At 40.4% G+C, this 134,434-nt stretch overlaps 1 protein-coding gene across 1 annotated transcript; it reads left to right on the forward strand.

The window, feature by feature from the left end:
* Positions 1–4,646: 4,646 nt before the first annotated feature.
* dcc (DCC netrin 1 receptor) lies at positions 4,647–117,184 on the forward strand (the record flags this gene model as incomplete). Its single annotated transcript, XM_084572799.1, has 29 exons — positions 4,647–4,773; positions 33,457–33,813; positions 41,566–41,853; positions 42,914–43,064; positions 44,653–44,789; positions 52,140–52,294; positions 57,934–58,054; positions 73,733–73,892; positions 76,692–76,846; positions 79,236–79,384; positions 79,504–79,642; positions 79,983–80,032; positions 80,836–80,977; positions 82,507–82,617; positions 83,606–83,800; positions 85,476–85,571; positions 90,987–91,225; positions 92,094–92,232; positions 92,435–92,542; positions 94,650–94,844; positions 94,942–94,974; positions 100,005–100,070; positions 101,525–101,687; positions 109,625–109,848; positions 110,126–110,242; positions 112,199–112,348; positions 113,393–113,683; positions 114,135–114,283; positions 117,095–117,184. The coding sequence occupies 29 exons, from the start codon at positions 4,647–4,649 to the stop codon at positions 117,182–117,184; spliced, it is 4,497 nt and encodes a 1,498-aa protein (XP_084428925.1).
* Between the last annotated feature and the right edge of the window lie 17,250 nt (positions 117,185–134,434).

The raw sequence follows: 134,434 nt of genomic DNA on the forward strand, positions 1-134,434 counted from the left end.
TTACGCCAGGAAGGTTATGAAGAAAATGAATGAGGAAGGGAAAGGTAAATGGTCAAATCTATAAAAAGGGGCAGGAAGCACACCTGACATTTTCTTCCAGCAAACACACCTGTGAATAGCTCCAGTCAGCCTTTGTTGTCTTTAAATTGATTCCTCATGTTCATGAGGGACAGAGAAAGTGGTTGCCCCTCAAGGTATTACTCAAGCAGAAGAGAGTGTTTAAAGGTTTTTGTTTCTTTAACATTTATTCACATATAAATTCCAGTCACCTGCATGTCTCCAGACTGGGGAGGGAATTGTGCTTCAATTTAGTGAGGTATTTAAATTTTGATGAAAAAAAAGACTGATGCGATGTGTAGTGACCGAGTCCTATGCTAAAGCCACTACTGGCTGATAATGGGCCTATTGTTTTGACGTGTACTTGAGCAAATGAATCCAGTCTTTTCCAACTTTTCCACTTCACAATGCATTTTATTTCTTTACGGCATTTCTGTTCAATAAATAGTCCGTCACTTCCAATAGGTTTGACATAAACATAAACCACAAAAGACAACGTAAATTCGAGCACAGTCAAAAACAGTTTGCTTCCCCATCAGCGTCATTGTTACAATAATCAATGAACTTATAACACCTGTGCCAACCCCCAGCCTCCAGTGTAAACACCGCTTGGCTGCCCTCTAGTGGCTCGGAGAAGCCTTGCGCTTAAACATGGCTCCTACACAATGGTTTTTGGTGGCACCAGTACACAAAACCAACCATCACAAACCTGGGGGTTAAAGTGGACTCACATCGTAAGCTCGACTGTCAGATCAAGGCTGTTGTTAAGTCTAGCTTTGTCCACCTGAGGCATCTGGCAAAATAAAGCCAATTCTTTTGAGGCAGCACTTTGAAACAATAGCCCATGACTCACCACTCAGATGGATTTTTGTAATGCACTGTATGTGGGTGTTTTAGCCTCAGTCCACTGGCTGACCGTACATTTTAGGATGCATTTTAAAGTTTTAAATTTGCTTTTAAATCTCCCAATAGTCTCGCCCTGCCCTACCTCTCTAAGCTGCTACACCTTCATACACCCACCTGCTCTCTCAGGTCAGCTGTTCAGCAGAGATCCCCGTGGAATTAGTGTGTGAAGCGGTGGAAGAAAAGACAGTATAAACCATGTATACTGTCTGTTATTAGGGAGAACGTGAGATCTCTCACCAGTAAGATGGAGGAGCTGACAGCTCTAACCAGGCTGCAAAGGGAGTACTGGGAGTGTAGCATTATGTGCTTCACTGGGACATGACTGAACGAACTCACTCAGGATTCGCTCGTCTCATTAGAAGGATTTCAGATTGTGAGAGCGGACAGAAAGGCAAAGGAGAGCGGTAAAAGGAAAGGAGGGGGCATTGCAATGTTTGTAAACAACAGATGGTATAACCCAGGACACATCAGAGTAAACACCCTGGGTGACCCCAGAATTAAAACCTTGCTAAACAAAAAGAAGATGATTTTTAAAACTGGGAACAAAGAGGAGCTGAAGAGAGTGCAGAAGGAGCTAAAGAGAGAGATAAGTAGGTGCAAGGACAGCTCCAGGAGGAAGCTGGAGGAGCGCTTTCAGGGAAACAACACAAGAGAGGTCTGGAGAGGCCTAAAAACCATCTCTTGACACGGCAAGGACAGTGGAAGGGGCCCAGAAGCGGGAGACCGTGAATGGGCCAACGAACTGAACCTGTTCTTCAATGACTTTGACTGTGTACCTGCTGCACAGATGTCTTTCTGACCTAGAGAACACAGGTAGCACTGTGAGAGTCATGTTCTTCGACTTCTCCAGTGCGTTCAACACCATTCCACCATCACTGCTCAAGGGGAAGCTGGAAGGAGCTGAAGATGACAGGAGCCTGGCTGCATGGACCACTGACTACCTCACCAACAGGCCGCAGTATGTGAGGCTTCGCGACCGTGTGTCTGATGTAGTAGACGGGGGCGCTGCAGGGTACTGTGCTCTCTCCCTTCCTCTACACCCTGTACACATTTCAGACACAATACTGAGTGAATACCTGGGTGTTCACCTCAACAATAAACTGAACTGGGCACACAATACAAACACCCTGTACAAGAAGGGCCAAAGTCGTCTCCACCTGCTGAGACGACTGAGGTCCTTTGGGGTGTGCAGGACACTGCTAAGGACTTTTTAATGACTCTGTGGTGGCTTCTGCCATCCTGTATGCAGTGGTCTGCTGGAGCAGTGGGAGCTCAGAGAGGGACAGGAAGAGACTCAACAAGCTGGTCAGATGGGCCGGCTCTGTCCTGGACTGCTCTCTGGACTCCATCGAGGAGGTGGGTGAGAAGAGGATGTTAGCCAAGCTGACATCAATCATGGACAACCCCTCTCACCCACTGCATCAGACTGTAGGAGACCTAAGCAGCTCCTTCAGCAGCAGACTGCTGTAACCACGCTGCAAGAAGGAACGCTATTGCAGGTCCTTCATCCCAACTGCCATCAGCCTGTAGAACACCAGCCTGAGTCAACAATAACCCACACCCTAGACTTGGCTTCGTTTTTGGTTTTCATAGTCTTTTTTTGCACAAATAAATATGCTTTGTGCACTGCCTTATGTTGCACAAACCACTACATCACTGTCACACATTTGTTTGTAAAGTTTCAACCACCTCACTGTACATACAGAAGGTCTTTATATTTCTGTTTTCCTCTATATATTTTTCAGTGTTTTTTTTTAAATTTGTTATTGTTTTTTTAATATACCTGTCAAATTCATAGATTTTATTGTGTTTTTTAGGAATTGATTGGATTGGCAATTTTTTGTTATTGGCATGAGGGGAAAGGGTTGTGTGGTCGAGTTGCTATCTTCCAAATGTTTTTCTCTCCTTATATTACAATAAGTTATATTATAATCTCATTTAGGTTATGGGTTGGTAGGTTTGAGTGTTTTGACATTCAAAGCCCCTATGCCACCCCCACTCACAAAGGGCTGGCATGTGGGACAACAGGACTGTCGCTTAGACTGGGCTATCATTCACGACTGAGGATTGACTGAGGCTCAGTTTTTGTTAATATTTTTGTATTTCTCAACAGCATGTGTCACATGAGGCACTTAAAGGGGAACTACTGTTTTTTACAACCTGGACCTTATTTCTGGCATAAAATACGATCGTTTACTCACCCATATGACTTTTGTGTCATTTGTAGTCAATCGGGAGATATTTAGATCTGCGTATATCCATATAGTGGGAGTGACTGGGGCACCGCAACGCAGCCTCTAAATAATGCACTATGCAATAATGCATTACGAAACTCGTTAATTTCACCAATATTTTATCGTTCTATTGGGTCTATCTAGTTCTATTCCCCGTTGAGTCCGAAGTTACCTACCTTTCTTTCTTCATTTCCTTTCTTATTTCCCTTTCTTTGCTTATCTCTTTCTTTCATTCCTTAATTTCATTCATTTCTTTATCTGCTTCATTCATTCATTCATTCATTCAGTTTCCTTCCTTCCTGCATTTTGTCTTCGTTCCTGCACTTCTTCCATTGCTTCTGTTCATTCTTTCCATTCCTTCCTTCATTACTTTCTTATTTCCTGACTTTAGTATGCCCCTTGTTTCTTTTCTTCATTCCCTTCATCTGTCCTTCATGTCCTTTATTTAGGGACCTTATTTTATAAGGATGAAAGAATTCTTTCCTCACTTCATTCCTCCTCAACCCATCACTGACTTTACACTCTGAGGTGGTGTAGTATCACTCTAAAGTGCAATTGTTCAGTAGAAGCAGGGACTTTCCTTTTAAATCAAATCTAAATTTAGAAGGAACAAAGAGAAAATATCTGACAGTTTATAGGTCTTTATTTATTTATTTATTTTTAATTCACTGTGAGAATGTCTTGATACTGTCTGAGCAAAACAGTACAGATGGTGTAATATCACGCTGAAGTGGTGAATACACTTAAAGCTGTGACTGGTGTGTTAAGTTCCCGCTGTTACCACAGAGGTCAGGAGAGTTCAGCCAATGTCTCCGTGCTGCTCAGTCTCCTCTTCTGAGATCCTGCTCCCGTTTTGGCTCGCTGTCTCCTTTATTTCCGCTCCGGGCTTTACCTCCAGCCTGTTTAGATCAATGGCTGCATATGCTTCCTAGCCACCCCCTCCCTACAGAAGAAACACAGACAGAGTAGGTTCCATTCTTTCTCTCAACTCAACAAGCCTCCTTCCTACCCTTTCCATCCGTCCTCCACGGCAGACAGAGCAGACCTCCGGGAAGGCAGCGTGGATTTTAACCAGTACTGCATCTGTGTGAATGGGAAGCATCAGCAGATGGAGACTCGGCCTTCCTAGTTACTGGAAATTATTCCTTTCTTTAAAAGGAGGGATCTGATTTCGTATTTATCGGTATTGGAAATTGCGTTTTTTTTTTCTTCTTTTTGAGATCTCATCCCGATCGGAGATCGGGGTTAATTTGGGGGAGAGGATAGGCAGTTTTACCCCTATTTCTCTCCTCCTCGCCATCCCCCTGATTGACCACCCAGTGGATTATTTTTTTTCTTCATTTTGATTGGCATTTGGATTCTCTGTACGATTTGAAAAAGAAGATCTAACCCGGTGATAGTCCTTCTTTCTGTGCTTCCTCGGGCTCATCGGCACTGGAGCAGGGCAGCATGGAGCTGGTTATGCTTCGATGTACTGGTTATGTCTGGGAGGTGCTGGGGCTGATGATGAGGAGGACCGCAGGGGTGTACCTGCTGCTGTTCTCCTGGGTGCTGGCAGCTCACTCCTTAACGCAAGGTGAGAGGGAGAAATACATACATGTTCGCTGCCTCCGTCCCGCAGTAGGCCTGTGTGTGTGTGTGCGCGCGCGTGTGTGTGCGTGCACGTGTGTGCGTGCGTGTTTTGATGATTGACTCGTGTGCCGTCAGAGACGAGAACTGACACATTTGTTGCACTGGCTGTTGCTTAAACCTTGACTCTGATCCGGGAGGAGTTACCGAGACGCTTTAAAGGGATTTTACTTCGTGTGTGACCAAGCTATGTAAGCGGCAGGGTCTCACCCCCTTCTGCTGGGTTTGACTGGGTTTAAATGTATTTCACTGTGCATCAGCAGACGATCATTGTTGCTGTTGTCTGGACGGTAATGTGCCTTTCCGGATTCAGCCGCGTTTTCCCTGAGTTTAAATTGATTTCACTGGAGTACCGATCGGTTGCAGTTGTCAGATCATGATTATGGACCTGCTTTCACCGGGGTTTTTCTATGAATAGAAAGGTTTTTATTGCTGGTTTAACGTAAGCTTCTTGTAAACGGGTGTATCCGGTTTAGGTTGTTGATTGATTTGATAGAGTACTTTGTTAATCCCAGTAGGAAACTACAGCTTTAGGGGAGACATGCCACATAAAACACAAAATCTGAAATAAATACTCTAAATAATATGATTGAATCTAAATACTGTGAATTCAATTGAGAATAAAATCAACATAGACTTCAAATCATCTAATTAGAAATAATTCGTTTTGAATATACAGATATGCCCTGATATTGACCACTGCATTATTAGTGTAAACAAATAATATTACTGCAAATATTGTTGTACATAGAGGCATATGTTTGTACTTGAATGATCAATATCAGTTTTATGTTTCCTTGGGTTTGTCTGTGAAGGTTCTCAGTCATCCAGGTCATGCTATATCCAAAAATCCTTTAAGAAAGGCAACTGGACTTGTAGAGTTTCTTGAAGATGTTTGACCACTCATTCTAGCAGCTTCTTCAGTTCTAAAGGACTGGTGGGAAGTTGAGGTTTAAATAGGAACATCTGTAGGTGTAACCCAAAAGAAAACTTACTTGACTTGTTTCTTGTAATGTTGTAATGACCACAAAATGTCACGACTAGTGTCTGTTAACATCCAGAGACATACCTGTCATTGTGGGTGGGGGTCCGTTGGTCCCTGTCCTTTTTCTCTAATGAATAATGCTCTAACAACCCATTATCAGTCAGAGGCTCCAGTCTCAAGGCGTGAATGGTGGTGAAACTTCTTGGGGACAGATGTTAAGATTGTATTGCAGTATGATGACAGATTAAATCTCAGTCCACCTCAGTCCAAAGATTTTCCAATTTGACATAGATGACTTCCTTTACTCCTCTTTCAAAGCATCTGTCTTCACCGGCTAAGAGTTGGACGTTGTTATCTTCAAAGGAGTGTCCTTTGTCCTTCAGGTGTAGGTGGACTGCTGAATTGTTTCCTGATGAGCTGGCTCTCCTGTGTTACATGTGTTTGTGCTGGGTTGTTTTGTTTCCCCAATGTACAAGTCTGTACATTCCTTACTGCACTGAACAGCATAAACTACAGTAGTTTGCTAATTGCCTTGCTTTATGCTTTTTGGATATTTACATGGGTTTGTGCTGGGGTTTTACATGTTTAACTCGATTTGACTGTGATGCCGCTGCTTTGATGTATATCAGTGAACATTACGGCACCAAGAAAACATTTGATGTCCACCTAGCCAATTTTACTCCATCTAACATTATATTTTGCTGGTATTTAGTCATTTACAGTAATTTTACCAACATTGCCTAAATGAATAACACGTTACATTACAGATAAAAAAAAACAACAACAACAACATATTTTGCATATCTTGTTGTAAGGAGCTAGAGCAGGGATGGGCAACGTAAGTGATGGAGGGGGCCGCAATTTTTCATCGACACGACCTGAGGGCCACATAGGACTGCACACTTAACTAGAAAACTGCCATTTTAAATGTTTGTGTGTGTGTATATATACACATATATGTTTATTGAAGCAAACAAAAAATAACCACTTACTGTGATTTCTTTTTTTTAATTGATTTGTGCATTTTTACACTAAGAAAGAGTTTAACATTTTCCCTGTATACCCACTCTACCTCACCACTACCAGCAGTGGGCACTGGTAAAAAGTCGCTGTTTGTGTACTATTGATTTGAGGTCCGCTACGATAGCAGCCCTTGCAGCTTCAGTATACTTCTCGTATTTACCTTTGTGCAACGTGTTGTAGCGGCGACTCATGTTGAAATCTTTCTCGAAAAAGTTTTCTCTTTCCTTTGCTCTTAGCCATGGCTCAACGACTCTTCTTCACTGGTAGAGAAGACCCGGTGGAAGCGTGCGCGAGGCGGCGTCTGCATTGGAGGCGCCATCTAGTGGCCAACTGTCATTACAACTGATTCGGTGCTGCAGAGGAGGCATTTTTATAATTATCAAAAATTTATCTAAGGGCCACTTCGAGCGAGGCAACTGGCCATCCCTGAGCTGGAGAGATTTTTTAAATGATCTATGCATTTTTATTAAAATGTTTTATTTTAAGTATCCCAAAGCATGATTTAAGAATCATGTAATTTGTTATTTTGTTTTGTTGTTTCATTTACTGAACAAACTAGGGATGCACGGAATATTCGGCCACCGTATTTCAATATATAAAGTAGCCTATTATATAAATATATAAAGACCCATGATAGCGATTTAAAAAAGGTGTGATGCTGAAATGTCAAGAGGCGTGCATCTGCAAAGTCGGGTTTAAATTATCACCTGAAATCCAAACGTCCAAGCAAGGAAGTTTCCCAGTGATGGTGCCGGTGCCCAGTGTGGGTAGATCGCGTGTCATTGGGAAAAAAAAAAAAATAGTCTAATCATTTATCTGCTGCACTTCCGAAACAAACAGCAAGACAAACGTTCATCTTTTTGTTCTGTTTTTTCACTTTTTATTGCGACATGTCCGTTCAGCGGCACACATCCACAGCCGTGCACAGCTTCAATTAAGACTACGTCTTTCTTAAAGGGACAGCGCTATTTTTCTAAAGGTGCAGTGCACCCATTTTTTAAAAATAAAAATAAAAACAAATATGCTCAGTCTAACTGCACAGTGGATCGATGGTGATTTCCAGCTGCAAAAGCTTCTGCTCCATTATTATTTAATGTACACATGAGTGGAGTCAAGTTAAACATTTTATTTTGAATTTTATTTTATTTTATATTGTGCATTGTTGGAATGTGCTAAATAAATATTTTCATAATTTTGTAATTGATTTATTCTTTGAAACATTAATATTAATTTATTCAATTCCAATGACTTGATTTTAGTGAGGGTAGTACACAGTCATAGCCATGAATGCAACGGTACTAATAATTGTCATAATGATTTCTTTCGGTGTTTCGGTTTTTGGCCTTGGGTTCTCCATTCTTTTGTTTTTGGTTTCGGCCAAGTATTTTCATTTCGGTGCATCCCTAGAACAAACTAATGAAAGATCCGCTGGACGGACATGTTCTCCCACTTGCAGTCTCCTGGTGTCAATAAATTATATCTAAACACTTTAATTAACTGATTGTACAAGACCACATGCACATACACACTGTAGCTGCTGGATCAGCTGAGCAGTTGTGACTCAGTGTGTGTTAATGTGTGTGGCTGACATTTCTGCGGGACCTCAATTAAAAAATCCCTGAATATTTTCTGTTGGGATACCTGCCACCCCCATAGCTGTTGTGGACTGACTTAGTATAGCTCCTTGTAGCTGTCCTGGCTGCTCCTAAGCAGGAGCGACACCAGGGTGGCTGGGTGACAGTGTGGAGGAAGAATAGTCCTGCACACGAGACACCCTTTGAGAAACTTATCTGTGGTGATCGGCAACTCTGTTTTGTGAAACGGGAAGTTAGAAACTCTAGCAACCATACTCAGCTGCATCCCAGTTCCAGAGCGGGTGAGACTGAATCACATTTGAAACTGCTGGCTAAGGATAAGCATAAAATAAGGTTTTTATTGTTATTCTTATTATTGTTATACATTGTTAATCATGTTGGCAGTAATGACACCCAGTTATGCCAGTCAGAGGTGTAACTTTGACAAAACTATGTTGGAGTTTTCATGTAGTTGCATGTTCATCACTGGTTATTCATGTGGTGTGGAGCAAACTATGTGGCCTTAATAGACAATTGGAAATGGCATCCATCCCACTTTGGCAGGTGCAGCTGTGATATATAGAAATCTATCAAAACCATGACAACACAGTTGAGGTCAGGAGGAGATTCCTTGCAGCTTCTCTACAACCTTCTCACCTTCTCCCCAAACATGGAGGCTCTGCTCCCAGATTCTTTAAAAAAATAAAAATAAAAGAGAAGTTATTTATAAGAACCTAATAAAAGTCAATACAAATTCATTTGTAGTACAAAAGAGTAGAAAAACAAATGTGGTAAATGTCAAATCTCTCATGTAACTCTCTTTTAGTGAATGATTTAATTTTGTCTGACTGAAACAAAGCTGTAGAATTATGAATTTGTCAGTTTAAATGAGTCTACGCCAACCCAGCCATACAAATTATCATAGCACAGACCAACATTCAGAATATGAGTCTAGTATCATGCCACTGGGATTTCATTATGGGGTGTGTTTCATCTATGCAAGAAAAGAAAAAAAACTCTGCAATTCTATAATTCTCTCTATTAAATTTAGAGAGCGACTTTAACATTCATGTACATGTTGACAGTGACTGACACCCCTGTTTATTTACTTCAGTATTACACTCAGTTGTCTTTTCTCAGAATGTAAACAAATCATCGTTTGAATCACACCTTAGATCTTGTTTTGACATACGGCATAGAAACTGGAGATTTGACAGTATTTACTCATAACCTTTTGTCTGAATAACATTTGAATTTACAATAACGGATTACACAGCAATTGAAAACAAATTTCATTACAGTAGATGCCGATTTGATGATGCTGTAACTAAGGAGGTAATTCAAATTCAAAGTGTACTTCAGCACAGATTGATTATTTTGCTCATAGCACTACAGCTTTGCTGAGTTCAACGCTTTACTCAGTTGGCTCTTTGAAAGGCTGGCTCTGTGGTATAATGCACAAATGCGTAAATTAAAGCAGACATCACAAAAGCTGGAAAGAAAGTGGCAATCCACTAATTCAGAATTCCACATAACTTGGAAAATAGTTTAACAACTTATTTTAAAAAAGCTCTCCGTAATATTAGAACAGCATAGTATTCATCATTAATAGAAGAAAACAAGAACAATCCCAGGTTTTTTTCAGCACTGTAGCCAGGCTGACAAAGAGTCACAGCTCTGTTGAGCCATCTATTCCTTTAGCCCTCAGTAGTAATGACTTCATGAGCTTCTCTACTAACAAAATTGTAGGCATTAGGGAAAAAATCCAAGGCATCCTTTTGACAGCTCTCAAAGATTTAAGTACAGTGGCATTAGAAACGTCTGTAGGGCCTGATCTGTTTTTGGAATCCTCTCCAATCTGAGCTATCTTCAATAATTACAGCATCTAAAGTTTAGATCTAAATTGCTCACGGAGGTTTTTTTTCATTAACATCACAGTATTTTTTAAATCTTTATTAACAGGTTACATGCCACAACTTTCCTCCATTGTTATTATAGTTAAAAGAAAAAACCATCTAAATAAACTTTAGTATGCTAGATACCATTTTTGTATTTGTCTGTCTTGGCATGGAGGATATATAATGTGCTTCAGTCATATACCTGTTAGGTCAGATGAAAATGTTTGTTTCGAACAAATTCAACTAATGTTGTGAGAATGAAAGTAAGTCTGGCCCAGTTCAAAGCAGTCACAGCCACTAATCGGCAAAAACAATGTTGCAGAGACCATTTCTCACCAAAATACACACAACGAAAGGCATGGGGATGAGCACTCACTTCACAGCCACTGTGAAATAGTTAAATAAAGCAGCAATACCAGCTGAACACCACTCCAGTCAGAATCAAATCCAGGAGGAGAGAAAGACTGCACATGAAAATCTACATACTAACAAAAACATACAGAGCAGCATCCACCGGCACTGAGTTGTTGATCTGTGTACACTACAACGGACTCAATGACAGACTCCAGATTATGTTTATTTACAACCAACGTTGTAGCCCTTACTGTAAAGTTTCGAAGCACAGGCAGAAAATTTAAATTGACCTGCAGCGTAATTATTCAAATTCAATTTCTACTCACAAATACTTCGCTAATAAATAGACTTAACTTATAGAAATGACAATAGTTGTTTTATTTTAAGACAGTAGCATTACAGTTCAAGAACAGTTAAGTAAATGAACACCCACAGATCCAAACAAAGTAACACAGCTAAACAAATACATTAAATATAAACATGAACTAAGTGGTCTTTAAAGCATCAGAACAAGTACTGTGTTGGAGTATCACTCTAGTGTTCTGTGACATAATAGATGTGGAACGGGTGAAGCAAACCCATTTGATTTGTTGACGCATCAACTTAGCTACAGTCATGATAACTTCTCATATTACAATTAAAGTTGCGTCACTCAGGCAAGTTAAACTCATAAAAAAATCAGAATACAAGGAAAACAACAATCCTCTATACATCAATAAATAAAACAGATACTGAGTGTTTTTAAAAAATGTTTACTTTAAAATTTGAAGGACTGGAATAAAAATACAATATACCAGCATTTATTTTAAACTGCAACAATGAAAATAAACCGAGACCTTTTGTGTCAGAAGCCACAAGAAATCATATCAAATGTTCTTTGATTTCTGGTGCTTTCTCCATTTTGACAATTCTTATGATGACTGACATCTGCTCTCAGTGGTTAACATCAGGAGCACCATCCAAAAGCTTCTACCATCTTTTTTGGGGGGTAATGTGAAATCTGGTAAATCTGAAATTGCCCTCTACCTACTAAATCTGTCCTGTATGAATTGAAGAGACCTGATGGTCAGGTGGATCTCCTGGTTTACCAAAAATGGGCAGCTGACCATGCAAGTTTGCAGATGAACACAGCCCTGTTGCTTGATGGTCAGGAGGAGGTCCTGAGGAATATGAAGGGCCTGGGGCTTCATGGTCAAAAAGTTCTGAAGGCCCCTCTGCTTCAGTGCCACATATTCCCATTTTATAACTGCAGCTATGTTGCACTAATACAGAAATTCATTATTTGTTTTTACATCAAGAATTTTAATATACAGTGTTCCTTTAAAGCATGTACCCAGTAACAAACGTCTGTGTTTATTTACATATTGTACTTGTTAAAGAATTAAAAGAGGGATAAATCATTCACTGCCACAATCATCAAAAATAATCAACAACAGGCCTAATATTTATTAGTCACAAAAAATGATTAGTGTTATTTATAAAGCAGTGGCACACTTCTAATTAGAGGCCTATAAAATACATAAAATACACATTAAACTTAATAAATTAATCATAAGTAATTTAAAGTAATGTTAAGTGGTAAATATCTGAGAGACAATTTTCATGAAGCAACACTAAAGCTGGGTTTGTGAGCATACAATTAGGGGACTGGGGTGCTTGTGGCGGTAGGTAGAGCGATCCACAAACCAGAGGGTTAGATCCCTGGAACATGCCACACCCAAAGTGTCCTTGAGCAAGACACTGAACTCCCAGTTGCTCCCAGTGCATGGCACTGATGTGTGTGGATGTGTGTGTGCTTGTGTGAGTGAATGGATGCGGGGGCTATATAAAAATAATCCTAGCCAGTTAAGTAACATTTAGCTGAGCTAGCTAGCAGGACAAATAACAAACAACTTGCTAAAAACTCTGCGCTTTGTCCTGTATTCCTTTTAGTTCTTCCTTTTGCATGTTTGTTGGCATGACATCCGCTTCTTGGTCCTGTTTGATGTGCAATAAAAGCACAGCATGCGGCCACACACTGTACTGACTGATCACTGCTGGTCTTCTCGTGGTACCTGGACTTTTCCTTTTTTTGGACAATCTTGTGCAAGTATCTTCAAGATCTATTCCATTCACGGTAGTGACCATCAGCCCTGGTTTGTTATCATACCATTTTATGATGGCCATTTCAGGACTCTTTCTTCCACAGACACTGATGCTCCAATCCCCAGTTTTTGTAATTCCTTGTCTTCTGGCAGCTGGCATGGCTTTGGGACTCGATTCCTCATTATGGTTCCTGTTGCTAGAAAGGCCTTTGCCAACAATGTATAACTATATTAGGATGGTCTTGATGTCCACTGCAATAGGCATTTACAAAAAGCTTACTATTTCCAAACACAAACTGTTTAACTGCATTCAGACATACGTATATCATTCCTGGCATTCTAATAAACAAGAGTATATATGATAATCATTGCAAGAAAAACAATAGATAACAATATTTGACTTGTCTCTCCTCTTTCCATAAAATGTGCTTGCTTTGATGCCTGCCATTTTGGAGGGAAAGAAAGAGGAAGTTCCCAGCAATCCAGCCTATCAAATGACATATCACTGGAAAGCCCAGGATGTCCTCTTTAAAGTACAGCAGGGATTGACAGTGTAGCTCAGAAGAGTAGCTCATCAGCTGAGTTGGAGTCATTAGTCAAAATAAGTGCAGGGCTGCCAGTTTAACAGCACTTTGAGGCTTCTTGTCATTGTGGCAAACACAAGACCTTCTTTTCCTCACAGCAGTGCCAATGACAGAATCACTGTCATTCAAGCAATTCTGTGTCTCATATGCACCAAATAATTTGATAGCGAGAGTTGACCCCAGTAAAGGCAATAATGTTAATACTTTATCAACTATTTAGTAAAGCTGCTTAGTTACCCTCTCATCTGAAAAGGCATCAGCTAACGAACGATTCAGATCCTCTCAACTGCAGTCAGTTAACAACTTCACCAAACGTGCTGTGGTAACAGAGAGAAGGAGGCTGCACATCGACAATTTGCTTGTAAATTTCATTGTCTAAAGTTATCAGACTTTAGCTGTTGTACACGAAAACGGATTCGGAGACACACCTTTTTTTGTTTTTTTTATCCTGGCTACATTATCCTATCTTACAACACGCTGTGAAGTACTATTAAACGCTATCGACAGTGCCGATTAAATAGGCTACATCTGCAGGCCACAGTATTGATAAGCTTGTGTGTTTATTAGACTTGTAGTTCTCGAGACCGGTCTTGGTCTCGAGACCGGTTTCGTGGTCTTGGTCTTGTCACGGCCTCGACAGTCTTTGGTCTCGGTTTTGTCTCGGTCTTGGGTCTCTCGGTCTCGCAATGTCTCGGACTGGCCGAGCGGTCTCGAAGGGATTTGTAACCTATAATATCCAGGCAGGCACAGTTTTTTTTATTTTTTTGATATCATTATTCAAGCACCAATCACATGCATTTTGTGACACAGAAGGCGTTGGCGCTAGTCCTCTCATGCAAAATGTCGGCGAATTCGTCAGTCGTCAGGTTTGGTTTTACAGACCATAAAGAGTTTGTTTGCCACACAACTAACAAGAAGAAGCATTCTGCAATATGCAAAAACGGTACGGTGTTGCTGCACACAGTCTGTCAATCCGTGACCGTGAGAACACACACACACACACACACACACACAGGCTTTATCCCTCTCGTGCCTACATGATCAACATGCAATGCAGCCTTATTTTATTATTATATATTTTATTTTATTAAATGTTGGATGTGGTATGTATAATGGTTAAGACTTAAGTCCTCTTCTGTGTGGCCCTATGAGCCTATCATGCCAATACAGCTGCAGAATGGTTTAGGCTACAGATTCTGTAGAGAACAACATCAGACCTTGTAGAGTAGAAGTGTATTTTCTGTTAAGATTGGTTTCATTTCTTATCAACAATACACACGAGTTAGTTGGCTGACAGGAGGAGCAGGCATAGTGCTGCAGTTATGCAAAAAGATGAAGTCAAATACAGAGATGATCTGTTAATGTGTCATACTGGATTGGATTTAGGTTTCATAATGCAAAGATTTATAGTGAGTTCACACACAAGACATGCACTGTCTCTGTATTATTGTGCCTGTAGTTGAAATAATACAATCTCATATTTATACTAAGCAGCTGAACCCAGTATGGTGCTTAGGTTCTACAACTCATGCAAAATGGCAAAAAAATAGTTTTGTTTTTTTTGGTCTCGGTCTCGGTCTCGAGCTGAACTAGTCTTGGTCTTGACTTGGTCTGTCTTGGTCTTGGTCTTGTCTTGGTCTTGATACTCTGGTCTTGGTAGTGTCTTGGTCTCGGTTTAGGCGGTCTTCACTACAAGTCTAGTGTTTTTGTCAGTTCTGTTGTGTTCCATTAGTTGACATTGTGTTTATTTAATTTTATTTTAATTTTTTGCTGAGGGAGAGCCGCATTAGAAGTGATGTCAGACTGACGATGTTTATAGTGTTGGCGTTGGCTACGGCGACAGTAGCCCATATTCAAGCTTCAATTACTATGCAGAAAAGCCTCAGTAGCTTCTTTTGTGTGAGACGCTATAATATGTATTCAGGTCAAGAACATAACATGTTTCAAAGCATTACTTCTACTGTGTTTTTATGAGTGACTTTTTTTCATTAAAAAAATCCAAACTCGTTCAACCCCTACCTCTCACATGGACTAATCTCATTGCTGGATTTGTCTTTGGGCATATATTTAAAATATCAATCAGTGAACTTTATGAATTGATATCAGAGCTTTCAAATCAAGATTAATTTGAATTGCGTTTTTCAAAAAAAAAACCCAGCCCTAAAACATTTTGACTTTAGTAAACAGATATCACTGTTGCTAATAATAGCATAAAGCTAAGGACTGCAGAGGTTAATAAAGTAGGTAAGGTCTTTTGCTGTCAGTTATTTACTAAGAACCTCTCAACTTTTATTAATTTATTTTTTAACAGCTACAAAGGAAAGTAAAAATGTGAAAAAATTAGACCAAAGTAGACAAAACAAAACTCCCAACTTATGTGGTCCTTCAGTGTGACCCAAGATGCATTGTGACTCCAAATGTGAGGCAAAGCAAGCAAGCCTGATAGACCTCAGTGTTAAAATACTTAACAGCAGAAATAAGCATGTTTACAGTCTGGTACAAAAAAATGTTACAGGTAGGTGCTGTCGTCATTGGCTTTCTGCTTAGCCATCACCTTCCCAAATCCACTCACGCTCCACCTGTCATTTTTTAATTTGTCAGGGAATGCCAGAATTCAGAAATTGTATTGGTGAAGTCATCCGCAGAGTTTGGAGTGGAAATTTGTACCTTGATCCATTTGCCAAATATGGAGGAGAACTTGGTCAGAGCTCGAGGTAATTTAATGCTCTGGAACAACACAGTCTCTAATTACACATTAAAAAGACTCACTGTTTGCTTTTAGTTTGAGATAAAAGAAGTGTTTGAGAATGAGTTGATTTTTGTGAGGTTTTTGTGTTTCTCAAATGTCCAGACAATGAGCTACTGTGTGCTCGTGATAAAGCTAGTGATAAATGCTAGTGATCAGAATATAACAGGCAGAGGACTATTTGGTCAGCATTCCAATTAACAGTCACCACGGGGCTGTACATTATACTTCTGTCAATAAAATAAACCAGACACTCAACACTAGCTTTCTCAGCACTGACCACAGCGTGCGACTTGACACACCCACAGCAAAGCGGCATCTGTTAGTAAAAGACCTACCAGACCTATGTGTGAGTATATACTCATCAGTTAACACTGACCCCTGCCGTAGTAGTAAGGGGAATATATAAATAGGACGCAGCTATACCTCATCATGTGTCCTTTTTGTTCATCCAGAGGTGAGAGAGCAGTGGGGTGGCCACACAGGTGGTGTCAGCACATAGCTGATGAGACTGCTTTTAAGTAGAATTTATGTCATTGTCGTGTAGTCCTGAATTCCTGGTCATGAATCCAGAAATGCTGCGATGGACTGGCGACCTGTCCAGGGTGTACCCCACCTTTCGCCTGATGATAGCTGGGATTGGCCTCCAGCAGACCCCGCGACCCCTCACAGGAACAAGCGGTTACAGATGATGAATGAATGAATGAATGAATGAGACTTATGTTGCCCTGCGATAGACTGGAGACCTGTCCAGGGTGTACCCCGCCTCTCGCCCAATGACAGCTGGGATAGCAGACCCCGTGACCCTTGACAGGAACAAGTGGTTACAGAAGATGAATGAATGAATGAATGAATCCAGAAATGCCACCTAGCCCTACACCACAGCCAGGTGGATCTCTAGTTATTTATGAAGATCAGTGATGCATCCTGCATGCAGCACTCACTCTCTAGCACACAGTTGTCTTTTCATTGTCAATTTAGTCCTTCACTCATTAGAAGATGTCTGGAGAGCAAAAGAGAAGATGTCTGGAGAGAAACAGATGGCTCACCACCAGGTCAAAAACATTCATAAACCTGATGAATTAAAAAGTCAGATTAGACTTTGCCAAAAAGCAAGTAAAATAAACAAACCAGACTTCTTTGGACAGATGAAACTAAGACCAACCTGTATCAGGATGACAGTAGGCTCTAAGTTATGGTGCTTTGAAAACATCACATGATCTGTCAGCGATGACTCCTTAGGGTTAATTGTAAACATCTTTGTGTCTTTGCACAAAGAGGAAAAGTTGGAGTTCTCATTATTTAGTGGTTACTGGTCCAGCCCACTTGAAATCAAATTGCTCTGTAAATAGCCCATTATAATCAATACATACTTGTGGTCTGAGGTTCATGTTCCCCTCAAGGTGATTTTTAATTACTTGTTATGCTCTGACATTTTTCTGCTTCGGCTATCATCAGGTTAAAATACCTTCAAAATGTTTTTTTTGTTGTTGTTGTTTTTGTTTTTTTTAGTGGTAATTAGCAAAAGTCAGCATACAAACACGTTAAATTTAATTGGTTAACAGTGTAAACATTCTAACCACATACTGTAATGTAGATTAAACATAACCTCAAAACACACTTTTAGCAATGTCGCGTTAAGCAACATTTTCCATCTTTGTGACTTTTACAGTCACACAAAGTGCTGTTTCATATGGAGTTAACCTTACCATACATCTGGTAGTCCAGGTTCACATAGTCTTAACAGTTTACGACATGGCTCCTGCACCATTAAACTCCAACATAGTACATAAAGAAACAGTAATCTAATAAAACATCCTTTAATCTTAGCAGTATCCATTATTAGTATATAGACACGTGTTAGACATAAAAAAAATAGAACATATGTCTACACTTTGAACCAGCCTCTGTAAACACTATGTTCTAAGCTATAACACTATATTCCATTAATTGTAGTTATCCAGTGTGAAACTTAATCACATCTGATTGTTCTAATCACACTGTTTATATCATAGTGTTTCAATTGCAATCATGATTACAATAATAGTTTGCGTAATAGTTTTAAAATCACACTTCAGCAGTTGAAAAATCATTACAGTCCAATTATTTTTCAGTATCAGCTTCATCTGTAGGTTATTTTTCTGTAGTGAATATACCAGTACCACAGGGCTTTTTATAGACTTCTGTCTTTCCTTCTCATATTCCAAGCATCTTTTCAAGAAGCTGATTCTGTGTGAACATCCTGTTGTCACGTCAGTTTTTCCAACTCCTCCTTGTGACTCTCTACTGCTGTAGATGTGTCCCCTTCTCCTTAAATTCAAATCAAATCAAATCAAGCTTTACTGTCATTTTGATATACATAGAACAGTAATGCCGACTGTTGATAAAAATGCTTTGACAAAACTGTCCGTTTCAAATGAGCTTGCCAGTTATATGAACAGCAGTGGTATATCTTAACAAACGTCTGTCTGAGAAGCTCAAAAAGTGTATGTTTTCTCTTAATGTTGATGAAGCCACTAGCCAGAGCATGGACAAACTTCTTAATGTACTGGTTCACTTCTTTGATGATGATGTGCCCAGAGTAATAACACAACATCTTGCAAGCAGGAAAGTTAATATTAGCAATGCTTCAGCACTTATGCCGGAACTCAAAGATGTCCTGCAGTGTTATGGTCGTGAGTGGAAACAAGAAACCAGTATTCTACTGCACAGTTGTGCAGTTCTGAGAGGTCATTATATGTTTTGAACAAAAAACTGATGGAAATGCTGCAATTTAGAATTACAATATTATCTACAGTTCACTGTTGCACTGTAACTGATTATAAATAGTTTTTATATAAATTGACCTTTACTGATTGAAATGGTTGCTAATTGAATAATTCCTCAAATTAATTAGCCTGACACGCATGCTCTTATAACATTATGACCTTTAATTTCTAAAAATCATTTAGATCACTGGTGGCGCCGTGTTGCATCTCTGAAAAATCCAGAGAGAGGTGTGAGGTATCTCACCCTGTGTAAGCTGCTTAAAGCTCCTCTCTCCATTTTTACAGACCTCTAATTTCTAAAAATCATGTTTTAGCTTGTAGGTCATCTTGTGCTCTGTTAAGCCCAATGCCAAAAAGTTGTTCCTAGCGTATGCGTCGGACCCACTGCGCCCCCGCCCCCCGGAAAAAAGTTCAGGCACAGGATTATTTTTTACTTTAAGCCCTGTGTCAATACAAGGAGGATGGTTTTTAATGTGATGGCTCCATCTGAGTCTGTTCACAATCCTGAGATTAACAAACCTGTTCCCAGTTTTCACTTGTATGTATTGGAATTGCTGTATAGAAATCCTCTTCAATATAACTGCACTCTCCTCGACCTTCAACTGATGTGTATTTGTTATTATTTTGCAGAGCCATAAGTGATGTTGCATGCAGTTAGTCTCTATATCCCTTTAGTGCACTTATGCTCCAATTTATAAAGCGTTGTTGCAGAAGCAGATTATTCACCCATCTGTTGTTACATATTTAGTTCACACCCTTAAATTAAAGCTAGGAGTCTGCACTTTGTCCATATCCGTCACATATGTATACGGACCTAACTGTACTTCGCACTAACAAATCACTCAATACCACCATTTTGCAACTGTGGTTCTCTGTCATGTTGTTCTGTCATTTTTCAGTTCACTGACCTCAAAGTGGACACAGTTCCATTTGAAACTTCTGTGTCAGTGTAACTGTTATTTTCAGTGTTGAACTCTTGATTCAGTACTGACAGATTGATGGTGCTAACTTTCCATCTGTTCTGCCGCAGGGCTCATTGCCATGTGGATCACCTCTACATTAATCAGTAATTAGGCAAATGAGCCTGTTTCTACAGGACCCATGCACCAAAGCAGGTATACAATAAACACAGAACACTTTAAATCTCCTTGGATAAATGCAACCAAGACGACCAATTGAAGTAATTTAGAAGAATAATCTTAATAGTATTTGTCATTGTGTTGGACTTGGAATAATAATGATAACATTAATTTGCATAAAACAATCATATTTTGCCACTCCCATGTTGATAAAAGGATGAAAAATTTAGGATAAAAAAGAACAAAGAACATTTAAGGCACATTAGAAAATTCAGCACGGTGACGCTCCTGCTGCAGGAAGGAGATGTAGGCCCAACTGAGGATCATCTGACAAGCACTAAGCAGGCACTGCTGTTTTGAGGGTTGTCTCATTTTTGCCTCTCTAGTGCACTTGTTAAACATTAACACCAAAGCAGCTGAAACTGATTAACAATTTTCAATAGATTTTTCTGATTGGTTTTCAGATTATCAATCTCTTTTTTACAGTCCATGTTAGCTAGTAAAGATGAAAATGCAGCAGAATAGTCTTTCATAGTTTGCAACTAAAACTAAGCTGTTTGCTAGAACTGTAAAAGATGTGTGATATGAAAAACTTTTACTGAAGCTAAACGCGTAATTAGGCCACTTGCTATTTTTTAATGCTTCTCAAAGGGCGGCTTGGAAGTGGTGAAAGAATGAACTCTCTATAATGTCATTTCATTGCCTCTAATAACTTTAATATTGGTTTGAAATTTTTAAGCATCTGCTTACCTTTCCTAAATTCTCACTACTCAGTTTGCATTGTCTGTCAAGAATTTTAACACACAGCACATCAATGCAGTGAAAAGCAACATCAGCTTCACTCAGGACAACATCAGTGGAGATAGTTTCGTCTTCAGTGTGCATGAGCGCGTGCATTGAATGCGTTCATGCACAAGTGTAGACATATGTTCTATTTTTGGTATGTCTAACGTGTCTATATGCTAATAATGAATACTGTTAAGATTAAAGGATGTTTTATTAGTTCAATTTAATCTGTGCAAACTGAACTTTGTTGGCCTTCTCGGACTGTCTTGTGCACGTGGAGAAAGACAGAAGCCTCAGCATCGTATTATATAGAAAACCCATTCACACTGATCAACATTTATTATTTGATTCCCACCACCCCCCGGAACACAAACCAGGGGTCATTAGAACCCTTAAGCACCAAGCACAGACTGCACCCACAAGATAGAATGGCAAAGAGAAGGAGCAGAAACACATCAAACAAACACTCAAGATGTGGATGGGCCTTTGTCAAACACCTAAAAAGATATCCCAGAAAAGACAGAGAGGAGGAACAATAGGGAGCACTTTGTGGCTGGCAGAAAAACTCAGAAGAATTTTCAGGAAATGCCACATTCCAGTTTATTTCAAACCAGATAATACACTTAGGCAAAAACTTGTTCTCCCCAAAGACAAAACACCCAGGCGAAAACAAAGCAATGTAGTTTATACTGTTCAGTGCAGTAAGGAATGTACAGACTTGTACACTGGGAAAACAAAACAACCCAGCACAAACGCATGTCTCAATATAGGAGAGTCAGCTCATCAGGAAATGATACAGCGGTCCACCTACTCCTGAAGGACAAAGGACACTCCTTTGAAGATAACAACGTCCAAATCTTAGCCAGAGAAGACAGGTGGTCCCCAAGAAGTTTCAACCCCATTCACACATTCAGACTGGAGCCTCTGACTGATAATGGGCTGTTAACGCATCATTCATTAGAGAAATAAGACCGGGACCAACAGTCCCCCCTCAACGACAGGTAAGTATTTAGCCGTTAATGACTAGTGTCTGTAATGACCAGATACTTACCTGTTGTTGGGGGAGACTGTTTCCCTGACCTCTTTCTCTAATGAATGATGCTCTAACAACCCATTATCAGTCAGAGGCTCCAGTTTTTACAAGCACAACACAACAACCAACACAAACATGAGGAACTGACACAGAGGAGAAAGGATGACCACACCACACAGCTGGACATCCAGGAGAAGTGGGTCCAGAACCTGTCAGACAGAGAGCTTACTCAGCCAGAAAAAGATGTCAGAGGACTGAACTTTGCCATCACACCAGAGCAATTTCCAGTGGTGGACCTCATCACCGCCACAGAATCTGCCATGAAGAGCAATAAAATCACTAACACAGAAGCCGAACAACTTAGACTGAAAGTAACAACAGCCCTCGCCAGTGCTAAAACGACACCTTCCAACATCACCACCCAGGAAAGGAATGCTCTAGGTCACTGCAAAGAGGCCAGGGGCCTCATGTACTAAGGGTGTGTGCACACAAAAAAAACATTCTGTACGATCTTGTTCACGGAAAAATTCAGATGTATCAAGAGTGAAATGACCACGAACATGTTCGTGCCTCACGCCAACGTCATGGCTGGCGTGCGCTGGCTTCTACAGCTGTTGATCTTTTGGCGACCTTCAGGGGTGATGCTGGGAAACTGTCAGAAATGTGAAAACAATTAGTCCGACCGATCGGGACTGTACCGGTCGACCCTGAGCAGAGCCATGCCAGCCTTGTGGGACGGAATTATCCGCACGTCAGTCAGTTATATCAAATTCCCATACAATGCATCTGAACAGGTCAACATTAAAGCGCAATTTGCAGCGATAGCAGAGAGAATGTTATTGGAGCTATCGACTGCACACACATTGCTATAAAAGCGCCATCACATGATGAATTTGTATATGTCAACAGGAAACATTTTCATTCGATCAATGTGCAGATCATATGTGATACATAAATGCAATTAACCAACATTGTGGCGAAAGAGTAATTTTTTGCGCACCTCCACTCCAGTGAGTAGCGTCTCCAGTTCGCTTCCTGTGAAGTTCTTTTTTCCCGTCTTACTTATTCTTATGTTTTCATTTTCTGATCGTGCAGAGAGGGGAATCTCAGGTTCAGGGTCAATTTAAATATAATTTGCATATTTAAAAGGGGGCGTGGACAGGGAGGTTGTCGAGTACAACTTGTGAGCTCAATTCTACGTTGATTGGGATGTACAAAGGAAATGTGCTTCTGAATCTGAGCGTGTGCCAAGTTTTGGTAGGAAATCCATGCGAGTCTTTGTACATGAGGCCCCAGGACATCACCATCCTGCCAGCTGACAAGGGAAGGTGCACCATGGTGTTGAACACAGTGGATTACCACACCAAAATGAACAACCTTCTCAGTGACAAGGACACATATGAGACACTGAGACGAGACCCAACCAACACCTACAAAACCAAAATAATAAACTAATACAACAGTTGGAAAAGGAAAAGGCAATCGATAGACGCCCTTACTACCAGTTGTACCCAGGGGATGCCACCCCATTTATTTATGGACTTCCTTACAAAAATACAGGAGGAAGGAGCCCCTCTCATACCCATCGTCAGCATTATAAATTCAGTCACTTACAACATCGCTGAACATCTGGCAACTATCCTATCTCTGTTGGTGGGCAACACTCCTCACCACATTGAAAACTCCAGGGATTTCGTCAACAAAGTCCAGAGGAAACCATCGTATCCTATGATGTAACCTCTCTTTTCACATGTATCCCCACCGGAGAAGCCACAAAAGTGGCACGGGAAAGACTACAAAAGGATGACACCTTGGCCGGTAGAACCACCCTCACCCCAGACCAGGGGCCTCATGTACGAAGGTTGCGTGCGTATAAAAACGTTACGTATGTACTTGCTCACGTAAAAGTTCAGATGTATCAAGAGTGAAATGTCCGGGAACTTTGTACGTGCCAACGCCAACGACGTGGCTGGCGTACGTAGGATTCTACAGATGTCGATCCTTTGGCGACACTTAGAGGTGAGGCTGGGAAACTGTCATAAATGTGAAAACTATCACTCCGACCGATTGGGACTGTGCCGGTAGACCATGAGCAGAGCCATGCAAGCCGTGTGGGACGGAATTATCCGCATGTCAGCTAGGTATATCAGATTCCCATACAATGCATCTGAACAGGTCAACATTAAAGAGCAATTTGCAGCGAAAGACTGTTTTCTGAATGTAATCAGAGCTATGGACTGCACACACATTGCTATAAAAGCGCCATCGCATGAATTTTTAAATGTCAACAGGAAACATTTTCATTCGATCAGTGTACAGATCATACGTGATGCGCAAATGCAAGTAAAAATTGTGGCAGCGTGCCAAAGAGCACATTTTTGCGCATCTCCACTCTAGTGAGTAGCGTCTCCAATTCGCTTTCTGTGAAGTTCTTCTTCTTTCCCGTCTCACTCATTCTTATGTTTTCGTTTTCTGATCGCGCAGAGAGGGGAATCTCAGGTGCAGGGTCAATTTAAATACAATTTGCACATTTAAAAGGGGCGTGGACAGGGAGTTGCATATTTAAAAGGGGCGTGGACAGGGAGGGGTCGGGTACGCTCGATTGGGATGTACAAAGGAAATGTGTTTCGAAATGCTTCTAAATCTGAGCTTACGCCACGTTTTAGAAGGAAATCCACGCAAGTCTTCGTACATGAGGCCCCAGGTCTGCGTGTTGCTCGATCTGTGCCTGACGACCACCTATTTCCAATTTAATGGAGGATTCTATAGGCAGAAACACGGCTGTGCGATGGGGTCCCCAGTGTCACAGATCGTGGCCAATCTCTACATGGAGAAGGTCAAGACCAGAGCCCTGAACTCCTTCACAGGAAACACCCCCACCCACTGGTTCAGGTACGTGGATGACACTTCCTGAATCTTTCACACAGCACATCAATGCAGTGAACAGCAACATCAAGTTCACTCGGGAGGACATCAGCGTAGATAGTTTGGCCTTCCTGAACTGTCTGGTGCACGAGGAAGAAGACCGAAGCCTCAACATTGAAGTATGTAGGAAGCCCACTCGCACTGCTCAACATTTATTATTTGATTCCCACCACCCCCTGGAACACAAACTAGAGGTCACCAGAACTCTTCAGCACAGAGCACAGACTGTACCCACAAGACTGGATGGTAAGGAGAAGGAGCAGAAACACATCAAAGACTCAAGACATGTAGATATCCTAACTGGGCCTTTGTCAAAGGCTCAAAAAGATATCCCAAAAAGGACAGAGAGGAGGAGTACAACAAAAGGAAGAACATCGTCATCCCCTACGTGGCTGGGGGGTGCAGTGAGGAGTGTACAGACTTGTACATTGGGGAAACCAAACAACCCATCCACAAACGCATGTACCAACACAGGAGAGCCACCTCATCAGGATACGATTCAGCGGTCCACCTACACCTGAAGGACAAAGGACACTCCTTTGAAGATAACAACATCCAAATCTTAGCCAGAGAAGACCGGTGGTTTGAAAGAGGAGTAAAGGAAGACATCTATGTCAGACTGGAAAAACCTCCTCTGAACAGAGGAGGTGGACTGAGATTTAATCTGCCATCTATTTACAATACGGTTTTAACTTCTGTCCCCAAGAAGTTTCAACCCCATTCACAAAGGGGGCCAGAAGTTAAGACTGTATTGCACATTAATGACAGATTATATCTCAGTCCACCTCCAGTGTTCAGAGAAGGATTTTCCAATTTGACACAGATGCTTTCCTCTATCCCTCTTTCAAACCATCTGTCTTCTCTGGCTAAAATATGGATGCTGTGTCTTCAGTGGAGTGTCCTTTGTCCTGTGGATTGTGAATCATTTCCTGACGAGCTGGCTCGTGGTAGTCAGGCACAGGTTGAGCAATAAGCAGACTTGGTCTTGGGTGAGGTTGGTTCTATTGTCCTAGGTGTTGTCCTTTAGTAGTCTTTCCATTAATGCTTTTGTGGCTTCTGTGGTGGGAATAAACGTGAACAGTGAGGTTACATCATAGGATTCAATGGTTTCCTCTAGACCCAGTTTGATGTTCCTGGCCTTGTTCCTAAGGGGTTTCAATGTGGTGAGGAGTATTGCCAACCAACAGAGATAGCATGCTTGTCAGGTGTTTGTGAGTTTATGCTGCTGACAATGTGTCTGAGTGGGGGCTCCTTCCTTGTGTATTTTGTGGAGTCGATAAATATACTGAGTGGCTTCCTCAGAGTACATCCGGTAGTAAAGATGTCTGTCAATTACCTTGTCCTTTTCCAGTTGTTGTAGGCATTTAATTATTTTCATCTTGCCTGTGTTTGTTGGATCTTGCTTTAGTGTCTCATATGTAGCACTGAGAAGATAGTTCACTTTGGTGTGGTAATCTGCACATTACACTGTACATTTTCCTTTGTTGGCCGGTAAGATTGTGATGTCCCGGTCTCTTTGTAGTGACACTCAGGCTTTGTTTCAGGGGCCACAGTGTTGACCTACAGCCGCCAGCTGCTCCCCAGTTAGCTCCTTGAATACACAACACATAAACACACATATGCAGGTCTAGTGTTCGTGTGTGGAGGGGGAGAATCTGAAGGCGATGACTAATGAGAGTGAAGAAGAGGGTCCTTCTGTCTGTTAACACCCATAAACTGCCAATCTGTCAGACGCACGCCATCTCTCTCTCTCTCTCTGTTTCTGTCTCTGTATGTGTGTGTGTGTGTGTGTGCATGTGGCGGTCTGGGACATACTGGTGGGTTACTCCTCCATCTCAAGGGACAGCAGTTGGAAAGCCCATGGCTTTTGTCTTGATTGGTCACAGATGTCTCTCTCTCACACACAGTGGTGTGCTAAAGGCTTTGGGGTGTCCTTGCAGCAGCAGATGTGGCTGAGCATTGATGGGTCTTCAGCGTCTGTCAAAGGCAACAAAAGCCCTATTTTACTTGCAAATTAACAATCTGATGGAAAAAAAAAAAAGAATTTAAAAAATCAGCTGATTCTTTTCAGTCAAATGGTTTAAGCTCAAAATACACGGAGACACAGGTTAGCAAAATGTAACACTTTATAAAAAATTAAAGAAAAAACATACAGTTAAAAAATAGTCAATTATTTAAAATGATATCTTGCACTGGCCCATGGTTCACCACCAACCTATTCATGTTTCATATGGATATTCCCCTCTCAGTGACTCACCTGATGAGAAATCTACTCAGGTAATTTGTAGCTCTTAATTAAATTAGAGACATGAGTAATTATATTCAAATGCATTCCAAGGCCATAGTGGGTGACACGGAGTTCAATTTGAAATTGCTGCCTGAGGATAAGCACAAATATGGTGAGATTATAATTCACATAATGACTGCCCGTTATGCCTAACCTGGATGATTTCTGCATGTCATCCTTCCATTGTTGGCTGTCTAGGTGGTAACCAGCAAATGACAAGGAGAGAAGACATCCATCCAGCCATCCCACTCTTGAGGAGTTGCTGTAAATCTGCATGGAAAATTTTGGCACATTAGACTGGTTTGAGTTTTATTTGTCAGATAGTTTCCGATATGTTGATACATATATATATTTTATATATACATATTTTCACATTATACATCCTTCCCATACACTATTAACAAACAAACACTGCATAACTTTTTATCGCTATGCAGATAATACCCAGCTGTATTGGTCTATGAAGCCAGCTACTACCTAGTTTTAAACTCAGACAAAACCAAAGTATTTGTATTGGACACTAAACACCATATAGAAATGCCCGATCTCATCATGTAGTTACTCTGAATGGTATTACCTTGGCCTCCAGTACTACTGTGATGAATGTTGTAGTTTTATTTGAACACAATATATATTACTGACATCTTTCATCCAAAGTCCAAACTACCGGAGTCTGGAGTTTTCATATTGATAAATGGCATCTGTAGACAGCGTGACAGCATGAGAAAGAGACTACAAGAGTTATGCTAAAAAGAGTGAGTGGGCATCCTTAATCCTTTTAATATTACGTAAACTTGTCGACATCACTAATGAATAATCCACTGAAAATATAATTGTTTGTTGCAGTGCTTGTCTTATGATATATTAGGCTTTGTTAAACTGTGATGCGTTTTCAATAAGAATAGTTGTAATGACCTATTTTATATTGGTTTCAGAAACTATTAAGTATGATTGCCCTTGGATGGACTAGGCTCATCTGGCTGTCAGGAAGTGAATCTTTGATCAGATCAATAAAAATGGTCTGAACTGGCGACCTGTCCAGGGTGAACCCCGCCTCTCATTAAGTGGTGATTCTAAATTGGCCGTAGGTGTGCATGTGAGTGTGAATGGCTTTCTCTCCCGATGCCAGCTGTGATAGGCTTTATGTACGTTCCGCTCTGTGTGAATGGAAGCAACCTTTAGCTGAGGTTAGTTATCATCACAGCATGGAGGTTATAGGTTCTAACCTGTTGGCTGTCTGGGGTTTTTCTATGTGGAGTTAGGCCAAGTCACTGAAGTTAAAACAAACTCCATGTATGCTAACTAATGACAGAATATAGTAAAAACAAAGTAATTAATCACACTTAAAAAATCTAACCCTAACCCTAACACTTTTGTTGAATAGTATCATTCAGTAAAACTTAAAGTTTAAAATGGGTTCTTCATTCACAGATATCATGTTCAAATGTGTCATCATTATGTTTGAATAACATTTCTTAGGAAAAGTTTAACTAGATTTTAGTACTACAACCAACTACTCAGAACAAAAAAGACAGATTAATCGATTTTAGAAAATAATCGTTTGCTGAAGGCATACTTATATCCAAAAAAATATGTTTTTCTTGTTTGCAGTATTGCTAAAAATCACGTGTGTGTGCCTGTGTCTCTGCGTTTGTGTCTGTGAGTGAGTGACATATATGACAGCTTTTCCTTTTATGCTGGGACACAAAGTTACTTTAAAATTGTCATTCAGGAATTTATATGTGGCTGGGGCTGTGGGCTGCTACTTGTGTAGCACCCGGGGAGCAGTTTGGGGGTTAGGTGCTTGCTCAAGGCACCTCAATCATGGAGATGGGGGGATGCGAACCTGTGACCCAAACCTGCTTCTGTAACCACTATCGTACAGCTCCTCCTTACTGTGCTCCAGCTTCCTGTACAGAGGAACGGTCTAATGCGCTGTTACCAACACTGACAATTAGATGGAGTACACTGTTGCCAGTAGTATTGCTACAGCGCCAACACAATTTGAGAATTGCAGTAGTGTAGAGCTGTACAGAGGTGTGTTTTGTGTTTTTATGTTTGATATTTCAGTACATCAGTAAAATGTTTTTAAAGACACACTGAGCCACCATTTCAAGTGTGCAGCATTTTCATCTACTGGTTGTGTGATGTGTGAATGCATGTGTGTATCTGTATAACTGGTCTGCTGTTCAGCAGTCTATAATTGTATCTGACCGCAGTGAAGGTTACAGTTAAGAATGAGCAGACAGAATGCTTATTGGTTAGGGTTTTAAAATGCAAAAAACACAGGCTTAGTCCCACTCTAATACTGAATATGTCACATTTGTCTCAGGGGATGTCACTTTGTGGGTGCATTTTGACAGGAACCAAGTGGAATATCTGTCTGTGGTCCTTTCACTAAAAATCTCTAAATTTTGGTCTGTTTTCATATAGTCTATTCTGGATGTACGCTAATGAACAAAATATGGGGACTGTTAAAGCCACATGCAGAGTGTTAGATGTGACACTGCAAAGCACATATAAAGTCCAAAGAAAAAGATGAGCTCAAAATGGAATTGAATTAGTTAATACCATTACTACTGCTGCCTTTTTGAAATATGCAATGAAAAGCTCTTAGACTAAAAGAAATAGAAACTTACTTTCAATATTAGCTATATGTGATCAAACCCATTGGTTCTGTCTCTGCTGGAAATGCAACAGACAGGATGCTTAGAATTCTATAAATGTTTCTTGGATGTTATGTCTCCAGTTCTGACCCTAGTATTCAATGATAGTATGGCCACTTAAGCACGTTACATACTCCACAAGAACAGAGAAATCTGTTCTCTCTCCCAGGTCTGCAAAAACAGAATGACATCATTCTTTTCTGGCAGCCCTAATTTGGGAGTTTAGAAATTGGAAGTGGGCATGGTTAATGCGGAAAAGCGGAAAAATTGCCATTCCCACCCTTTTCTGGTTGTGCAGTGGATAGTTTTGAGGAGCAGCTGGCCGTGGTCATGAAATAATATGAGAACCTGTTTGATACATCTTGTAAGGAATACAAAGACACACAAATGGCTAATAATTCGTGGAAAGAGGTAGCCTGAACTTTGGAGTTCGTCTTGAAGTATAAATGACCTGGCCAGAATGAACTTTGTTCTTGTTCTTGCCACCTCGAGAAAACGAACACATTTCTCTGTTCTTGCCCAATATGTAACAGCCTTCAGTCTAAGTATCAAATTGTATAAGCACAGCTGTTATTTTCCTGTTACCAAAACAGGTAAAGACCATTAATAAATGAGCAATTTCCATCTTTTCCATCTAATCATGAATTTATTTAGAATACAGGCTGCATCTCTGCAGTACCCAGCTTTTGCATTCTTACACGATACTGAAAAAGCATTCAGCAGGACAGTGTGGTCACAATAGACCAGTGCATAATTTATATGTCTTTGAAGGTTCTCAGTCATCCAGGTCATGGTATATCCAGAAATGTTAAAGAAAGGCAGCTGGACAAGTTCAGTGTTCTACTGGGTAACTTTTGGACCTGGCATTCATGTGGATGTTACTTAGACATGTACCACTTACCTAGACCAGACCAGACATCCCCACTGCATAGCAATGACACTCCTTGATGGCAGAAGCCATCCCCAGCAGCATGCAGCCTGACATAGTCATACACAAAAAAACTGTTTAGGAACAACTCAAAAAACATGCAAAATAACAGAGTCTGTGCTGAACTGTCTGAAAGATGTGCAATCATGGATGGATGCAAACTTTCTTAATCTAAATAAGAACAAAATTAAGGCTTCTTAGTAAAGTGAAGGCTTACCTCACGCCTTTATTACCTCTTACTTAGACTACTGCAACTCTCTGTATATTATACTTGACCAGTCAGCAATATGTCGCCTGCAGGATGTGCAGATTGCACCAGCTCATCTTTTCACAGGAAAAAAAATTATGTGACCACATTACACCGATACTGGCCTCCAGATCCGATTTATAATTGTATTACTTGTTTTTAAGAATCTGAATGGCCAGGCACCAACTTACTCCTACATCACCATACTCCAGCCAGAGCACTGAGGTCAACAAACCAACTGTTGTTGGTTGATTTATTTATATTTGTTTTGCTTGTACAGCACTTTGGTCAACTGGGGTATACAACTTTGACTTGACTTGACTAGAAACTATTATGCCCAGTCAAAAAAAGATGGTAATGTCAATTCTATGTCAATTGTCGTGTTAAACCTTTTTTGCATACATATACTTATATATTTTTTATGCGTCCTGTTTATAGTGTTTTTATTGCTTTTGTTGTGTTTATATATCTTATTTTTACCATTCATCTCTACTGTGCATTCCTCCTGCCTGTCTGGTCCACATGATAATATACCTAATCCACACTATATGTCCAACCCACACTTTTAGATGTTCCCTGGCTGGTATATACTGTATGTATGTGGATCTATGTGATTGATGGGCCTAATGCCAGAGTTCTTGGACAGGAGGCAGCGAGACTTCGATTATTCTTTCCGCTCTCCTCACTACCCTCTGCAGGGCCTTCTTGTCTGCCACCGTTGAGCTGGAGTGCCATGAGGATATTCAGTATGTTAGAACACTCTTCCCCACCCCTTTATAGAAGGTTGAGAGGGTGCTGGTGGGAAATAAAGCCTGCTTCAGTTTCCTCACGAAGTACAGTCTCTGCTGGGCCCATTTCTCAACCTCTCTACTGTAGAGCCACTAATGCAGAGGGGTGTGTGCTCAGAGTAATTAAGATGTTATTACCAATATGAATGACTGTGGTCTTTCAGTCAAAAAGTCCAGTACCCAGAGACAGGTGACAGTGTTCAGAGGAAAAGGAGTTTCTCTGTTAGTGTCTGGGGGATGATAGTATTGAACACTGAGCTTTCTTTATGTCTTTATTTTCCAGATGGGTGAGTACTGTGTGTAGAGTGGTGGATATTGCATCCTCTAAGGTGTGATTAAAACAATGAGTTGGTTTGTTTACATTTTGAGAAAAAGCCAATTGAGTCTAATAATGAAGTAACTGCAGACCTGAGGCTGTCACTGACAACATCAACATGGATGTTAAATGTTAAATGCAATAATGGCCTTATGTGTTTTAAGTACAAAATCACATAAAAAGAGCAGGTGGGCGATATACAACAACAAAATGATTTGGGTTTTGTATTTTCCAGTCTGGATGAGCAAGACTAAGAGAAAGACTTTAAAGTGATTTAAAGCTTTGTTTAGTTTTAAAATTTAATTAAATTTATAGATGAAGTGGAAGATTGCTGCCTCTCCTCCTCCTCCTCTGTTTGTGTTTTGAGGGATGTGAGAATTGCTATGACTGGGTGGTGTAGACTCATTTAAACTAACATAATCATCATACTGCAGCCATATTTCAGTCAAACTAAATAAATTTTCTACTCTTTTGTTATACCAATGATTTTCTGTAGATTTTTATTATGTTCCTATAAATAACTCCTCTTCTGTTTATTTTTAATTTAAAGAATCTGGGGGGAGACAGAGCTTTTCTGGAGTTTTTTTTTTTTTTTTTGGGGGGGGGGGGGCAGTCCTAGAGAAGCTGCAAAGAAAAACTGCAACTCTGTCTCCTGGCCTCAACTCTGGACTGTCATGGTTTTGGAGATATCAGAGCTGCACTTGCCAAAGTGGGATGGATGTCATCTCTCCTAATCAGACCAGGCTTTCCCCAGAAAGTGTTCCAAATATCTATGTAGGCCACTTTATTTGATGGATGTGATGACTTGTGGCTAAACATGTCATCACTTGTCAGATCTGGCAAGAAAATTAAAAAAAATGTAAACCTAGGGGAAACACTGCTTACCATAAAGTGAAATAGGTAGATGAAGTATACTCCAGTCAGGCATAAAATTATGACCACCTTTCCCAATATTGTGTAGGTCTCCCTTGTGCCTCCAAAACAGCTGTGACTCATCAGGAGAATGGACATGGGCCTTCTGAGGGTGTCCTGTGGCGTCTGGCAACAGAATGTTGTTGGGAGGGGGTGCCATCCCACAGATACTTGATCAGTTTGGGATCTAGTGAATTTGGAGCTCAGGTCAACACCTTGTGCTGTTCTTCATGTCTTTTTTTAGTTGTTCCTAAACCGTTTTTGTGTGTGTGTGTCTGTGTCAGGCTGCATCCTACTGGGGATGGCTGCTGCCATTAAGCAGTGTCATTGCTATGGGGTGGGGGTGTCTGGTCTGGTCTAGGTGGGTGCTACATGTATAAGTAACATCCACATGAATGCCAGGTCCAAATGTTTCCCAGCAAAACATTGCATTGTCAGAAGATGGTCAATGTTCTTTATTTCTCCTGTCAGTGGTTTTAATGTTATGCCTGATCAGTCTATGTAAGTCTGAGTCCCTTTCGTCCCCAGAAACCATGGTGCATTTCCCAGTTGACACATTTGTGCTTGGGGGGTTGCTGTCTTTTTGGGAATACCATGGTTCTTTGCCTCTATCTAACTATTTCTCATCTTTTTTGCTCTTTGTACAGCCTCAGATGCTTCCTCATCCTCCTCCTCCTCACATTGGCTTAGAGGTTTTGTGGACTTCTCTTTCACCATTGAGCCTCAGGACATGGTGACAGTACGAGGCAGTGTGCTACAGCTCGACTGCCAGGCACACTCAGATGCGTTGGAAAGACCTCTTACCATCGCATGGCGCAAGGATGGTGTGCTGCTTAGTACAGTGGTTGATGAGCGGCGACGACAGCTGGGTAATGGTTCACTGCTGGTCCAGAATGTAGTTCATTCACGGCACCACCGGCCTGATGAGGGGGAATACCAGTGCATTGCCACGCTGGATGGACTGGGAAGCATTGTAAGTCGGACAGCAAGGATCACTGTGGCTGGTAAGAAAGTACTATTGCTGTATACAATTAGTGGTATAACTGTTACCTAGTATGTTTTTCTAACAGCACAAACAATGTACAATTGGGGCAACTGTGGCTTATTAGGCAGAGTGGGTTGTCCATGAACCAGAGGCTTAGCAATTCGATCACTGGTACATGGACCACATGCAGAAGTGTCCTCATGCAAGACACTGAAGCACAATATGTCACTGTTGTGTGAATGTGTGAGTGCTTGTGTCAATGACCAATTACCATGTCTACAAATGTGTAGCGATCAGCTATCAGTTGAATTAAGCTGTCCCTCATCCCCATTTCTCTGGTGAAGTGCTCTATCTTGTTGTGAGAAAATTCACAGTTTGTATCGCTGTCTTTGTGAGGACATTGACATATTGCATTTCCTAACCCCTTAACCTAACCCTAACCATCTCAACTAAGTTTCTAGCCCTAACCTAATTGTAACCTTTACCTTTACAGACACTAACCTTAACATTAGGGCTGGGCATTGCTAATCTAAATTACTGACACACATCAACTTTCAAGCATGGTGTCCATTTAAAAAAAAATTAATCCAAGGATTTTATGAATTAATATCGGATCTTTCAAATGAAAGAATGAATGATTTGAATCAGAAAAAGTGATTTTTTTAAAACCCTACTAACCCAACCTTAATCACTGACCCACAAATGAAATTTGGAATATAGCTTTTGTTCCCAATTGCACCAACCATCCCCATTAACTGGTCTTGAGCCTAGCGTGTGTTCCTGAAAGTACCATAAGTTTAGATTGATCAGAAGAAACACTATTGAAGAATGAACAGCTGAGAGATAAGAGAAAGGGAGAAAAAAGAAAGCAAGGAAATTTTGAAACTAATACTTCAGAAACTACACAGAGTAACCTTTGAAAGAAAACATCACAAATTGGCACTGTAGTGTATTTTAATGAGAAGGTCCATCACAGTAAGCCAAGCACTGGTGAAGAACCCTGGGTGGACAGTAGGAAGTTATAAGAAGGCAGTTGATAAAGAATTTCAGACTTTGTTTTTATAGTCTAAAGGGACCATAGGTTTGTTAGTAAACTTTTATTTGACATAAGTGATTTATAAAGAGTTATTTTTTTTTTCAGAGAGGCTGCAATCTCTAAGGTATTTCATCACTTCATTCATTGGGTTTGAGTATGTTGGTGCAGGTTTCTGTTTCTTATTGAATAAGATCATTCTTCATGTCAGCAGTCTCAGAAATGAAGGTCTATTCTGTTTTGTATCCTGAAGTCAGAAAAAATATTTCTACAATAATCTGATATCCTCTCACAGCTCCAGAACATATAATCTAATACTGCTGGTGCAAGCACACAACGTTCAAATGAAGGGTTTAGATGCGAAAATATTTTGCTGGGTTTTTGTTTAGACCAGTGCAAATATGTTCTACCATAAAATGTAAAAGACCATGTCCCATCCCCATTTATTTTAATTCTGAGAGGAAAGTCTACAAACCTCCTTATTTTATTTCACCAGCCAAAACATTTTGGATATTGTAGTTTTTTTAATCATATTATCCAAACAGAAATCTGAACCATGGCTGAATGACTTTACTTGTGCTGTCTTATGAGAATTCAAGACAGCTGAATGCAAATGGAAAAGGAGTATCTGAGTGGAAGATGCAGCTATCTTTTGACACTATAAAGGACATCGGTTGCAAATGTTAAAAGCAAAAAAGATGAAATTACATTTTTGATTATATTACTTAATATAACTGCAACAACCCCCCTCTCCATTTATTTACCATTAAGGCTCTTCTAATAACCAGGTAACTAAGAGAGGATGAGGTAGAACTGTAGGCAGGGGGACATCAGAACAGAGGTTGCTGGGGTTCAGTGGTGATGACTTCTGCTAGATCCAGCAGGAGGGTGACAGGGAGTAACAACTCAAGATAAAACTGGAAGTCAGATAGGAGGAATGAATTTGGAGTAGGTTGGAGGTCTGCAGGGAGGGCAACTTGTTCTCAGACTTCAATAGTGTAAGGAAATTCAACAGGGCCAGGAACTCTCACAAACAGCAGAAAAATATGTGGCAGAGAGATCAGAGCACTGCAAGTTAAGAAAGTACATGCACATAGACAAAACACAAGCAAATTAAGAAAAAGTCCTCATCAATATGACAACACGTGCGTAGCAAATGCTCACAATACAACCGAAAACGAAACAGAATGCAAGTACTTGACCGTAAGAAGTGATGGAAGTTTTATGCCTTTTTGAATTGTTGACATTTCTTTGCTTATCAGCGGTGTTAGAAATCAGCTGATCAGTTGCTTTTCTTATTATCTTGTTTCTTATTATCATTCTCTGAACAACTCAATTACTTTATGAGCATTTTGCTTATTAGCTGCCAATTCAATTTTGAAAAGTTATGCTGATGTTACATTAGCTGTCTATAATGTTACTTTCAGTTGGGCTATATTGCAGTGTTGTGAGAACTTCATCTTCTGTAGTCGCTTGTCCTGTAAAGGGTCGCGGGGATGCTGGAGCCTATCCCAGCTGTCATTGGGGCGGCTGTGGCTCAGTAGGTAGAGCGGGTTGTCCACGAACCAGAGGGTTAGCAGTTCGATCCCCGGAATGTGCCACATGCCGAAGTGTCCTTGAGCAAGACACTGAACCCCCAGTTGCTCCCAGTGCGTGGCGCTGGTGTGTGAATGTGTGTGTGCTTGTGTGAGCGAATGGGTAGATGTGTCTATGACTGTAAAAGCGCTTTGAGTACCAATAGGTAGAAAAGCGCTATATAAAATATAAAAGCAATGGCGGGGTACACCATAAACAGGTCGCCAGTCTACCGCAGGGCTAACACAGAGAGATAGATAACCATGCACACCTACGGCCAATTTAGAATCTGTTGTGAGAACTTGCAATGCAAAATTTGTTTTCATTTTGATGAAGACATTTTCTTAATTTGGTACTTGGAAGCTTTTTTATAAAAAGCTATTTTATAAAACATAAAGAAGTATGACACAGGTGCAGATAGTCAAATGTGTTCCTGGGGCCAAAATGGGCAATCTGAGGCTGTTATAGGTTCTTATGAATAACTCCTGTTTTGTTGTTGAGGTGGAAAGAACAAGAACAAGAAGTTTGTTCTGGACAGGTCACTCATACTTCTGTAGAACTTCTGGGAAGTCTTCATAGGGCCTTCCTACTGCAGCATTTTGACACACGCGCTTAGCATTGTGGGAATCTGTCAGAAGCAACTGCACAATGACAAGCACCTTTCTTTTTTAAGGATGTCTGCCAATCGTTTTGACGACCTTGACTGCTGTTTATTCAGCATGCACCCACACACAGTATGTCAATCTCTACCCAGGAGAGATTAGCGCTCACACTGCGAATATTAGCATCTGCGAGTTCACAGAGCAGTATGGCCGCTAGCTACAAAATGGGATCGCCAACTGTGTGTTCAATTGTCTCCAACGGCTGATCCTCAAAACGATACATTGCATAACGGAAAAAATGTGGGGATGACAACAATTAAAGAAAAGAGGGGAAGATATAATGTGGTCATCGGAATGCTGGAGAGGACAGACTCTTTTAAATGTGTATGCACCCTTTGTTTTGTTTTTTTGGACATTTTACAGAAAATTGAATTACTGATAACAAAAGCCCAGGGTTTAGTGATATGTGGAGGTGATTTCAATTTAAGATTAAATCTAAACTCATCCATACTCAAAGGACAGATGAAACCAGAAGTTCAAAAAGAAATATCTGAAAGAAAATGACAGTGGGGAGGTATTTCCCATAATGTTGTGGGACATGTGTAAAGCAGTTCTGAGAGGAACTGAGGAGAGAAGAGAGAAAATAATAGCAAAACTGGCACACCAAAAGAAACTCAGAGAGGGAAAATTAAATAAATTAGAACAATAACTGAGAATTCTGGAGAGGCAACATAATGACAATCATGAACTAGATATCAGACAAAAGATTAAGGCATTTAAGGAGGAAATTATACAATATAGAAATTTGACATTCCTTAGACAAAGAAGCTATGAAATAGGGAGCAGGTCGGCTAAATTACTTACAAAATAAAGAAGCAACACGCAGAGGAAGTGATACACAAGATCAGAGATCCAGAAACTAAGCAAGTGAAATATACAGTTATGGACATTCATAAATGCTTTGAGAAATACTGCAAAAACCTGAACTCTCATCAGAATCAGAGGGAAGATAGTTCACCAGATACATTACTACATGCATTAAAGCCCCCATCAATCTCCAACATTGGCTAATGTTTCATTTTCATGGAAAATTGGTTCAGACTATACAAGCTTTATATAGTAAACCAACAGCCAAATCAAAGTCAGATTCATTTGAATTGGAAAGAGGATGTCGACAAGGCTGCCCTATGTTGCCACTCTTGTTCGCCTTGTTTATAGAGCCCCTGAGCCAATGGATTAGGTAAAATGAGAGAATCCATGGAATAGAGATGGCACAGAGTGAACGTAAGATGTTATGTTATTGCAGATGATATATTAATATATTTGGATAAGCCAAACTCTCCTGTCCAGAATTGTTTAGAATCTTAATAGAATATGGATTACAATCAGGATATAAATTCCCAGGTGTTAATTTTTAAATTTTGCCTCTGCCAATTCAATTCAGTTCAATTCAATTTTATTTATATAGCGTCAATAACAATACAAATCGTCTCAAGACGCTTTACAAAAACCCAGCCTGAAACCCCCAGAGCAAGCCTGAAGGCAACGGTGGCAAGGAAAAACTCCCTTTTAACAGGAAGAAACCTCGAGCAGAACCCAGCTCATATGGAGGGACCCATCTGCCTAAGGCCAGCCGGGTACAGACAGAAGAAAGAGAGAAGAGAACAGCAAAGAGAGAAGAGAACAGCAAGATAAACATACATCTGTCATAGATACACATATCTGACTAAAGCGTACATGTGGAATCTTATGATACAAACTGATGATGTTACATGACAGTTTGAAAATTCCAATCAATCAGAGATGATCTGAAAATAATCTGGGAATCAGACTCAATGAAGTACCTGGGAATATATATTCCAAAGAACCTGGACAAAATTGCACCGATCAGTTACGATCCACTGATTTCAAAAATTAAGTCTTAATTGTCCAGATGAAACTCACTGTCCTTTCTAGGACTAACACAGAGAGTAGGGTAAAATTAACACTCTACCAAAATTTTGTACTTATTCCAAACCATTCCTGTTGTTTTCCTTAACAAAAATGTTCAGGAATAAGATAAAATGATTTTGAGATTCATTCAGCAAGGGAAAAGGCCTAGAAAAAATATAAGGCACTTCTGCTGCACAAAGAGAAGGGCGGTTAGGGTTACATCCCTCTGCAAGCTATAACGGGAGACAGAAGACTAATTAGTTACTTACGTGAAGCAAACCCATAGATAAAAACTTCACTTAGAATCTGGTTTGACATGGTTAGAGGAAATCGGTCAAAAGAACTTGATCTGATAAGATGGATAGCATATGATTCAGAATTTATCCTCAACAGTCTTGATACCATATTTAAAGATTAGGAGGAAATGGGGCTTGGAAAATACAGTGACCTCTACACTGAGGGAAAACAGAGAAACTTCCAAGATTTAAAAGACCAGCATGGTTTAACAAATCAAGAGTTTTACAAACTGGACATTACATTGAGAAAATAATAAAAATGGAGGACTGGACTGTGACATACTCAGGTGGCTTGAAGGTTGAAGTCAGATGCAGGTCAAAAGATTATATCAAAACTATATATTGGTCTGCAGAAACTAAAAAGGGAAAACACGTCATATATAAAGGAGAAAAGGCGATTTTACCTTACACTTGGACAAATGGGAAAAACGAATTGCCAATCAGTGGAAAACTACATGCTCTTTGCGTTGGAGGCAATTCGGATGGAAAAATGCAATAAGGTTTTGTAAAACACCAGCACACAATCCTTTCCATCGAAAGACACTTCATGTTGGAGGGCCCGCCACAAAAGCAAATCATTATCATACGTTTTGGATATGCCCAATGCTCCTGGAATTTGGGGTAAAACATCTGATGCTCTTAAGGGCTTTAGTAATAAATATTAATAAATATACGTTTAATATTCTGTTAATAGCCAGTTAGAAAGCTCTCACCCAAAAGTGGATGAAATTAGAAACTCCCTCAGTCGAAGACTGGACCAACAATGTTTTTGTAATGGAAAATTAACATGACCTTGAGACTGGAAAAAGCCAAGTTTGACTATTGCTGGAAACCACTACTTGAATATACAGTATATCCTCTTATAGATCGGACTTTGGACAGCCTAGCATTATGGAAACATATGAATAATTTCCCTTGGTTCAAAGCTACTTAAGTTACGTTGTTAGTTGATATTGTTAGTAATTGTAGTTGAAATTAGCCTGAATACTGTTGTTTCTCCCTCTATGAGACAGCTGACAGAAAATCAGTTGGTAACAACCTTGATAATTAATAAATTGTTTCAGACAAAATGCCAAGAAAACTATGTGGTTAGAACTGGATCTTATTGTTCAGTCAATACTGTTTTACTCAACATAATTATTCAGTCAATATATTTTGCAATTAGATACATTTGGTTAAGGTTCTGGTAGTTGTCTGATCCCAGAAGACTGGAATTTGGCTTCCAAACAGCACGCGCATCTAAAGCTATTAGCTTAGAAAGCGGTTGTGAATGCTGATCTCAGAGGAGTATGTAAACATTAAAATCTTACACTACAAACAAAACTTCAAAACTATTGCTTCTCCTACTTTCTGGTGTGAAGTAAATATCCAAGCATACTGAAAACGGCATTAATCATCACAATCTTACGAGTAAGCTATTTGATATTAGATATTAGATAGTCTTCTAAAACATGTCATTTCTCTTATTTGTATAATAAATTCAATACTACTACTTGAATACCACAGTTTAATAGGCCAAGAGAAGAGTAATTCTGCCAGAATCTTGATAAAATGGGCTTTTAGTTTTCTAAGAACACTGTGTCAGAAAGCTCAGGTCAGGGCAGAAGGAATAAAAGAACATTTCAAATGTTAAATCATACAAACCTACTGTAAAAAACTCAGATCAACAGAGGAAAAGCAAAAGGCTTTTTATTGAATTCCTGACGTCACTGCACATTTTGGTTATAGTACCAACAGTGCAGAACCTTTAACTGCCCCTGGCTGTGAGAGTAATTGACATGTCCATCCACAGTCCCTTCTTTCACCACTTCTTTCAATAATGAGGTAAAGCCAAATGCTAATATGTGTTTATTCTTGCCACTAACCGTTTTCTTTTTTTGGTTATATTCCTTCCTTTTAACACATAGTTTGTTGTTATCTTGAGCATCAGAAGCTTGTATTCTCCCCAAGTTTGTCGGCTCTGTTTCTACAGTTGCTCCACCTTCTGGTGGACATAAAATGCAACACTAGGTGTGCCAGTGTGGGAATGTTGCCATGACATCAGATTAAAACTCACTCTGCAAAATGCAGACAGATTTCCCTGAAACTGACAGGCTTAGTCACCATTGTTTCAACACGTTTGGCAAGGGCTTGAATGTAACATTCATTTAAACGTAAAGGTCACATAATACAGCTTTAATATCCCCAAACTCTGGCAGCCTTGTTGACACAAAAACATGCCGCAATAACCCACATGGGTCCTTAATAGAAAAGTTGAGTTAAGTATAGTTTATAGTTTTATGTATTTTAATTGTGCCAATGTGCTAAACTGGAGTTTCATTCCTTCCCCCAAGGTCCACTGAAGGTAGTGGTCTCCACAGAGTCTGTGTCCTCTTTTGTTGGTGACACGGCCCTGCTACGCTGTGAAGTCTCGGGTGACCCAATGCCAGTCATCCGCTGGCAAAAGAACAGAGAAGACCTGCTGCTATCATTTAACTCTGACTCCCGTCTTGTGGTGCTGCCATCAGGCTCACTGCAGGTGAGCCAAGTCCAGCCAACAGACTCAGCAATATACCGCTGTCTGGCCGAGAACCCAGGCAGTACCAGGACGGGGGCAGATGCAGAGCTCAGAGTGCTCCCAGGTAACTGATCAAACAGTAACATAATGAAAATATATCACTGAAGGTTTATTGATTCACGGATGATTGGCACTTAACTTGATACCACACAGTTCAGTTAAGGTGCACATGCGTCCATTTGTATAAAGCAGCTGCTGAGGATAAAATAATTTTTTGTCAGGTGGAATTTTTACTAATTTCTGCCCAATGCTGGATGATTCTTTGAAAATTAAATGTGATATAGTGAATACATAGCATGTCAGATGTGCATCTGGGCTGTGAGAGAGCAGATTTTCCCCAGGTTGTGTGGAGCCTGTCAGTCACTGATGATGATGCTCATTTTTTGTCCAGATATGCCACTTCATACACTGCCATAAATCAGATTACAGCTCAGACTAGTATGTCTATAGTATGTTAGTATGCTATATTTTGATTGTTAAAATGTACATGTATATGTATACACCAAAATATAAAAACAATTGTGCAAGTTGTGCTACGGGCATTTCAGGTGCTCCACTATTTCTTGATTTGTCTTTTTTCAATCTCTCACCATATGTCCATATGTAGCTTGAATTATTTTTCTTCTCTGTAATTGTTCCACCTCTATACTGACAGAAAATGATCTATTTTTATCCCTTTCAAAGACATGGAATGGCAGACACAATGCAGTGCTGTACTGAACTACTGAAACTAAAGCTACTACTTTAACTATGCTTTTGCCGCATCTAAGCAAGAAAGCACTGTAATGCTTTATATTACCCTCTCTAGTATAAAGGAGGGCTTTAATCTAGTTGTAGATGGGACTGTTTATTTTCCTCTTGAAAAGCTTTGTAAACCCCTGTTTTTGCATCCCAACCAATTTCTCTGGCAATTGTGGCTACTCATGTGCTCTACTAGAGTTTGAATATTTGCTATTGGCATTTTTAAATATCTACCAATGACAGCAATCACTTAAATAACCTACACAAGGCTGACATACACTGTATATTACTTATACAGTATACTGCAATAGATCTGTCTATCCTTAAATCTTCAGTGTCCTACATGCCCCCCATCCGTCTTTTTTTATCCTCCTCTCTTTCAGAACCCGAGAAGATGCGGAACCTCCAGTTCCTCCAACACTCATCCAAAGTAACAGCTCTGCTGGGAACAGATGCTTTGCTTGAATGTTCCGCCTCTGGATACCCGACTCCAAGCATCCAGTGGAGGAAAGGAGAAGAAGGGATCCACAGTTGGTCTGTCTCTCTGCTTGTTTGTTTTACTGTGTTCATACACTATACTGCCAAAAGTATTTGCTCACCCATCCAAATATTTGAATTCAGGTGTTCCAATCACTTCCATGGCCACAGGTGTATAAAATCAAGCACCGAGGCATGCAGACAGCGTCTACAAACATTTGTGAAAGAATGGGTCGCTCTCAGGAGCTCAGTGAATTCCAGCGTGGTACTATGATAGGATGCCACCTGTGCAACAAGTCCAGTCATGAAATTTCCTCGCTACTATATACGTATTCCACAGTCAACTGTCAGTGGGATTATAACAAGGTGGAAGCAGTTGGGAACGACAGCAACTCAGCCACGAAGTGGCAGGCCATGTAAAATAACAGAGCGGGGTCAGCAGATGCTGAGGCTCATAGTGCACAGAGGTCGCCAACTTTCTGCAGAGTCAATCACTACAGACCTCCAAACTTCATGTGGCCTTCAGATTAGCTCAAGAACAGTGTGTAGAGAGCTTCATGGAGTTGGTTTCCACGGCCGAGCTGCTGCATCCAAGCCATACATCACCAAGTGCAATGCAAAGCGTCGGATGCAGTGGTGTAAAGCACGCGCCACTGGACTCTAGAGCAGTGGAGATGCATTCTCTGGAGTGTCGAATCACGCTTCACCATCTGGCAACTTGATGGACTAATCTGGGTTTGCCGGTTGCCAGGAGAACGGTACTTGCCTGACTCCATTGTGCCAGGTGTGAAGTTTGGTTGAAGGAGGGATTATGGTGTGGGGTTGTTTTTTCAGGAGCTGGGCTTGGCCCCTTAGTACCAGTGAAAGGAACTCTGAATGCTTCAGCATACCAAGAGATTCTAGACAATTCCATGCTCCCAACTTTGTGGGAACAGTTTGGGGATGACCCCTTCCTGTTCCAACGTGACTGCACACCAGTGCACAAAGCAAGGTCCATAAAGACAAGGATGAGCGAGTTTGGTGTGAAAGAACTTGACTGGCCTGCACAGAGTCCTGACCTCAACCCGATAGAACACCTTTGGGATAAATTAGAGCAAAGACTACGAGCCAGGCCTTCTAGTCCAACATCAGTGTCTGACCTCACAAATGCGCTTCTGCAAGAATGGTCAAAAATTCCCATACACACACTCCTAAACCTTGTGGAAAGCCTTCTCAGAAGAGTTGAAGCTGTTATACTGCAGCTGCAAAGGGTGGGCCGACGTCATATTAAACCCTATGGATTAAGAATGTCACTTAAGTTCATACGTGTGAAAAGGCAGATGAGCGAATACTTTTGGCAATATAGTGTTTGTATGGTTTGTGGCAACTTAAGAATTGTGTGTGAACCTATGTTACGAATCAGGGAAGCTGAGGAGTATTAGAAGTCACACTTTGGTTTGACTTGTTGTCTGGCGGACATTGTTGATCCCTGTAGTCTTAATTATGGACAATAAATTAGTATAATATTATAATAGACTTACTGTATGCTTTTATCATCACAGGTGGGTGAAGATGGCATTTCTTTTGTAAGAGTTTAAAACATGTGAAAGGAAAACGTAAAAAATATTTGTCTTTTCCATGTTAATGTCTCTCTGTCTCCCTTTAGGAACAAAAAGTACTCTCTGCTGGGGGGAAGTAATCTGATTATCAGGACTGTCACTGATGACGACTCTGGCAGTTACAGCTGTACAGCTGCCAACAGGAACTACAACATCACTGCACATGCAGAGCTAAGTGTACTAGGTGAGAAAATAAATGATTTTTTTGATAGTGACAGTGGAGAGGTCATGATTACATGGTCATATAGAATAAAGGTTGGAGTACAATGATTATTATCCAGTGACTCTGATATTCATGAAGTGGTTTTGTTGTTGGTCATGGACTGAATAAAGAATACAGTCATTGTCAGCACTGACCCTTATCAGTATGCATACAGGAGGAACAGGTGTTAGACTGCTCTGTCAGGATTTCAGTTCGACTTTTAATACAATCATGCCTCAAACACACACACAAACTGTAGACACTTGGGCTAAGGCCATCATTATGCAAATATCCCTTATGGGCTAATATCCTGTTTAAATGAAACAGAGTGCAAAATACAGACAACCCCTAACCCCTCACCACTAAGCCCCAACCCCTAGCCCCTAACCCCTAACGCCTGTTTGGATTTGCGACTGCTCCTTGGCTGCTAGTGGATTCTTGCAAAATTTCCTCAAGGATTCTGATGAACTGAAATGCCTGAACAGCTATTGATTATTTCATTAGAAGCAGTTAACTTTAAGATGTTTATGTTATAATCTCATTCAGTCTACATATCGAATACCAGAAGATGAGCAGGGTTAGGGTTAGGGTTAGAGGAAAGAGAGCCGGAGTGCCTGGGGTTGGACCATCCAATCTCTGGGGCAGAAGTCGCCGAGGTAGTGAAACAACTCCGCGGCGGTGGAGCTCCGGGAGCGGATGAGATCCGCCCTGGGTATCTCAAGGCTCTGGATGTTGTAGGGCTGTCTTGGTTGACACGCCTCTGCAACATTGCGTGGACATCGGGGGCAGTACCTCTGGAGTGGCAGACCGGGGTGGTGGTCCCCATTTTTAAAAAGGGGGACCAGAGGGTGTGTTCCAACTATAGGGGGATCACACTCCTCAGCCTCCCCGGCAAGGTCTATGCCAGGGTGCTGGAAAAGAGGGTCCAGTCGATCGTTGAACCTCAGATCGAGGAGGAACAATGCGGTTTTCGTCCCGGACGTGGAACCATGGACCAGCTCTTTACCCTCACTAGGGTGCTGGAGGGGAAATGGGAGTTTGCCCAACCAGTCCACATGTGTTTTGTGGATCTGGAGAAGGCTTACGACCGTGTCCCCAGGAGCATCCTGTGGGGGTTGCTCCGGGAGTATGGGGTGGATGGCTCCTTACTAAGGGCCATTCAGTCCATGTACCAAAGGAGTGCGAGTTTGGTCCGTGTAGCCGGTAGTAAGTCGGACCTGTTCCCAGTGAGGGTTGGACTCCGCCAGGGCTGCCCTTTGTCACCGGTTCTATTCATAATTTTTATGGACAGAATTTCTAGGCGCAGCCGGGTGGGGGAGGGTGTCGTGTTCGGTGATCGGAGGATCTCGTCCCTGCTTTTCGCGGATGACGTGGTCCTCTTAGCTTCATCGAACAACGACCTCCAGCTCCTGCTGGGGTGGTTCGCAGCCGAGTGTGAAGCGGCTGGGATGAAGATCAGCACCTCCAAGTCTGAGGCCATGGTCCTCAGTCGGAAAAGGGTGGATTGCCCACTCCGGGTCGGGGAGGAGGTCCTGCTTCAAGTGGAGGAGTTCAAGTATCTCGGGGTCTTGTTCACGAATGAGGGTAAAAGGGAGCGAGGGATCGACAGGCGGATCGGAGCGGCATCTGCAGTGATGCGGATGCTTAACCGGTCGGTCGTGGTAAAGAGAGAGCTAAGCCGAAAGGCGAAGCTCTCAATTTACCGGTCGATCTACGTTCCAATCCTCACCTATGGTCATGAACTTTGGGTAATGACCGAAAGAACATGATCGCGAATACAAGCGGCCGAAATGAGTTTCCTTCGTAGGGTGGCCGGGCTCAGCCTTAGAGATAGGGTTAGGAGCTCGGACATACGGGAGGAGCTCAGAGTAGAGCCGCTGCTCCTCCACATCGAGAGGAGTCAGTTGAGGTGGCTAGGGCATCTGGTAAGGATGCATCCAGGACGCCTCCCGGGAGAGGTGTTTCGGGCATGTCCCACCGGTAGGAGACCTCGAGGCCGACCCAGGACACGATTATATCTCTCATCTGGCCTGGGAATGCCTAGGGGTTCCTCCGGAGGAGCTGGCTGAAGTGGCTGGGGAGAGGTCTGTCTGGGCTTCCCTGCTGATGCTGTTGCCCCTGCGACCCGGACCCGGATAAGCGGAAGACGACGAGACGAGAGACGAGACGAGAGAAGATGAGCAGTTTTTACTACAAAGAGATTATGCAACTATAGATATTTTGTATAGCGTGGTTGATTTTATATTTAAATCCCTCCCCCAAATAAAAAAATATAAAAAAGCTTTTTGTGTCCATAAGTTCAAAACTAACATAAAGCAGCAGTGATGATCAGACCCTCATACCTTTGTGATCTCCCTGGTGTGCTGCAGGAGGGGCTAATTCTCTGTTCTTCAGTAAATTCATTTTCCAAGAAGTTTTGAAAAAAAAGTTGGGACGAAGTGATCCATAAAAGGTTGTCAGATTTTGTAAAATTCCTCCTCCCTTTTTTCAGAGGGAGAATTTTTTTTTTATTTTATCACCACATTGATTAGGTTTTAGTGTGTTGGTGCTTATGCTTCTGTTTCCAGTTAAGTACAATTAATCTTTGTGCCAGGCCGACAAATGATACCATGCTCTGTTTTGCAAATCCAGTTTTGAACTACCTGTAGGACAGTGGTTCTCAATGGGGAAGAACTTTTTCAGTAGTTTGTCTGCAAGTGTCTGCAAATAGCAAGGTTAGCATATTCAAAACAGCTGATTTGGTTGCCCTCTTTGCGCCAGACCCTAAACCCACAAGGCGTTTTAAAGTCTGAACATGATGTGCCTACTGTTTGGTAGATCTAGGTAAAACTGACAGGCTGCAACTTTTACGTTTTGTAATGGGTCAAACTTGGTCATAAAAGACCTGATGTTGCTATATTGTGAACATTGTGATTTGCCATGAGTTGCACTGTTGGCATGGTAAAAGCACATGTTTGTTCTGTGTGTGTGTAATATGTGATCTGACTCCACAGGTCAGTTACCACGACTAGATGAGTAAGATAACAAATGTGTCCATGAAAGTGAGTGCAGTTCGGTGTCATGTTAAAAGTTTTCACAAAACCTATAATGTTTAAGAAGCGGAGGACACACACTCTGGAATGAGGCAGGGCGTGGAAGCCTTTTATTAACTATGATTCTGGGATGAGAGCTTTCTCTATCCCGTGGAATTATTTAAACTCTGGATTAGATGCAAAACTGAGGAGGTAAAAAAGACTATCTTTGCGTTGGTGTTGCTAACTTCGAAGGTTTCCGAAATTTCCAAAAACTTTCCACAGTGGTGTCCTTATCCCAGTGTACAATTCAATTAGATGTCTGCTGCTGCTGTGAACCCACAAACTGTGCTCAAAGGAGATCTCATTGCACATGAGTAAAAACAAATATCAGAAAGATTGCACTAACAAGGAGTGGCCAAATCATCAGGAATGGCATTCACAAAAGACAATAGTGATGGAGGTTTGAGGATCGTTTCAGTGTAAAGGAAAGCCCTTCACAACACCCAGGCAATATCTAGGAAGTAGGAATTTAACCACATGGTACACACCAGTTTTAGAAGGTAAAGTTTAATATTCTAAAATGAACTTGATCTTGTTTCATTCAAGGCAGACCCATGAAAAAACAAGAACTAAAGACAGCTATAGGAAGGTTCTGGGAAAGCATCACGAAAGATGATGATGTGGGAAGATTCCTAAATATTATAAATATGTTGTCCAACCCCCTGAATTACAATTGAGAGTCTGCACTTTAAGTCCATATTCATTCTATAGCTGTAACTTGTGTTATAATTGGCTGTATGTTCGAAACCAGGCATGTCCAAACTATGGTCCATCACTGCTGCCCGTGGTTAATTTTTAATTGGTCTGCAGCAAATTCTAAACTTTATGACCACCTTCCTAATATTGTGTTGGTCCCCCCTTTTCAGCCAAAACAGCTCAGACCCATCAGGGCATGGACTCCACTTGACATTATTTTGCCATTTCACTGTCAAAAGGAAGTAACTTGAACAGTTTGGGATCTAGTGAATTTGGAGTCCAAGTCAACACCTTGTGCTGTTTTTCATGTGTTTTTGAGTTGTTCCTAAAGAGTTTTTTTTGTGTGTGTGCCTGTGTCAGGCTGCATCCTGCTGAGGATGGCTGCTGCCATCAAGAAGTGTCATTGGTATGGGGAGGGGGAAAATTTCCCAGCAAAACATTGCATTGTCATTGTACCTGCTTATATTACCTGTAATCACTTATACAATAAGTGTAATCATGTGATGCAGAATTTAAATTACAATACTCATTTGAAATTTTGCTCATCTATCTTTCAAAGCTGCTAAATGATCAATTACCCTGCCATTGAAATTAGGCATGTTCCTCACTAGTTCTGACTCCACAGAAATCATGGCCAGTGCATCTGGATGATCCTGATCCATTGTGTTTCAAAAGAATTGAAAAATGTAAATACATAAATAAATTAATACCGGTTACGAATAACACATGTGTTAATCATCTGGAGCCCACTCCGACTGCACTGCCTGTCATAGCAGTATGTACAATTTGTAGTCATATTCAAATCGCTCCAGAGAGGCAGGCCATCAGTACTCCATGAAACATGACTTCACATTGATTGTACTATATTTAGAGATACACAGACAGTCTACAACAGGGCTAGTCATTGACAGCAAGCCATACATACACTGACAAGTCATATATTGTTGATGAATATATATATAAAAAAAAATCCCTGTCTCCCTTTGGTGGACAAACTGCCCATGGTACTCAGCCCTGGCCCAAGCCACTCAGTATCTGAAAGTTTAAAATGTAACTATTATGCTTCAGACTGCAGTTTGTATCAGTGCTTAGCTTGTTTGTCCTTAGAGCTGTCTACTGCCTCACTACAATGTCACAGTTTGTCAGCATTGTGCCCTCTCTTTCCTGCTTAGTTGTCTGAGGCTATTGCCGTGAGGTTTGGCTTCACTGGCTGGGAGGGCAGGTGATGTGAACTTCTGTTGTCTCGGCCCAGTTGTGTGTCACACCAGGGTTATTGGGGCCAATTAGACTTTATAAATATCCACTGTAGCTCCTAAAGCAAAGCTGCTGTTCACTTCATACAGCTGTGAACTCTGCCTGAGAAGTCTTTAATTTTAGAAACTATCGTGGAAGTTCCAAAGACAAGTATTAGCATTAGTGTTTTTGTGAGTTATCTGTCATTTGCAAAAGAATATGAACCCTTGTTTTCAGTATCTGATGCGACCCCTTTGTGCAGTAGTAAGGGTAATTAAGCATTTTCAGTAACTGCTGATCAGTTGTCTACAGTGGCTTGGAGGGATTTTAGTCCATTCCTCAGAATAGAACCGCTTTAGTTCTGAGATGTTGGTGGGTTTCCTCATATGAACTGCTTGCTTCAGGTCTTTCCACAACATTTCTATTGGATTAAGGCTGACCTTAATCCAAGAGATTAATATTCCAAAAATATTATTCCAAAATTTTGCTCTTCTTTAACCCTTCTTTAGAACTACTTGTCTGCTTGGGGTCGTTGTCTTGCTGCATGACTCCAGTTCTCTTAAGATTCCCGTTATGGACTGATGTTATTTTAGATTTTGCTGGTATAATTCAGAATTCATATAACTGGCAATTCAATAATGGCAAGCCGACCTGGCCTAAACAGGGACATTATCACCCTTATGTTTCACCGAGGAAATTAGGTTTTGAAACTGGAATGCAGTGTTTTTTTGGCTCCAAACATGAAGTCTCTGATTTAAACCAAGACAATTTTACTTTACTTTTACTCTTATCAGTCCTCAAAACATTTTTGAGTGACTTTGTCCTTCCCACTCTACCATGCACATCATGGTTGTACAGTGTTCTCCTGATGGATTCATGATCATTAACATAAACCAATGTGAGAGAGGCCTTTAGTTGCTTCCAAGTTACCCTTTGTTTCTTTGTTATATTCTTTGTGACCTCCACTCTTCCTGTCTGACTGTGGATTTATGTTTCTCTCTTTAGAGAAGGTTTTGTAACCTTTTCCAGCCTGATGAAAGCTCCTTTGTTCGTGACATCGTGCACTTCCACAAAGATGTGCTGTGTAGATTACTGTGACAAATCCCAGATTTGTTTTTAAACAAAACGGTCTCTTGAGAAATAGAAACAGTCGTCAACAGATGGACTTTAATTTGGCCTTGAAATTAATTTGTAATCCTAGAGGTGCTCTTACTTTTGCAACTCACAGACATGTAATATTGACAAATTGTCCTGAATAAACAACTGCAAACATGATCCACCGGAGATCAGTCATTATCGATATTAAGTCTAGATGTTAGAGACTGTTCGGCATTTTTGACCCACTTCATTCATCCATGTTGGCTGTGGCTCAGTAAGTAGAATGGGTTACAATCCGTGGTACATGGACCACATGCCAAAGTGTCCTTTAGCATGATACTGAACCCCGAGTTGCTCCCAGTGGTGCACTGGTGTGTAAATATGTGTGCAGATGTGCTTTGAATACCATGCTTGCTATATAAGTACTCAAACTACTACTACTTCCTCTATGTTTTAAAAAGGTAACTTACTTTTTCTGCATGTGGATATATTAACTACAAACCCTGCTACAAATGCTTTTAATGTTTTAACAGCTTTTCTAATGTGATAATGTGCATGTTGATAAGTGTCTGAATCAGCACTCATGTTCTAATGGTCTAAATACATGTTTACATTTGTTTACCGCTTAAGGGCAAGGAACCATGTACTGTATGATAAATTCATTAATCTAAATAAATAAATTTTTTCGTTTTCATGGTTAACATTAAAAGCTGCTTAGAACCTAATTGTGGCGAAAAATGTTTCTCCTCCTTCTTGGCACATAAAGAAAATATGTATTTGATGATGTTGACACAAATAGCAATAACAGTAATAATGATAATCCTAATATGCAAGAATTTTGCATCAAAAAGCAAACCAAAGAAACAAGACTGAAGTACCTGATTAATCTAACCCTGCTACTCTGTGCTAACTTAGTTTAAATTATTGCAGTGATTTTTAAATAGCTCTCAAATAAATGCCTGAATATTAATTAGCAGTTAACTGTAAAGAGTTGAATGTGTAATTATCCTCAAAATGAGAACCAACATATTTTGATCATTGCAATAAGCTGATCATTTGCAATAAGCTGATGAGTAAGTTTGTGTTGGTTTGTCATTAACTGAGGCTGTTACAAAAACTAAAGTTGCTGAATAAAGACACTGAGCAAAACAACATTTGAGCTAATTTCCTGTTTTCCAGCATGCAGAAGTGCCAGTGTTTATATGTCCTGTTGTTTTGTGTAATTCTGCAGTGCCTCCACAGTTCCTGAACTACCCAACCAACACATATGCCTACGAGTCAACTGATATTGAGCTAGAGTGCGCCGTGACAGGAAACCCACAGCCAACTATCCACTGGATGAAGAATGGGGAGGAAGTCATCCCCAGCGACTACTTCCAGATAGTGGTGAGTCACACAAAATCCAGAAATTAATAGACATATAGTACGAATGAAAACATTTTACATTTTTAACATGTTTATACAAGAGTTTGTGTTGGCATGAGGTGGAATTTGTCTGAGTCTTATCAGTATACAAATACAGAATTTTAATAATTATAACAGGTGTGGTCACGCAAGTCCTTCAAGGTTAATGTACTTACAAAGGTGCCAAAAAAGGATGTATCCAGCGGGGAGTTACAGGTTATTGCCGTGTCAAGGAGGTTGAATGTCAAGCATGTAATAAAAAAGGACACATTGTCATGGCATACAGTTCCCGTCCTGAAGTGAGAAAAGAAAAGCCAATCAAGTGGACCAGTGTTTCCAATGAGTCCGCTGACTCGAGTCAGTAAAGTGATTAAGCTAAATCACCTGAGTCCGAGGTGTTTCTGGGGAGTCTGCTAACTCGCCTTGTGTACTCAGCAGCAATCAAAGAAATAGACTGTGACTTCAGAAGACTGTAGAAGACTGACGACCACTGAAGGAAACTGGGTTTTTCCCAAAAAAATGTGGTGAAGTGAGGAACTCACTTTTGCCTGTGACTAGACACGAAGGGATTCTTAAAGCTCAAAGTAGGCTAACAGAGCTTTGGAAAGCCCATCAAATTCAGGATGCATGGAGTGGCCAAAGAGAAATGTAAGCCCTTCACAATTGTTGGACTAACGAGACTATGGATTGAGGTCTCACATTTTGCCAGTGCCAGTGCAGCTGCGCAAACATACATGAGCTGAATGCTGCTGATGTGACTGGCAATGAGGAGGAGCCAGCAAGGTAGGAGCCGATCGGGCATTAGCAGGCCTCAGTTTATGGTGATATGTGGGTGTTCTCATAAATCAAAAAAAGGTTGTTTTTTTTGGGTGCATGCACATGCCAAAACCATCATATATTTGGCCTTTTTTTAAAGTATCTTATATCAGATTTGCCCCAAAACCATCGCATCAATATGCTAATTATCGTATATCTGGCAACCCTGAACCTAATGGAGAAAACGGTAAAGACAACATACAGTCAATGTAAATTATTCTGTTGAACCACAATTCTGTCTCATTTTCATTAGTTAATTTTCATAAAATTTTTATTAGGGGTCCATGCAAACAAAGTTGCAGGATCCCTATTAATTTTGTTTTTATTCTTCTTCTTATAATAATGATTTATCTTTTTCTGCGTAGCCAAAGTGTCTGCCTAGGACAAACTGCAAGGGCGAAAGGCATCAAACCTGGTAACTTGGTAGAAGTCCTAGCGTATCACTTTGCCAAGGTGTCAATACACATGTCTGCAGCTAGGTAGCGCTATAATAAGCCAATTTACGTTTTGCCTCATATCTCGAGAACCGTGTGCCCTAGAAACCAAATTCTTTCTCTCTCTGATTCCTTACATAGCGCATTTCTGCCTGCCACATTTTACCGTCATTTTGAAAAAATTGCACCTCACAGCAAAATCAACTCCTCCTAGCCCATTCATCCAATTCTCACCAAACTTGGCATGTATCATTTATGGACAAAGATAATGAAAAGTTCTCAAAAGAACTTTAGCAGGGTTATTCATTACAAAGTTAATATTTTGTGAAGTATATACCCAAACTTAATCAAACTTCATATCATTGATAATAATATGATTCTGTACAAGCACTCCAACTTTTGTGACCCTTGGTCTCTAGGGGGCGCTACAAAGGCAACATTTCAATATCTCAAAAACTGCAATAAGTAACTTCATGAAATTTGGCATACACAATCTGTAACATAGTGTGTAGATGCCCATCAAGTTACATGACATTACGTCAACAGGGGGCGCTACAGGTGACACAGAAACATTTCCTATGACTTTAAGGCCTATTACTTTTGAAGTATTCACCCAATCCTTATATATATCCAATGTGGATACACCACAGTAAACTGCTTGAAATTTGAAAATAATAATCTGTGTATGACTCCTTAGAAGCCCACCAAGTTTCGTGCAATATGGTCTATAGGGGGCGCTACTGGTGACTTATGCCTCTGCGTCCCGCTCGGGGGCGACTTGGCATGGACCCCTTTAAGATCGCTTGTGATCATCTAGTTCATTTGTTAGTTTCAAGTCATTTCAGTGACCAGCGTGGGTTACCTCCACTTGTTACAAGGAAATGTTGGATTCCAGACGGCTTATTTATTTAATTATTTTTTCCAATTCTCACAGCCCTATAGGGCCGCTTCACGGAGCAGTTAGCGTTGCGACTTATAATCTTCACGATGCTGCATCCTGTTTTTATCATCAATAACTAAAACGCCACTAGACACTTGAATATGCACCAGTATGATATTAACTACCTTTAATGACTGAAACCATCCTTGAAAAAAATTATTTTCCTGTGTATCTATTGTGTTTTAATTTGGCCCAAGTCCCGTCCACTGACATGGAGGGGGTGGAGCATTCCATCTTGACACAGTCCTGATAGTAGTGTAGTTTTGCAAGGCTTACAAGGCTTCCTTGAGCCCAGGCCCCGGTGTGAGCGGTCGACCAGCAGGTCTTTCTATAGCTCATGGGGCTGGCACCAGGTGTTCTAGCAACACCAAGGATTTTTGTGTTACATCTCTTCATCCTTCCTTCCATGTCCCTCCCTTTACTTTCAGCTCTGCCATTTCTGCCTTCAAATCGCTAACTGTGTTTTGCAAATTAGCCACTTCATCCAACCATTCCGATAGCCCACCCTCCACCTCTTTGATACTGGCCTCACTTGGTCGATGTCGGTGTTGATTGCAGTTGTGTTGTTAATTATTTCAGTTTTTACGGCCTGCACTCTTGATAAAGTCGAAATCTTCTGCCAAAGCATTTTACACTTCCGACTTTATCACGGCAGATATCTGCTTTCAGTGCCAGAAGAATGTGTGATTTCAAATCTGAAGTCCACGAAGAAATCTGGTGGGCATGGGTTCATTTGATCCGGACTTTTGGCAGAACCCTTGACTTGTGTTTAAGGGGCAGGTGCATCTGTATTTCCGTAGATCTGTTGCTATCCATGCACTTCAACTAACCTAGTGGGAGTGAAATAGTGTGTTTGGAAGAACTTGTTTCCATATTGGATATGCTACACAATACCACTCTCAATTAAACAACAAGAACCAACATCTCAACATCTGAGTTAAAAGCCAAAGAGAAAAAATGTGTTTTGAGGGAGGATTGAAAAACAGGAAGTGAGTCGTCTTGCCTGATGTGTATAGGCAAGTCATTCCACAGTTTCGGGGCAGCGACTGACAAAGAGCAGTCACCCCTCAGCTTCCTCTTTGTCTTTGGGACATCTAACAATGACTGATCTGCTGCCTGGAACAGGTCGGACAAATACTGTGGGGCAAGGCCATGAAGACAATTTCAGAATCAACCCAAAAACGAATAAATTGACGCCAGAATTGGGATAATGTGCTCTTGTTTTTTGGCATCAGTTAAAAGTTGAATAGCAGTGTTTTGAACCAGCTGTAGTTGAGCAAGTGACATCTGTCTAAGCCCAGCATAAAGTACACTGCAGTACCCCGAACAAGTTGTGATAAAAGCATGGATTAAAATCTCGACGTGATGTTGTGAAAGAAATGGTTTAACTTTGGCCAGTTGTCTCAGTTGAAAAAAGCTGGACTTGACCTCAGTCTTTTTATCATTCAACTGCAAAAAGAATGTCAAATTATTGACATCCATGCCTTAATGTCTGCAGTGCACTCTAGTAGTTGTTTCAAAGAGAAAAAATTTTTCTGTGCTCAAAAACATCAGTGCTGGAGGAAGGAAGACTAATGAGGGCCCTAATGCTCGCAACCTTATTAATAAACACACGTCACTTGAGTTCTCCAGACAGGTTCATTGTGGAGCATTAAGAACAGAGTTTACCATTTTAAGCAAAACACGAGGATTGTGACAGAAGCAATAATACCAGAAAAATGCTTGGTTTTAGCAGCTTTCACAAATCTCTGATAAAAATGCCAGCTGTCCCTCAACAGCTGGAGTGACACTTGTAATTTCTCTTTCTCATTCAATTCATTCATGTCCTGCTTATTGTCACTTCCCCAACATAAGAAAAAAAATCCTTTAATTTATCCCATAGTGAGGAAACAAAGCTACTACTGCTGCACTACCTGACCTCTCTGACCACCTCTGCTGCAGCATATTACTTCTGCTACAACATATTTTGATGCAGAATACAAAAAGAATATCTAATCAGTAGATACACAGATGCTATTAACTATACAGTGAATTCACACTATTATTGATAGATACAACTGTACGGGTTAACTGTAGGTACAAGGTTTCAGTAGAGTGAACATCATTATTGACATATGGTAAATGGTAAATGGCCTTGCTTTTATATAGCGCTTTTCTACCTATTGGTACTCAAAGCGCTTTACAGTCATAGACACATCTACCCATTCGTTCACTCAAGCACACACACATTCACACACCAGTGCCACGCACTGGGAGCAACTGGGGGTTCAGTGTCTTGCTCAAGGACACTTCGGCATGTGGCACATTACGGGAATCGAACCGCTAACCCTCTGGTTTGTGGACAAACCTCTCTACCTACTGAGCCACAGAGATATAAACAGAGATGCAGTACACTACTTACATACACTGCCTGGCCAAAGCAGAAGTCGCCACCAAAAAAACAACGTTGAACCGCCTTTAGCTTTGATTAGAGCACGCATTCACTGTGGCATTGTTTCGATGAGCTTCTGCAATGTCACAAGATGTCCATCCTGCGTTGCATTAATTTTCCACCAAGATCTTGCATTGATGATGGGAGAGTCTGACCACTGCCTTCCCATCGCATGTGGAAATGCTCTTACTTTCACTATTAAACATAGCCCTGAGTTCTATTGTTGTTTTTCTTTGATTTGATTTCACCAGTTGTTTAAGTGATCGCTGATCACGATCAATCAGGATCTGACCACATTTCTTCCTCAAAGACAATGGTTCCCCACGATCCAGTTTTTAATAATACGTTGGACAGTTCTTAACCCAATTTTAGTAGTTTCTACAATCTCCTTAGATGTTTTCTATGCTTGATGCATGCCAGTGATTTGACCCTTCTCAAACAGACTAACATCTTTTCCATGACCACGGGATGTGTCTTTAGAAATGGTTGTTTGAGGCTTTTGCATCGGTTGGACGTCTGTGCTTGTATGGGAGTGCATTGTGTGTGTCTTTGTTGGTGTTGTGGGGTTAGTCAGTCTTTGTAGGGAGAGTGTTCAGAGTTCTGATGGCCTGCGGGGAGGAAGCTGTTGCTGAGTGTGAGTGTTCTGGGCTGGATGCTTTGGAACCTTTTACCTGATGCCATAGGAAGAATTGACAGTGGACAATGAAACAATGTGTCATCTTGAACTAAATGCCTTTACATTAATTTAGATATTCACAGTAACAGCAATTATGACTGGAGGTATAGTAGCAATGTGTTACAATTAAGCTGGCACACGCACCCTGACACCCTAAGAATCTTTACCAACTAGTTGGGATAGAGTAAATTGCTTTGTGTGGGTTAGAAGTCTCCAACTCGAATTTGTGTTGTATTGTGTTTTATTAGCATTTCCTTGCTTTTTAGTGGTCTTTTTGTTTACTTTATATGAGTTATTCATATGTTGTTTGTCTTTGACTGTCAGGATGGCAGTAACCTGCAGATTTTGGGTGTGGTGAAGTCAGATGAAGGATTTTATCAGTGTGTTGCTGAGAACTCTGCCGGCAGCTCACAGGCAATGGCTCAGCTACTACTCCGAGAGCCAGGTAGGAAGACACACACACACACACACACACACACACACACACACACACACACACACACACACACATGCAATACCTCTGATGCCGCTCACAACCCAGACACAACCTAATAGTAAACTGTTCTTCTCATTTGTGTTGTGATTGCAATGTTTTATTTACATGTCAATCTTTTAATTTTTTAACTATGTTGTGGTGAGTATTGTAAATTAAAAAGTATTTTTTAATATCTTAAATTTTTGTCTGATCTAACCCACAGATAAACAGTTTCATCACAACAAGCATAATCAGTTATTAAATTAAATTATAATTTAAAAATGTAATGATTAATTAGTAAAAACTCATAAAGGTCCACACATCGAAAGCATGAATGGCCGCTTTAAATGTAATGTTTCTAGAGTCTGAAGTAAAAAACACTATTGCATTATTCTTTTAATTGTTGCACTGGTCACGCGCCTAACGTGGCTTCCTTATACTGAGCAGTCCCAACAGAGCTACTGAAGTCATAATTGTATGTTAAAGAAGTGATAATTCTGGAGGTCATAGGTATAAGTTTCACAGTTGGTAATTATTAATCAGTTGACGAAAATTGTCATTACGCGTTACTTAAGTCATAATTTCAATTTATGGCATGTTTAGGGCTTCAAGGATGCAACGGGCTACTAGATTATTATAAATGCAGCATTTGGCATAGAATGTGTCAAAATCATATAATGTTTACTCTCATCCCCAGTAATATCTATAAATAATCATTTATAGCTGACCTGTTCTATTATGATAAATCTATTTTAAAAAACAAAACAAAACAAAAAAACAAGCAAAACAATTTGTAAATACAAAGTCAGTCTACCTAAAACTGTGTTTTATTGTTAAATGCCATTGAATTGTTCATCTCCTGACTTAAGAACATTTTTCTGCTTTCACTTTAAAGGTTATTTCCATTTTATGTCAACTCTTTTTATGGCTATAAGGCCCATTGTTTACTCTCCACCTCCATCATTCATCAAGGCACTTTCATAGCACAGATTTGAGAAGCATATTTAATGGTGATTGTGATTACAAGATACCAAAGCCATAAGAAACAGTTGCCAAATGTTAGAGAATTGGTACAACAACCTTGTCTCCATAAATCATTTATAACCTGCCAAATCTCAGGCTAACAATACATTGCATTGAATAATTGTTTTGGTAATACTTTATAATAACTTCACACTATGAAACATTAGTAAAGCACTGGTAAATACTTAATGCATTGTTTATAAAGCGTTACATTACATTAATAGTAGTTTATAAATGTAGTTATAAATGATTTGATGTGCACAATATTTAGTTTAATAATGGTATTTTCATATTTTACTAATGATCAATTTATTATTTATAAATTAAATACGAAAGCATTTACAAACTAGTTGTGAACGAGTTATCAGGGATTTATGAGATCATTTAGAAAGTATAAGTAAATTGTCTTATGTACTTATCTTGTTATTTATACACGTACTATTAGTTATTAAATGTGTTAGTAAATGTCAAACATACACTTACTTAAGACTTAGTTGTAATTCATGATTAATTAATGTAATTACAAAACATTTATTAAATGTAAAAGCACCCTATTGAGGGTAAAGAGCTGGTCCATGGTTCCACGTCCAGGACAAAAACCGCATTGTTCCTCCTCGATCTGAGGTTCAACGATCGACTGGACCCTCTTTTCCAGCACCCTGGCATAGATCTTGCCGGGGAGGCTGAGGAGTGTGATCCCCCTATAGTTGGAACACACCCTCTGGTCCCCTCTCTTAAAGATGGGGACCACCCCACTCTGCCACTTCAGAGCCACTGCCCCCGATGTCCACGCAATATTGCAGAGGCGTATCAGCCAGGACAGCCCTACAACATCCAGAGCCTTAAGATACCCCAGGCGAATCTCATTCGCTCCACCGCCACAGAGTTGTTTCACTAGCTCTGCTACTTCTACCTCAGAGATTGGACGGTCCAACCCCAGGCTCTCCGACTCTGTTTCCTCTATGGAATACGTGTTGGTGGGATTGAGGAGCGCCTCAAAGTATTCCTTCCACGATATCCCCAGTTGACGTCAGCAGCTCCCCATACCCACTGAAAACGGTGTGAGCGAGTTGCCGCCTATTCCCCCGAGGCGCCTTACGGTTTGCCAGAACCTCTTCGGAGTCGATCAATAGTCTTCCTCCATAGCCTCACCGAACTCCTCCCACACCCGAGTTTTCACCTCAGCAATTGCCCTGGCCACAGACCGCCTAGCCATCCAGTACCGGTCAGCTGCTTTCGGAGACCCACAGACCAGCCATGCCCTCTGAGCCTCCTTCGATTACAGTCGTGACAAGCGACCTTGCGGCCGCAACTCGCAACAGCCGCCTCCACAATGGCAGAGCAGAACATGGCCCATTCAGACTCAATTCAATTCAATTCAATTTTATTTATATAGCGTCAATAACAATACAAATCGTCTCAAGACGCTTTACAAAAACCCGGCCTGAAACCCCCAGAGCAAGCCTGAAGGCAACGGTGGCAAGGAAAAACTCCCTTTTAACAGGAAGAAACCTCGAGCAGAACCCAGCTCATATGGAGGGACCCATCTGCCTAAGGCCAGCCGGGTACAGACAGAAGAAAGAGAGAAGAGAACAGCAAAGAGAGAAGAGAAGAGAACAGCAAGATAAACATACATGTCAATGTCCCCCAAGAGCACCGATGGTGTTAGTTATGGACAAACTGCGACTTGCACAAAAGTCCAATAACTGAACGCCACTCGGGTTCAGATCAGGCAGGCCGTTCGTCCCGGTCATGGCCCTCCAAAATGCCTCGGACAGCATAGTCACAAGGGTCATTAGGGCACTCAAACTCCTCCGCCGCGCTAAGGTGATGGATCAAGGAGTTTTCTTTATTTTTATTTCTATATTGTAGATTAATTCTATAGACATCAAAACTATGAAGTTACACACATGGAATTATATAGCAGACTCTAAAAGTGCCCATCTTTTGATGACAGCTTTGCACACTCCTGGCATTGTCTCTATCAGCTTCATGAGATAGTCACCTGGAATGGTTTTCAGTTTTCATGTGTGCCTTGTCAAGAAAGAATATGTGGAATTTCTTGCCTTTGTAATGTATTTGGCATCATCAGTTGTGTTGTGCAGTGATCCGGTTGGTACCTGGATGTGAAGGCAAGGGAGGTAGGTGAGGCAGATGCTATAAAATTAATTTAGATGTGATTCTATAGTCAAAATCACTGAATTTGCATATTTATTGTTCAAATACAGGAGAGCACCAACAAGCTGAGCCTCACATTAAGGACCACCTACAGGGGTTCTCTTGTGTAAGCCGAGCTCTGCCTCAATCATTTTTCAGAAAAAAAAAACACGCACACAACCATTGTTATAAATATTGAAACAATAGTGAAATTGCTGCTGAAAGAGATGTATTCCAAAACCTATCACATAATTTTACTTCTATGAAAGCATGAGCATATAGCTTGTAATTTACTCAGTCTATCCAAAATATCCTTTTTACGTGTTCAAATTGTCACACAATGCTTGAATCTAAATCCAGATAGGTGTTAGGGTACATAACATTAACAGCAACCGCAAAAACAAGATGGAAATCATTTCACGATTTCATAACTGCAAATACATGTGTTCCACTTGAGGTTCTAAAGACATTACAAAGCATCTGTCAGTACATTTTTAGCAAGTAGCCTACACATAAAGTAGATGTTTCTGTGGGAGGTTAAGACTGTGAATCTAGTGCACATTTTATTCAAAACATTAACATAAGCTGAATAATGTATGTTGCTTACAACTGTCTAAATTTTCTTTTGTAATTTCAGTGCATTTTTGACATGTATGTGGCTTCAAGCGGCTTCAAGCAGCAATGGGATCCTAATGAAAAGAGTTGTATGTCTTTATGTGTGACACTAGAGTGCTATCTTGTTTTCATGAATTTTTATTTATTCTGGGGACAAGATCAAACAGGATAATACTCAATATCTTTAGTTTTATTTATTCTTGTTAAAAATGTGATCTGTTATAACTGGAGTCATAACTTGATTTCCTGTGATGTTTTTCATCATCAGTTTTTTCACTTACATTTTCTGATCACACTTCGGTAGTTCGATAAATTAACGTTACACATGGACAAAAAAAACATCATTAATTTTGCCAGCAACACAGACAGCAGATTTTAGTTGATAGTTATGAATTCATTATTTGGGTTATTATTGCATTTTGGGACTATTTGGGCCTATTTCTAGAATATTGAAAGGGGCAGTTCAGTCAAAATGCTAAAAACCTTCTCAAAATATACAAATGTAGCTTTGAAAAAGGTAGTTTATCATGATTATGTTTTTCAAATTAGGCTACCACTTTGAAAATAAAGTTGCATCTCTGAAACTAAGCAACAGTTCCATCAAACTTTCACACTCTCCTAATGAGTAATTTCAGATGGAAACAGTCTTTCTGTCCCGAGATTGTCAGCAAGTTAAATCTGCAGTCATATTCTGCAGCGGCAAGCGAGCTGCAATAAATCCAGAAATCTAAATGCATATTCTTCGGGATATACATCTTTTTTTCTGCAGTTGGAGTGGATTGGTATTCAAAGGGGTTGCTTTTTTGTTTTTCATATTATTATTATTTTTTGTGTGTGTGCTTCTATTATTTTCTATCTCTTGTTTTGTTCCTACCCTCATCTGTTAACTCATCTTTGAGCACAAGAGACAGAAGAGGAAAGAACAAGTGGACGATGAAGGAGAAAGGGGAATGCTAAAAAAAAGAGGGAATAAGATAAACTATAATAAATATTCATAATCATTTAGATACAGCTACTGAGAATTGCTCACTGGTCTGTCACAGGTCCATGACAGGGCCAGTCCAGGTCCATGGCAGGTCTCCGCTGGGACCATGGCTGGAATGATATCCCCTCATAATGAATGCAGCCCTGACTGGTAACGCCTCCTAAGCAAGTGTTGCAATGCCTCATCTACCCAGGAGGAGGAGCAGTGGTTATAGAGGCTTGAGTAGTGTATTGCCATTAGGCTGCTGGCTTTATTAAGTTGAGTCTGTACTATGAAGGCCCAAAAGCTCTTTTAAAATAGACCAAATAAATGACTACTCAATTACAGATTAACAAACATTTAGAAATTAATCACTTAATGTGTTACATACAAGCAGGTTACACAATGAAGAATTTGTCATAGGCATTGTTTCATAAAGTTTATAAAACTAGATCTACTTCATCACCTCTGTAAAATGCTATTTTTTTATTGGAGTCTCATTAAAGACATCAAAGACGGCCCAACAATAGTAGCATTTCACTGTATCTTTTATTAACACTGAATAGACAAACCGTTAACCCAGCCCCCACAGGCACAGTTTCTGAAACACTTTTTTTGCCAAACAAATGGCAAACATCACATTCCACATCTGATATCACCAAAGAGTTCATGCATGGTTGTCTTTCAGGGAATTTTGAAAAGACAATATTTTGAAAACTACAGGCCTGAGTTTGTTTTATTTTTCTCAAAATTATATATATAAAAAATATTGCCGTCGTTAAGGTCTACCCACCATTGAGGTGCATTTAAAATACATTTTAAATAGGTGGTAGAGATGAACCGCTGGATGTGTCGTGAAGGAACAAACAACCATGAAGTGTGGAAGTTGTGTTTTTGTACATACTGTGGCTACTGGCCGTCATCAGTGAATAAAGGTGTTTTTGTGAATATAGCACCATCTCTTGGTGACACCTTGCAATTGAATTGGCATGTTTAAAGTGAAATCTAGAAACGCCGCAGGAGAAGTGAGAATGGCTGGAACTGTCTAGCAAACCGTCTGGCAGCTGGCAGACTTCATGTTGCAGCTGAGCAAAACCACATTCTTAGTGGCTGTATCTGTAATATACTGTGTATCTCTGCAACACAGCAGGCTTGTGAGCCACAGCAGATTTGTATTCCACTGTGAGCATCTTAGCAAACCTATCACAGACACACACTAGAATGATTTTACTCCGTCACCTCAGCTCTCTCACACACCCTAACACTTCCCCCACTCTATAACAATGGGTAAGAGCCCATGTATAATGGGGATCTGTTACCATGGTGACAGTAGCCTCTCCTCACCCTTCCTTTGCTCGTCTTTTTCCTGTGAGGACCAGATAAGTGTGTGTGTATGTACCCTAAGTACTGGCATTTGATATTTATTTTACACAAAATTCCACCAAACTAGTGAATGAAAATAATTACAGAAGGACACAACTTAACTGATGCAGATCCAGTTAATAAATTATCTGGAATAAATCGAATTGAAACAGTAACATATTAGAATTTATGTATTATTATTATTATTATTATTATTATTAATCAGAATTTCACATATTGAATATCTTGTTTCAAATGTGAACTGTAATGTGTAAAAAACAAAAACTGTATTATCTGTGTACACACAAATTTCCAACAATCTGAGTACCCAGAGTTAGATCGAGATTGGGCAAAAAGATTTTCCTTCTTCAGATTTTATTATACTCAGGAAATGTAGAGAATGATCAGAAATACTCAGAACTGGTTAATGAAGTGGCTTCTTCAGATCAAGAATGGAGAAGCTAGAAGAAACTCCAACAATCGCCACGCCACCATCATGTTCCTAAATTCTTATCGCAATATCATATGAACAGAAATGACTCACTTTAAATTTGAAAAAAAAAAAATGAGGAGAGTAGAAAAGTATCAGTGTTCTTAGTTTGTTGTTTTTCTGTACACATTTTATTTCATACACATCATATTTCATACACACAGATTTACAGAGATTGGTAAGCGCACCACACTCAGTCAACATGTCATGTAAAAGATTAACTTGGGAAAGTGGAATCTCAGAATGCAAAATTTTGACATTCTTCCATCTGCTGATTTTTAAAGATTAAGTGTCTCTCAGCCAAGTATTTGCCCCCCTCATGTGTGAGGAGGGCAAATGAGGGCAAATGAAATCATTTACACTGCAACCTCAGAAATAAACACAAAAGTACAATTTGTGGCAGAACTGTTGTATTGGGAGGTGTCATAGCTAACTGATGTCCATATAGAGCTTCAGGGAAAGAACCCTGGTCTTGGCAGAGACATCCGGAGATGGCGGCACCCAAGCAGCCAGTCTCTGGTATAGAGACACAAATTTGTTGATTTGTGTATCAGGAGTATTAGTCAGTGTTCCACAAATACGTAGAAATCTGTCATACAACAATGTTCCTGCTTGTGGCAATAAGTGCTCTCATCTACGGCAATAGTGTACTTCAGTTGCCTAGCCTTATTTAGTCAGAAGTTAGGAAACCAGTCTTGCTGTTCTCGCTGGTGGTGACACAGCTGTCACTTATTGGAGCGTGGAATGCTAATGTTTGAGTGGGGCACTATTTCACCACTTCCATGCTGCTAGTCTTCGGTCAGTCAGTTTTTAGACCGACAGCTGTCAAGCTGAAAATCTGGGTGGGCGTCATTCGCTGCCTCTAGAATACATTTGCAGTGCTTGGCACACGCTTGCTGTTAATGCCACCTTCACCACTTCACTCCTGTAAATAGTTGGGGATTTTTTTGTGTGAAAAATTTACATCTCCCTTATCGATGACTCGATATATGATTTTTATGGAAAGTTTTCCCTAAGCCACTGTTGCCTAGGAAAGATTTTTATTGTGAGGGTAAGCCCAAAAGGTCGAAGTGTTGTGTCAATCAGATTGTGTCTGTGAGAAAGGGATTTTGAATTACTAAATAAACATCTGCCAGCTTTAATTGTGACAGTTGAGTTGTGCATCCTGGTATCTTTCTGTTAGAAGATGTGGGATTTTGTTTTGAAAAATATGACATACACCAAGTCCTTCCTGTTGATCCATGATCCATCCAGACTATGTGTCTTTATGTGCACTTGTGTATCCAGTAGGCATGTATATGTGCATGCATTAATAAGTGTGTCTGTCACATAAATTAAAATTTAGTCCCGAGAAGTGATAGTAACAGTATGATGTGTGTGTGGAAGTGGGCATGATGGATACCTGGTTGGATGGGCGGCTGTGACTCAGTAGATCCACAAACCGGAGGGTGCTTGGTGTGTGAATGTGTGTGTGCTTGTGTGAGCGAATGTGTAGATGTGTCACTGTGACTGTAAAGCATTTTGAATACCAATAGGTAGAACAGAGCTATAAAATAACAAAACCATTTACTTGGCTTTAGACTTTCGGGAAAGGCAGAGACAGACAGAAAAACAGGCAGACAGAGGACTCCAAATTTGCATTTACAAACTCAAAACTATCCAAAAAGGTCCTTCACTGTGCAAAGCAGCAACTCCCACTGAACAGTCCGATGTGCTTTTAATGTCTTTTCTGTGTATTTTGTAGATTTGACCACTGGTTAGATATTGGGACTTTGATTTTTCACCGAACTCAATTTATGTTGAAGTCTGTGGGAGTGTGTGGCACAAAAGTGGTTTAGGAAAAACAGCAGATATGCAACTCAGATACTAACATGATAATGGAGAGGCACAACTTCAATTCCAGGTACCAAAAACCTGGTGAAACGGTGGAACCATATGTGAGTACATTAAGAAACCAAGCTAAAACCTTCAACTTTGATGCATTACAAGATGAGAGCATCCAAGACAGACTGGTTTGTAGAATTAGCAGTAATGGTGTCTGACGAGCCCTGCTCAAAGAGACTGATCTCACACTAGCTAAAGCTCCACGCATTTCCCAAATAAGTGAGCTTACTGAACAAAACAGTAAAACCCTCTCTGCACCTAAACATGTGGCAACTCCCAGCAGTGTGAATGTTGTGCATTCTGGAACAAAATGAAACACACCAGAAAATCCATCATTAATGATCAAAAGCTGCAATAACTGTGGTGGTACCCACCCAGTCAAACGTGAGCAATGCCCTGCTTATGGACAAATATGTCACAATTGTGACGACAGTGACGAAGGCCTGTCACTACGTGACAATATTAACTTTATACAAACTGATGACTGTTACTGTAATAGTTAATGATAAAACCTTGAAGTTAAAATTAGACACAGGGGCCAAATGTAATTTCCCCTGACACATTCAAAGTAATGAGACAGACTGAAAAATTGCATGAGCCACAAAAGCAAATTAAACTGGTTGCTTTTGGAGGAGCAATGATCACATCCATTGGTGCAGTGACTCTACATTGCAGGATAAAGAAGCAGCCAGCCAACCTGGAATTTCAAGTTGCGAAAAAGAGTGTACAATCCATTCTTGGCCTGGAGAACAGCCTATGGATGAAGCAAGTCAGCCAGGAAAGAAGTACACACATGAAGTTGACGACTTACCTGTGAAGTATTCAATGAAAGTAAATCCAGATGTAACACCAGTTGTCAGCTCTCCACAGTGCATCCCTGTGGCAATGAAGAAAAAAGTGAAACAAGAGCTCAGGAGAATGGAAGCTTCAGGAGTGATCAAACCTGTGGACGAGCCCACAGAATGGGTCTCCAACATGGTTGTTACACATAAAAAACAGACTGATGACATTCATCTGCATTGACCCATGAGACAAACAAGGTATTAATGCACCCACATCAACCAATGTGCACAGTGGAAGTAGCAGCACAGATGGCAGGTGCTACTGTCTTCTCAGTCCTTGATGCAAAAAGCTCTTTCTGGCAAATCAAAGTGGATGAGGCTTCATCCCTTCGCAACACATTCATGACTCCTTTTGGCAGATAGTTCCTAAGGATGCCCTTTGTATAAACACTGCTTCTGTTTTCCAAAGAGCCATGGGACAAATATTTGCTGGATACCCATGCCATAACCATAGATGACATCATTGTAGGCAGCAAAGGAGTTGAGGAACATGACAAAAACCTGAAAAAAGTGTTGGATCGAGCATGGCAGGTGAAACTCAGGCTCCACCCCTACAACCCCTACTGACAACACCACTGCACCAGCTGCTGCACAAGGATGTAGCTTGGAGCTGGATGAAGCACCAACAGGACACTTTTGACAAGCTCAAAACATGCGTCTCCAACCCACCTGTCCTTCAGTGTCCTCCGGTGACTCTCACCACACTCTCACCAGTGACTCTCACCAGTGACTCTCACCTGTGACACATCTCAGCATGGTTTAGGGGTGGCCTGTCCTCAGGACACCAAACCTGTAGCATACACATCACACACACTGACCCAAACAGAAAAAAGATATGCGCAAAAACAACGTGAACTATTAGCTGTGGGTTTTGCTTGCTACAAATTTTATGTTTACATCTATGGCAAACCAGTCGTGATCGAAAACGACCACCAGACTTTGGTCACGATCCACACCAAGGCTCTTCATACAGTCCCAGTACGCCTAGAGCACACGATGTTAAGACTGCAGAAATTCAACCTGACCTTTGTCCACAAAAAGGGAAAACACCTATACCTGGCAGATACTCTCACATGCACACCGAGGTGTGACGTCTGTCCCTAAAAGGAGGAACTGCATGAGTTTGAGGTAATGGTGGTTCAGCTTATATCTCCACAGCGGCTTGAGGAACTCCATGAACACACAGCTGCAGACACCATGCACCCTCCAGTCTCTCACCTAGTTCATTCAAAATGGATGACCAAGAAGTGCGTGCAGTGTGTCGGTTTCTGTGATGAACTCATTTAAATTTAAAGAGAACATTATCATAAGAGGAAGCCGAGCCATTATTCCTACATTCCTGCACCCAGAATATTTGAAAGTGCTACGTAAGGGACACCCAGGTGTGGAATCCACAAAGAGAAGGGCAAGGGAAAGTGTGTACTGGCTGTCACTTAATAAAGATATTGAGACTGCCGTTCAGGCTTGCAACATCTGTAACTGCCTGAAACCACACCAACAAAGAGAACCACAAAAATTACACACAGTTCCCGATCTGCCCTGGTCTGTCGTCACTACAGACATATTTGAATGGGAGAACCATTATCTGGTGCTGGTGGACTCATACTCGGGATGGTTTGAAATCGACTAGCTCAGTAGTTTATCATCCTCATTTGTGATTAACAAGCTAAAACACCACTTCTCAGTTCACAGCATGCCACAAAAGCGGATAATGGCACACAATATACAACGTCAGGCCTTTTGTGACTTTGCCAAATCTTGGGACTTCCTGCATGTGAGAAGCAGTCCCGAGTACCCAGTCCATGGTCTCGGTGAAAGGGCTGGGAGGAATGCGAAAAAACTGCTCCAGACATTAAAAAGGGATGGAACAGAACTTCTATATGAACCCGTTGAACACACGGAATATGCCCCAAGACAACATCCTGGGTTCACCTGCACAAAGACTGTTGTCCAGACGGACTCCAACAACCCTGCCTGTCTGCAAGCCGCTGTTGAAACCTGCAGCAAAAGCAACAACCAGCATTAAAGCCCAACTCACAAAGAAGAGCAGAGCACAGAAATATTACTATGACAAAATCAGCAAGCCACTAGCTCCTTTAACATCAAACCAAGTGGTAAGACTCTAAAAACAAAAAGGACATGACAAACTGAGAGTTGTAAAGAGAAAGTGTGGTGAACCACATTCATACGTGGTGGAATCTGAAGGAATGGAATATAGACGCAACAAACGTCACATTCTGCCAGTGAAAGAGCCAGAGTCTCCTCAGCTCATCACTCATGCAAACGAACCAGATGTATCACAACACGCATCTGAACTGAAGATGAACAAAACACAAATGACTGAAAAACCTGATACCACTGAACCACTGAGTCTCTAAGCCAAATACCAAGTACGTTAACTAGACAAGATGCGTTCCTAAATAATTAGCACAGTGTTTCCCGCGACCCTTAACAGGAACAAGCGGTTACAGAAGATGAATGAATGTTATATCTCACACAGGCTTCGCCCTCTACTGGACTCTATGGGTATAACCCTCCTCCAATCACGTACACGCGATGGCCCACTGAAATTTAGCATGTACGTAGCCGACCCAAGGGGCGCGCCTACTTTTCCCGCCCTTCCAGCGGGTATATAAGCAGGTGCATCGCCATTGCCCTCATTCCTTCTACTTTCAGCGTCGGCGAGTGCCCACTGACAAAAACATCTCCTAGGATGGAGTTGCCACTACAAGAACAGCGCAACTGTCCGGCCTGTCCCAGCGGTATCTTCGCTTTGACAGACCTGCATCTACTATGCTTCGAGTGTCTCGGGATGGAGCACGCCATCGCCGGGCTAGAGTGGTGCCCGGCCTGCCTTCTTCATTAATTCATATACTCATACTGTTATGCCTGATTAGTGTATGTTAAAGTTGGATGACAGATCCTCAAAAGAAGTAACGCCAAAGCAAATAGAGCTCCCCTTGGTGGCCGGCAGCAGTATATGTCATGTTGTTTGAATCATTGTTTTCCAGGATGGTTTTCATAATTTTAGTAATCTCACCTGCGCTGATAATAGACGATAAAATGCAGTTTTAGCTATGTTTCTAATGTGTAGCTCAAAACTAAGATCTGAATCAAAGATAACACCAAGGCTTCTTTATTTGCTCACGGGATCTTGCCAGTGCTTGATGTTTTGTATTAAGTTTCTCTCTCTGGGCTTCAGGGCCAATAATTAAGACCTCAGTTTTGTCCTGGTTGAGCCATAGAAAGTTTGATGCCATTCATGTCTTGATATCTATAATGCAATTAAAAAGGGCATCAATTGGCCCAGAGTCATCAGGAGAAACGGCAATATAAAGCTATGTATCATCTGCATAACTATGGAAATTTATGCCATGTCTCCTGATAACGTTACCAAGTGGTAGCATGTAAAGATTAAAAAGTGATGGACCTAAAATAGAACCTTGAGGGACACCACAATCCATTTTATAGCTTCTTGATGAACATACTTCCAAGGTTACATAAAATCCTCTGTCACTAAGATAAGACGTGACAAAAAACAAAGGCAATGGCAGGGCTATATACAGTTGAAACCAGATGTTTACATACACTGTGTTAAAAGACACATAAACATTTTTCCTCACTGTCTGAAATTAAATCAGAGTGAATCTCTCCTGTTTTAGGTCAGTTAGGATTATGAAAATTATTTTTATTTGCTAAATGCCACAATAATGAGAGAGAGAATTTCTGAGGCTACACCTCAAACACACTGCTTCCTTGTTTGACATCATGGGAAAATCAAAAGAAATTAGCCAAGACATCAGGAAGTGCTCCACAAGTCTGGTTCATCCTTGGGTACAATTTCCAGATGCTTGAAGGTGCACGTTCAGTTGTTCAAACAATTATACGCAAGTATAGACACCATGGGAATGTCCAGCCATCATACCACTCAAGAAGGAGACGGGTTCTATGTCTCAGAGATGAATGTGTTTTGGTCCAAAACGTGCAAATCAACCCTAAAACAAAAGCTAAATATCTTGTCAAGATGCTGGCTGAAGCTGGTAAGAGAGTGTCATTATCCACGGCGAAACAAGTCCTGTACCGACATGGGCTGAAAGGTCACTCAGCGAAGAAGAAGCCATTACTCCAAAAGCAACATAAAAAAGACAGATTACAGTTTGCAAATACACACAGGGACAAAGACCTTAATTTTTGGAGACGTGTCCTGTGATCTGATGAAACTAAAGTGGAACTGTTTGGCCATAATGACCATCGTTACATTTGGAGGAAAAAGGGGGAAGCTTGTAAGCCTGAGAACACCATCCCAACTGTGAAGTAAGGGAGTGGTAGCATCATGTTGTGGGGCTATTTTGCCGTAGGAGGAACTGACGTACTTCATAAAATAGACGGCATCATGAAGAAAGAACATTATGTAGAAATATAGCAACATCTCAATACATCAGCCAGGAAGTTAAAGCTTGGGCGCAAATGGGTCTTCCAAATGGACAATGACCCTAAGCATACTGCCAAAGTAGTTACAAAGTGGCTTAAGGACAACAAAATCAGTGTTTTGGAGTGGCCATCACAAAGCCCCGATCTCAATCCCATAGAAAATTTGTGGGCACATCTGAAAAGGCATGTGCGAGCGAGGCGGCCTACAACCCTGACTCAGTTACACAAGTTCTGTCAGGAGGAATGGACCAGAATTCCAGCAGACTATTGCGAGAAGCTTGTGGAAGGATACCCAAAATGTTTAACCCAAGTCATACAGTTTAAAGGCAATGCTACCAAATACTAAGGAAATGTATGTAAACTTCTGACTTTGAAAAAAAAACTCTAAGAAATTCTCTCTTTCATTATTGTGGCATTTAGCAAATAGAAATAATTTTGGTAATCCTAACTGACCTAAAACAGGAGATGTTTAGTCTGATTTAATTTCAGACAGTGAGGAAAAAGGTTTATGTGTCTTTTAACACAGTGTATGTAAACATGTAGTTTCAACTGTATTCATGGGTTTCACCAGGTCCCTTTCCACAGGTGTTTAAAATCAAGCACCTAGATTATGAATGTAGACTGCATGGTGCTTTATTAAAACACCTGTGGAAAGGGACCTGATGAAACCCATGAATACACACGGACAGAGGGGTGACAAGGCACAGGTGAGACTAATGTGGGCAGAGTACACAAGGAGAAACCAATGAAACAATCAAAGGGGGAAAACACAGGAAGTAACACAAAACAGGAAACACCAATGAAGAACTTTACAAAAGAACAGGTTCACAGGAAATATTCAAAACAAAACCATGACAAAAACGCCTCAAAAGGCATACCCAAAGTAAATTTAAAGCTGTTTTTGAACCATTTGGAGTACAGGAAAGGTTTTGGACTTGAAAGTCACACTCAAGTCCAAAACTCAACACTCTTCCAAATTTTCTCCCCAACAGTCAGAATCTGTGCTACTGACACTGAGTTTGAATACACTGAAAAAGAAGGATTTTATGTCTGCCTGACGTGAACAGCTTTGTGTTTGCGACAGGTCTGACCTAAGTGTTTACTAGAGCCTACAGTTATGATTGCATCCTCAAATGGTATGTGTCATTCTAATTTCATGAAATTAAGCTTTCCAACAATGTATAACATGTGTTGGCACATAGACAGGGGGCTGAGTTCATCCCCGGTTTCATCACGAAAATAGAGGATAGCCTGCAGACAGGCTGTCGGAGAGGCAAGGAGTTAATGTAGTCTTATATGACAAAAGCCCTAGGTTTTAGTCAGTATAATGGGTACATTATACCATTTGAGCATACATTAATACGCATTCTCAGTACAAATGGAAATGTGATTAACCTTACAGATTTTAGTACTTGTGTTACATTCTGACCTGCCCAAGTGTCCTATGTAATGCCATTTCCTTCCAACGGTCTGGGTTGATACACCACATGTGATTTTAAGGGCATTTATTCCAATGACTGATATCTGTTGACTTCTCTTTGATGCTTTACTGCTCTTTCTTATTGCCTGTGAACTTCTTTACCACCTTTCTTCCTCCCTGTTCTTCCTTGCTCTTCCTTCTTGTCCCCTCCATGTATTTTCATCTGTCCCTTGTTCTTTCCCTTATTACTTTGTTCCTGCACACCTTTTGCACCTCTGCTTCACTTTTCGGTTGTCCTCCATACTTGTCCCTGCACCCCCAACCCCCGACCCCTCCCTCGATGAACTGTTAACAGGGGCCACGGCCACTCAGTATAGACCCATCCTCTCAGCTTCTATTCGCCCTCCTCCTGCGCCTTCTGACGCCCCTTTGACTTACTCCTACTCTGATCCCCCACCAGTGTCCCCAAGCCCAGGCGTTGCCCTCCCCTCTGCCCCCCGCGACCTGGTCCCTGTCCTAGTGTCCAGCCATTTTGTTCGACTCAGCTGGCGCCCACCAGAGAAGACTGGAGGAGCTGTGCAGACCTATGGAGTTTATTACTCCCAGGATGGTACTGAGAGGTAAGACATGACTTTTGTCTTTGTTCGGCCTGCACTGAATCCATAAAGGCTCTTCCTTCATTGATGGAGTAAGTAGTATGTTTATTCAAGCCATTTAAACCTAATCAAGCCACTGCACCATTCCAGTCATTCAGACTAGTGTTGGTGTCCCTCACTAATTTATTCCTTGTGGTGAATGTAGATGTCACCAATAATCATTCTCAAATGAAAAATCTAATCCAGAATAGGCATTATTTTAATTCCAGATAATTCCATGATAATTAAATGTCATCTTATGTCCCTTAAGTTGGGGATGTCAACATACTGTGTATTTGTGCTAACCTAGCTAAAGAATACACTGTATGAGCTAAATAGACAATTTGGCCATCAAGGTGGTTTAATTTCAACAGTAAAGAAAATTACATTTCTAGAAATACAGTGTTACAGAGGCTATCTATGTTCTGTCCCAGCTTAAATGTCAGCTAAACCCAGCTGGATTGTTGTTAGCTAACAGGATATGTGTAAAACATGAAGTTATAGAGTTATTTGATATCTTTATGCTCAGAAGGCTAAACATGTACTAGTGCTACGCTACTTTGCTATTTTCATATTTGTATTTTGTACAATATCTACTACACCCACGGAGAAGAAATGGGTATTTACCTGTAGTTGTACCACAACAGTGGTTTTGTACTCACCATAGGGAAATAACTAATTTTGCGGGAATGCAAAGTTCAAAAATACACATAAATATGTACACAAATACAAATAAAAAAAATAAAAATAAATGATTACTCAGACTTATTAAACTACATTAAATGATTAAATTAACTACATGTTAATTTAGGAAGAGTTGCATGCTTGAACTATTTTATGAAGAACAAGGTTTGATCCATCAGCACCTTACTTCTGTCTCCCCTTTAAGAGCAGGTTGCCACTTTACAAACTTGGCAACCTTCGATGAGTTCACAAGACACCAAGAAACTGTGCTTAGTGCCACATGCCGAAGTGTCTTTGAGCAAGACACGGAACCCAGTGCTTGTCACTGGTGTGTTAATATGTGTGTGTGCTTGTGTGAGCGAATAGATAGATGCGTCTGTGACTGTAAAGCGCTTTGAGTACCAATAGGTAGAAAAGCGGTATGTAAAAACAAGGCCATTTACCATTTCTGGCCCCTGCAGCTACATACTCAGCATACAAAAAAAGGTCAGAGCTCTATTTCCTCAGGAGGCTAAGGTTGTTTAATATCTGCCGGAAGCTGCTGCACATGTTCGGGGAGGCAGCACTAAGAAGAAGGGCTCTGTGGTAGGGGCAGAGCTGGAGTGCCTGACGAACTCCAGACCATTATGAACAATGTCCACCACCCTCTACACAACACCATAGTCAGGCAGAAATCTATAAAAACTGTCCCTGAATCTGCTGGTTCAAGTGGGGATGCTCTGGAACCGCCTGCCAGATGCTCAGAGTGTAAATAGTGTATAGCTGGAGTAGCTGGGGTCAGAGAGGATCGGCTGTGCCTTCCTCCTGCAGCGCTAGCTGTAAATATCTGGCAGCTCTGACCTGGTGATGATCAGCTGCTGCACCAGGTGGTGATTTTCCCAGCCAGGATACTCTCAATGGTGCATCTGTAAAAGTTTGAGACTATCCTGGTGTCCATGCCAAACCTCCTCAGACACCGCAGAGAAGAAGAAGAAGAGGTGCTGTCTAGCTGCCTTTACAATGGTGCTCATGTGGCGTGCCGCGTGACCATCTGAGATGTTGCTGATGCTGATCCCCATAAACCTGAAACAGGTGACTCTCTCAACTGCTACTCCCTCAAGGTGGATGGGGGTGTGTCCTCCTCCCTGAAACCTCCTTTAGTCCGCGATCATCTCCTTGGTCTTGCAGACTTATTTGCTGTGCACCATGATTTAAGATCTCTAACCTCCACTCTGTAGGATGTCTGATCACTGTCTGTGACGCAGCCAATGATGGTGGTGTCATCAGCACATTTACTGATGATGTTGGAGCTGTGCTTGGATGTACCGTCATGTGTGTAGAGGGAGAAGAGCAGAGGGCTGAGGACACATCCTTGGGGGGGGGGGGGGGGGGGGTCAGTGTGGTGGAGGTAGAGTTGCCATTCTGCCAAGCATGGGACTGTACTATTAAAGGCAGAGCATAAGTCAATGAATAACATTTGCACATATGTGTTCCTCTGATCCAGGTCAGAGTGGACCGTGTGCAGTGTGAATGATATTGTATCGTCCGTGGACCTGTTTGGCCTTTGTTTTGTATTGTTTGATTTCTTCCTGACTTGTGTTTATTGTAGCAAGCAGCGTAAAAAATTCCTTGTATGTGGTGATAAAGACAATTCACCAGAAAGACACAGAACGTTTGGAGCCCCACAGCGGTGTGTTCTTGAACTCAGATGTCAGGCCCCCACATCTCTACCCTTTTTTACAGGGAGGTTGAGGTTAGAGTCCCATACTCTGAAAAAGAGTATGGGACTCCTAGCCAGCCACCCTAAGTACCCCACACAGAAGTCACAGACAACACAAAGACTGTGGTGGAAATTTCTGATTGAAATAAAAGAAATTCTGGTCTTTCGATGTGTTTAATTCAGCATCTGCAAATGGGCTCACAGCACACACATACACACACGCACGTATGTATAATTTAAATAATGCATACTATAATGCATAAAATTAATACAGCTTATAAATGAGGAGTGCTTCATGATTATTGATTGTTGTTTCTTTTGGTTAGGTAATGTTGTAATGTTATGTATGTCTTTATGTAAATGTTCATGTAACCTCATGGCACTGTGTTTTTCCATATTAGGGAGCGGTCAGTGAATGTGTCAGAGCCAGAGTCCTTGGAATTGACGGTTTCCAACCTCAAACCAGAGGAGAGCTACAGCTTCAGACTTGTCGCTTACAACGACATAGGGCCAGGAGAGAGCTCTGCCCCCCTCAAGATCACCACCAAACCTGACTGTGAGACACACACATATACAGATAAAGAAAATCATTCTGAGTTCATAGCCACACCTCTATTGTTCAGTCTTCTGTTTGAATGTTCCCTGTTTTGTGTGATGAGCATTGTATATATCGTGCTGTGTTCAAACCACATGAAAATAGAAACATACAGTATTGCATCATGGTGGACAACAGCCAATGAAGACAAGACTATCTGAACAAGACAGCCAACATCATACACACTGCATCAATTCAATTCAATTCAATTTTATTTATATAGCGTCAATAACAATACAAATCGTCTCAAGACGCTTTACAAAAACCCGGCCTGAAACCCCCAGAGCAAGCCTGAAGGCAACGGTGGCAAGGAAAAACTCCCTTTTAACAGGAAGAAACCTCGAGCAGAACCCAGCTCATATGGAGGGACCCATCTGCCTAAGGCCAGCCGGGTACAGACAGAAGAAAGAGAGAAGAGAACAGCAAGATAAACATACATCTGTCATAGATACACATATCTGACTAAAGTGTACATGTGGAATCTTATGATACAAACTGATGATGTTACATGACAGTTTGAAAATGTAAGAGGAATCATAGGCAGGTTGGAGAATTGTTCATTCAGGTAGGAGTGGATAACTGCAGGATTCCATGAAGACTGGGCAGGCTGATGAGACCACGACAACAGATGTAGTATAGAGCTCCACGGGAAACACACCACTCCAGGCCAGAGATACTCACAAGAAGAGGGGGGAAGGGGGGGAAGGGGGGTGGGACACACACAGCAGTAAACATTCTACATAATAATAGCACAGAATTGTATGACTAGTAGTATATAGGAAATTAGAGGGCAAGAGCTCTGTGCCAGAGAAAAGAAAGTGGAGGATGCGAGAGAGGAGAGAGAAGAAAGAAGGAGGACATGTGTTTGGTGCATCGTCCCCCAGCAGCCTAGGCCTATAGTGGTTAATAAGAATGTAAACAAATAATGGCATCAGATGCCATTATTTGTTTACATTCTTATTTCAGTCCCTTGCACCTCCTCAGTATATGGCAATTGCTGTGACTGGTCATGGTCTAATTTATTTTGCTATATGGCGGGAAAATACGGCCATTAATTAAAAATAATAATAATAATAATATATTTATTATTTTAATTATTTCTGTGGTAAAATAAGCATTTTCTATTCTAAAAAAAAAGTAAAAAATAAATAAATTAATTAAAACACATTAAAAGAAAAAAATACTTCTGGTATACAATGACTGGCAAGTTACAATGGAGAGCGCGGGTAATGGCCGCTTGTGTTAGAGCTTGTTTATTACGTATATTTCTTGTTAAAATTATTACGTATGTATGTTTAAGAGGATGGAAAGTGTTTAAGAGCATAGAAAGTGTTTATAAGAGTATGGAAAATGTTAATAAGAGTGTGGGAAAGGTTAATAAAAGTATGGGGAAGGGTTCATAAAGGTTTAAAATACATATATAACAATATAATTAATAAAATTAATGCATATAAAACAGTATAAATAATAAAATAAATATGTGGTCGCTACTTCGTGGTCGATACCCTGCGATAAACGAGGGAACACTTTAGACTGTTAACAGGAATTTAAACAAGAAACTTTGTGGGAGAAGATACATATCTAGAATTATGGGACACCTACATGGATTACTAGTTTACCTCGTGAAGTGGGAAGTGTGTGTATAAAAATTTTCCAAGCATACATGTGAAATATCAGACGTTATGAAATTGTTTGGCAGTGGTTCTGCTCTTAGAATGCATGACCAAGGAGGGACACAATGCCAGGTTACACGCCAAAAAATGAATTATTCAGAAAAAAATAAATAAATAAATGATAGGTCTGATGCCGAGTTATGAGAGAGTTTGTCAGAGTCAGAAAGTTCCTATACTGACCCAGACCACATCATCCTCTCAGAGGTGCTCTCAAACGTTAGAAAGTTTCACCTAAAACACAGAGATACAGAACACACAAGATAAACAACCCCCTTAGGATGAAAGCCATGCAGGTGTCATTATAAAGTGCACCTGAGAGCCATGAGCCACAACATAGTCACCTCCCATCTTGTAAAGGACAGCAGTCTGGAGCTGACAACACTGGGGATATACAGAAAAGAGAGTCTGTAAAGAATGCTCAAACCAAACTCGGATGTAACCAGTGTTACGTCTCCCCAACAGCAGGAGTGTGAAGAGTTTGTATTGTAGGTGTTTACTGTCCTTGATGATGTTGTGGGCTCATCACTATTTTATGACTATTTCTTAATTCTCACGAGTCCTGAGAATTGTGATAGATAGATAGATAGATAGATAGATAGATAGATAGATAGATAGATAGATAGATAGACCAGTGTTTTTGGGTGTGTGTAAGTTGTTGTATCTATGTGTCTCTATAGTTCAGGTTCCCAGCAAGGTGGAGTCTCTCCGAGCTGGGGCTCTTTCTCCAACATCTATCCAGGTTAACTGGGAGCCACCCACCCATCCAAACGGCAATGTCCTGGGTTACAGACTGCTGTGGACTGAGAGCCCATCTAGCAAGAAACAGGTTGGCACCCTCACTGATATGGCCCCGTGCCCATCAGCAGGTGTCTTTGTTCCGTCACAACTTCTTATCTAGTATGGGGATGGAATGTTGTATAATCAGTTCTCTATGTCTGTGTTCAGAGTGTGGAGGTGAGTGGACTCAGCTACACAATGGAGGGACTCAACAAGTTCACAGAGTACACAGTTCAGGTTTTGGCGATTAACCACTATGGACCAGGCAGTGCCTCAGAGACTATCAGTGTTACCACACAATCAGATGGTGAGTTGTACCTTTGCGTCACCTCCTCTCCTGTCTCATGGGGCTTGGGCTGCCAAGAAAGGTCAGACGAACCAAATTAAAGTACTATTCCAGTCCATACCACCCAGGTTTTATGTCCCCTTTATATGTCCTTTTCATTTGTGTGGAGTATGAGACAAAGACAAATACTTGGAAGAGCAGTATGACCCTTTAACTTTATCTTGGAAAGCCTTGCTCTAACAGACTGCTACATGATATAACTATAAGCTAGTTAACTCCACAGATTATATATTTTAACTATAGTCTCAATGGACAAACTGACTGAAAATACTAATGCTGTTTCTCATGTTTGTCTCTGCAGTACCCAGTGCGGCTCCACAGAACCTCACCTTAGAAGTTGTTCTGTCTAGGGTGAGTTCCATCTTATCTGTCCAGAATATCACTTTATCAATTGGATATATATATATATATATATATATATATATATATATAGAGAGAGAGAGAGAGAGAGAGAGAGGGAGAGAGAGAGAGAGTGATAACATTGCTGATGTCACACACTCTAGATATTCAACACAACACAATTAATACAAAAAACATAGGCATTTTGTACTCTTTTACCCACAGTATGACTCTGATTCAGAAGGTTAGAGTTTTGTCAACCCAAACTCCAGTTGACCGTTTAACGTGCAGTTGTCTTGTGACTAAATTGCAATTTAGTGGAATTGAAAGTGGCTTAGACATTATCAGTTGGGTAATGCTCTTGAACAAACTTTATTGTAATAAACTAACAAAGGTAAGACACCATTTATTGTGATGACTGTATGAAATTAGCTTCATTTTTAACTTTTCTTTGGCTACTTCAGTGTGTTTTTGATCATAGAGGGATGAGACCTATATCATTGGTAGGCATATCTATGACATGCCACCATTGAATATCACCATGATATTCATTAATAAATTTAAATGGGATGGAGTTTGTATACCTATTTAATGTTCTGTGAGGTTGTAATGTTTTCTCCTGTTCTTCTACTTATACATTCAACAATGCAACAACAAATTAATACAAGCATTATGTGGGTGGTTGGATTGAAATTTCTGTTTTTGATTACCCAGAATGCCATTCTTGATCAAAGGGATCCTGTGAAACAGCAGCAGTAGCGGTACACCATTAAACCAGAAGTAGCATGATTTTCTTTGTTTTCATTGTGTTTCAGAGCATTAAGATATCATGGCAGCCGCCACCCTTAGTCTCCCAGAATGGCATTATAATTGCTTACAAGATCAAGTATAGGAAGACTGGTAGCCGAGGTGACCTGGAAGCCATTGAACCCAACAACCTCTGGTACCTGTTTACAGGTGAGGCTCTTTAACTTCATTTATTAGGGGTCCAGGACTAAATGCACCAACATCACTAATGGTGTTTATGTATAAATACAGTAGCGCAGTATACTGTATATTCACAGTTATTCCAGATAACCAGTTAAACGTAGTGCATCTATTTACCACAAGGGGGTGCTACAAGATAGGAGGACACCATTATCAAACATTACATTCAAGTGCTGTCCTAAATTACACATTTATATTGAAAAATATAAATTACAGAAATATGAATAAACGGAAAAGTATACACAGATGTAATGACTGATGTTTGCGTGGGTTTTCTCCGGGCACTCCGGTTTCCTCCCATCATCAAAAACACGGGTGCTAGGCGCCTGGGTCAGGTTGGCCCACAGTGGACCCACTATGGGACTTACTCTCCATCCAACCATGCATGCGTTGTATGATGTATACTGTATACGTTGTATAATGACAAATAAAGCACTTTACTTTATTATCCAACATTGTAACTGAAGGAAGATTCTTGCATACAAACATGCACATGCATATGCTGGACCTCACACATACTCCCACGTGGGTTCTTGTTATTACTTTCGATATGTTGGACACATATGTAGGGTATATGTACGTCTTTTAATGGGGACAGACAGGAATTGGAAAAAATACAATAGCAAAAGAATTGAAACATCTCTACTGAATGTCTTACTGATGAGATACTCTGTGTTCTGTTAATGTTTGGCAGGTTTTGCAGTTACACTATTATTGTTTACTAAGGGGTAATATTGACAAGGAAGTTATTTAATTTATATTGCTAACATTATCTTTTTTAGGCCATGCCTTAATTATTTGTTGGTTGGTTGGTGTAGTTTATTATTTTTGCTTATTATTATTTTTGGGGTCCTAACCCCAAACTCAGTACAAAACATGCATGTGTTGTGTTTCTAAATAAATGAATGAATAAAAAGTAGATTAGTCAGGACAAGCCATTCTCATTTCTTAGTGCCGTGTCAAGACCCACAAGTTCCAAGTTATTCCGTGAATCAGTGCTTAGAACTTGCAGTTGGAACCACCACAACAAATTCCTTATATTTGCAAACATAAGTGGCAATTAAGACCATTTTAATTCTGAACTTGCATGCAGGTTGATGCTTTAGGGCACTCAACGTTAACTCCTCATTACCTGTGGAGCAAAGATTTTGGGGTCTGTGTTAATGTTGTCGCTGCTACTAGTTGATGTTTGTCTCTCGAATATAGGTCATATTAGTTAGCAAGCCATACGGGACAGATCTCTATTGAAACTTAAAGTAATATGTTTTGAAAATGTCAACATGAGGGGTGTATGCCTATTTACCTCGTAACAAAAGAATTTCAAAAGTAGTCTCTTTATTTTTAAATACAATGTTTCAATAAAAGCTTTTATGAGTTTTCTACCTCCCACAGTGAATGCATCATCACTCTTTGATGGCACATTTAGGGTCTGTATATTTAACATATAAACAGAGGTAATTGAATGTCGTGTATAATGACAGCTTTCTCTGTCTCTCAAGGTCTAGAAAAGGGCAGTCAATACAGTTTCCAGGTAGCAGCAATGACATCCAATGGAACAGGTCCCTTCACTGACTGGTACACCACAGAGACGCCGGAGAACGACCTTGATGGTAAAAAGAGAGAGTGTGTGTGTGAGTGTGTTACATGGGTGGATAAAGGGAAGATTTTTCCTCTAAGAATAAGGAAGAGTGAAGGGATGAGGGGACAGAGACAGAGATGAACAGTGGTAAACGAAGGGATGGTAGCAGAGAGAGAAAAAAAGAAGGGAAGTGTATTTGTCAACACAATGACCATTTTATAGAATACAGAAAATTGAATCATGAACCTAAAGACATAATACATAGTACAAGGTCACAGCTTAAGATAAATAAGCTTTTCATCAGTGTCAGCTTTTCTTTATTTGAAGAGAATAAACCTCTGCTTTAGCTTCAAAGTAAAAAGACAGCAACCCTTACTCTTCTTTCCAAATACCAAATATATTTTTACAGAAATATTCTTGGCAAAATTTGTACACAAATAAGCATATAATATGTCTTTGTATCCTGACTGCTTGTAACTGCATTATAGTGGACGGAGGGATAGAGGAATGAATGGAGCAGGAACAAATAGGCTAACATCTCTGGGGTTTGTTCTTCAAATAATTCCTGAAGAATAATAAGGACAAACTTACCTCAGGCGTATGCTCAGGACCAGGATTTTGTGCTCAGCAGCGATCTGCTGAGATAAAAACAACAGACACATCCATACTGTGCTTAGGAAGCTGGCAGGGACACATAAATCTCATTTCAATGGATTATCAATTAATAAAGTGATATGAAACGTGGGCCGAGAGCACACTAATCTGATCATGAAGAATAACACTCTGTAAGGTCTTGTTAGGGTTTTAATGCACAGCTGACAGGCTTAACATTAGTTGCCCAAGACACCAGCTTTTGTGGTTGCTAACAGGGTAAGCTTTAAAACTGTTGATGGTGGATATAATACATAGCAATCACAGTGTTATCTTATTCGGTTTAACATTTCATAGTTTTATTATTTCTGTGTGTTTATTGTTGTTGTTGTTTATTGTTTTTTTTGTTGTTGTTGTTGTTTTTGCAGAGAGTCAGGTTCCTGACCAGCCAAGCTCTCTGCATGTCAGGCCTCTACCTCACAGCATCATCATGTCCTGGACTCCACCCCTCAGTCCCAACATTTTGGTCCGGGGTTACATTATCGGTTACGGAGTTGGAAGTCCATATGCTGAAACAGTCAGGGTGGACACCAAGCAGAGATACTACTCGATTGAAAATCTAGGTATGAAGGGCATGTGAACTTATCCTGTGTCCAATGAAATCATAGATACATACATCCAAGATAGGCTTGACCAAGTTTAGCTGCTAGCTACAGCTTCAATTTTGTCTGGTCTTTGCTTTGCATGTGTAGCCCTAAAGATTTTCCTTTATGTCCTGTTCCCAACATGTGATCCACTTTGGTCAGCATTTACAACATATAATGTTTACATGACGTGGGCTCTGTTCTCAGTAAGGCAGCTTTTTCATGTCACTGTCGGCTGACCCAGATGAAGCCAAAGGGGTCCACAGTTTAGACTTTGGAGGATTACACATGTAGTCTTATAGTCATTGTAATCTAAGCGTATTGGATATTTTTTAAATAATAATCAAAATAACTTGATGATCAGCAACTGAAAAGACAATCAAGGAGGTTGTATTTCAATGTTCATTTAAATTTTTATTATTGTTATTTTCATGTTTTACCAAACCCAGAGCCTGAAACTACCTGAGCAAGCACTAGAACAGAAATAAACAGAAACACAAAAGCAGAAAACTGTAAGTGTAAGTGATGGTAGTAGTTACAATATAACGACGACAATGAGTATGCTCAGTGTAAGCAATGAACACTGGATATGCTGATGGGGCCAAGACCACAGATAAGAAACATGCAGCTCTGCAAATCGGAAAATGTTGCTCTAGGCTGCAGACACTCACAGTGAGGTGACTGGAGTAAAGATAAATAAAGTTCTTCAGAAGAGGTGCTTAAGACCTATAGAATCTGCTTCCCATGCTGAAGCTTCAGCATTTTACTGTAGATTAGCTGGAGTTATTTAGAGAGCTTTTTTAGCATCTTGGTAATAATTTATTGCAACAGTCCAAACAGAACAAATGCATGAACTAGGTTTTCTGCATCACCTTGAGACAGGATGTTCCTAATTTTCAGGATGCAGTGTTTCTCCCAAGGTTTCATGAGACCCTGGTGTTTTTTTTCTTATTATTATGTTATTTTATTACACTTATTTTGGAGGGGGGGATTCTACTGTCTTGTCTATGATGTTATCCCAACTATTAAAAACAGCTTATACAGTATATGAAATGTCTGCAGATAAAATAAGAGCATGCATTTTGTATCGGTTTGTCTTTACGGTAATAATGCAGATATTGGATTGGATAGGACTGGACAAATAGCAGCAGCCTGTGCAGTTCAGACACAGGGATACTAGACAAAATGCAGTATCAGCGAGTTAATCTTATTTATAGTAAAGAGTTGACTTTCAATCTAACTTTGCTAGCTAGCGCTTATAATGTTAAGCTAGTTCACGTTACATATGGAGTCTTTTCCTCTGACTATCTTAAAATAACTGTAAATCTCTATGGTCTAAAAAATTCAAGAGCCCAAACATCGGGTTTTAAACAATGGCAGGAACGTCAGTTTTTATTAGTGAACAACACAAATAGCTTCACATGCTCCATGAGTTGTCCAAGCCGTTTTCTACGTCACATTGAATCGAGTACAGAGCAGGTGAGCAACTGATGTGCTCAGGTGCTTGCTCAACCTCAGCCACGGAGGGGAGCGAAACTGTGACCGTTCAGTTCCAGTTTCTCTAACCACTATACCACAGCTCCCCAACCTAACAAAGTACTATAAGGAATGTCATTTAAAGTGTCTCTTTTCTTTCTCCCTGTCTTTTCCTTAGAGCCAAGCTCACACTATGTAATATCCCTGAAGGCTTTCAATAATGCAGGAGAGGGGGTTCCTCTGTACGAGAGTGCCGTCACTCGATCTCTGACAGGTAGGATCACACACAAATTACAGTTAATAATTACAGAAATCTGTATTGCAGTGGGCGGCACAGTGGAGGCCCCATTCGAATCCAGGCCGACTAGGGCCTTTCTGTGTGGAGTTTGCGTGTTCTCCCTGTGTCTGGTGTCTGGCTTCCTCCTAAATTGGCCATAGGTGTGAATGTGAATGGTTGTCTGTCTTTCTGTGTTAGCCCTGTGATAGACTGGAGACCCGTCCTGTCCTCTTGCCCAGTGACAGCTGGGATAGACTCCAGGCAGACACGGTCGTCAATCAACTGGCCGACATCCGAAAATAATAAGAAAAGTGTCCCTCGTCCTCCATCTCCTAACAGTCTATATCCATCTCTCGCATCTCCCACAATGCTTAATGCGCGTGACGTTTATAGCTAGAAGCAGTGGCTTTGGCTGCTGTCATTTCATCCTTATGATGACATTACAGTCAAACTTTCCCTGGGGATACCATTGGCATTCGTCCAGTGATGGAGGCAAGTCTGACTGGTGCTGTTTTAAGTCTTCTTGTTGCAATTAGACGTGGCAATAGAATAATTTGTGCATTATTTAAGGTTTTTAAGTAAATCAGATCTTACCATTTTATGGTACTGTACAGTATGTCCATCTAAAGATTTGTAGATATCCACAGACACATCAGGAGTTTTGCACAGACACATCCTGAGTTTTACAGAGCTACACACGGAGTTTTGTACAGATATATAGACACATCTAGAGTTCTTCAGAGATACTCTACACTAAAGCTTGTCTGTCGCTGTCTTGCTCAAGGACACTTCAGCATGGGGTATGTTCTGGGGATCTAACTGCTAATGTGCTGGTTGGTGTACAACCTGTTCTACCTACTGAGCCACAGCCATTCACTAATCTTAATCAGCCCAGACTGTGGTCCTTACCTTTCTTCGTTTTAGAGAGATGTGAAATTTCTATGCCTTTAGGAATTATCTAACTTGTGTTAGGACTTGTGTGTTTGATGAATAAGTGAAAGGGAATTAGTGGAGCAAAGATAGCCGTTGATATGCATCGGATGTTGTTCTGAGAAGGCTTGGGTAGGAATGAAAAGTCAGTGACATGGAGGTGGGGATGGAGTGGTGATAATGAGAAAATTGTCAAGAAGATGAAGTGAAGCTTCTGGAGCTTGTGTTTGTTGGTGAGGATCATAGACTGTATAAAGATACATCTCCACTTCCTCCTGTTGGTCAAACTTACACTAGTATCCTGGGGATACAGGTGGTGCCATCTTGTGAGTTTGGAGCCAGAGTCTGCACAGTACTGTCCTAGAGGGGAGGATGAACAGATCCAGATTGGTTTAACTGAGGTGGAGTGCAGTCTGATGCTGAGTGAGGCTCTTGGGTAGCTGTGTTAGCCGATGAGAGAGTAGCAGACGAAGCAGAATTAGTGCTAATGGACGGTGGGATGGAAGGATGTATGTCAGTTGGGATTTATGAACATGTTTGCGAACATGGTCTGTCATGGAGAGAACAGATAATGTTACAGCTGCAAGACATGGCAAGAAAGAAGTGTGACTATCAAAGTAAAGGCATTTTACAGTAACAATTCACTTAAATTCCCCTTCACTAACAAGGACCATGCAGCCGAGAGAACAGAGAAAAACAGTGCTGGCTGAGTAAATCATGTATGAGACAATTGGAGGAGTGGTGAAGGCATGGTCTTGCTCCCAAACCTGCATTAACTAGTTAACTTCATAAAATAAATGGCTTCATAGGGCTACAGACAACCTTTTTTCTTTTACTAGGAGCGCTGTGGCCCCTTTTTGAAATTTTCGTGTGCATAAACAGAAAATATAGGGTCTCACCAAGCCAGACCAAACTCGCACCACAGACAAATGTTTTGTAGGGGGAAGCTCGTACATTTGGGAACTGATTATGCCCGAGATAGTGTACAGAAGTGCAATAGCAACATATTTAAGTATGTCATCTGAGGGCCGCAGAGTTGAATTTCAAAATGGCTCTAAATGGTTGCAGGACTATCCAGTTGCATGCAGAGGTATTTTGTTAAAGCAGGTGTCTGCTAAAGCAGGCACAATAATGAAATCCAAATGGTATTTTACAACACTCATATTTTAATAACAACTATTTAGTTTCAACGGAAGGTGGCGTTTTCAGACACAGTGGAAAAATGAATATTTCTTCACAGTAAACGAGGAGAAGTGTGTATGTCTGATATGCAGGGAAACTGTTGCGGTGATGAAAGACTGCAGCTGCAGCCACACTGTGAAACCAAACATCAGAAAGTTAACCAAATGGCAGTTAGTTTATTTATTAATTTATTTATTTGATAGGGACAGTGCACATTAATGAACATCTATTCAGACAGCAATAGACGTAAATATGCTGGATTATAGCATCAATGCTAATTTGCATCCGTAGTCCCTAGGCAGGTAACACAAAAACATGATAAGACATAGGACAGGACAATAGATCACAATAAGAGCACGCCACAAGACAGTACATTACTAAGAAATTAAAAGTCAGTGATTCCAAGACTGGTTTGCTTTCAACCACTGCTTGAGATGAGTATTGAAGGTTTGTAATGTGGGAACAATCCCTTAAGGAGAGTGGAAGACTGTGCCAGATCTTACTGGCCTTTACAGAAAGAGCATTTTGTCCAAAGGCTGTTTTTCTGTGTGGGACCTCACAGTCCCCTCTAGAGGAGGCCCTGGTCCTGAGACCGCTGTGAGTCCTTTTTATAAGAAAGACATGGGAAGCTCTACTTTTTTTCCATGCTAACATAACCACTTCCAAGGTACTCAACTCATTGTCTAACATGGGAAACCTTTCTCAGATGGTGCCTTATAAACGAGTGCCTCACTAAAGTCGCAGGATTAATGGCAGACATTTAACAACATCTAGAAACACAGTTGTGCGGCCAACTGAAGACTGTTTTATCGCATGTGTTAAGAGCATGGATTTCACTGACACCACCTAGCTCTTCTCTGCATTACAGAAAATCACACTGAGAACCAGAATAACCAACAGCTATGTCTGTGTTGTCCTTCCCATCTCAACCACCAAATTTACTCCTGCCCTGCCAACTATTCTTCAGTCCAAAGAGCAGCATTCCCACTGAGTATAACACTGTTACTTGAAACAGTGGGTTACAATTAATGAAAAAAATATATCCCAGAGTATTCAGGTGTTAATAAGTCCAGCTGTGTATTTGCATAACAAGTTTGAAATATATACTTTTTCCTGTTTTTAATGTTTTATTATTATTACCATTTTACACGTCTGAATTAGGCACAAAATACACAAACGGACTCAAACTAAGTTGCTTTAAGATGTATGCTTTAAGATGACAAAAAACTCTTAACTTTTATTGCACCACTGTAAAAACAATTCATATTTACCAGATTCTTCTTCTACCAACACTGGTGTGTCTCATCTACATCATGTGTGGAGTTGCCATGATGCTAAGAGTGCAATGTATGAACTGTAGTTATTATTATTATTATTATTATTATTATTATATTTGTTAAATACTGATTTCTATAGTCTGCTGGATTATACCCATGCCTTTACAAGAATAGTGTATTTGTCAGCCAGACACCTATTAGCTCTTCCTACTGATGATGAGTTATATAAGTGACACGACTAAAATATGTGCAAATGTGCAAAACTAAGGTGAATCCTGGTGAAACTGTCACGTTTCACAAGCCGAGAAATAATGAAGCTATTGTTGACGGAACCGTCCACAGCTCAGGTTATAACAGTAACTGTAGCATGCACGCAGTGATGGTAGCGGCTGTGAAAATTCTCCTGTTAAAAAGGTACAACTTTTGTTAACTTTTGTTGAGGAAAATGTATAATGTATAATGTAGCAATATGTATGAGAAAAACATATTGGTATTTTTATACATTAACAACAATATATGGCTACTTAGCTACTAGTCAATACCTCATGTATTATGGAATTACAGAGAGCTCATAGTCAGAAGTTTTTTCGTTTATTTTGGTATTGATTAGTTCTTTTTTTAGTTCGTTACCAAATCCATTTACAGCAAGCTTAGTCAGACTGTTTAAATGCACCAATATCACTAATGGTATTTATGTATAAATACCATGATAAATACAGTAACACAGTATATTCACAGTTATTCCAGATAACCAGTCAATTACACATTTATATTAAAAAATACAATATAGGGTCCCCATTTGATAGATTACATAACATTGCTGCCTGTGCACAATTTATTGAAATATGCATAAATGGAAAAGTATAAACAGAGGTAACAACTGATGGATTTAATGAAGTGTGGATAAAGGTGACTGCAGATGTATGTGTAATTTACTTGGGGAAGAGAAGAACTTGTGTATATCTTAAATTAGAATGAGGGCAGTCTGTGGATTTTTTGGATTGTGCAGTGCCTGCACTAATCAGAATTTATGCAAATTGGCCAACTCAGTATTTAATATTTAGTAATACTTTTAATAATGAAGGACTCACAAGAGCAGTGGTTGAAGAGAGACATAATGCAAGAAAAGGGTGAAATAATTATTGCAAGGACTTTTATGTAAACAATTTGAGGACTTGGCACCTCCAAGAGGAGCTTGTTTTTTTGTCTGTTTGTTTGTTTGTTTTTAAGCCAAAAACCATGTCAAATGTCTGTGGTGAGTGTGAGGGTAGTAGGAAAAGCAACTGGAGAGGTAAAAGGTCACCCACTGCACGGAAGCATGGCAAGGATGCAGAGACAACACATAAAAACAACTCAGTGCAGCACCATGTCTGACACGAGTGGGGACACCTGTCTGGGGCCAGCTTGGAGACCTTTATAATTGCTTGTAATTCTAGTTAAATAGTGCATTGATCATTAAATACAGTAGGTAGTATCAAACAAGTGGTTCTTATTTATTAATTCATCAGATGTGCTTTTCATTCCAGCTCTATGATACCATCAGTCAGGGCGTTTTTACATCCTGCTTCTTTCAGGTGCTCCACTTACGTTTCAGAAGTCAAATTTATACACATATACAATTGTTCAGCCCTTTTAGAAAATGAATCATTACAATTATCTAAAGAATAGTAGCCGATAGTGTGGAAACAGCCAATAGTGTGGAAACAGGCAAGATGGCTGGAACACTTTCATGTCAAATGAAGATGTGTGATGGGTTTGCCCTGTGAGTCTTGCCTTTCTGTGGATCTGTGTTTCCACTTCCTGCTCACACCTTATATCAATAACAGTCTTCTTACATTTTGTCTTTTTCTCTCCTCTTTTTTCCTGTTTTTCACTTCTTCATATATCCAAAATTTCACTAACATATTCATTAATTATCTCGATAAATGCTTCTCATACTCATATTTCTATATATTCATCATCATCTCCGGACATTCATTTCATTGTATGATGTCATTTAATATTCCCAAACACAATCCTTCAGACCCCATGGACCCATCTGAGGATGACCTCTTTCACCTCTTTGATAAATACCCCACTCCCATGCCAGACATCAGCACTCCCATGATCCCCCCAGTGGGGGTCCAGGCTGTGGCTCTGTCCTCGGACTCAGTCCGCATCTCCTGGGCTGACAACTCCATAACCAAGAACCAGAAGACATCTGAAGTCCGGTACTACTCCATCAAGTGGAAGACCAGCTACTCCACCAGTGGAAAGTACAAGGTTAATGCACATAGTAAATCCGTGGTGATCATGTCTAGCATGGTCTGTGCCCATGACTCGAGTCATGAATCGGGTGGAACATGATTTTAACTGTAACCGAGCAGGACTTTTGACTGTGGTTTGAGGTCACCCCCAAGACTAAAATTTTAAACACTGAATTTTCAGATTTATTTACAGTTAATTCAACAACAACTGATCATTTTTATTAAGGATAGACAATAATTATTTGGGTTATTATTTGGGTTATTTAATTGAGGCTTGTACTTGACTTGGAACTTATCTGCTTTGACCTTGGAGCTCAACTGAGTGCTTGTCGATCTTGTCTGGAATTTGAAATTAAACTTGACTTGGGCCTCACTTGTGTACTGCCTACCTTAACCTAGTACTTAACATGATTTGACAGAGACCTATCTGTCTTGACTTGAAATTTGGCTTGAAACCTACTGGTCCCTTTACCTGGGACTTATGTGTCTTGACTTAATACTTAAATGGATTCACCTTTCTTGACTCTGCTTGTCTTTCTTAACCCAAGTCTGCTCTCTTAAAACTCAGCATTTCCAATCTTTCAAAAATGCATATGTTGTTGTGAATGTATTTTCTTGTCCATCCCAAAATACGCTTCCAGTTTTCCCTCTTCTGAACAAAAAGTATCACCACAGCTCTCCGAACTTGAGTGGAAAAATCTTTTCTCTCCATCACACCAGAAAAGTAACCATTTTCTTTGTGCTACAAGGAATTTACAGGCACACCTTTCTCTGCTGTCTGTATCTGCTTAAGATTTATTATAAAAGCAGTTTTAAGCTTGCGTCCTTCAGTGTACATCTCAAAACTTCTAAACTTCTACAAATACTGTATCTCATGTGTCCAGTCTGCAGACACCACAGCACTCAGCCACACTGTCACCGGTCTCAAACCAAACACCATGTACGAGTTTGCTGTTATGGTAACCAAAGGCCGCAAGTCAAGCACCTGGAGTATGACTGCACACGCCACGACATATGAAGCAGGTACATCCCTCAAACACAAGCTACATATCTGACTGTGAGGATCCCATTGCCATGACTCAAACCCTTGCCCCAAATCCCAGCCTTTCATTGTCACACTTTAACTTTCATCATATTAACTTTAGCAAGCTAAATGTACAATTTCACCAGTTTTGTAAACTGCTTTGTTTTTGTGTCTCCTTATCTCTGCATCAACAATTGAAAGCTCCTAGCTCTGCACCCAAAGATTTGACAGTGATTAGTCGTGAAGGACGCCCTCGTGCCATTTTAGTTAGCTGGCAACCACCTATGGAGGCTAATGGAAGAATCACAGGTGAGGATTTGTTCATCAGATGTAGTTATTATTTTGATTTTAAATTACCATGTTGATTATTTTTGATCTAATGGATTAATAATTTTATCTTAACAACGTCTGAAATTTGACTAAAAACGCAAATGGTTGTTTAAGAGGTGCAGAGTTTGATTGTCTCTGTGTATTCAAAACATGCAAACACGAACACACATATATTTATTTATTGTTTCCACTCTCCTCTGGGCAGTCGGTTCAGCTATAAATCTGTGTGCCATGACAAGGACTCCTGCTACTGCAGTGAGCAGCGTGACAGTGAGAGCACCATGCTCACGTCCCATCTATCATCCTAGTTACAATATAGCAGAGATTACAAAAGTATGTAGATTGTCATCATGGGCAAGCTGCACACAATAACACTTGCCAGAACCATAAAGGTGAGTTTGCCCTTTCTCTTTGTTATGACGTCTCAACCATATGGTAATACAAGGCTACTGTGGATTTTCTGGTGCAAGTGGTTCCGTCCCCTTTGTGCTTGCGCTCAAGTTGCCGGTAGCCCAAGACGCAGAGAATGGAAGCGGTCGCTTACCTACTTGTGCAAGCTGCTTCCCAGCTACAGGTGGGCAAAATCCCATCCGTCCTTTCAAAGTTTTACCCATGGATCTCCACAGTGAAATGAAGAGAACTGTACTGGAGGATATACCCTCTCTCATGAGGAAGGCACCTGGGTGACTGGATGACGGATGACTGGCTCCATGGATCTGACGGATGAATATTTTTTGGGGTGGGGATTGTGAGGAACATATGGATGCACTGCTGCAGCTAGCTCATTGGGTTTAGACTGCAATTAGACTGCAATTGCAGTGACAGCGGAGACATTTTTTGTCACTGCTGGCCATGATGTAGGCCATCAGTAGTTTGGTTACAGAAAAGAAAATATATATAAAAAAGTAACCGCTAGCCTGCTACACATGCAAAAGCTGCAGTGCTGGCTTGCACACCTCATGCGGCACCTGATGTGCAGGAGTATGCAGACACACTGATTGCATACTCAGCAAGTGCATAGATGATGTGACTGTAACATGGCCCATCACTGTGCGGACCAACCAGAAACTATGGCTGACTGGCAAGGTCTACTCCCTGGATGCCACCTTCAGATCAGGAGACAGTGCAGCCCTCAGGACAGCTAGGACCAACCTGACCCATGGCATCAGAAAGGCAAAACGTCAGTACACCCTGAAAATCGAAAACTATTTCACCAACACCAGAGACACACAATGCCTGTGAACAGGAATTCAGAAAATCACAAACTACAAACCACTCCGCATTCAGAGAGAGATTGTTGTCCCTGCACCACATAGCCAGGCGGCTCACCTTGCTCCTGTAGTTGATCTCATCTCCGTTGCTTATGGTGTTGGCGTGGGATACGGTCAACAGTAGCTTTTTTTTCAGAGAAGGCTTCATAGCATCCTTTGTATCAGATGCTACAATATGTATTCAGGCCAAGAATATGGATTTCATTGTTGTAGAGCATTACTTTCAACTGTGTTTATATTAGTGATGTCATCAGCGATTAGTTGATGTTGACTCATCTTTCTCCACATGTACAATTGTATACATCAGTTTACTGTAAAGAACTGTAAAGAAAGACATTTTTTTGTAATCTGTGTCGTCATATGTTTTAGCAGTAGCAAATAGAGTAGTGCAGCAGTAGTTGCAGTTAAAGTAGTTATGTACTTGTCAGCGGATATTTAGCACAGTGGGACCAACAGAAACAGTATTTAACACCTCTGTATGTTTTTATTAACATATTGTGGAAGTGACAATAAATACGACTTGAATCTTGAATCTCAAGTCACCTATCAAATTAATCCCTTGGTGGTGTTGTGCAATGTATGGCCACTTCCACTGTGGCCACTTTGGAGTGACTCTTGGTGGTATTTACAAATAAACATATAATAATTCTAAACTGGAATGTTATCTGTGCTATGAATATGTATCTTGTTTTACAATTATTCTTTTGTATTATTCCATATACTATATACACCATGTACTTTTGGTAAAAACAAGACCATTAAAAAAATAAATAAATAGAAAACTCTTATTCATATGATTACTGCTTGTCTGACAGGTTACATCCTGTACTTCACGCTGGATAAAAACATGCCAATCGATGACTGGGTGATGGAAGCAATCAGCGGCGACCGGCTAACCCATCAGATAGTGGATCTGAACCTCGATACAGTATACTATTTCAGGATTCAGGCCAAAAACAGCAAAGGAGTTGGCCCTCTGTCTGAGTCCGTCTACTTCAGGACCACCAAAGGTCTGTCAGAGTTTGTGATTGAAGATTGAGAACTATTTTACCTGTATCTGTGCTCACTTTCTTGGTTGTTGTTGTTTATTTGTTTTTTTGTTTTTAGTGGAACATCCAGACAAAATGGCCAATGATCAAGGTAGGCATTTTACATCTTCAAAATGTTTTTTTAATTAGAAACATATATATTTATATTTAGTATTCATAATGTCTAAAAAAGATTTTCAAATCTTTTTTAACCTGTCTTCTCATTTCATGTTCAGATCATGTCTAACTCAAGTGAAATATCTGACTTTAAATCATGCCTGAGATCTAATTCATCCTCAGGGAATCTCCAATAATCTGTGGTTGCAGCAACAATTTAGTTTTGAAATCATGGAAATGGCAAAGAGTGGAGTGACAGCATATCCACATCCCATGGCTGTTAAGCTTCAGACTTAAGTTATATTCGTACATATGTATATCTCTTTGCTGGATGTGTCATACTCAGTTAATAATATGATTCAGTGACATGTTACGTTGGTATCCCTAAGACTTAAAGGAATCTTTTGTTGTATTCTGGAAGTGTTACGGTTGTTGGTGTTGTTGGGCTTCGCCATGTGTGGTGGTCAAGATAGCCAACGAGTTATCGTTCAACTTTAGAAGTGTGTTTACTCATTTAACAATGGGCATCACGATAATCATTTAAGTTGTCAATGTAAACAAAAAGTTTAATGTTGATAGACTCAGCAACTTACACTGTGGGCCACCACCTGAGACCCATTTTTTAAGCCATTGTTTTAAAGATTGCCACTACTAGTTAGCATTTGCGTGGTGTAGTGGTTAGCATTGATGGCTCACAGCAAGGAGGCCGACTGGGGCTTTCTAGGGTACTCCAGTGAATTGCTTAATTGGTGATTCTAAAGTGGCTGTAAGTGTGAGTGTGAATGGTTGTCTGTTTATCTGTGTTAGCCCTGTGATAGACTAGCGACCTGTCCAGGTTGTACCCCGCCTCTTGCCCAATGGGATAGGCTCCAGCCTCCCCGGCAACCCTCCAGAGGACAATCGGTTACAGAAAATTAATGAACGAATAACAGAGAACCATTGAGTATGTTGAGAAATCTGTGACAAAATGGTCAGAACATTTGGGACTCTCGCTTGAGGGGCATTATTAACAGCCCGTAAATCATATCCCCATTTATCTGTTTGTCCATGTCCAGGTGCTGTACAGTAGGGCCTCCTCTTTAAGTGGCTATTGTGGAACCGTTGTTCTGTAATAGCTCTTTGGAGTTATTACGGGTTCATAACCTGTTATCAGTCCAACATCATATTAATGCTTGGCCCACAGTTTTGTGTAGATGCTGAGAGGAGCAGAGAAACAGAGAGAATCTGATCTATCAGATGAAGACATGGTGAAACAAATAGTCGGAACACTGTCATCGTCTGGGTCAACAAAAACAACTTTCTTGAGGGCAGGGGATCGGATAGTCATCCTGTGTGTGTCATGTGAGGACGAACTAAGTCTGTGTTCACCAAATAGTAGTCCAGTCAGTCAGTGCAGTCCAGTCGCACATGAAATGACATATACCTGTTGCACCCGTAGAACAGGAATATCTACTGCTAAGTTTAACCTGTGGTAGCTCTGAGCTTCTTGTTATTGACCTCACTGTATCCAAAATCACCAATTCCTCCAACTATACATACTGTTTTCTCTCTTTTTTTCTCAAACATTAAATTGTTGATGTTAAAACTGTATGTGCATCTGTGTCTGTTTGCAAAGCCAGATCTTCATTGCGAGAGCATTTCTATATGTGTATTTCACTTCACTTTTGGTGTGCAGATTGTTCTGTGGGAGCACAGTCAGAGTCACCGTCCGTCATCTTGACGCCTGTGGCTCCCTCTGGCAGTCACTCGTCACTTGTCATTTTGAACTGTCATTTGGTGATCTCTGAGTCGAAACCTGCATCCACAACTTCCTCTGGGGCAACAAAGTTGTTTGTTTGGACATTCATTAGCCCAGTGTCCACTCCGCACACGTTGGGCCCACCCTGGCATCTGGGACCTTGGGTTCTGAAGTGTGCACCACCTTTCTGCATGGTTCTGCCTCTTCCAGCTGGGGCAGAGCTCTAGTGTTGCAAGGGGATTTGTGCCATGGTAAGCGTTGCTTAGTGTTTTGTATCACATCTCTTCTTGTCTGCTTTGGCTTGTTGTTCTCTGAGCCTGTATTCAGCATGGGCAGCATGATTGAGGACTTCAGAGGCTTTGGCTCTTTTGACGTCCACACAGGAGCATCGGACTTCAGCAGTAAGCTTAGTCATGTTTACGATGCGATATTCCCGCAGCAGACATTCTCATCGGTCTGGGTTTGCCTGATCTTGCCATCTTGACTGAGGTTCGAAGCCAGAGTGAATCTGGAAGATTGAAAGGAGTCTGGTGTAGAAATCTTCCTCATCATCCTGCTGTGTGCAAGCAAAGAGTTTGGAGAGTTCAGTTTCTGCTGGAAAATGTTCAGTGAGGGCTGCAGTTAGAGTGCTAACCAAATTACAAATTCACATTTCCCGTCTGGCCACTTGCCTGTTGAATTGCTCGAACAAAGGCATCCAGTTCATGCCCCAAAGTCTGTCCACCTTTCAAGAATGGTAAATGGAGTTGCTTTTCATATAGCGCTTTACAGTCACAGACACATCTACCCATCCGCTCAAACAAGCACACATTCACACACCAGTGCCATGCACTGGGAGCAGTGTTTCAGTTGCTCAAGGACACTTCAGCATGTGGCACATTCCGGGGATCAAACCGCTAACCCTCTGGTTCGTGGACAACCCGGTCTACGTAGTACCTACTGAGCCACAGCCGCCCGCAGAATGGCAGCAGGTGTGTCCAACATTGCATGAGGGATGTGGTATGGTGGAGGGTGTACTCTTGCATCTGGTTGTTGACGTTGTTGTCAAGGAGCAAAAAGCCACAAGGTAGGGAGGGAGGGATCATCTTTTTGACTACGATGACCATTTAAAGCCTGCAGAGTGGAATAAAGAGAAACACTGTGTGTGTCTGTGTTCTGTGATGGGGCAGACATCAGCCTTCTCGTTGTGTCTTCTATGCAGTCTGACCCTGGCAACGGCTTACAGTCTTTCTTCCCTCTTTGTCTCTGAGCGTCCTTATACCTTATTTGGAAATATTGCTTGTGCCTCTTTTCCCATTTTCAATCCCATGCTGTACTGTAATAATAATATTATGACCACCTGCCTAATATTATGTAGGGCTGCCGTGTGCCTCCACAATACTTCAGACTCATCAGAGAATGGACATGGGCCTTCGGAGGGTGTCCTGTGGTGTCTGGCAACAGAATGTTGTTAATTGGGGGCCTTTGGGTCCTATGGGTTGAGGGGAGAGGCCTCTGTGGATCATCCCACAGATACTTGATCAGTTTGGGATCTAGTTTATTTGGAGGTCAGGTCAACACCCTTCATGTTTTTTTGAGTTGTTCCTAAACCATTTGTGTGTGTGCCTGTGTCAGGCTGCATCCTGCTGGGGATGGCTGCTGCCATCAAGGAGTATCATTGCTATGGGGTGGGGGTGCCTGGTCTGGTCTAGGTGGGTGGTACATGCCTTATTAACATCCACATGAATGCCAAGCCCAAATGTTTCCCATGTTGTGGTTGTGGTTGATCGGTGTATATTCTATGAATATGTATGTATGTCCAGAAAGAGTGCAGTTTTAATCTCTATATATGATACTAAACAGCTGGACAATGGTTTCTTATTGTACCTGTATTTACACAAAATTTGCACTCTTGGAAACATCAGTGAAAAAATGACCTTTGACCCAAATTAAATTGCATGTTTAAAAAGAATAACTGATTATTTTCTTTTAACATCAGTATCCGGTTACCGTTGTCGTTACCTTTGTTATCTGTATTCGTTGTATCCAGAGGCGGCTGTTCCTAACCTGTTGGTTCTCCTGTCTCAACTCATGGACATAAGAGGCAGAAACATTTGTCTGTCCTGGATGATCAGTCACTAACTCCCTCAAAGACGTCCGGACAGTCGAACCTTAGATCCCACTTCTGACAGCAAAACGCCAAGTGTAGTCATTCATTCATTCATCTTCTATAACCGCTTGTCCTGTGAAGGGTTGCAGGGGGTCTGGACAGGTTGCCGGTCTATCACAGGGCTAACACAGAGAGACAGACAACCATTCACACTCACATGCACACCTACGGCCGATTTAGAATCATCAATGAACCTAACAAGCATGTCTTTGGACAGTGGGATGAAGCCAGAGTACCTGGAGAGAACCCACACAGACACAGGGAGAACATGCAAACTCCACACAGAAAGGCCCCAGTCGGGTCATGGATTTGAACCCCGAACCTTTTTGCTGTAAGCCATCAGTGCAAACCTCCACGTTACTGTGCCACCCTCAAGTGTAGTCTTTATATATTTTAATTATTATAAGATTGAGAAAATTTCAACAGATGTATACAGTTGGGAGAGCTGGCTGGGATCCTAATGGACATCTTGAACCTGTCTCTAGCTCAGGTAGTTGTCCCAGCATGTTTTAAATCCACCTCCATTGTGCCAGTGCCTAAACACTCCATGCCAGTGTGCCTGAATGTCTACCGCCCTGTAGCACTCACATCTATCATAATGGAGAGCTTTGAGTGTCTAATCCTGGCACACCTCAAAACCTGTCTCCCACCGACACTGGACCCTCACCAATTTGCTTATCTCAAAAATAGGAGCACTGAGGATGCGATATCCATAGCACAGAACTACTTCCTCTCACATTTGGACAGTAAGAAGCTCTCCACTCTATAGCTGGATACTGGATTTTCTGACAAACAGACCCCAGCATGTACGAATGGACAACACTTACTCCTTAACCATAATACGCCAGGGCTGTGTCCTTTCCTCTACTCCCTCTTCACCCATGACTGCATGACCCAAGCCTGTACATGGTTCAAACACCTTAATTGAGACACCTCGGTGATAGGTCTCTCTAATTGTTTTATCAAACACACTACATGTTTTATCAAACACACTGCATTAAGTTCCTTCATGAAGTGGTTTATTTTCCAAGAACGAAGCGATCTTTCTGAGTGATTCCTCTATTCCAGCTAATAAATCATTCTCCGCCAATTTTCTTTTTTCTGTTCCTGATATTATTTTTTCTTGCTCGTCTTCCAGGAGGAGGAGTAGACCACACTTACTGGCCCTCTGACAACAACCTCATTGACAGGAGCAGCATCAACGGTAACATTCAAAGTCCTACTTTTGGGTTCATTACTTTGCTGCTACGACAAGACTAAATCTCCTTGGAACTGAACTGGTTTGCGTGTGATTGTCTGTTGTCCTATGCTGTAGCATCATAAGATCAACGCACTAATTTTCTCTAATCATTCAGCTCAGTCATGTCAAAACAATCACTGTTTCTAAGAATTTGACGATAAATTTAATAGTACCAATCATTCAAATATTAATACCAATAGTAATGTTTTTACATAAATGTTTTATGAAACCAAGTGCGGGCCCATGTCATCACACTGCATCCACCGTGTTTTACAGATTATAATCATAGGCTTCAGTTCATGAGCCATTCCAACATTTCTCCATACTTTTTACTTCCTGTCATTTTGGTACAGGTTGATCTTATTTTCATTTGTCAAATAAAACTGTTACAGAGCTGGTCTGCTTTTTAGGTGTTGCTCGGAATAGTAATCTATCTATTCTTGAAGCCTATGGGAGGCTGTGGCTCAGTAGGTAGAGTGGATGGCCCTCCCACGCTTTTTCATGTTACGGAGCTCACAGGGCTTTCTGTTTTTTGCATAAAGTATCAAACTATTGATTTCAGCCCTCAGCCAATAGATTTCTTCAGCCCTGTCATTGGTATGTGTTAATGGGTGATAGAAAAGCACTGTGGACCATTTACAGTTTTACTCATTATAAAGTGCTTACAAACTAGCTTAGTGGCTGGCAGATAAGCAGATGGTAGGCAGACTTTTTCCAAATGGAAGCCACCTGATTGGCTCACTACAATGTCAATACCAAACAAAAGAGTTTTTATCCCTTTCTATACTGTTTACGCTTCCCTAGTGTATTGTAAACATGAAAGCAAAATCCAAATTTACAGGTTGCCTTATGCAAGCACTTGTAAAAAAAAAAAAAAGAAGCTTGCACTGTCTGGGGCTTCAAGCTTTACAAGTCACACATGAAGCCCAGCTTGGGTCCCAACTTGGAGCCCCAAAGTTCTTGTTCCAAGAACAAGAACTTGCTGAACTTGCTGAAACTAAATCAGAACAATTCCAGTTAACATTAAATGTGAGACTTAATAACTTTCTGATAATTTAAAGACTAAAATGAGTTCCTTCACTTCACAGTTCAGATATACAGTGTTATGCATAGAAAAATCCTAAAAATATTTATTTCAAGTTTTTTGTGTTCATTTGGGAAGTAATCAACCATTATTTTAAATGAAAATAGGATCAACTGTAACTTTGATTTTGTTACACATTACATGCAAAAATGGAAAATTTATTTTAATTTCATAGTTATTCATTATTTATATTGGCAGATAAAGACTTAATCTGTTTCTATTATCCTTACAACCTCAATTCAAATATAAAATTAGAAAAACCTGGTGTTTCAATAATAAATCCTCATATATCGTCATATTTTCTAAAATCCACTCTCTTCTGTATGTATTCCAGAGTCTCCCATTGGTCAGATGCGTCCACCTCATGGCAGCGTCACACCTCAAAAAAACAGCAACCTCCTGGTCATCATTGTGGTTTCTGTGGGTGCCGTCACGTTGCTTGCAGTCGTCATTGTGGTGCTCATCTGCACAAGACACTCCTCCGCCCAGCAGAAGAAGTAAGACATTTCATTCATCTGTGTGATGCCCATAAAGCAGTCAGTAACGAGGCAGATGGCTTATGGATGACTAGGTTGCCTTGTTTTTTTGTTTTTTTTTTCACACATTTTATTTCAAATGAGTGACAATTTGTACTTAAAGGAACCGTATGTAGGATTGTGGCCAAAACTGGCCAAAACTGGTACTGCAATCACTTTCAAAATACTGTAGAACGGTGTATCCCCTCCCCCTCCCCCCTGACTCGAGGTTGCCAGCTAAGCTGCAGGATCCTGTTTTCAGTCCCATCAGAAAAGATTGAGAGTAACTAAATAACATTAGCAATGGTCATACAGGTCAACTTGCAGCATGTGTAGTCCACAATATACGCGAAGAACGAATGAGGAATCATTTTTACCGAGGTAACGTTAGGCTACTCAATACGTCTCAATTACGTTTCACATTGCCATAATCGACGTGCTAATGTTGTTTTCCTCGGCGTTTCAGCCAGAGGCGATTGCTCTAAGACTACAGGGGAAGCTCAGCCTCCCCTAAAATATCACTGGCAATTTTGTCAAATACTACGAATTTACATTACTACTCAAACTAAAATGTGCTAGAACATGATCGACTTCATGGCTACTTCTTATAATAACACAATCGTTAATAAGTTTTAGCCGTTCGTCTATCGTGATTTTTTTTCTTATATTGCTGTAATGGCACGGCCCGTTTAAAAACCCATTGAGGCTCGGCTTCAATGGACTTTCAATGGGGCTTCAGAATGGACCGATCTCAGGGCAAAAAAGCTAGACATTTATTGGACAAATGCTCCAAAATCGTCACTTCCAGGGAAGCCGGGCGTCTCAGGGACTGAATGGGCAGTGGGATGTACCAGGACGCCGAGCTTCTGTATGATGATTGGATGAACTGTTAACGTGGCTGGAACTCGTCGTGATTGACAGCGCTTTAAGACTATACTTCATCGAAGGATTTTAGGTCAGTCCCATGCGGATATTTGGCGAGTGAAGTTACAGTAATACCATAGGGTTACTAAGCTACTGCTCATTATCTGTTGCGATATATCGCACTATTTCCATCTGTCAAAATAAAATCGTGAATATATAGCGTTATTGAGTTTGCTACTTAGTTTTAATTTCAGTTTTAAAAAGTTCGTTTATTTGCAATTGTAGGGGGTAAACTAGCCAGCCAGCTAGCTAGCTGTGCATGATGGCAGACAGTGCTGTTGACTTGATTTTGGCAAGGCCATTTGATGTTCTTCCTTATGAAGAGAAGCTCAGAATTAAACAGCAAGGCAGACCAATGCCCAAGATTGATTTAGTTAAAAGCAAAGGGAAACATAACAGGTCTTTTCAACAGTTATATGTTTATAGAAACATAGGCCTATACAATATAAGGAGAATTAATTAGTAACCCTGTTAAATTTAATGATGCAATAATCAGAATCAGAATCAGAATCAGCTTTATTGGCCAAGTATGACACATACAAGGAATTTGACTCCGGCATCATAAATAAGATAAAAATAAAAAAATAAAATAAAAAAAATAAGATAAATAAGATAAAAATAAAATAAATCTTCAAATTGTACACATAAAAACAGGATAATATATACACCGAACTGGGGTTATTGTACAGTGAGTATATACAAAAATAGTTTATTGATCATGTGTATGGACTCACACTCTGTGACTACTCAGAGTTCAACAGAGCGACAGCCCGGGGGAAGAAACTGTCCTTGTGTCGGGTGGTTTTGGCGTACACCGCTCTGTAACACCGACCTGAGGGGAGGAGTCTGAACAGATTGTGGCCAGGGTGTGAGGGGTCTGTGGTGATTTTTCTGGCCCGCTTCCTGACCCTGGACCGGTACAGGTCCTGAATGGAGGGAAGATCGGTACCAATGATCCTCTCTGCAGACCTGACTGTTCTCTGCAGTCTGTCCCTGTCTTGCCTGGTGGCGGATCCAAACCAGACAGACTGGACTATAGCTGTGTAGAAGATGGTCAGCAGCTCCTGAGGCAGGTTGAACTTCCTGAGCTGACGCAGAAAGAACAACCTCTGCTGGGCCTTCTTCCTAATGGAGTCCATGTGGGAGGTCCACTTCAGGTCTCGTGAAATTGTGGACCCGAGGAACCTGTATGAGTCTGCAGTTGGAACTGTCCTGTTTAGAATGGTGAGAGGAGATGTTGATGTGGGTCTCTTCCTAAAGTCCACTGTCATCTCCACAGTCTTGAGCGGGTTTAGCTCCAGGTGGTTCTGACTGCACCAGAGGACCAGCTGTTCCACTTCCCTTCTGTATGCAGACTCGTCGCCGTCCCGGATGAGTCCAATGACGGTGGTGTCGTCTGCAAACTTCAGGAGTTTCACAGAGGGGTCCCTTGAGGTGCAGTCAGTAGTGTAAAGGGAGAAGAGCAGTGGGGAGAGAACACATCCCTGGGGGGCGCCAGTGCTGAGGGAACGGGTGCTGGAAGTGAAGTTACCCAGTTTCACCTGCTGCCTCCTGTCAGTCAGGAAACTGGTAATCCACTGACAGGTGGAGGGGGGCACGGTGAGCTGGGACAGTTTTTGGTGGAGGATCTCCGGGACGATGGTGTTGAACGCAGAGCTGAAATCCACAAACAGGACCCGTACGTAGGTCCCTGCAGAGTCTAGGTGGTGCAGGATGTAGTGAAGAGCCATGTTGACTGCATCATCTACTGACCTGTTTGCTCTATAGGCAAACTGCAGGGGGTCTAGCAGGGGATCCGTGATGTCCTTCAGATGGGTCAGCACCAGTCATTCAAAGGATTTCATGACCACAGATGTCAGGGCGACTGGTCTGTAGTCGTTTAATCCTGTGACAGGGGACTTCTTGGGAACCGGGATGATGGTGGAGCGCTTGAGGCAGGAGGGAACCTCGCACAGCTCCAGGGAGTTGTTGAAGATCTGAGTGAAGATGGGAGCCAGCTGGTCAGCACAGACTTTCAGGCAGGACGGAGACACACCATCGGGTCCCGGGGCCTTCCTAATCCTCTGTCTCTGAAAGAGTTGACGCACATCCTGTTCGCAGATCCTCAGCGCAGGCAGGGGGTCGGGTACGGGGGTGGTTTGGGGTACGGCTAGTCCTTTTGTAATGGAGATGGTGGGGGAAGTGAAAGGTGTGAAAGTCCTTTCAAACCTGGTGAAAGTCCTTTCAAACCTGGAGAAAGTCCTTTCAAACCTGGATTAAAATTGGCCAATTTTACAAAACTGGGCTTCCCCTATTTGAAAGACCAGCAGCCGCCGCTGGTTTCAGCATAATGACAGAGAAACGGGCTCATAATGCATTGCTAATGTTAGCAATGACGACTCGCCGTTTTTATTTCCCAAACAATTCTTTACCTTTTCAATTTGATGACCCACCTCCTCTGTATGCGCTAACGTAACGTTACTTTGCACGAACATGCATAACTTTGTTCGACTGTCATGAATATTTGAAATGTCCATTTACATTATGTACAAGTAAATTAGCCAAACATAGATGAATCTTACCTGTCCAGGAGAAAATTAGCAACGTTGGCGTCTGTCTTCAAATTCTTCTCCATTTTCAGCCGTCTCCATCTTTCAAAGGCATCTCCTATACAAAATCCTTGTTTTATTTCGGACTTTGTCACGACGTAGTTCGGATTCATAACGAGGTCTTTTAGGTTTAGTAACGTTATACATGTTTTATCCGACACGTTCGTAGCTGCAGCTGTGGTAACTAGAGCAGAGCTGGCAACCCGGATGACGAAACTCTACTGACTTCGTGATTAGTAGATAGCTTGAGGGTGGCGCCTCAGGCCAAAACACAACATGACAACATCAACATCAGTTGAGGGCTGCAACTTTCACTTTAAATGACAATATCCTGGCCGGACCACTGTTGTCAGTGATATAAGTATTTGAAATGAACATGATTTCTTCATGTCTAGTGACATATCAGGGCCATTTTATGATTAATTGAAATAATAGGACCTCTTTCATTAAAACGTGAACTAGACCAGTCTTTTAGGAGCTGTAGTGCTCTGGGTTCATTAACACTTTTAATCCAGTTTATTAGGTTTCATGATTCTTTTATTTTCAAGTTTCAGTGAGTTTTTGTTTTATAATCCAGTGCATGAGATTTTTATCACTCTTATTTTCTTACCACATCATGCTCAATTTATAGTACGTTGACTGCGTAGCTACAGCGTAATTGTACCCTGGCAACTACAGTAACCGTAACCTGGTAACCCTAACTTTAACATGACTCCAACATGAGCTGCTCAGTTCCACTCGGCATTGTGTGAAGTGCAGAGTGAAACTCAACACAGTAGTGTTTTGGTGTCAATTACATAACAATACAGACACACTGGCGGACAGGAATGCTTTTGATGGCAAAACCACAGACAGTATAAGGACTGAGGGAGGTATAGCTTCTCAAGTGAAGCCAAAGCAAGTAGAGCTCCCCCTGGTGACTGGCTGCAGTATAGGTCATAAACTCCACCCCCTCCATGTTAGTGGATGGGACTTGGGCCAAATTAAGGGTAAAGGTCAAATAAAAAAAATTCAAGGATGGTTTCAGTCATTTTAGGTAGTTAATACAATACTGATGCATGTTCAAGTGTCCATTTTTCTGAGAAGTTTTGTTTTAGTTAGTTATGGCATCAATATCACAGCTCCGTGTGGCTCCACTCTCAGACCCTACTGCGCAGACTCCAAAGTCGCAAGATGGCGCCGCCCATATCCCCTGGAAAATAGCGTCAGTTTGGCCAATGCAAGAAAGTGGGAACGCGTTGACCATATTTATACAGTCTATGCATTCAACTAAATAAAGTTAAATAAAGTTTTTATTTTTTCCAACTCTCACGTATAACTCTCAAGTATTTGTGTTTTGTTGTCCTAAATGTATTTATTCTTTATTTTAAAAAATCATATTTAACTGCATAATTATGGAAAGGTGTGCAAGTAGTTAATTAATGCACTCAAAAGGCTGAAACATCGTTTGGTGTGACAAACATGTCCCGCAAGAGGATTAGGTCGCTCAAAGAAGCATTTTATATAGCTAGTTTAACTAATGTCTATTATTTTTAGACCTGTATCGTAGTTACAATAATTACATTAATAAGAATACTTTCTGCTGATTACACACAACTGCACATTCTCCAGGAAGCATACAGGAACAAGGAGTGGCTGAATTACCAGCAGAACCTCCAGTGGAGCCTCCTTCAACTAGTGGTAGCACATAATGTGGAAAGAGATAATCCTTCACCACCAGAGGACACACCAGCAAGATTAAAGAACCAAAAACAACTGGATGAAAGCTACAGAGGGAAAATAAAATATTGAAAAAACATATTAAAATTAAAGAAGAAAAGACAGAACGTATCAGGAAAAAAAGGCAGAGACTAACTCAAACTAAGGCAAGAGGCAACTTACTGATAAGGTTTGTGTGCTATCAGAAAAAAAGTGCCACTGAGAAGGGAAAATAAGTTGTGTAAGTTTTTGTCAAGAGTAGACTTTTGTCTGAAAAGATTGGCAGGGTGATCAAAAAGCAGCACTGACTTTTCCCAAAATCTCTACAGTGTGACAACTGATCACAACACATGTCCTTGCAGTCAGCATGAAAATGCGCAACCCCTCATTGATACAGCATGGCACACAGGTGCATAATTCAAACACAAAGCTTGTCATTGCATTACATGCAATGCTGAAAACATAAAATACATATACAGAGAATGAATAAAATGCTGTTATGTTGAGATTTAGTTAGTCAAATACAATCCCCTTGATGTTGCAAGATTGGAGCCACGGCAAAGAGAGTATATGTCTGTCAATGATAAAGTCCACAAAATCTGGATCAAGAAAACAACAGCATGGCACTGTTGAACAACTGGTTGAGGAGTTCAGGGATGATCTGGAGTCAATTAAAAGTCACCAGTACAACACCAGACTGGAAAGGTTAGGTAAATTAAAGAAAGGGTTGCTGAAAAGTAAGTGTTCTTTTACCCAGACTTAGAACTATCTAGTGAGGATTTATGCTTAAGTCAGAAATCCAGGCCATTTTTGTTGGTGGAAATCCCAGCAAGTGACAGTCCATACTGCCTAACACTTTATGTCATCAGCAATGGACCTGTGGCACAATACCAGAATAAAACCAACTGCTTGTGAGCACAGTTCCCTTTAAAATGGGATTCAAACATGTAACCTGGAATTACTCAGAAAGGTCACATGGCACTAAATGGGGTCAGGGATGAGTAAAATGAATGTCCAACATGCACGCTCAAAGTGGAAATGATTTGCAGTCTCCCAGTAATGCCTTTGAGTCTCTGTCCTCCAAAACGCAGACAAGTGTAAAATTCTTCTGGGTTAAAGGGTTGTACATTGATAATTTGTACAAAATTTGTACAAAATGATTCCCCTATATTGATATTGATTCCCTGTGTATTGAGTCAGTACAGATGCACACAGAGACATGAGTTCTTTCTGCACGTATCCCAGAAGACAATGCTGCCATTCAGCACCAGCTTGAATTGGATGACACCTTTGAGTAACGCAGGAGGGAAATTTGTCATTGTGGAATATGATGGCAAGCTATATGTTGGCAAGACAACAGTGATTCACAAAGATAAAATACAAATCAACGACATAATCCCAAAAGGCAGGAAGAATTAATTTATGTGGCCAGAGGAAAAACTGGCTACATTTACTATTCACAACAGAATATAGCTGGTGTCACTGAACCATCCCTTAGTCGTGGTGCTATAGCTCTAGGCTGCCTGGGGATGATCCATTGAGTACCTGTCCTCTATTTTATGCTTTCGCACGAGCACCTGTCCTCTAATTTATTATTTAATTAACATGTTATTAGCTGTGTGGCCCTCTCTCCATCTCCCTTTCCCTTCCTAACCCTCCTTCCCAATCTTCTTATGAGTGTCTCTGGCCTGGTGCTGTGTATTTCTGATCGTTGGAGCTGCATATTACTCATTTGTGGTCCTGGTCTCATCAACCTGCCCAGTTTTCATGGCCTGCATGTATCCACTACTACCTGATTTAATCATTATAATAGCCAGCTCACCAGTAATACAACTTGTCACTAGCAGTTTATGCCCCTATGCTCTTCTTTATATTCATTTTTATTCATTATTTTTTCATTCTTCCATGTAACATTCTCCGCTATATCTTGTACTTGTATCACAAATAGATTCTACATCTATGCTTTAGTCAGATATTGTATGTATGACAGATCAGACATAAGAATATGACCACCAAAATATTGTTTCGTTATTTAAAATGTGGTTCATATTGTTTACCAAAATGATTTAGATATAAATACCTATGCGGTCGGGGAGTTTTGTTGACTAAATGTTTAAAAAAGGTCTGTTAATGATTGTATGAAATTAAACTTTCTTCTTTGACAGAGGTGACATATGTTTAATTTGGTTAAAAATTCCATTCTCAATGACTGTGTTAAACTGGAACCTGGCTGGTGATCCAGGGCTGTTGGATAACAACGGACAGTCCTTGTAGGGATCACTGTATCCTTGCAGAAGTTGATATAGTTCGTGATACAGTCTGTCATACTGTCTTTGTCATTCATTTGGTGGTCTCGAAGCAGTCCTGCAGAGCACCGCTAGCTTCCTGACGCCACCTTCTAACTGTCTTTGTGGAAACAAACTGCCTCTTTGCTGCGGAAAAATACTCAGGTGTTAACAGCACCAGGTTGTGTTTTGACCATCCCAGTGGGGACAGGGCAGTGGCACTGTATGCATCCTTTCAAAAGACACACATTTTCACATGTACGCATAGAAGCTGCCTCCATCAACCTGTACAAAAAAACAGATTTGGTTAAGAGTAGTACTTCTTCATCTCTATGAAAATAACAACTACATGTGGAGAATTCTTCCTCATCACTTCAGAGCTGTCTGTTTTCATTCTTCGTTTTGTTTCTCATCCTCTGTAAAGAAAGAGAGCGAGCCACAGTGCCAATAAGAGGAAGGGCAGCCAGAAGGACCTGAGGCCTCCTGACCTCTGGATCCACCACGAAGAGATGGAGATGAAGAACATGGAGAAAGCTCCTAGTGTCGCCCCATCTGGAAGAAATTCACCCATCCAATCCTGCCAGGACCTCCCCCAGGTGGCACGTTGCCAATCTGAGAGCCAGATGGGCAGCAAAAGTAGCCACTCAGGTATGAGATGGGCCTTTGTTATTAAAATATAACTTGTGTAATCAAGCTTTATTTTAGGATGGTTATTTATTTTTATGTTGTGCATTATGCTTCACTGTAAATGTAAGAGTTAATATATTTTATCAGAAGCAAATTTATATTTTCTGAATTTAAAAAATAAAATAAAATAGGTCCATCAATAAAGTGTATTCAAAAGTGTATTAAGTAAAGTTATATAAATCATTTTCCCGATGAATTTATATAACCAAGCTCATTTTATATTACTCCTATGTTCCAGGAGCAGATGCTGATGAAGTGTCCAGTGGTATCTCTACTCTGGAGTGCTCCCTGGCGGCCAGAAGGGGAACACGAGGCAAAATGATGATCCCTATGGACTCACAGCCAAGTAACACACGTAAGTAACACAATCACAAGTCACGTTTCAATTTCTAGTAAATTAATTAACCAGTCAGCTTGCTGCTGGAGAGAAATACTATTATGAAAGCATTGTTATGAGTTGCCATGCTCTGTTGTTGGTGGTGTTTGAGCTGGTGTCCAGAGCTTCTCTGCTTAGAGATCTCCTGAGTGGATGTAAATACCTCGCTCTGATGTTGTTGGTATTTGAGCTGGTGTCCAGAGCTTCTCCGTTTAGAGATCTATGCAGTTGATGTAAATATTTCTAATCCTTTCTACAATTTTGATGATTCTTTAGAAGGCCTTCCTTTCCCCTCATTGTGGTCTTCCCAAAACATGTCTTATCACTTTTGAAGATGCTTTCTTCCTTCTTAAGTTTGGGTGATCAACTAATGGCTCAGACCAACTTTCCAAATAAAGCTGCTTTTGTGCTTTTTTTCTGGGACTGACCTCTCTTTCATTTTGAATACATTTCCTGCAGTCTCACTAGCAAAACACGCTTCTATCATTCTTCCTCCTCCATGCTTAGGACCACAGGGGTGGACATTATTTGCCTTCTCTAAGTCTCACGAAGACACATCGGAACCAGAGATCTTACATTTGGACATCACATAGAAGACCAGATCTGATCCAGTGTCCATTCATTTTGCTTATTTGTGCAGTTAATGTTAATTCTCTTTTGAGTTCCAGTCAGTAAAAACACATGTGAGAGTAAAACATTCTTAAATGTTTATTAAATTATGACATATTTCTCATCAGAACTCAGTCGCCTGGTGAGACCACTGTACCTCTTTTGGTCATAGTATGTTTTACCTCGTTCTGTAGTCCATTTACTCTTATATAACACAATGTCATATGCTTCTTTCATTTGTTGTTGCCATTTTGAGCATATTCTGTGTGTGAGTAGTAACCTTCCTCCTCACCTATGCCAAAAACCAAATCTATAGGAAGCCATGAGTTCCTACCAAAAAGCAAATAAAAGGGGGAGTAACCCGTTGCTTCACTGGTAGTACAGTGTAGTACTACGCCGACTTGGCAAGTCTACGCCGACTTGGCAAGAAATGGCTAGTCTGTGTAACGTAATCCTGTGGATTGTTTTGCCTCCGGCTAAGCCCTGCCCACTAAAACATATTTACTAAATCAAAAGGGATCTATTAAAACACAACCCACCACCATCTGTTAAAGTCTGCAGGGCACGGCACATTTAGTGTAGAGGCCACCTGGCAAAACTATGACATGACATGTCAAATTCAAATTTCAACATGTGCTGTTTGCTGATAGTTCTGATTAGTAATTAGCGTTTCCTGTAGAGCTCCATACTGCATCTGTTGTCGTGGTCTCATCAGCCTGCCCAGTCTTCATGGAATCCTGCAGTTATCCACTCCTACCTGAATGAACAATTCTCCAACCTGCCTATGATTCCTCTTACATTTTCAAACTGTCATGTAACATCATCAGTTTGTATCATAAGATTCCACATGTACGCTTTAGTCAGATATGTGTATCTATGACAGATGTATGTTTATCTTGCTGTTCTCTTCTCTTCTCTCTTTGCTGTTCTCTTCTCTCTTTCTTCTGTCTGTACCCGGCTGGCCTTAGGCAGATGGGTCTCTCCATATGAGCTGGGTTCTGCTCGAGGTTTCTTCCTGTTAAAAGGGAGTTTTTCCTTGCCACCGTTGCCTTCAGGCTTGCTCTGGGGGTTTCAGGCCGGGTTTTTGTAAAGCGTCTTGAGACGATTTGTATTGTTATTGACGCTATATAAATAAAATTGAATTGAATTGAATTGAATTGAATTAATTTTATTAAAGTGTTGGTCATTGCTTTCACAGCTTGATTACTTCACTATTTTGTCAGTTTATTTCAATGGTGGGGTTGCTGCACGTTTTAACAATTCATTCTGTGGGTTATCACTGCCGTCACAGTCTGGTTTAATGACTGGTCTGTCTCTCTGTTTCAGCCATGGTGAGTGCCATCCCAGTGCCGGCTCTCGACTCCTCTCAGTATCCTGGTATTCTGCCTTCACCTTCCTGTGGCTTCACTAAGAACAAGTTCAGCCTGAAACCAATGCCTTTCCCAAACCTGACTGTGGACAGAGCATATCCACCAGGTACTGCCCACAACAATATAACTGAAAACAACAACCCTATTGCACAGACAACAGGTACATCTGTTGGTAAAAAATCAAGCACACAGACACACAAGATAGAGCGGGTAGCACAGGGGAAAAGCAAGATATGCCTACAAATCTACCACTGTATCTCTTGTAGTCCCATGCATACTGCTCAGAATAATCTGTCAGCGGCTCTTCTGGCAGGAGCATGGACATGAGGCACACAATAGAGGCACAGTCGCCTAAGCTATTGATCTCGGGATTTCAGGCTTTGGATTTTTAAAAGCATCTTGAGACAATTTGAATTAACCACCATGTTTGCTATTTGTATATTACAATTATGTGGTAGTGGAGAAGTGGGTATTGGTAATGGATTAGAGTTGCATTGTCTTTATTCTCATATGTAAATACCCAATGCAAGAGTTTCACGGTTTTCATTAACTAGTTTGGAGCAGGTTCAAGATTTTAAACTGTTCTCAGCAATTACTAAATCCTGGTTTAAGGCTGGCCAGAACTGCAACCATAAAATCAACTAGTCATCACATACAGTTTGTGAGGTCATGTTAAATATGTTTTAAACTTCTTTTGTATTATTTGTTTCTTAGTTTGTTGCAGGCTGCTGCCATTGCTTTATTTTCTACACAGGACTGATTATAAACAGTAATAACCATTTTGATGACTGTTTGCTGATGCCTGTAATGGGACTGGTATTGGAAACTATCGTTGGCTAACAAATGAATCGGTTGCCCTTACACCCATGTGTTTATATTATGCTAAGATTTGAAGGTATCACTTCTTACTTACTTGTGGCAAAGTGCTAAATCATCACTACAGATATAACTCGTTACTGTCTTTGTCATTGTAGATTTTATGTGGTGCTGATTCAGGCTAATTGGATATTTTGTCATTTGTCCTACCCTCAATGCCCCCATTCTAAAACATCCACTAACATCTCCTCCCATAAATTGGTTTTACTTCCCTCCCTCTTTCATAACTTCATTCCTTCATCCACTCCTACCTTCTCTTTAACCATGCCCTCAGACACCTCCAGCAGTCCTCTCCTTCAGCAGCAGCCTTCTCCTCAGCAGACTACTCCCCTCCTCCTCGGTTCCTCTGCCCTGCCCGGGGAGCATGTTCCCATGGTTGGCCCAGTCCCAGGTGCCTCTGCCACCAGCACTGCCACCGATGAGGCCCTTGCATGTAGCAGTCAGAACATCCCTACAGCCTGTGTAAGGCCGACCCACCCATTACGAAGCTTTACCAACCCTCTGCTATCGCAACCTGTTGGGACCATTGACCCCAAAGTGCACATTTCCGTAATGCCGCAGTCTAGTGAGTACAGTTGATATGTCTCATAAGTCATTGCTTTTGAGTTAGTTTTTCTGTCTTGAAAAAAGACCCAACAGGTGGTCTTGAGCTATTTTTCATTGGCAGCCAGCCATTTACAAGAAATTATTATTTGAAAGACTTGTCATTCCACTGTCTGCCTATTTGTTTTGTTTTTATATTAGGATTTTGTCATAATGGTTGATTTATAGAAGTGGGTGCGCTGAATGTGACAGGTGTTTAATCACCAAATACTTATCAACGTCAGATCTACCACCAGAAATCTAACTAGTAACTTTCATGGTAAATTAGTCTGTACACACGGATTTATAAGTTATTACCAATTATTGAAAACAAAGCGTGGTGTAAAATGATAGACAAAATGATAGCTGCTGATTACATAATGTTTTAATATTATGTATTGTCATGTAATGGCAATCTTAATTTTTTTGTCTAGGTGTAAGCCACCCCACTCCCCAGGTGAAGACGGCCTCTGTGGGTCAGGCCAGTAAAGCTCGCTCTCCTCTTCTGCCTGTTTCAGTACCTACAGCACCTGACTTATTAGAAGAGGAAGGAACAAAACTTACAGAGGATTCAGCCACCAATGTAAGTCTGGAAGGAAAATATGCTATATTAAAGTTATCACAACACAGTCATACAAATGCAATGAGTGTCCATGCCCAATATTGGGCCTCATGCCAGAAGCAAAATATGATCAAATGTCGTTGCTCTTATTTTGTTAGTATCCATTGATGTTTGGGATCCTCCACATTTTATTGTCTCCCGTGAAGAGAAAAGTGGACAAGATGTGTTTGTTTTTTTTTATCTTCACATCCACTTTTCTTGTTCACTTTTAACCAGTGTTTCGTAATACAATAAAGTTTATTGTTTTTTTGTTTTTTGAGGGTTTTTTTGTTGCATGATGCACGTGTACTGTGTACCAAATCAAATTTACTTGGGATAATAGTATTTTTTAGAGGACAAAAGCCCTATTCGCACAGGGGACCTGTTGACGTCTAGTAATTTCTAATAATTGCGTTGGTTAGATCTTAATCCCGTGTGAATCGGAAATGTCTATACTTTATAAAGTAAAATTTACAGTGCAAATAACCTACTCTTAAACTACAACCCTAATAAGCATAAATCTAGAATCTGGTGAATGGACAACAGTTTACTGTCCAAAGACATATCACATTTATACATGCAATGAACAAAACCCCTGAGATCTCTGAAAATATATTATGGGAAGCCCTGAAGGCCTATATCCTTGGAAAACGAATTTCATACTGTGCACATTTCAAGAAAATTTTAAAGAAAGAAAAATGATTTCCTACTCCTCTACATTCTACACAAACTGAGTTACTTTGGCAGTACTTAATTTACAAACGTCAAAGGCACCAGATGGATGCCTGAATTTTACTAGACATTTTAATTTAATCCTGCTTTATATAGAATGGTGATTCTATTACATGTCAATACTAAAATTCTTGTTAAAAAATGGCCATTAGATTAGAAGGTCCTAACAAAAAATTCAGAAGGATCATCAGGACAAATATATAGACAAGTCCACTGTCGAAGGCAATGAGAGTGCTGTTTCTGTACTACACTGCCTGGACAAAAAAAAAAGGTCATACACTCTAATATTTCGTTGGACCGCCTTTAGCTTTGAATACAGCACACATTTGCTGTGGCATTGTTTCAGCAAGCTTCTGCAATGTCACCAGATTTATTTCCATCGAGTGTTACATTAATTTTTCACCAAGATCTTGTATTGATGATGGGAGAGTCTGACCACTGCACAAAGCCTTTTCCAGCACATCCCAAAGATACTCAATGGGGTTAAGGTCTGGACTCTGTGGTGGCCAATCCATGTGTGAAAACAATGTCTCATGCTCCCTGAACCACTCTTTCACAATTTGAGCCCGATGAATCCTAGCACTATCATCTTGGAATATGCCCGTGCCATCAGGGAAGAAAAAATCCATTGATGGAATAACCTGGTCATTCAGTATATTCAGGTAGTCAGCTGACCTCATTCTTTGGGCACATAATGTTGCTGAACCTAGACCTGAGCAACTGCAGCACCACTCATTCAAGTAGCTTCTTCAGTTCTAAAGGACTGGTGGAGGGCTCGGTTTTAAATTGGCACATCTGTGGGTGCCATCAGAAACTTGCTTGACTAGTGTATGTTAACGACTAGAGACTTACCTGTCGCTGGAGGACACTGTTTGACCCTGTCCTCTGTCCTCCACCGATGAATGGTGCTCTAACAACCCGCTATCAGTCATCAGTCATTGAATGAGCTTACCATCAGGGCCTATATCCTTGGAAAACGAATTTCATACTGTGCACATTTCAAGAAAATTTTAAAGAAAGAAAAATGATTTCCTACTCCTCTACATTCTACACAAACTGAGTTACTTTGGCAGTACTTAATTTACAAACGTCAAAGGCACCAGGTGGATGCCTGAATTTTACTAGACATTTTAATTTAATCCTGCTTTATATAGAATGGTGATTCTATTACATGTCAATACTAAAATTCTTGTTAAAAAATGGCCATTAGATTAGAAGGTCCTAACAAAAAATTCAGAAGGATCATCAGGACAAATATATAGACAAGTCCACTGTCGAAGGCAATGAGAGTGCTGTTTCTGTACTACACTGCCTGGACAAAAAAAAAAGGTCATACACTCTAATATTTCGTTGGACCGCCTTTAGCTTTGAATACAGCACACATTTGCTGTGGCATTGTTTCAGCAAGCTTCTGCAATGTCACCAGATTTATTTCCATCGAGTGTTACATTAATTTTTCACCAAGATCTTGTATTGATGATGGGAGAGTCTGACCACTGCACAAAGCCTTTTCCAGCACATCCCAAAGATACTCAATGGGGTTAAGGTCTGGACTCTGTGGTGGCCAATCCATGTGTGAAAACAATGTCTCATGCTCCCTGAACCACTCTTTCACAATTTGAGCCCGATGAATCCTAGCACTATCATCTTGGAATATGCCCGTGCCATCAGGGAAGAAAAAATCCATTGATGGAATAACCTGGTCATTCAGTATATTCAGGTAGTCAGCTGACCTCATTCTTTGGGCACATAATGTTGCTGAACCTAGACCTGAGCAACTGCAGCACCACTCATTCAAGTAGCTTCTTCAGTTCTAAAGGACTGGTGGAGGGCTCGGTTTTAAATTGGCACATCTGTGGGTGCCTAACCTAATATTTACAGAAACCCAACCAGGCCCCTACTCCTAAATCACAGACCACAACTCTACAAGTCTAGTTGCCTTTCTTTAATGATTTTGGACAAACTCACAGTTAGTTTTCATCCAAATAACATAATCATGATAAATCACGTTTTACAGAACGCTACTGACATGTTAAAGTTTTTTTTTTTTTTGTCTTTTAGGTTTACGAACAGGATGACCTGTCAGAGCAGATGGCCAGTCTAGAAGGGCTGATGAAGCAACTCAATGCCATTACCGGCTCTGCCTTTTAACTTCTAACCCAATCATGTCTGTGAAGGTTCTCAGTCATCCAGGTCATGGTACTTGGTACCTGTGTCTGTCATTCTGGGTTTTAGGATGCCTTCGTGGAATCAGACTTCAGTTTGGGCTGGGTTGATTTTTTTTGGTTTCTACTGGTTTCATCTATTATCTACTGGAAACCGGGGATGCACACTACAGCACCACCATATCAACTGGACTAATGTTGAGGGGCTTCTTAGAGAAGTAAAACTGGAACCTTTCTTGAAAAAAAAACTTCAAACACAAAACTAGAAAAACTCAATGATTACTGTCTCAACTCAGTGATGTGGGAAGAAGGAATTATCGAAGCAACAGAAGACAAATTCATAAGATCCCTTCTGTTTCACTTATTTGTGGTATTTATTAGTACCCTCCTCTGTTGAGTTCTCTGCTCAGTTATTGTGACTGTACCTCACTTATTTTTCATGATCACTGTTAGAAGTGCTCCTTTTGTTTTTTTGTTTTAATTGTTGTTTGGTATCCCAGATTTCTACATTTACAGGATGTGTAAATGCTTTGAAGATCTTAACGGAATCTACAGTAAGAAACAGAAAAAACAACCACCAAAGTTCCACCCAACTATTTTTTGTGGTTCCGAGCCTGTGTGCTGTGGCAGCGTGAGGTGATCCTCTCCAGGATTTCTTTTATATTTTCTTCAATAACTCTTTGTTACCTCTCTTCAACAAAACGATATGACTTCACAGAACCAGCCATCACCCATAACACATGTAGCCATTCCATCTCTTCAATCTTGATAAAAAAAATTAAATAAACTAATTAAAATTTTGAGGAATCTGTAAGACTGATCTTTATTAAAACTTCAAACTGCAAAGACTATGATGCTTCTCTTTAGATCAGGTCATTACTCTCCATTCTTGACATATTTCATTCTCATCTTGGAAAGCTTATTTTTACTTTCTTTGCTTTTGCTGGAGTATGTCTCTGTTCCAAACATTGACTGGAAATCTGAGAAAATTATCTTTAAATAACAATTGTTAATTGAAATCTGGACTGATGAGACCAATGACATCCTAGACTAAAATATTTTTTGCTTTTGGAATGAATGTGATAACATGAACATGTTCAGATACACTCTTAAAATTGGCTGAGTTTGTCATGTATGATGTACTGTATATATATCAAATTCAGTGAAGCATATTCAGTGCAGATGTTTCACACTTTTGGGAGATCTGAAGAAAGGCTCAGTTCCCAGAAAGGAAGTGGACAAAAGATTAGTAAAGCCTTTGTTATCTTTTGCTGATGTGCAAGGTTTATGATTACGAGACAAAAGTATATTAGATCACTAAACAATTATCTTTGGATCGAGGTCTAAATTATCATAAGATAAGATCACAAAAACAGATAGCAATTTGTTATTTTGAGATAACAAGATTAAGTTGTATACTACAGTGTGATATTAACAACAAACCACAAGAAAGCTATGTGAAAAAGGAGGTGTTACGACAACAAGGTTTTGTTATTACTGTAGTGGAACAGTCGATGTCAAGGTAAAGATGAGTAGACTGAACTCTGTTTTATATTAATTTTTGACTTAAATATTTCAGTATGTACTTGGCTGAATGTAAGTGTGTTGTGTTTTTACATGCTTTTTCTGATTCTGATTCTGATTGATGAATCCATATTTATTTATCATGAAATCAACACACATGTATGTTTGTCAGCCACATGGGGAAATTGCAAAACTGACCGCTTCACTTAAGAGGGTTTTTATACAAAAGAAAAAAAACATGAACACATAATGCATATTTGACAAAGTATATTTTTGCATTTGCATTGTGTTTTTACAAATCATCTCCTACACAGAGTTAAACACAACAAAAAGGTATTACCCAGAGCCATTAATCAAACTGTTCAAACTGTTACATTTATTCAAAAGTCCACCACTAATTGGTCTTAATATAAGTAGGATGAGGTAAACAGGTTACAGTCGGGAAATTCAACCTGCAGTATTTGCATTTCCAGGGTGACCTCTGTAAGATGAGGTTAGTCAAGAAAACAGTGCAAAGATCACAGGGTTAGTGTTTCAGATCTTTGAACCAGCTAGATTTGACAACTTGAACCAGAATAAGATAAGATGTGTTAGAGATGTTTTTGTATACTCTAGAAAAAATCCTGACAGGCAGAAATTACATTAAATAATTATTAGGAAAGTACCCATTTTATTCCTTAAAATAATCATAGACACTTCTCAGCAGGTTGTTTTTTAGTGCAATAACACTTAATTTGACTAAACTTCAACAATCAACAAAACAAATGTTGAGTTGACTGCTTCTAGCAACCATGGGAGGGATGGCTACATCAGTTACATCACACCAAATATATGGGGTAATGGTTCACCTGACCATAGTGTCTAGTGACTGAATAACAATACACCAAACTACTTGAAACTGTTTCAGTCAGATAATCCATGTCAGTCATCATTTGATCCGCTTTACTTTAGTAACATTACATAATGTGTCCAGCTGCCAGGAGGGACTCTTTCAAAAAATCACACACTTGTTATCTAAACTTGTGCTGAAACTTCTGCTTTGCTGAAGTATTTGCATCTTGCATTTGTATTATAACATGAGACAATGTTTGTTAACTTTTTTTTAACCATAACGGTCCAATAACCATAAGGAAACATTACTGTTTATTTCAAGCTAGTCAATTTTCTATTGATTTGGTTTTGAACACAGAAACCAGCCACCTGAAATGGCCATTATGGTAACTGTACGAGGGATCTCAGCCCAGGATATTTGCTGGTTGAACTGGTCACTGATGTTTTCCTCCACATATGCCAGATTATTTACATGTGTGAACTTGATATTTCTTCTATTCTCATCCATGAACATTATGGAGATTTCCCAAGTCCCATCTTTGCAGCAAAGGTTTTCCTCCTCAGTCAGCAGTAGGGTAGTAATCACCACAACAGTTTCTGAACAGTTTGCCTAGTATTTCACTGTGTTCTGTTGTCTGTCTCTATCACTATCATTCTTTGTCTCTTCCATTTGATTTAGCTCATTGTCTGTGTACTCTAATAAATAAGGTTGGCCATCAAACTGAAATGACCTACTGTCATCATTGCATCTAACTTCCGAGAAAGTCTGTTTCACACATGTCAACAAACCAGCATGTGTAGATAAAAATTATATGATATCATGGTTGCCGGTGATAAGGTTAGCCGGCAGGTATTCTGGATAAAAATCCCTAGCACAGTTGGGAAAATGGTCAGTCCATACAGTTAATTTCTGTGCTTACCTTCAGAAAGACTCTCAAATCAACTGACCAAGCAACTTAGATATGACATTTGCTCTGGTTTAAATCAGTTGATGAGTTAGTAAACTCTGGGAATATACCTTTTTCTTTAGTTTCTTTCAACCCAAAGAAAAATTCCAAGCAAACTCAATTACGACAATTACTAAAATCCAATGGTGGTCACAGATGTGACAATTTTAGACTTAAATTGACAAAATCATCAAGACACAACTCAATTTAGACTTGTACCCAGTGGTGGCCAACAAAGCCTTCTCAGCTGACCAAAAGCTGTTGATCCTTTGGCGACACTTAGAGGTGATGCTGAGAAACTGTCATAATAAATAAATGTGAAAACAATTAGTCCGACTGATCGGGACTGTGCCGGTCGACCCTGAGCAGAGCCATGCCAGCCGTGTGGGACGGAATTGTCTGCATGTCAGCCATTTATATCAAATTCCTGTACAAGTTGCTGTACCCACTGTTCAAGGAGATCTGGAAGAAGGAGACAGTTCCCCCAGACTGGAAGGAAGGATACCTGGTCAAACTCCTTAAGAAAGGAGACCTCGGTCAGTGCCATAACTACGGGGGCATCATGCTGCTCTCGGTGCCAGAAAAGATCTTTTACAGGACTATGTTGAGATGAATAAAGAAAGCTGTGGACCCATTGCTAAGAGACCAACAAGCAGACTTCTGGCAGAGCAGATCCTGTGTCGAACAAATTACAACTCTCCGTATCGTAGTTGAACAATCAGTGGAATGGAACTCTCCACTATTCATTAATTTCCTGCCTATGAGAAGGCGTTCGACAGTGTTGACAGAAACACCCTCTGGAAACTGCTCAGAAACTATGGCATCCCAGAAAAACTGGTCAACATGATAAAGAACTCCTACGAACGGACTGCCTGCAGAGTCATTCATGGAGGCCAGCTCACTCGAAGCTTCCCCTTGAAGACTGGAGTCAGGCAAGGTTGTCTATTGTCCCCTTTCCTCTTACTCCTAGCCATCAATTGGGTAATGAAGCTCACAACAGCACAGAGATGAGATTCAGTGGACACTGACAACACAGCTGGAAGACCTAGACTTTACGGACGACATCGCTTTGCTCTCTCACAGTCAAAAACAAATGCAAGAGAAGACAAGAGTGCTGGCAGACACCTCATCTCAAGTAGGCCTCTCTATCCATAAAGGGAAAACAAAAGTTCTCAAGGTCAGCACAACACACGGAGATCCAGTGACTGGAGGGAACAACACTTGAGGAAGTAAAAGCCTTTACATACTTAGGCAGTGTCATAGACAGTCAGAGTGGCACGGATGCAGACGTCAGAGCCAGAATCGGCAAGGCAAGAGCCACATTCATCCAACTCAAGAACATCTGGAGCTCTAAAGAAATCAACCAGCGGACCAAACTCAAGACTCTTCAGCTCAAACATCAAGCCGGTACTACTGTATGGAGCAGAGACTTGGAGGACTTCCAAGGCAACGATGAAGGTACGAATGTTCATCAACAGCCGCCTGAGGAGGATCATGAGCCTCCGCTGGCCAGACACCATAAGCAATAAAAATCTCTGGCAGAAAGCTGGTCTACCACCAGTGGAAGAGGAGATCAAGAGAAGAAGGTGGGGATGGATCGGCCACACATTCTGAAAGCACAACACCAGCATCACGCGACAAGCACTCACCTTTAAAGTAAGTATCAGTTGTAGAAGGTCACTGAGTAGACGCAGAAAGTACAGAAACTGAGTGGATACATAGAACACGGATCCATCCTTTAACCACAACTTGGACAAGAGTCCAGATTTATACATTCCCCGGTTTGTGAAACAGTCTGGGGAAAAGTGTTTCACTCTTTCCGGGACATTTCCATGAAAAATAAAATCTATGATAGGTTAGGATTCAGTGTAGAGATGCCTGTGAACCTTTACAGTGGAGCACAGAGCAGCTTGCATGCCAGGATTGCTTTATTGTCAATGTGTAGCTGATGCTATCTAAAGCAAAACTTGGTGTTGCTGGCTGTGTACACCAGGAAGAAGGGGGCAGTCTAAAGCCATGTAGGGAGACTGCATTCCTGGCTTTGACATGGTCTTATACAAAGAACTAACTTCCTATGTAGAAACCAGCTGAGAATTGAAACAGCTTGCTGGATGACACAGTTTCACATATATGGTTTTCAAAATTTTAAACGAATATAAATCTGAAAAGTGTGGTGTGCATTTGTATTCAGCCCCTTGTACTCTGATAGCCCTAAATACAATCCAGTCAATTACCTTCAAAAGTCACCTAATTAGTAAATTGACTCCACCTGTGTGTAATTTACTCATAGTATAAATACACCTGTTCTGTGAAGGCCTCAGTGGTTTGTTAGAGAACACTAGTGAACAACAGCATCATGAAGAACAAGGAACTCACCAGACAGGTCAGGGTTAAAGTTGTGGAGAAGTTTAAAGCAGGGTTAGGTTATAAAAAAATATCCCAAGCTTTGAACATCTCAAGGACTACTGTTCAATCCATCATCTAAAAATGGAAAAAGTATGGCACAACTGCAAACCTACCAAGACATGGCCGTCCACCTAAACTGACAGCGCGAGCGAGGAGAGCACTGGTCAGAGAAGCAGCCAAGAGGCCCAAGGTCACTCTGGAGGAGCTGCAGAAACCCACAACTCCGCTGGGAGAATCTGCCCACAGGACAATTATAAGTCGTGCACTCCACAAATCTGGCCTTTATGGAAGAGTGGCAAGAAGAAAGCCATTGTTGAAAGAAAGGCATAAGAAGTCCCGTTTGCAGTTTGCCACAAGCCATGTAGGGGACACCGCAAACATGTGGAAGAAGGTGCTTTGGTCAGATGAGACCAAAATTGAACTTTTTGGCCAAAATGCAAAGTGCTATGTGTGGCGGAAAACTAACACTGCTCATCACCCTGAACACACCATCCCCACTGTGAAACATGGTGGTGGCAACATCATGCTGTGGGGATGCTTTTCTTCAGCAGGGACAGGGAAGCTGGAGTTGATGGGAAGATGGATGGAGCTAAATACAGGGCAATCCTGGAAGAAAACCTGTTGGAGGCTGCAAAAGACTTGAGACTGGGAAGGAGATTCATCTTCCAGCAAGACAATGACTGAGTTTACATGGTCTTTAGTATCCCGGTTTTGATTGGGTTTTTGAAGTATCCTGTTTTTGTGTTTGTGCATGTAAACACCATATCCCGAATTCAGAAACCGGGTTATGCCCATTTCCCGGTTTCAAGAAACCCGGTTTTGCCACCTGGAGTACTCTGATAGAAGCCGGGATACTGGAGCATGTATACACCTTATCCCGGTCTCTGACGGCTGCCCACTGTCTGCGCAGGCGCGAGTGACGCCAGTGACGCACCAGATATACAATCAACATGGCGGCAACGAGAACTTCTCACTTTTGGAACGACGAAGAGACTGAATTTTGCCTTAAAATAATGAAATAACTACGTGTTTAGATGGCAGAAAACACAGAAATGCCGACATATTCAAGTCTGTTGCGGAAAACTGAAGCACAAAGTGGGGTTTGTTAGATGGCCATTTGAGTTATCTGTCACAAGCGTATTCATGCTTCATGTTTTTATCTTATTTCTGTCATAATAGGAGAGATGGGGGGGTGTACCAGTATTGATCATCTACAGCACCCTGTAGCACATAAGAAGCCCATCCTTTTCTATTGATGAAGTCTCGATAGCCGTCAGTAGGGGGCAGGATGGGGATGTGGCTTCCATCAACACAGCCAATCACCTGGGGAAGTCCGAAGGCTCTTTGAAAGCGCTCCGCTGTTTGGAAGGCTTCGTCTTGGCTGGGGACTTTAATGAACTGGCCTATGACTCTGTCCACCATCCCGCGACAGAACATGTAGACAAACTTTTTCACTGTGCTCTTGTGAACTCCAAACTGGTTGGCAACTAGGCGATACTCCCCGCAACTACCCAGTTTGTACAATACTATTGCCACTCTCATAGGACTGGTGTGTGTACTAGCTTCCTCTGGTTTCATGAATGGTTCAACTACGTCACACAGCCGGCTGAAGGATGCCCTACTCATTCTGAAGTTGTCTCTCCACTCCATGAGAACGATCCTACACCACCAGTCACGGCTATGTATTTTCATCCACTGTTGCCTTGTACTGCGTGGATACTAAAGACCATGTAAACTCAGTGATTGTGGTAAGAGGTATTGCACAGTGTTTTTCAGTAATGACTGAGGAGAGTCTGGGGGTTGGGGTGGTTGGACTGTGAAATCAGTGCATGTGAGAGTACAGGGTGGTTATTGCTCTAGGGAAGAAGCTGTTTTTAAATCTGTTTGTTTTGGACCTGATACACCTAGCGCCTCCCTGAGGGCAACAGGTCAAACAGGTCAGAGCCAGGGTGGGAGCTGTCTTTGGTATGATGGATTCACATTTTAAAGGGAAAGGCAACGTATAAATAAATCCTAAATCCTATAGTGACTATATACTTGTAGCCCTGCTCCAGGACCTTAACACAAGGTGGACACAGATGACAGAGTTACAAAAGTAACGGTTAGACATGGTGAGGCTTGTGCTGCTAAAGACCAGTCCAGGCCTCTTCAACAATTCCCTTTATTCACATTTTCTCAGGTGTGGCCAATCAGGCTAATTAAGCGCATGGAGCACCCAAAGATAACCAGACATGCGGCAATGATCTCATGTTCGTTTCCGGATGACGTTTTTTTCCGGCTCTTTGGCGCCCACTCCTCGTTGCGGATTGGTGTAATGGAAAACCAGTCAATAGGCCTATGTCACGCAACAATTGAATATTGAAGAACGTCTCTGAGTGGGGAGACGGCAGTTCCGGTTAGCTTTTTACAATGGCGGAGGCCGATAAATACCACTGGACCAAGTCTCTCCGTAACTTGCCTGAAGTCACTTACAACGACGTGGTTCGGATTGTAAATGAACACTCTCAAGTAGAAACGTCCAAACTTAGGAAGGGATACAAGTTCTTCTGGGAGAAATTCATTTTCAATTACAGAGGTAAGTGTTTGAATTCCGCTGACTCACCTTCGTTAACGTTAGCTAGCTTGAATGTCAAAGTCAAGTGTATTTATATAGCAGAGATAAGTGTAATACATGTGTCAGATAAAACATCCTTTTTAATTAATCGAATTTTGTTTTATTTAAAATCATTGGTGGGAATACATATTTAGTTTCTCAGTGGCTCCGAAACCTTGCCTGACGAGCCCCAAGATTGGTAGCATAGTTAGGTAGCAGCTGTACATGTAAATGTCGCTAGCATGTCAGAGAAGCTCCAGGTCACTACGTGAAGTTGTTACGTTAGTTGTTAGTTGAGTTAGTTGTACGTTAGTTGAGAATTATTATTCGGGGGAAAAGATGGCTGGCTGTCAATGCCCAGCGATGTTGCTGTATGGTGTGATAATCTTTCCCTCTATTACTGCAGTGTCCGATTTAGTTAATATGGAAGTGGCCAGCCGCCTCTCGTTTTCGCGTGGTCAAGCCAGCCGCTCCAACATTTTCAAGTGCGCTCTTATTTTCCGACTTTATGGGAAATACTTAGAGACAATTGGGAAAGTCAGCGCTAGCTTACTGCAGCGTGTGGAAGCTTCCGGTTTTCAAAATAAAACGTGGGTATTCAATGTATTAACTGTTAATTTTCAGAAGAGCGTTACGATTTGATTAAAAAAAAAAAAAAAAAAGAAAGTAAGAGTTGTGTCTCATAAAACAAGTATGATCCTGCACTGATTTTCACACATCACCTGTAAGGAATGGGTACATTTATGAAATTTATGAAAAATTCATAAAAAATATAAGGGGAAGTCAAATAATATAAAAAGATGTGTCTCATACAGCAAGTGTTGATCTACTGTCCTACACTAATTTTCTGCTAATAGGTCACGTGACCTGGAAGTTATTGAGATACAATGCTCATATTTAAATGATGAAATGTATTAAAAATTCATTAAAACTAGGAGAAGTGGTAAAATGCTATAAAAAGAGAGGTGTGTCTCATACAGCAAGTGTAGCTCAACTGTCCTACATAAATTTTGAGCCAATAGGTCACACGACGGGGAAGCTATTGAGCTATAATGCTCATATTTACATTATAAAATGTATTAAAAATTCATTAAAAATACTAGAAGTGGTAAAATGCTATAAAAAGAGGTGTGTATCATACAGCAAGTGTAGCTATACTGCCATACACTGATTTTGAGCCAATAGGTCACATGACCTGGAAGCTATTGAGCTTTAATGCCCAAATTTACATTATAAGATGTATTAAAAATTCATTAAAAATACTAGAAGTGGTAAAATGCTATAAAAAGAGGTGTGTCTCATACACCAAGTGTAGATCTACTGTCCTACATTGATTTTCAGCCAACAGGTCACATGACCTGGAAGCTATTGAGCTACAATGCTGATTATTACATAATGAAATGTATTACAAATTCATTACAAATATGAGAAGAAGTAAAATACTTTAAAAACAGGTGTGTCTCATACAGCAAGTGTAGCTCTACTGTCCTACACTAATTTTGAGCCAACAGGTCACATGACCTGGAAGCTACTGAGATATAATGCTTATAATTACATGATAAAATGTATTGAAAATTCATATAAAATATGAGAAGTGTTAAAATGTTATAAAAATAGGTGTGTTTCATACGGCAAGTGTAGCTATACTGTCATACACTGATTTTGACACAATACGTCATATGACCTGGAAGCTATTGAGCTATAATGCTCATATTTACTTGATGAAATGTATTAAAAATTCATTAAAAATACGAGGGGAAGTAAAATGTTATAAAAAGAGGTGTGTCTCATACAGCAAGTGTAGCTATACTGTCATACATTGTATTGAGCCAATAGGCCACATGACCTGGAAGCTATTGAGCTGTAATTCTCATATTTACATTATAAAAGCTATTACAAATTCATATAAAATAAGTGAAGTGGTAAAATGCTATAAAAAGAGGTGTGTCTCATACAGGAAGAGTAGTTGTACTGTCCTACATTAATTTTGAGCCAATAGGTCACATGACCTGGAAGCTATTGAGTTATAATGCTCATATTTACATTATAAAATGTATTAAAAATTCATTAAAAATATGAGGGGAAGTAAAATGCTATAAAAAGAGATGTGTCTCATACAGCAAGTGTAGCTATACTGTCATACACTGATTGTTGGCCAATAGGTCACATGACCTGGAAGCTATTGAGCTACAATGCTCATATTTACATAATGAAATGTATTAAAAATTCATAAAAAATATGAGGGGGAGTAAAATGCTATAAAAAGAGGTGTGTCTCATACAGCAAGTGTAGCTCTACTGTCCTACACTAATTTTGAGCCAATAGGTCACATGACCTGGAAGCTATTGAGCTACAATGCTCATATTTACATTATAAGATGTATTAAAAATTAATTTAAAATATCAGAAGTGTTAAAATGCTATAAAAGAGGTGTGTCTCATACAGCAAGTGTAGCTCTACTGTCCTACACTAAGTTTGAGCCAATAGGTCACATGGCCTGGAAGCTATTGAGCTACAATTCTCATATTTATATAATGAAATGTATTAAAAATTCATTAAAAATATGAGGGGAAGTAAAATGCTATAAAAAGAGGTGTGTCTTATACAGCAAGTGTAGCTCTAGTGCCCTACACTAAGTTTGAGCCAATAGGTCACATGACCTGGAAGCTATTGAGCTACAATGCTCATATTTACATAATGAAATGTATTAAAAATTCATTAAAAATATGAGGGGAAGTAAAATGCTATAAAAAGAGGTGTGTCTCATACAGCAAGTGTAGCTCTACTGTCCTACACTAATTTTGAGCCAATAGGTCACATGACCTGGAAGCTATTGAGCTTTAATATTCATATTTACATTGTAAGATGTATTAAAAATTCATTTAAAATATGAGAAATGTTAAAACGCTATAAAAAGAGGTGCGTCTCATACACCAAGTGTAGATCTACTGTCCTACATTGATTTTCAGCCAACAGGTCAAATGACCTGGAAGCTATTGAGCTACAATGCTCATTTTACATTATGAAATGTATTAAAAATTAATTAAAAATATGAGGGGAAGTAAAATGCTATAAAAAGAGGTGTGTCTCATACAGCAAGTGTAGCTATACTGTCATACATTGTATTGAGCCAATTGGCCACATGACCTGGAAGCTATTGAGTTTTAATGCTCATATTTACATTATAAAATGTATTGAAAATTTATTAAAAATATGAGGGGAAGTAAAATGCTATAGAAAGAGGTGTGTCTCATACAGCAAGTTTAGCTCTACTGTCGTACACTAAGTTTGAGCCAATAGGTCACATGACCTGGAAGCTATTGAGCTTTAATATTCATATTTACATTATAAGATGTATTAAAAATAATTTAAAATATCAGAAGTGTTAAAATGCTATAAAAGAGGTGTGTCTCATACAGCAAGTGTAGCTCTACTGTCATACACTGATTTTGAGCCAATAGGTCACATGACCTGGAAGCTATTGAGCTTTAATATTCATATACTGTGTATATATTTTTGTATTTTGTTGTATTTTTATATTTATATATCTGAGAGCAAGTTTCTATATTTATTCTATAATATAGTTTCTATATTTTATTTTATTTTATTTTATTTTAGGCGTAACAACACCAAAGTAAATTCCTTGTATGTACGATCATGCTTGGCAATAAAGTCTTTTCTGATATTTACATTATAAGATGCATTAAAAATTCAGTGTTAAAATGCTATAAAAAGAGCTGTGTCTCATACAGCAAGTGTAGCTCTAGTTTCCTACACTAAGTTTGAGCCAATAGGTCACATGACCTGGAAGCTATTGAGCTTTAATTCTCATATTTACATTATAAAAACTATTACAAATTCATATAAAATAATTGAAGTGGTAAAATGCTATAAAAAGAGGTGTGTCTCATACAGGAAGAGTAGTTGTACTGTCCTACATTAATTTTGAGCCAATAGGTCACATGACCTGGACGTTATTGAGCTGCAATGTTGACATTTACATTATGAAATGTGGTAAAAATTCATCTACAATATGAGAAGTGTTAAAATGCTATAAAAATAGCATTGGAACTACTGTCATACACTGATTTTCAGCCAATAAGCCACATCATCTGGAAGTCGTTTAGCTTTAATGCTCATATTCATTCATATATTCATAATAAATATTAATATAAATTCTGAGGAATATTCAAAGCTACTGAAAAGAGGTGTGTCTTAATCAGCCTGTGTAGTCATGTCATCTACCACTGATTTGGAGTCATTAGGTCACATGACTTGGGAGCTATTGAGCTAAAATGCTGTATTTATCATAAACATATTAATATAAATTATGAGGACCATTCAAATGTAAGGAGATGTACGTGACAGAAGTCCGTACAGTAGAAACTATGGATGGAGTTACGTCGAAGGCAGCACACATTACAGCAGCTGTACAGAAGCAGCAAGGCACAGCACTAGTCATGTTGACTGTCTGGCATTGCATGCCCGCAGCAGCAGTTGCCCATATTATTCTGGCCATTGCTAAGCCAGTGCTCCATCCACCTGAGGTTAGGGTGTTGGCAGTGATCATAGTTACCACTTAGAATGGCTGCCGGTGGAAGGCAATGGTTTTTGTATGGGGTCTTTTAGTTCTGAAAAAAACAAAAGTGAAGCAAAACCTTGGTTGCTGAAGGGCAATGTGTGAAGACTATAAACAGATGTATACGTTTTTTAATTTTCTTTTATTTCTCTTTTTCACTTGTACTAACTGACATAACCTACTATACAAATATTTCAAATACTCAAAGTCAAATAATAAAAATAAAATTTAACATACTACTATATAGAAAAATATTAATAATACTTGTAATCTCAACATTTTTCAGTTTTTGAATGAGACAATTATTCAGTCACATTTTTGTATGTGGTTTTACCATATCACATACAGTATGTCCTTGTTTTTTTCCCTCTCTCTTTTTTTGTCCTAACTGCAAAGGGCACAGTCCCAGTTGCTTGCCCTTGCTTTCTGGAGCTGTTGTTCATCCATGTGAAGACACTGCTCATGGTACCATTTGTCACATGTTCCACACTGTATCTGTAAAATAAAATAAGCAAAGAAAATCTCCTGTCAGGTATAAAATGTGCTATGGAGAATCATTTCTGGTTATAGGCAAGAAATGTCTTTGCCATAATCATTTTCAATTCAGATTTGTATTAAGAAATGTATATCCTCTGCATTACACTTCTTGCAGACTACAGTTCTTATGACCACCAATTATCGCAATCAAAGGGAACAGTTAAATATCAGTCCTCGTCTCAAAAGTGGCCCTTTTCTTTGCCATTTATGCCAATTATTTTTATGGATGTTGGTCAGAAAGGTGGCCCATAACATTGCTTATGGTGAAGTATTCCTCTGTCTGAAACATTTTGAAAAACACTATTCTAAAAACATACATTTTACTATATTAACATACAATAAACCCCACATTATAAATGTACCAGAAATAGTGCCAAACACTCACCCAGTGCGTATCAGGAGGTCCTGACCCTGGGGGCTTTGAGGCAGAGCACATGGCACAGCAGTTGTCCATGTCAAACACTGAAAGAAAAAAACTATTTTATTATACACACATGTACTCATTAACTCATAGCAATCACATTATATGTAGCATGTCAACATAATTATGAATAACCATAACCTCAGGCATGGTAAAAGAGTTTTCAAGTCAATCAAGTCAATACAACTATCAGTATTCAAATTCCTTATTATGGTAGAAAACATAATTCCACACATTTCCTTTTAACTCATTTGTTTCCTGTTTCATTACCAGTTGACTATATTGATGTTTGCTAAGAAATATTTATGATTTCATTATGGAAATATAAGTTCATCACAGATAGATAGATAGATAGATAGATAGATAGTTTCTCTGATCCAACTGATTCACAAACTGATTCACAAACCTGAACCATTAAGTAATGACAGTGCAAACTTAGTCCTCTCAAGAGCCATCTCCTTCTTTGATGTTCCAAAAGAAAAGGGTGTTAATGCAGGATATGCCTCCATCAACGCCTTTGCCATCTACAAGAATATATAGAATTAATTGCGTCATCATTGAAACATTGCTTTAAAACACATTCTTTTTTAAAAGTTAAACAAGCACAAAAGGACTTATAACATGTAAATGACAAACTACATGGGCTGTATTAATACTCCTTCACTTCAATAACAGTTACACAAATGAAAATGCAGAACTGTAAGTATGAATTTATTATTTTGGGCATTAATGAGTTGATATAGTTTTCATATTCCACTACAGGTGTTGTTTGTCATAACTGTAATTTATGTTAAATGTAATCTATTTTATGTAATATTATGTACTGTAGATGATTGTTAACATTGATACTTCATGCACTAAATAACACAGTGATTGAAAGCCACACAAAAAAGCTGACATGACAGGTAGTTAACAAAATATAATTTTGCCATAACTGTACTTAAGGCATGTCCTGTCAGTCTACAGACGATCACCAGTTGCAACCCCCCCCCCCCCCCCCCCACACACACACACACGTGGTCATTACCATGGTGACGATCACCCCACAACTACAGGTATCACGTTGGACTGGATGGTGCATGGTTGCTCCTCTCCACTTGACTGTCCCCCAGTCATTCATGCCATAGACGTTCTTTCTCATCTTCAAATAATCCCTTTTGTAAACACATGGTGGTATCAAAAGTCATGCAATACCATTATCGAAGTCAGGTTTAAACAAATATTAACCTTTCATTCAGCAAAATTCAACTGACTGCTTCTTTAGGACCTCGTGTTATACTGTTAATTGTAACATTTTCACTCAAAAAGGGAGCGGTATTTATGAAAGCACATGCTACTGTGTTCTTTCCAAATTTCAGAGGAATTTGTTGATTATTGCGTGTATCCTGCTTTTTTCAGGCAATTAAAAAAAATTAAAATTAAACTGGACTTAAGATGGGATACATACCGTACTCTTGTTGCTGCCTGTTCAGACTCTGCTTGCTCTGATTTATTAGCCATAGGATCCAACAAATACACTGTGCTAATGGCAGGAAATACATACTACAAAAACAGATTAATGTTATTTCAAAACAACATCATACATATACACACAACACATAAGGATTTCAGATCAGCAGTATAGTAACAATCACTGACCAGTAACTTCCAGTGTACTCCACCAACATTTACAAAGGAAAGTATGGCTTCGTAGTTGTTGAAGTCAGTCTGTAATTAAAACAAATTAAATCATTTTCAGTACAGGTTGGAGAGTTTACTCTTTTCTCAAAAGCGGTCTTCTTGAAATTGGATTTTTTTTATCATTACTTTACGTAAACAAAAACCCTCCATGCTCTCACACTACATAATCAAACTGTGCAAATGCAAATCAGCTGTTTCATGCTAAAAAAGGACTTTTTTTTAGGTATGGATAGGTTAAAGGAATGAAAACATGAAATACTGTTCGCAAGTTGTGCCGTCTGACTTGGTCCCTTTTTCCAAAAAGTATCACACCAGCTGTGTAATGATTAAGAATGTAAATGGTCTTTCCAAGTTTGAGCTGGTTGGCATGCAGATGGAACAGGCCCTCCATAACCTAAATATCAGAAGACAGAGGAAATACAGTTGAATAAACAAAATTACTTATATAAATAGACAGCAATGTAAAAGTTACATTTTATTGTATGGAGAGGTCTTCATGTTTTGGAACATTTTTGCAATAAATTCTGCACAACAAGTTTATGTTTGATATTTGATTGTATTCTAGGAAATCTTTAAACCACCAAATACCTCGCCGGTCAGCCATTGGTGAGGTCTCAGTGAACAGAGCTCATAGTGGTGTATCAGAAAACTGGAACCACATTGGTTGGCAGACGGGATCACAGCAACTACTACCTCCGTGTTCTTCCTTTTCCACAATGAATGTAACTGGAAAAACAAATGTACAAATTTTAAATTCTTCACATAATCCCATTAATATAAAAAATGCATACAAATGAAAAAAAATCCTCATATAATCAATAATCCCAAATGCTGTAAAAGTCATCTAACTCACACAAAACTCTTGAAAGAGGTATATGGAGATAACACTACAAAGCAATACAAAACACCTGTAATACAGTTCATCCTATTGCTAAATATAAAAAGCAGGAATTAAATGCTGCTCATTCACTGAGTGATGTAGTTTTGCTATCAGTCATGAAGATGACTCCTACCTGCTTTTGTTCATCTTTTTGTTTTTTCTCTGAGACTGTCCGGCTGGCTTCTGAAGTGGGTGAGACAAGAATCTCCACACAGGCTCTTTCCATCTCTTTGACAGATGGTTCATCATTATTTACAAGGTAAACCATGAGGTGTGCTGTTTTTAATTTCTTCTGGTCATGGAACTCCTTCAAAGTGGACACTATAATGTCCGCACACATTGGCAAAGGAAAGTTGAATATGCCAGAACTTATACATGGAATGGCAACCGATTGAAAATGGTGTTCTGTCACTTCATGCAAGATATTCTCGATTGTCCTTTTTAGAGTCTTTTTGGATTTGGACAACTCCTTTGGAGATGGATTGGGTTTGACTCGTGGGCCAACAGCATGAATTAACGTTTTGCAAGGTAGATTACCAGCACTGGTAACGACTGTCTCTCCAGGTTTTAATCTGCCATACTTGCGAATGTGGAGGTCACTCTCTGCAATGATCTGTGGCCCTCCAGCTTTACTTAGAGCCAGTGCAAGCCCACCAGAATGATGCAGGTTCTCATTGGCAGCATTGACAACAGCATCAGCAACAAATGTTGTTAGATCTGCCTTATATACACATATTTTGATGCTTTCAGAGAGTTCCACTGACAACCTCTTGTCTTGTTCTTGGATGTGGTTTTCTGCTGATGAATCCAGAGCTGGGTTTTCTTGCCATGGAGACAG

The sequence above is a fragment of the Chelon labrosus genome (genome assembly GCF_963514085.1).
Source record: "Chelon labrosus genome assembly, chromosome: 22".
Taxonomy (NCBI): Eukaryota; Metazoa; Chordata; class Actinopteri; order Mugiliformes; family Mugilidae; genus Chelon; species Chelon labrosus.